This window comes from Salmo salar, chromosome ssa08, assembly GCF_905237065.1.
Source record: "Salmo salar chromosome ssa08, Ssal_v3.1, whole genome shotgun sequence".
NCBI classification, from domain to species: Eukaryota; Metazoa; Chordata; class Actinopteri; order Salmoniformes; family Salmonidae; genus Salmo; species Salmo salar.
In genome coordinates, this window is record NC_059449.1 from 9,363,183 (window position 1) to 9,484,454 (window position 121,272).

Below are 121,272 nucleotides of genomic sequence, written 5' to 3' on the forward strand. Positions count from 1 at the left end.
CATTAGATGAGACCATGAAGGAGAAGACCGATTACCACCAGGGTTGTCTTCTATCACTCCCCGTGAAGTTGAAGCCCAGGGTGATCATGGATACTGTGGTGGTTGTATCATAGGAACCGGAGGATCTATCGCTATCAACCCCAGGCCGCAGACTACAGCTGCAGACTGTGAATGTGTAGTCTTTAGTTTTGTAGATTTCTTAACCATTCATAACGTATTCAGCTAGCGCTGCACGTAACTGGTCTATAGAGTGGTAGCTATTTAAATTGCTAACCATTTCAACATGTAGCTACAGCTCCATGCTCTCTGGTCTATAGAGATTTTCTTCTTCTCTGTTGAAAGTTTCAGTGTCTAACCATTTCGTACCTTCCAGCTCACGCTGTCGGTCCCGCTGGTCTAATGTTAATTTTGCTAGAAGTGGGTTTTATGCACTCTGGGAAAAGGGGGCGTTCCATGACGCTGACATAATGTCTGTGCTCACGTGGGTGTGGTCACTGACTGGTTAAGACTTTATATGAAAAACAATTCTCATTTAGAAGGCTAACACATTTCATCTTCTCACAAATAGTTTCATATTTAATCATGTAAGTTCCCCAACATTTGGATGTGAACCTGACAACTGGGAAATATACACTTTCAGAAATACAGTTATGTTGTTATACTGTCCTTAGTTACATCACAAATTAGTAACAAATTCAACAGGATTATTCTTTAAGTAGCCACGGACCATTCCAACTGTTTGGATTACAGAAATATTGTTTCATTATTCAACCTTTTGATGTCACAGTACTACTATCTTTCTCTGTTGTAATGAAGGGATTTTTCACTTCCCTTTCATTGTGGGAGAGAGTTTTTCTGCAGGTATTTACGACCATCATAAAACGGCCAACTTCACCCCGTTATGATCCTCACCCAAAAGGGCAAGTCATGACACTTCCATATGACAAATAAAAATATTTTCACTCTTATCCATAATAATCTCATCATGTATTGTAGACTAACCCAGATTTTCGCAAAGTCGCAAATTGTCTTTATGCCGATTTTTGTATATTTGCATGAAAATCTTTCGCCAATTGGATGGAAACCTAGATACAGAAGCATTTTTGCATACACCATCACAGCAACTATTACCATATCATCTACTCTGCCTCATCATACTCATTATTTCCTTATTTCACCTCAACCAGTTCCCTACTACATCTAAAACCAACAGAAATAGCTACAAACTACTACACAAAACATATATACACAACATTCAACAATTTCAAAGATTTTACTGAGTTACAGTTCAGTTCATATAAGGAAATCAGTCAATTGAAATGAATTAATTAGGCTCTAATCTATGGATTTCACATGACTGGGAATACAGATATGCATCTGTTGGTCACATATCTTTAAAAAAAAAGTAGGGGCATGGATCAGAACCAGTCAGTATCTGGTGTGACCACAATTTGCCTCATGCAGTGTGACACATCTCCTTCACATAGAGTTGATCAGGCTGTTGATTGTGGCCTGTGGAATGTTGTCCCACTCTTCAATGGCTGTGCAAAGTTGCTGGATAGTGGTGGGAACTGGAACACGCTGTCGCACACGTCAATCCAGAGCATCCCAAACATGCTCAATGGGTGACATCTGGTATGCAGGCCATGAACGAACTAGGACATTTTCAGCTTCCAGAAATTGTGTACGGATCCTTGCGACTTGGGGCCGTGCATTATCATGCTGAAACATGAGGTGATGGCAGTGGATGAATCTGTCACAGCTGTCTTCAGGAAAGGACCAAAATGCAGCAGAGTTAGTGTTCGTCATCTTGAATTTAATAGAAAGAACACTATAACAAAAACAAACTGAGAAAACTGACAGCCAACAGTCCTGTCAGGTGCTACCACACTAAACAAGAAACAATTACCCACAACTCCAAAGAAAAACACACACTCCTATATAGGACTCCCAATCAAAGGCAACTCAACACACCTGCCTTCAATTGGGAGTCCTAATCACCAACACAACCATTCACACACACAAAACCCCTGCCACATCTTGACCAAAACTAATCCAATTGCTCCCTCTGCTGGTCAGGATGTGACAGAATGGCACAACAATGATCAGGATCTCGTCACGGTTACTCTGTGCATTCAAATTTCTCACTAACAGGGATGTAAACAAATTTGTCCACAGAATTTGAAAGAAATAAGCTTTTTGTGTGTATGTAAAATGTCTGGAGTCATTTCAACATTTTACATGTTGAATTTATATTTTTGTTCAGTATATATTTTTTTACGCACACATTTGATTAATAAAATATTTAATCAGTTGCCTTCCTCAAATGAAGGGGATGATGGCACAATCTTTGTGAGAGGGAGTGTATCGGATTTCATTGGTCGGCAACTCTTCATTCAGGATAAATTGAGTTAGCCCTGACTGCCACTGAGCAGGTCAATTTTGAAGGATTCGTTGACATTGAAATTAACCTAGCTAAAAGGTGAGCCACTTTCCTGTTTTTCCAGTTATCCCGAGTTGAACTCTGAGTTGACAGAAGTTACCTTACTAACTCCTCAAACCTGATTCATAGTGTAGGGCTCCGAAGGATTCAGGCCTTGCGATGACTAGGGTGAAATATTAATCATGAACGAATGTTGCCCTGTCCTTGATATTTCAGACTGACTGGTCTCTACAAACTGGGTTAGAGGGTACATCCTTTTAACTTCTGTTTAGGAGGGTAATTAACCACAAACCCCTAATTAATTAAGTCATTTCAAACAGGCTTGTGTAAATAACTGTTTTTAGAGAGACAGTAAACCTGGCTAACACAAGGACAGTTTAATATTTACATTACTAAGGTGATGTAGATGAAATAAAGTAATTCTATTCAATTAAAATAACTTTTATTTCCTGGGTGGGAACTTAATATGTGGTGACGAATAGTACATACAAGACACATAACAACATAGAACACAAAAACATGTTGGCTACAGTATAAAGGATTAGAATCATTCTATGCAATCACAGACATATATATACTAATAATAACTTCAAGAGTTGAGGAGTTTGATGGATGTTGGCACAAAACTAGAAGATGCTCTCTATGCCTGCGCCCGGAGGGTAGGGGGCTATACTTAAGCAATAAGGCCCAAGGGGGTATGGAGTATATACCACGGTTAGGGGCTGTTCTTAGGCACGACACAACGCAGACTGCCCGGATACAGCCCTTAGCCGTGGTATATTGGCCATATACCACAAACCCCTGAGGTGCCTTATTGCTATTATAAGCTGCTTACCAACGTAATTAGAACAGTAAGAAGTAATGTTTTGTCATACCCACGGTATACGGTCTGATATACCATGACTTTCAGGCAATCAGCATTCAGGGCTCGAACGACCCAATTTATAATGGTCATTTAGTGAGTGTGTTATGTTAAAGGCTATTTGTTCCCTCTTCCTCCTCACTCGTTTTTTGTAAATGTCACTAAGGGGTTCCTGACTTTCTCTGATGACCTTCCCACTGATTCCTATTACCCTGTGGGTCAATGGCTTCTGACGTGTTCGATATAGCACCAAAATACCCCACAATATTAAAGGCTAAAATGGATTCTATAAAGCATTCTTAAAACGCTTGCAGGAATGATTGGTGTACATTCAACTTCCTCAATTTCCTTAGAAAGAACAGGCATTGTTGACATTTTGAGTGAACGTGTCCAGTGTTTCTTTTGAAAGATCTTGTTGTCAATTATATTTGTTAGATATTTGTTGTCCTCCACTCGCGCAATGATCTGTCCATTAATCTCCAGCGCTGGGATGGTAGGTTGGTCTCTTCTCTAGTCAATGACCAGGTCTTCGGTTTTGGTTGCATTGAGGTCCAGCCCAGGTAGTTCTGGCTACACCACAGTGAAAACCTGTCAATTTCAGCCTGGAGATGCCTGTCTGAGTTGCTTGCTGTGTCCATATTTACGGTCATCCGAGAACTTAATGAATATCATCTCTGGGCCTGAGCTCCTACAGTCATCGGTGTTCAGGGCGAGATGACAGAGCCTTGTTGTGATCCAGATGATTCTGGATGAGATGCAGTGACCTTTGAATCTTACCAGAGAATCAGATGTGATTTCCAGCACAGGAACATTATTTTATTTTAAATAAATAAAATAAAAAATGTATGAAATTCTATGAAATGTATGCATTCACTACTGTAAGTCGCTCTGGATAAGAGCGTCTGCTAAATGACTAAAATGTAAAAATGTAAAAAAATGTATATATATATCAACTCAGCAAAAAAATAAACATCCCTTTTTCAGGACCCTGTCTTTCAAAGAAAATTCGTAAAAATCCAAATAACTTCACAGATCTTCATTGTAAAGGGTTTAAACACTGTTTCCCATGCTTGTTCAATGAACCATAAAAAATTAATGAACATGCACCTGTGGAATGGTCTTTAAGACACTAACAGCTTACAGACGGTAGGCAATTAAGGTCACAGTAATGAAAACTTAGGACACTAAAGAGGCCTTTCTACTGACTCTGAAAAACCCCAAAAGAAAGATGCCCAGGGTCCCTGTTCATCTGCGTGAACGTGCCTTAGGCATGCTGCAAGGAGGCATGAGGACTGCAGATGTGGCCAGGGCAATAAATTGCCATGTCCGTACTGTGAGACGCCTAAGACAGCGCTACAGGGAGACAGGACAGACAGCTGATCATCCTCGCAGTGGCAGACCACGTGTAACAACACCTGCACAGGATCGGTACATCCGAACATCACACCTGCGGGACAGGTACAGGATGGCAACAACAATTGCCGACTAACACCAGGAACGCACAATCCCTCCATCAGTGCTAAGACTGTCCGCTATAGGCTGAGAGAGGCTGGACTGAGGGCTTGTAGACCTGTTGTAAGGCAGGTCCTCACCAGACATCACCGGCAACGTCGTTGCCTATGGGCACAAACCCACCGTCGCTGGACCAGACAGGACTGGCAAAAAGTGCTCTTCACTGACGAGTCGTGGCTTTGTCTCACCAGGGGTGATGGTCGGATTCACGTTTATCGTCGAAGGAATGAGCATTACACCGAGGCCTGTACTCTGGAGCGGGATCGATTTGGAGGTGGAGGGTCCGTCATGGTCTGGGGCGGTGTGTCACAGCATCATCGGACTGAGCTTATTGTCATTGCAGGCAATCTCAACGCTGTGCGTTACAGGGAAGACATCCCCCTCCCTCATGTGGTACCCTTCCTGCAGGCTCATCCTGACATGACCCTCCAGCATGACAATGCCACCAGCCATACTGCTCGTTCTGTGCATGATTTCCTGCAAGACAGGAATGTCAGTGTTCTGCCATGCCAGCGGAGAGCCCGGATTTCAATACCATTAAGCATGTCTGGGACCTGTTGGATCGGAGGATGAGAGCTAGGGCCATTCCCCCCAGAAATGTCTGGGAACTTGCAGGTGCCTTGGTTGAAGAGTGGGGTAACATCTCACAGCAAGAACTGGCAAATCTGGTGCAGTCCATGAAGATACTGACTGTTACTTTTGATTTTGACCCCCCCTTTGTTCAGGGACACATTATTTAATTTCTGTTAGTCACATGTCTGTGGAACTTGTTCAGTTTATGTCTCAGTTGTTGAATCTTGTTATGTTCATACAAATATTTACACATGTTATGTTTGCTGAAAATAAGCGCAGTTGACAGTGAGAGGACGTTTCTTTCTTTTCTACGTTTAGTACCAGTCAAAAGTTTGGACACACCTACTCATTCAAGGGTTTTTATACATTTTTTGCAATTTTCTACCATTGTAGAATAATAGTGAAGACATCAAAACTATGAAATAACACATATGGAATCATGTAGTAACCAAAAAAGTGTTAAACAAATCAAAATATATTTTATATTTGAGATTCTTCAAAGTAGTCACCCTTTACCTTGATGACAGCTTTGCACACTCTTGGCATTCTCTCAACCAGCTTCATGAGGCAGGTAGTCACCTGGAATGCATTTCAATTAACAGGTGTGCCTTGTAAAAAGCTAATTTGTAGAATTTCTTTCCTTCTTAATGCGTTTGAGCCAATCATATGTGTTGTGACAAGGTAGGGGTGGTATACAGAAGATAGCCCTATTTGGTAAAAGACCAAGTCCATATTATGTCAAGAACAGCTCAAATAAGCAAAGAAAAACGACACATCATCATTCATTTAAGACATGAAGGTCAGTCAATCCGGGAAAATGTAAAAAAAAATAATAATAATAATCGAATGTAGTCAAAAAACACATCAAGCGCTATGATGAAACTGGCTCTCATGAGGACCGCCACCGGAAAGGAAGACCCAGAGTTATCTCTGCATGTGTAGTTCCCACCGTGAAGTATGGAGGAGGTGGTGTGATGGTGTGTGGGGGGGGGGCTTTGCTGGTGACACTGTATGATTTATTTAGAATTCGAGGCACACTAAACCAGCATGGCTACCACAGCATTCTGCAGAGATATGCCATCCTATCTGGTTTGTGCTTAGTCCCACTATCATTTGCTTTTCAACAGGACAATGACCCAAAACACACCTCTACGCTGTGTAAGGGCTATTTTACCAAGAAGGAGAATGATGGAGTGCTGCATCATATGACCTGGCCTCCACATCACCTGACCTCAAACCAATTGAGATGGTTTGGGATGAGTTGGACCGCACAGTCCAAGACTGTTGGAAAAGCATTCCTCATGAAGCTAGTTGAGAGAATGCCAAGAGTGTGCAAAGCTGTCATGAAGGCAAAGGGTGGCAACTTTGAAGAATCTCAAATATAAAATATATTTTGATTTGTTTAACACTTGTTTGGTTACTAAATGATTCCATATTTGTTATTTCATAGTTTTGATGTGTTCACTATTATTCTACAATGTAGAACTAGTAAAAATAAATAAACACCTGGAATGAGTATGTGTGTCCAAACGTTTGACTTGTACTATATATATATAGATAGATATTATAGCTAACACACTCTTCTTTCTAAACAAGTCTGTTCTGAGTGTAACGGATACTGATCATGACACGTCGTGATTTGTTGTTAATTTGCATTTATGTATATTTCAGTGGTGGATACATTATGGCTGTGAAATGTTTTGATTAATTTGTAATGCAGCTAGCAATAGCATATTTCAAAGAGCAACTCAGAGCACTCCTTTTTTCATTTAATCACGCCCCATGACGCCAACCAATGAAATCCTTTCTCTTCACTCTAAAAGGAAGTAAACAGTGACCGAGAACAACTTTCACGTTAGTGTTTTTATTTAGACATTTTTAACATAATGGAACTACAAATATGACTAATTGAACTGCTAAGCATCAGATACGTACCCCAAGTAGTCTTTAATTCGCGTTGGAGACAGGACTTGGTTGATTGGCGTTATCTAGCTGACGCTAGCTAGCTGCTAATAATGGCTAACTGTATGGTTTTTCACACTCAAATAGCCTCCATCATGGAGGTGCTAGCGAATGCAGCCGTGGCAGAGATCTGTAAACTCGTAGACGACGACTATGCAGTGTTTCGTTTGGAAGTAACTCAGAGACAGAAAGAAAACAGAGGATTGCGGAGGAAACTACAGCTACTGGAACTGAAGGTGGCACGGGAGCGCGCCCTCCCCAGTCGTCCCAGTAGTGTAAAGGTCCTCGACCGATACAGAGGAATGGCAAGAGGTACATTTTGCCACGTTCCCTTCCCAAATGTGTTTGGATAGTATGCAATAATTCCACTAATTACTTTGTTATCTTGCAAGAAGTTATGAGAAGTGTTGCTTTACATCCTTGCCAATTCTAGACTGTCAAAACGGTCAATAGTGTACAATAGTCAATATAGCGTTGAGCACCAAAGCTAACCACCTCTTTATATCCAATCACTCTCTCAGGTGAAGGACATCTCACTGGAGGCCACAGGAACTTTGTGAAGCCAGTGGGCCACAATACATGGAGAAATGACCAACCCGTAGCTGTAGATGAAGGGAGTGGAACCTCAACCCAGCACGTTATCGTAATAGAGGTATGAGTAATTAAAATTACAGTACATCAAATGTGACCAGTTTCAGAAAGGCTCCCCTCCGCTATTCACTTGCTTACATGTACATCCTCATTTATCTATCATAGGGGAGACTTCCCTATGACATTGTTATCCAATTCCACTCATGTACCGGTAATAACCTCTCTTTTTGTGTCAGTCTGCAGATGCAGAGGCTGCAGGTTCTGAGGTCGAGCAGGAGAGATCTGAAGGAGAGGAGGACCCACGGCACAGCAGAGACATCCAGACTGGAGCAGCTGGAGTGCCCTATGAAGCTACAGAGGACCCCACCACCGCTGCTCACGAGCCAAAGAACCGACGCAGCATCACGGAGGTCAGTGGAAGGCCGGACACCATCCTCAAGTCAGAGACAGACACCAAGACTTTAATTGTAACACAAAGGCTCTTACACACAGGATCTGACCAATTATCAGATCCAAAGAGACTGGGGCTGGAGCCACTGGACTGTCCTCCTGCTCCCAGCTCAGAGTATTTACCGTTATTTAACCAGAGCAAGAGGCCTGCTCATTCCCGTGGAGATGGTGAAACATTAGACACTGGTGGTGATGATCCGTCTTGTTCTTACGCTACAGAGATGGACCCTGGCAACATATCCTTGGGTTTAGAGAGACAGACTGATCTGTCTAGAGGGGACTGGAACCGGTATAGTAGTAGTGTATACTCTGAAGGGTGCCTAGATAAGAAAGGGGAGGTTATAGTCGTAGATGAGGTGACTGTGAAAGTGGAGGGCGACACATCTCTGACATGGAATGCAGACGAGACTCACTTTTTTGAAGGACACTCGCAGGGCAACACCAATAACTTCTTAGACTACAGGGAAAGCTTAGAGACAAATCTAAATGTTGCAACCCACTCCCCTTTACACGCATTCAGGGATCGCAACTCAGTGTCCACGTCAATGGCACCTCCCGATTCAGACGGCCACATCCTTTTCGATCAGATATTGAACTCAAATAACAGGGCTAGAGCCCAGGCCCAGGGAAGGGGAGCAATATCAGGCGGTAGTAAAGAAAAACGGTTCCTCTGCATGTTCTGTAACAAAGGCTTCAGCTGCTCCCAGAAGGTGGAGATCCACCAGAGGGTCCACACAGGGGAAAAACCCTACAGCTGTACCCAGTGTCACATGCGCTTCACCCAGGCTGGTGACCTGAAGAGGCATCAAAGGGTCCACACAGGGGAGAAACCTTACAGCTGCCCCCAGTGTGAGAAGAGGTTCTCTCGCCACCACCATTTGAAGATGCACTTGAAGGTCCACACGGGAGAGAGGCCGTTCGTCTGAACGCACTGCAGGTAGAGGTTCTCAGAAAGGAGCTACCTTAGGATACACCAGCAGAAAAACCATTCCACTCTATAACATAGCTTATGACGTTTAGATCAAACCCTGTATTTAAAGGAAAATTGTTTTTATTTATTTTTTTCTGCAGAAAAGACCCACCGATGCATTTGTAATAACGAGAGTAACAGATTTCAGTGTTGAATATTCCTTGGTAGAATATTGCATCAGCAGAAAAAACATTCCACTCTATAACATAGGAAGTAAACATTCCACTCGATCACTTCTGACGTTTTGACAAACCCTGCATTATAGACAAAGATTAATTTGAATTGTTGTCAGTAGAAAAGATCCACAGATGCATTTGGAATAATGAGAGTAACAGATTTCAGTGTTGAATATTCCTGGGTAAAATATTTCATCCACACATTGTGGAATTTCTAAGGCATATATAAGCCTATCAAGTCTGTTACTTATTGTGTTTGTCCTGTGTCGGCTATATGTTGTTCACAAATGCCTATTTCATTACTTCCATTCAACTACTTAATTTTTTCCCAAAGACTCTTTTTAAAGAGAAAATGTTCATGCTGATTTTTAGTTGAGACATTTGTATATGTGGTGTATTTAAAACTTGTTTGTTTAATAAACACAAAATGGGACTTTTCATTCTAAGACTTTAATTGAAATTCCCGTCCCTTTGGGGCGGCAGGTAGCCTAGTGGTTAGAGCGTTGGATTAGCAACCGAAAGGTTGCAAGATCGAATCCCCGAGCTCACAAGGTAAAAATCTGAACAAGGCAGTTAACCCAGTTAACCCTAGGCCGTCATTGAAAATAAGAAAGTATTCAGACCCCTTGACTTTTCCACATTGTTACTTTACAGCCTTATTCTAAAATGTTTTAAATAATTGTTTCCCCTCATCTACCCCATAAGGACAAAGTGGAAACAGGTTTAAAAATAAATAAAATACCTAATTTACATAAGTATTCAGACCCTTTGCTATGAGACTCGAAATTGAGCTCAGGTGCATCCTGTTTCCATTGTTCATCCTTGAGGTTTCAACAACTTGATTGGAGTCCACCTGTGGTAAATTCAATTGATTCAACATGATTTGGAAAGGCACACACCTTTCTATAAAAGTCTCACAGTTGACAGTTCATGTCAGAGCAAAACCAAGCCATGAGGTAGAAGGAATTGTCCGTAAAGCTCAGAGACAGGATTGTGTCGAGGCACAGATATGGGGAAGGGTACCAAAAAATGTCTGCAGGATTGAAGGTCCCCAAGTACACAGTAGCCTTCATCATTCTTAAATGGAAGAAGTTTGGAACCACCAAGACTCTTCCTAGAGCTGGCCGCCTGGCCAAGCTGAGCAATCGGGGGAGAAGGGCCTTGGTCAGGGAGGTGACCAAGAACCTGATGGTCACTCTGACAGAGCTCCAGAGTTCGTCTGTGGAGATGGGAGAACCTTCCAGAAGGACATGCATCTCTGCAGCACTCCACCAATCATGCCTTTTACAGTAGAGTGGCCAGACTGAAGCCACTCCTCAGTAAAATGTACATGACAGCCTGCTTGGAGTTTGCCAAAATGCATCTAAAGGACTCCCAGACCATGAGAAACAAGATTCTTTGGTCTGATGAAACCAAGATGGAACTCTTTGGTCTGAATGCTAAGCATCAAGTTTGGCGGAAACCTGGCCCCATCCCTACGGTGAAGCATGGTGGTGGCAGCATCATGCTGTGGGGATCTTTTTCAGAGGCAGGGACTGGGAGACTTATCAGGATCGAGGGAAAGATGAACGGAGCAAAGTAAAGAGATCCTTGATGAAAACCTGCTCCAGAGCGCTCAGGACCTTAGACAGGGGGCAAAGGTTCACCTTCCAACCGGAAAACGACCCTAAGCACACAGCCAAGACAACACAGGAGTGGCTTTGGGACAAGTCTCTGAATGTCCTTGAGTGGCCCAGCTAGAGCCCGGACTTGAACCCGATCGAACATCTCTGGAGAGACCTGAAAATAGCTGTTCAGCGATGCTCCCCATCCGACCTGACAGAGCTTGAGAGGATCTGCAGAGAAGAATAGGAAAAACTCCTCAAATTCAGATGTGCCAATGTAGCGTCATACCCAAGAAGACTCAAGGCTGGCAAAGGTGCTTCAAAGTATTGAGTAAAGGGTCTGAATACGTATGTAAATGTGATTATTTAAAAAATAATAATACATTTGCAAAAATGTCTAAAAACATGTTTTCGCTTTGTCATTATGGGGTATTGTGTGTAGATTGAAGAGGGGGGAGGGATGATTTAAAACATTTTAGAATAAATCTGTAACGTAACAAAATGTGGAAAAAGTCAAGCGGTCTGAATACTTTCTGAATGAACTGTACATTAGATCTGAGCTCACCCTATACTGCATACACACAACAGTGCTTTATAACAAATATACACTTACTAAATATACCTACACATACCCACTCACTAACAAACACATACTGTACATGTCAAAATAGTTTAGTCGGGTTTGTCTGACTTTTGACTTATCATCGCTGACATATTTACCCACATCATATTTATGTCCACCATGATGGGTTTAACAACAATGAAGTCATTCTGTAACTACAGTATAGGACTCAAACGTAGAAGGGATGGGTAAACACTCCATGTTCAAAGTGTGTTTATTATCTGTGTGTACGTACCTGGGGGAGTGTATGTCTGTGTAATCTGTATCACCTGTCTCTTCCAGGAGCTGGAGGGTTTAGAGGTACTGCTGGTGAAGGAGGAGGTGTGTGAGGAGTGTCTGGGGAAGCCTAAGGGGACCATGGTCATGGAGGTCAACCAGACTACACCTCCTGGAACCAGCTGAGCAGCACAGGAACACACACAGTCTCACTGAGGTGAGCCCATTTTGAACTACTGTCTGTATGGCATTAGGTCAGGGGCTGTATCCACAAAGCCTCTTAGAGTAGGTGTGCTGATCTAGGATCAGTTTTGCCTTTTTAGATCATAATGAATAAGACCTGATCCTCAATCAGCACTTCTACTCAGGGTATCTCAGAGTTGGAGTGCTGATCTTAGTTTATAATAAATAAGATTGTATGGACAGATCCTATATCAGCACTCCTACTCCAAGACACTTTGTAGATACGGGCCCAGGTCTTGATTAAGCTTGTCTTAAGTCTGGGACCATGCCTTTGAATTATCAAACCATTAAAGGGATAAGTCAGATGAACTTGTGGATACCATTTTTACATCTCTGCGTCCAGTACACAGGAAGTTTGAGGTAATTTCACACGCCAGTGCTAACTAGCTTAGCACGAAAACTGGATTAGGTGTAACCGCAGACTTCCATTCTTTGCGCTAAGCTAGTTAGCAAAGCTAGTTGCCAAAATCCCGAACTATCCTTTTAAAGAGTGTCAAGTAATCAAATCAATGACAATGTTTGCATAGTACTCATAGCAATCCCTCATTGCCCAAACAGAAGATGCTCCATAGCAGGGTGCTCATATCAGATTTCTTGATCCAACATCCTCTCACTCTGTATCTCTTACAGTCAGTAGACATGGAGGATGGGAAGCCTGATCTGCAGCTGCTCAAAGTGGAGACAAGAGGACAGACCAGAGAGTGGATTAAAGATGTGGGATCAAGGTATCGAGAACATATATATATATGCATCAATAGGAAGATATTAGCTTACATAAAATGAAATAAATACAACTTATGTTTATACACTGCTCCAAAAAATAAAGGGAACACTTAAACAACACATCCTAGATCTGAATGAAAGAAATAATCTTATTAAATACTTTTTTCTTTACATAGTTGAATGTGCTGACAACAAAATCACACAAAAATAATTTATGGAAATCCAATTTATCAACCCATAGAGGTCTGGATTTGGAGTCACACTCAAAATTAAAGTGGAAAACCACACTACAGGCTGATCCAACTTTGATGTAATGTCCTTAAAACAAGTCAAAATGAGGCTCAGTAGTGTGTATGGCCTCCACGTGCCTGTATGACCTCTCTACAACGCCTGGGCATGCTCCTGATGAGGTGGCGGATGGTCTCCTGAGGGATCTCCTCCCAGACCTGGACTAAAGCATCCACCAACTCCTGGACAGTCTGTGGTGCAACGTGGCGTTGGTGGATGGAGCGAGACATGATGTCCCAGATGTGCTCAATTGGATTCAGGTCTGGGGAACGGGCGGACCAGTCCATAGCATCAATGCCATCCTCTTGCAGGAACTGCTGACACACTCCAGCCACATGAGGTCTAGCATTGTCTTGCATTAGGAGGAACCCAGGGCCAACCGCACCAGCATATGGTCTCACAAGGGGTCTGAGGATCTCATCTCGGTACCTAATGGCAGTCAGGCTACCTCTGGCGAGCACATGGAGGGCTGTGCGGCCCCCCAAAGAAATGTTACCCCACACCATGACTGACCCACCGCCAAACCGGTCATGCTGGAGGATGTTGCAGGCAGCAGAACGTTCTCCACGGCATCTCCCGACACTGTCACGTCTGTCACGTGCTCAGTGTGAACCTGCTTTCATCTGTGAAGAGCACAGGGCGCCAGTGGCGAATTTGCCAATCTTGGTGTTCTGTGGCAAATGCCTAACATCCTGCACGGTGTTGGGATGTAAGCACAACCCCCACCTGTGGACGTCGGGCCCTCATACCACCCTCATGGAGTCTGTTTCTGACCGTTTGAGCAGACACATGCACATTTGTGGCCTGCTGGAGGTCATTTTGCAGGGCTCTGGCAGTGCTTCTCCTGCTCCTCCTTGCACAAAGGCGGAGGTAGCAGTCCTGCTGCTGGTTTGTTGCCCTCCTACGGCCTCCTCCACGTCTCCTGATGTACTGGCCTGTCTCCTGGTAGCGCCTCCATGCTTTGGACACTACGCTGACAGACACAGCAAACCTTCTTGCCACAGCTCGCATTGATGTGCCATCCTGGATGAGCTGCACTACCTGAGCCACTTGTGTGGGTTGTAGACTCCGTCTCATGCTACCATTAGAGTGAAAGCACCGCCAGCATTCAAAAGTGACCAAAACATCAGCCAGGAAGCATAGGAGCTGAGAAGTGGTCTGTGGTCCCCACCTGCAGAACCACTTCTTTATTGGGGGTGTCTTGCTAATTGCCTATAATTTCCACCTGTTGTCTATTCCATTTGCACAACAGCATGTGAAATGTATTGTCAATCAGTGTTGCTTCCTAAGTGGACAGTTTGATTTCACAGAAGTGTGATTGACTTGGAGTTACATTGTGTTGTTTAAGTGTTCCCTTTATTTTTTTGAGCAGTGTATACTAAAACAAACATTATGTTTGAACTTGACCAGGTAATGGACTCAAACTCCATATGTAGAGTTCTCTGCCATGTTTGTAAAGTTTATTTTGTAACCTCTTCCTGCAGGTGGTTGGCTGTAAGCTAACCGAGGAGACTGGGCGGCCATCTTGGATTCCCAGACCCAGACTGTTGCAGCCAAGGTCCCTGGGGACGACATCACCAAGCAGGCCAGGACCAGAGGCGACATAGCGGAGGTCAGTGGAAGGGAAAGTGTCCTCAACTCTGGTCTGGGGAACAACACTGTTAACCACAACCAGAAGCAGACAGTCAAACACAAAACAACGTCTCCATGACAACAGACTGGCTGAAACCAGGGCTGCCTTTAGCCTGCCTTCTATTAGCCTGATGACTCACACCAAATTATTTTGCTTCTTTGTCATTCGCTATATACTTTAGTCTGAGACTCCCATCATTGAAGTCGTTTGTGGTGACGAGGGGCATTGTACAAAACAAAGTCATCAGCGATCGTATCGTCTCTAATCAAAGTATTTTTTATTTGTATTTATGAAGGAAATCGTTGTGGAAATCTGTTGCCGCTCAAGTCGGCTTCGCAATGCAATGCTCTTTCTATTGGCTGGCTGGCTGGCTAGCAAACATAGCTAGAAAACAGGAATAACAAATATAATATCAGCATGTAACGTAGCTAGTTAGCTGTAAAATCGCCTAAACAAACTGCAGTATCAATATCACCACATTCAACCTGCAGATTGTGCCTCACTGGGCAATTCAAAAACCCAACATTAGCACAAATTTTGTCACCAAGAAGTACATTACCAATATTTTCTGAGATTTGACATAATTAACTTGCTCTCTGTAATATCGTATAGCCTTGGAATTGTGACATTATGTACTTTAGAGAAAAATAGGCATGTTTCTCGACATACTTTGACTTTGAGAAGGGTTTGCGTGGCGATTAGCTTAGCAACCTCGTGACGCAGTATGACAACATGAATGCGATTGGTCAACAGTCGGCTGGGTGGGGGGTTATACGTTGCTTCATTCATTGGATTCCGATCTCCTTTCTGTAACATCTCCGTCAACGGCACCATGCAGTACACCCTGGACTAAAGAGGCAGACAAATAGGAAAAATGTGCAGGGCCCTCCGTTAAATTACAAATTTCTCGAGGTAGGAATATCGCAAAAATATGTTCAATGGCTCATTCGAGAGAAGACATGCTCCCGAGTTATGACATCGGCTAGAATTGAAATCTGACATGTATGATAGACATTTTCGCCATCTTAAAGTCGTATTCCTATTAACTTCCAGTGTAGAGAGAGAGACTTCATCACAGCTCTACGTCATACCGGCCAGATGTCTGCCTGCTTGAATGCCAATAACTCAGATATACATGAAAACATGACATGGCCCAGGGAATCGCGAGAACATCACTCAGAGATGCACAAAAACAGTATAACATTCAAAATGGGTGAACCTTTCCTTTAAGGCAGCTACTGTATATACAAATAAAAATATTTCATGACATTACATTTCATAGCACTTTTCACAACACATTAATGATGTGCCCTCAGGCCACTACCACATATCTACAACACAAAATCCATGTATACGTGTGTGTAGATTGTGTCTTTTAGCATATGTATGCTTGTGCCCGTGTGTCTCTTCACAGTCCTCTCTGTTCCATAAGGTGTATTTATCTGTTTTTTTAAATCTGATTCTACTGCTTGCATCAGTTACCTGATGTGGAATAGAGTTCAATGTAGCCATGGCTCTATGTAGTACTGTGTGCCTCCCATAGTCTGTTCTGGACTGTGAAGAGGTCTCTGGTGGCATGTCTTGTGCGGTATGCATGGGTGTCCGAGCTGTGTGCTAGTATTTTAAACAGACATATCGGTGCATTCAGCATGTCAACACTTCTTACAAAAACAAGTAGTGATGAAGTCAAGCTCTCCTCCACTTTGAGCCATGAGATATTGACATGCATATTATTAATGTTAGCTCTCCTTGTACATTTAAGGGCCAGCCGTGCTGCCCTGTTCTGTGCCAATTGTAATTTTTCTAAGTCTCTTTTTGTCGCACCTGGAAAGTAGTCCAGGTGTGACAAAACTATGGCCTGTAGGACCTGCCTTGTTGATAGTGTTGTTAAGGCAGAGCAGCACTTTATTATGGACAGACTTCTCCCCATCTTAGCTACTGTCACATCAATATGTTTTTACCATGACAGTTTACAATCCAGGGTTACTCCAAGCAGTTTATTCACCTCAACTTTCCACATTATTTATTACAATATTTAGTTGAAGTTTAGGGTGTTACGCACGCCTCTAGAAAGAGGGAACGCAACACCCTGCTACAACTTTACTCTCCATGGTGTGAAAAAGGTATGGAAGTGTAGGTGTGAGCAAGGATGACAAAAAGGCAGAGAATACCCTTACCTGGGAATTTATTCCTTCACACGGTATGTTGGGGAAAAGGGGCTGGACGGAACCAAAGCAAAGAAACTAAATATCAAAGCCCCCTCTCCTACCTTACCTGCCTACCCACTACTTACCTAACTAGCACCACCTGGTGCACTAACCAAAATACAGGGGATGGTCCGCCCAGGTCTTTCCTAGTGTGTATAGACAATAAATTACTACGGGTATATGTATGCCCGCGGGCCTCTTGCCTAAGCACTCCCTAGGTGCCTTCTTCCCCCCTGGGAACAAAGGAAACAGAATAACAAACAATTTCACAACTAAACTAAGAAAACCTCAGGACATTAAAGAAGCACTCTCTCTGAGCAACAAACTAACACAGAACATAATAAGGTTTCTCAGCAACAACTAACTAAGTACATACCAAATTCTCTTTCTGAGAAACAACCAACATATATACACACACACACACACACACACATACATACATACATATATATATATATATATACATACATATATATATATATATATATCCCTCTGCCATCAACCTCCTCTCTCAGCAAATATCTCCCTGCAATCATCTCTTTCTCTGAGCAACAGAACTGGGGCTTATATAGCTTCAGAAGAAGTTAGTAATTGGAGACAGCTGTGTCCTGACGAGGGGGCGGGGTCAGCTCTCCAATCATCAATGTTGATTGACCAATCAGCTGCTCGTAGAGGATTTCAGGAATCCATTTCCTGAAATACATACATGATAATACACAAACCACAACACAGAAACTGGGGAACGTAACATAGGGTTTAGAGTATCAAAGCCAATGAAGAATTTTCAAACCTCCGCTTTACCCACGTGTGTTCTGGCTCTGGCCCAATCAGACGGCCCCGAATGTGTTAGCATTCGGTGAAGGGTCGGGGAGGTACTCATTGCAGAGAAGAAAGCAGCGAGGGTAGCAGATTTACCGAAAAGGTAAAACGTTAACATAGTGAGAAAAGGTATTATTGTTTTGTGCAATGAAAGTACTGTACTTCATTTTGTAGTCCCTCACGGAATGACATTTCACAGTGGCCATGCCCCACTACTGGGGGACATGTAAAAATCGCTCAAAATCTGCCATTGGGGCCCATACAAATTAGAACCAAGGTTGCCTTGTTAAATCTTGTTCATTCTCTTACTTTAAATACTATGACTTTTCTCATCAGCTGGGAATTTTGATTTGAAATGTCCCATACTTTGTTGATATTGTTATCAACCTACTGCATACCCCTAATAATATACATTTCAGGGTGCAGTGTGTGCTGTTAGCATGCTAACACTAATTTAAACAGACTGGTAGAATAGTTAGCATAGTTAGCCATTGCTAGCATTCACTGTTTGAAGTTACTTGAGTGGAGTTGACTAATGACTATGACATGAATATATATATATATATATATAATTCACAACATTTGGACGGGAGCTATAATCCAGTTATATATATTTTTAACTATCTGTGTCGTTATTGCTTGAATTCAGGCTTGGCTGAAATGCTTTCAATGGGAAAGATTGCTTCTGTACCCCACTTCTGTGATTTTCGTTGAAAACATCACTGTCCCATGTTGACAGACCTACAGTATTTGAGTGTATGACCATCTTGTTGAAATACAAAATTGAATCTGTGCTGACTGACTTGGTTATTTTTGTGTCATTGGAGGGACTGAGTTTCCTATATCTCAGTCGAACCAAAACATACTGTACTTCGTTCTTGAATCAACACATATTTTATTTTTTTAAATAATAAACTCTAATGGCTCCATATGGTTAGGTAGTTGACTGTGGTTAGCATTTTATGTCATGTTTCTGTGTGTACAGCAAAGTGTTTATTATATAAACCTTTATAATTTTCTGTTCAATTTGTATTTACAGTCTGCAGTCCATGAGGACCTGCTGATATCCGGTGTTGCTGGTGGGAGAGACTGGACCTCTGAGGTGGCTGGTCATAAACTCTGGCCCCAGATCAGGACCCTGGATGAGAAGCTTTCGCTCTTCCTTCCCAAGTCAGAACCAGGACCCAACCACGAGGGACAGAGACCCCACCACCACCACATAGAACACAACTAGTGGACAGGTAGACTGAACAGCCTCAGTCCTAGTGGTCATCAGAGAGACAGAGGCTCCAGTCAGAGATCTAGTCTGCAGCCCAGAACCTTCTCTCCACAGTCTCAATGCAGGGATGAAGCAGGGCCTGGGGCTGATAGAGATAGACCCACCTGTTCCTATGATACAAACATCACAGTATCCATGATGAACAGAATAAGTCACCCTGGGCTTCAGCCTTCATAGAGAGTAGTGGGAGACACCCCTGGTGGAAGTCTATCAGGAAGTCTGTCTTCTCCTTCAGGATCTTGTCTAATGCTTAGTGACTGTGTTCATAGAAAGCCTGGAGCTGGATCTATCCTTCCTCAGCTGCCTCATAGTTACCCCACCAATACAGACCGGGTCAGGACGGGCGTTCACCACAAGAGGTACCTAGCCAATAACACAGCACACAATCCCAATAACACCCAAACAATGGCTAGAGGTCAAGGAGGGAGCTCAAAGACTAACCACCTGAGGCTGGTCGCTCCTGCTTCTACCTCCTCTGGTGTCATTGGGTCACAACGTGGGAGGCAGAGTATTAGGACAGACGCCGACAAGCCGTACGCCTGCCCCACGTGTGGGAAGCGCTTTACTGAGTCGAACTATGTGAATTGGCACAAGACCGTTCACTCCAAGGAGAGGCCCTTCAAGTGCAAAGTATGTTACAAGAGCTTCTCCTTCCTGAGTAGCCTTATCAGACATAGGAGTGTCCACAATGGGGAGAAATTGTAGCATGTGGCTTGAGATGTACACCAGGGATATCTGGGAGCCATTCTTTAGCTTAGCAATTCTCAACTGGTGGGTCACAGGGAGGTTTGGAATGGGTCGCAGGTGTCTGAGTAAAAACAAAAAAGTGTATATATATTTATATATATTACAGTTGAAGTCGGAGGTTAACATACACTTATGTTGGAGTCATTTAAACTTGTTTTTCAACCACTCCACAAATTTCTTGTTAACAAACTATAGTTTTGGAAAGTCGGTTAGGACATCTACTTTGTGCATGACACAAGTCATTTTTCCAACAATTGTTTTCAGATTATTTCACTTATAATTTACTGTATCACAATTCAAGTGGGTCAGAAGTTTACATACACTAAGTTGACTGTGCCTTTAAACAGCTTGGAAAATTCCAGAAAATGATGTAATGGCTTTAGAAGCTTCTGATAGGCTAATTGACATCATTTGAGTCAATTGGAAGTGTACCTCTGGATGTATTTCAAGGCCTACCTTCAAACTCAGTGCCTCTTTGCTTGACATTAAGGGAAAATCAAAAGAAATTAGCCAAGACCTCAGAATAAAATGTGTATACCTCCACAAGTCTGGTTCATCCTTGGGAGCAATTTCCAAATGCCTGAAGGTACCACGTTCATCTGTACAAACAATAGTATGCAAGTATAAACACCATGGGACAACGCAGCCGTCATACCGCTCAGGAAGGAGACGCATTCTGTGAACGTACTTTGGTGCGAAAAGTGCAAATCAATCCCAGAACAACAGCAAAGGACCTTGTGAAGATGCTAGCGGAAACAGGTACAAAAGTATCTATATCCACAGTGAAACGAGTCCTATATCGACATAACCTGAAAGGCCGCTCAGCAAGGAAGAAGCCACTGCTCCGACACCGCCATAAAAAAGTCAGACTACGGTTTGCAACTGCACATGTGTACAAAGATCATACTTTTTGTAGAAATGTCCTCTGGTCTGATGAAACAAAAACTGTTTGCCCTATAGACAATTTGTGGGCATAATTGAAAAAGTGTGTGCGAGCAAGGAGGCCTACAAACCTGACTCAGTTACACCAGCTCTGTCAGGAGGAATGGGCCAAAATTCACCCAACCTATTGTGGGAAGCTTGTGGAAGGCTACCCAAAACGTTTGACCCAAGTTAAACAATTTAAAGGCAATGCTACCAAATACTAATTGAGTGTATGTAAACTTCTGACCCACTGGGAATGTGATGAAAGAAATAAAAGCTGAAAGAAATAATTCTCTCTACTATTATTCTGACATTTCACATTCTAAAATTAAAGTGGTGATCCTAACTGACCTAAAACAGGGAATTTTTACTTGGATTAAATGTCAGGAATTGTGATGAACTGAGTTTAAATGTATTTGGCTAAGGTGTATGTAAATTTCCGACTTCAACTGTATATGCTGTATATTTTTCTTCTTACAAAAAAATACTAGTCTCAACTTAAACGACTTAAACCAGGTTGAACGTGTGTAGAAATTATAATGAATTAAAATTTTTCAGAGATTAAATTACTTTGAATTATTTACAGTATTTTTAATATAGAGCTTTTAGCAGTGCCATTTTGGTTAATTTTGTGTAATCAAACCAGTGAGTAATTATTGACAATGAAAGGTGGGAATGTTGTTCTCTTGTCATATAATTGCTACATTTAATATCAATATAGAATTAAAAATAGTTTTCCAGATTGTATTTTGGCGGTTATTTTTCGCAATGCGAATATTGTGTCACGACTGAAACTACATGGTTCAATTTGGGTCCCGAGGCAAAACCAATTGAGAACCACTGCTTTAGCTGACATATTATAGTTATCATGTGAAGTGTATTGGGGTAAGAGTTTTTTGTTTTTTGTTAACTGTGTCAATTGTGGGGGTGCCCATGTTGCTGAGGATTAGAAGTGCCTAGGGCAAAAGAGACCGGTTGCCAGGGTCAGAGTAGACCCTGGACCACAGTAATCAACTGTACCACAGTAATGGCATGTAAATCACAGAAAATAGCTGTTGTGGTGGCAGCTGCAGAGAAGTACTTGGGTGTGTACAAGGTTTTACAGCAAAAGAGAAAAAGGTGTGTTAAATTAAAGAGTAATGTCCTCCCTAGGCCATCAGCCTGTTGTAGGATCAGTTGGGGTCAAAGTAGTGAAATGGGGTGGTGTTAATTCAATTTTTTATGAAATAGTGGTGTATGTCGGTGTAGGGTTATTTTTTGTGTCATGATCTACCACACATCCTGTACAGTAGGTGGCGGCATGCACAAACAAATATGGAACGCCATGATAACAAAGAAGACGAAGAACCATTTCCACGGCAGCTTTTTTGTCATTTAGACGTTCATTAACACCCTGGAACTCATACTTAAACCATGTAGTCTTTAATTCACGTTTGATACAAGACTTGGTTTATAGATGTTATCGAGGTAAAGCTAGCTAGCTGCTAACAATGGCTAACTGTGTGGGTTTTCACACTCAAATAGCCTCCATCATGGAGGTGCTAGCGAATGCAGCAGTGGCAGAGATCTGTAAACTCGTAGACGACGACTATGCAGTGTTTCGTTTGGAAGTAACTCAGAGCCAGAAAGAAAACAGAGGATTACGGAGGAAACTACAGCTATTGGAACTGAAGGTGGCACGGGAGCGCGCAGAGCGGACCATACGAGAGCGCGTCCTCGCCAGTCGTCCCAGTAGTGTCAAGATCCTCGACCGATACAGAGGAATGGCAAGAGGTACATTTTGCAGGCCGAGGCGGCAACAGCCTGTCGCCCGGTTCCCCTCTGCACATATGTGTAGATGTATCACCCAGATTTGGGTCTTGGTCAGTTTTTGGATAGTATGCAATAATTCCCCTGATTTACTTGGTTATCTTATGCAAAGAAGAGCCAATATCATAGTGTAGCTATTGTACAGTCATTGCACCTCAAACCATAGGGATTCTGTGGTGCTCACCATGTGTTGGTACGTTCCCTGTAATCCTATTGGCTACTGTTGTTTATGGGACTTTAATATATAGTGGGCATGCGTCTGGTGATAGTCTTTTGCTTGATGGTTTAATGAAACTTAGCGCACTGCTCATCTTGTGCCAAAGCTAAACATCCTAACACATACTAACGAACCGGTATAGCTAGTTGCTACTAAACTCCCACAGCACAGTGTGAATATCTTACTTGTGGAAGGTAATAAACAGCATCAACAAGAGTACTCCTTGCTGTGGCATCATCGTAACCCACGCACCATACACCATATGTAACCGATGTGAAATGGCTAGTTAGTTAGCGGTGGTGCGCGCTAATAGCGTTTCAATCGGGTGACGTTACTCGCTCTGAGACCTGAAGTAGTTGTTTCCCTTGCTCTGCAAGGGCTGCGGCTTTTGAGGCACGATGGGTCCTAACCCAGTTGTTGATGTGTGCAGAGGGTCCCTGGTTCAAGCCCAGGTTGGGGCGAGGATATGGACGGAAGGTAAACTGTTACATTGGTGCCGTGACCCGGATCACTGGTTGCTGCGGAAAAGGTGGCGGTCAAAAGGGGGGTGAAGTAACTGATGTGAAATGGCTAGTTAGTTAGCGTTTCAATCGGTAACGTCACTCGCTCTGAGTCCTGAAGTAGTTGTTCCCCTTGCTCTGCAAGAGCTGCGGCTATTGTGGCGCAATGGGTAACGATGCTTCGTGGGTGACTGTTGTTGATGTGTGCAGGTTCAAGCCCAGGTTGGGGCGGGGCGAGGAGAGGGACGGAAGCTAAACTGTTACACATACAAAGATGACCCACAACAAAATTCTTACCAGATTCTTGATTTCCTATTATTTACTAATTAAAAACAATGTGATGCATGGAACATAATACATCAATCAATAAATAGTATATCAAGAAGTTATGAGAAGTCAATTCTACACAGAGTCAATAGTGTACAATATACCGTTGCATTGACCGTAGCTAACCTAACCACCTCTTTTCCCACAATCACTCTCTCAGGTGAAGGACATCTCACTGGAGGCCACAGGAGCTTTGCGAAGCCAGCAGAACACAATACATGGAGAGATGATCAACCAATCACTGTTGATGAGGGGAGTGGAACATCAACCCAGCACATTATCTTGATAGAGGTTAGTGTAATAGTGTTGTATAATAAATGTGTTACTTGGTAAATCAAATGTGGCCTGTTTATTTCAGAAAGGCTCCCCTCAGCTATTCACTTGCTTACATTTACATCCTAATTTATCTATCATAGGGGAGCTTGAGACTTCCCTTTGACATTGTTATCCAATTCAACCCATGTACTGATGATAATGTCCTCTCTTCTTGTGTCAGTCTGCAGAGGCTGCAGGTCCTGGGGTCAAGCAGGAGAGATCTGAAGGAGAGGAGGACCCACGGCACAGCAGAGACAACCAGACTGGAGCGGCAGGTGATCCCCCTGTAGCCACGGAGGACACCGCTCCAGCGCAGCCCAGGACCCAACGCAGCATCACGGAGGTCAGTGGAATGCCGAACACCGTCCTCAAGTCAGAGACAGACACAGAGACTTTAACTGTAACACACAGGCTTTTACACACAGGATCTGACCACAGATCAGACCCAGAGAGACAGGGCCTGGGGAGACTAGGCTGTCCTCCTGCCCCTGGCTCGGAGTATTTACCGGTATTTCATCAGAGCCACAGGATGGTTCATACCCGTGGGGATGGCTATGGTGATGCGTTAAACATTGGCGGTGATGATCCTTCTTGTTCTTATGCTACAGAGATGGACCCAGGCAACATGCCCTTGGGTTTAGAGACACAGACTGATCTGTCTAAAGGGGACTGGAACCGGTACAGTAGTAGTGTACACTCTGAAGGGTGCCTAGATAAGAAAGGGGAGGTTATAGTCATAGATGAAGTGACTGTGAAAGTGGAGGGCGACACTCCTCCCACATGGAATGCAGAAAGTCACCTCGTAGAGGGACACTCACAAGGCAGAGATTTCTTAGGTTACAGGGGAAGCTTAGAGACAAATCTAAATATCGCCACCCCCTCCTCTTTACATGCGTTCAGGGGTCGCGACCCAGTGTCCGCGTTGATGGGGCCTTCCGATTCACATGGAAGCGTCTGTTTCGATCAGGTATTGAACTCAAACGACAGGACTAGAGCCCAGACTCAGGGAGGGGGAGCCACATCAGGCAATAGTAAAGAGAAACGGTTCTTCTGCATGTTCTGTAACAAAGGCTTCAGCTGCCCCCAGAAGGTGGAGATCCACCAGAGGGTCCACACAGGGGTGAAATGCTTCAGCTGTACCCAGTGTCAGATGCGCTTTGTCCAGGCTGGTGACCTGAAGAGGCACCAGAGGGTCCACACAGGGGAGAAACCCTACGGCTGCCCACAGTGTGAGAAGAGGTTCTCCCGCCAGGACCACCTGAAGATGCACATGAAGGTCCACACAGGAGAGAGGCCGTTCGCCTGTACGCACTGCGGGAAGAGGTTTTCAGAAAGGAGATGCCTCAGGATACACCAACAGAAAAACCATTCCACTCTATAACATAGAAAGAAACCATTGCGCTCGATAGCTTCTCACATTTAGATCAAACCCTGCATTAAAGACAAAGATTAATTTTCATTGTTGTAAGCAGAATGGATCCACAGATGCATTTGGAATAACGAGAGAAACAGATTTCAGTGTTGAATATTCCTGGGTAGAATATTGCATCCAGACATTGTGTGATATACACTACCGCTCAAAAGTTTGGGGTCACTTAGAAATGTCCTTGTTTTTGAAAAAAATAAAAAAATAATCCCATTTAAAATAACATCAAATTGAGCAGAAATACAGTGTAGACATTGTTAATGTTGTAAATGACTATTGTAGCTGGAAATGGCAGATTTCTTTTTTTTTAAATGGAATATCTACATAGGCATGCAGAGGCACATTATCAGCAACCATCACTCCTGTGATTCTTTAGACTAGTTGAGTATCTGGAGCATCAGCGTTTGTGGTTTCGATTACAGGCTCAAAATGGACAGAAACAAAGGCCAGCATCCCGGAGTTGCCTCTTCACTTTTGACGTTGAGACTGGTGTTTTGCGGGTACTATTTAATGAAGCTGCCAGTTGAGCACTTGTCAGGCATCTGTTTCTCAAACTAGACACCAATGTACTTGTCCTCTTGCTCAGTTGTGCACAGGTGCCTCCCACTCCTTTCTATTCTGGTTAGAGACAGTTTGCTCTGTTCTGTGAAGGGAGTAGTACACAGTGTTGTACGAGATCGTCAGTTTCTTGGCAATTTCTCACATAGAATAGCCTTAATTTCTCAGAACAAGAATAGACCGACAAGTTTCAGAAGAATGGTCTTTGTTTCTGGCCATTTTGAGCCTGTATATAAAGGCATATATAAGCCTGAAAAGTCTGTTACATATTGTTTGTACTGTCTAGGATATGATAACACAATTTCCCAAGACACCTGATGAGAAAATGAATGCAGTTTATCAAGTTCATGCTGAATCTTTTTGTTGATGTGTGGCTGTCATATGGTGTATTTTACTCTTGTTTATGTTTAATAAACACAAAATGGGACTTTTCATTCTAAAGACTCTATAATAACAAACCTAATGCAATGATAAATCTTAGCGCTGGCAGTAATGCAATAGGTCCAGCATTGTGTCTGAAATATGTTTGCTATTTTCACAGCGATAATTGTGTGTGCAGTAGCTAGTGGTGGAGAGAAAGGGCTGGAGTTGATGACCATGAGACATCCCGAAAATTGGTTTTCTCACGAGAACAACTGTAGCATCCAAACCTTACCATAACAAAACACTCCAGTACAATCGGGTTGCTTCTCAACCAAATTTGTGGCAACTGTTGTGAAAAAGGTATTGAATTTATCAGTTACCACTTCCTTGTCAAATGTTATTTCCCCAATGACCTCCAGACCAACTATTTTACAATTTGCCTTCTGCCATCACTGTTTAGTGACTGCCACAACTTCTTAGGATTATTCTTATTTTCACTATTTTTGTTTTTTAAATGTTTTGTTGAAGATGTCAATCTGACTAGATTTCTTCCTTAGGATTATGTGTCTATTGAGAGGCTCTTCATCTTTGGTACTGTTATATTCTTGAAAAGTAGTATTTCTTGATTTAATGGCCTCAAGGATTTTCTGATTCATCTAAGGTTCAGTTCTAACAGTTTTCCATGGAGCCATAGTATCCACAATGCTTAAACATTTGGTGAAATAGTTCCAACCTGTTTCTTTTTGTGTTTTTATAAAAAAAAACGTATTTTATTTAAGTGTTTCACAAGTATTATCCATATCTCGACATGGAAGTTACGGGTCCCAGTTAACTTTATTTAATTGATCAATAAATGCATCTTTGTTATCATGTTTCAGTGGTCTCACAGTTATTGTGTTGTGACAGAGAGCTTATTTTATATTTTTTGTGCAGTGAATGATCACTAATCCCCAAGGGAATGACACCACTTTTAGAAATATTAGATTTATCAGACACCAAGATCAAATCAATGAAGGTTTGGTTGGAGTTACATACTCTAGTGGGCTCCTTTTTTTTTTATCAGTTCATGCAAATCAAATATCCTGCAAAAATTCCTGAAAGCTTTAAATAAACGTTATATCCAATGTTCCAGTATAGACTAGTTTGTTAATAAGTAGCTTACAGAAACGAAATAACAAAATCTAGGCCCATCTATTGCTAAATATGTTGAACATGTTTGCAGTCCACGGCTTCAATATTGAAATACAATTGCTTCATATCCAGAATCGTTTCACTTAGCTTTCTTCTTTGAAAATAGACAAGAACATTAACAGCTTCATAGTTAAGAACACTTTAACAATATGGAAGAAAATGAAACGTGTTCTACAAGAACCAATATCATTCACTAACAACCCTATGGAACAATTCTTGGATAACTTTTCACATTTCAGCAATGGAAAGGTCAAATGCTGTATTATCTAAATGTTGAAAGTGTGCCGGCGACAGAGAAACAAAATGGTGCAGTTTGAGGCCATTTGGCAGAGAGCGAGCAGGTGGGTCTGGGCAGAGGTGATGTGAATGTTTGTGAGCATTTGTATGTGGATGTATTGTAAAAAAAAAAAACATTGTACAAAAAAGTATTAACCTCTTTCAAACACAACTATTTTACACCCTTTGAAAGATAAACATCTCCTTAATCTAACCACGTTTTACGATTTCAAAAAGGTTTTACGGCGAAAGCATAAATTTAGAGTATGTTAGGACAGTACATTTACAAGAGTTGTGTGTAATGTTTTGTCAATTCAAAGACAGGGTCACCAAAACCATAAAACCAGCTAAAATGATGCACTAACCTTTTACAATCTCCATCAGATGACACTCCTAGGACATTATGTTAGACAATGCATGCATTTTTAGTTCTATCAAGTTCATATTTATATCCAAAAACAGCGTTTTACTATGGCATTGATGTTGAGGAAATCGTTTCCCTCCAATAACCGGCAGTCAAGTCAGCGTCACAAATTAAATAATTAAAATATTATATTGTCATTTAAAGAATTATAGATTTACATCTCTTGAACGCAATCAACTTGCCAGATTTAAAAATAACCTTACTGGGAAATCACACTTTGCAATAATCTGAGCACTGCGCCCAGAAAAATACGCGTTGCGATACAGACTAGACGTCATGTTGGGGAGATCTAAAATCGAAAATACTATGTAAATAATCCATTACCTTTGATTCTCTTCATCAGATGTCACTTCCAGGTATCACAGGTCCATAACGAATGTAGTTTTGTTCAAAAAAGCTCATCATTTATGTCCAAAAATCTCCGTCTTGTTAGCACATGATCTAAGCCAGCCGGACTTCTCGTCATGAACGAGGGGAAAAAATATATTTACGTTCGTTCAAACATGTCAAACGTTGTATAGCATAAATCATTAGGGCCTTTTTAACCAGAACATGAATAATATTCAAGGTGGACGAATGCATACTCTTTTATAACGTATTGGAACGAGGGTACCCAACATGAACTCGCGCGCCAGGTGTCTAATGGGCCATCATCGTTCCATGGATCTTGTTCGGTCAGATCTCCCTCCAGAAGACTCAAAACACTTTGTAAAGGCTGGTGACATCTAGTGGAAGCAATAGGAAGTGCCAAAATATTCCTCAGCCCCTGTGTTTTTCAATGGGATAGGTTTAAAGGTAATACAACACATCAGGTATCCACTTCCTGTCAGAAAATGTCTCAGGGTTTTGCCTGCCAAATGAGTTCTGTTATACTCACAGACACCATTCAAACAGTTTTAGAAAATTTAGGGTGTTTTCTATCCATATGTAATAAGTATATGCATATTCTAGTTACTGGGTAGGAGTGGTAACCAGATTAAATCGGGTATGTTTTTTTTATCCAGCCGTGTCAATACTGCCCCCTAGCCCTATGCCCCATGATTTATTCCACATTTAGTTGTTACAGCCTGAATTCAAAATTAATTTGATTTTTATTTCTCACCCATCTACACAAAATACCCCATAATGACAAAGTGAAAACATGTTTTTAGAAATTGTAGCGAATATATTAAATGAAATACAGCAATCAAATTTACTTTAGTATTCACACCCAGCCTTCAGCTACCCCAACCCCTCCCATCTATCTCTGAAGACCATCCAGTTTGGATTTCCAGCTGCCATATATTTTTCCATTGTGCTGTGATGTTTCACAAAAGTTCTGAACCTTTCAATTCTCACAGTTTCTACAGATTGTAAATGAAAGAAACACCTTTGCTAATAGTATTATTCAATTATTGATTATGACTTATCAAATCACCCAGCCGTGCTATTTGCAGAGTTAGCGCCAAGTAAATGTTGCATTTTTTCAACCATTCCTGAACCTCCAACCAAAAACAAGCTACTTATGGGTAGTACCAAAACAAGGGGTCTAATGATTCTGTCTCTTCACAGCAAATCTGCAGAGCTGGGATGGTTGTATCCTCCATATATATACAGTGCCTTAAAGTGTTTTTCCTATTTTGTTGCATTACAACCTGTAATTTAAATTTCATGTAATGGACATACACAAAATAGTCCAAATTGGTGAAGTGAAATTAAAAAAATACCTTGTTTAAAAAAAATCTAAAAAATTTTAAACAGAAAAGTGGTGGGTGCATACTGTGTGTATTCACCCCCTTTGCTATGAAGCCCCTAAATAAGATCTGGCGCAACCAATTATCTTCAGAAGTCACATAATTAGTTAGATTGCACACAGGTGGACTTTATTTAAGTGTCACATGATCTGTCACATGATCTCAGTATATATACACCTGTTCTGAAAGGCCCCAGAGTCTGCAACATCACTTAGCAAGTGGCACCATGAAGACTAAGGAGCTCTCCAAACAGATCAGGGACAAAATTGTGGAGAAGTACAGATCAGGGTTGGGTTAAAAAAATATCACAAACTTTGAACATCCCACGGAGCACCATTAAATCATTATTAAAAAATAGAAAGAATATGGCACCACAACAAACCAGCCAAGAGAGGGCCGCCCACCAAATCTCACGGACCAGGCAATGAGGGCATTAATCAGAGAGGCAACAAAGAGACCAAAGATAACCCTGAAGGAGCTGCAACGCTCCACAGCAGAGATTGGAGTATCTGTCCATAGGACCACTAAGCCGTACACTCCACAGAGCTGGGCTTTACGGAAGAGTGGCCAGAAAAAAGCCATTGCTTAAAGAAAAAAAATCAGCAAACGAGTTTGGTGTTCGCTAAAAGACATGTGGGAGACTCCCCAAACATATGGAAGAAGGTACTCTGGTCAGATGAGACTAAAATGTAGCTTTTTGGCCATCAAGGAAAACTCTATGTCTGAAGCAAACCCAACACCTCTCATCACCCCGAGAACTCCATCCCCACAGTGAAGCATGGTGGTGGCAGCATCATGCTGTGATTTGTTTTTCATTGGAAGGGACTGGGAGACTGGTCAGAATTGAAAGAATAATGGATGGTGCTAAATACAGGGAAATTCTCTATAAGGGGGAAACCTGTTTCAGTCTTCCAGAGATTTGAGACTGGGACGGAGGTTCACCTTCCAGCAGAACAATGATCCTAAGCATACTGCCAAAGCAACACTCGAGTGGTTTAAGGGGAACCATTTGAATGGCCTAGTCAAAGCCCAGACCTCAAACCAATTGAGAACACCAGCTTGAAGGAGCTGGAGCAGTTTTGCCTTGAAGAATGGGCAAAAATCCCAGTGGCTAGATGTGCCAAGCTTATAGAGACATACCCCAAGAGACTTGCAGCTGTAATTGCTGCAAAAGGTGGCTCTACAAAGTATTGACTTTGGGTGGGTGAATAGTTATGCACGCTCAACTTCAGTTTTTTTGTCTTATTTGTTTGTTACACAAAAAATATTTTGCATCTTCAAAGTAGTAGGCATGTTGTGTAAATCAAATGATAACCCCCCCCAAAAAATAGAATTAAAGTTAACTCCAGGTTGTAAGGCAGCAAAATAGGAAAAATACCAAGGGGGGTGAATACTTTCGTAAGCCACTAACATTCCATTGGTTGCAAGAATTCTGTATAATAATTTAAATTGATTTGAATCCGGCGTCATTTTGTGTATCAGTTCATAAACCATGTGCCATGGAATCAGTACATCCAGAACTATTTTGTATGGTGCAGCTGTACATTTTTTGGTCCTCAAATTAAACTGGTTTACTTTTTTATTTATCACAATTATCTTTAGCAAATGTTGGTCTTTAATGCACGGCCGACAGACAAGTTCCTTACCTTCTCCCCTTTCCACTTGCCTCCTCCATTTTTTGTGGCAATGCTGCAATCAGTTGGTTGTAATTTTGGATAGAGCAGACATTTTCATATATTTTTGTTAACTGCATGTGCGACAACTCCACCAGTCCTATTTATGATATAATTTACAAAGATTACAATGTTTTTAAAAATGTTCCATTTTTATTTTAATCGATTAGTATATTTGAATTTAACCATAATAAACGATATATACAAACGTATACTACCGTTCAAAAGTTTGGGGTCACTTAGAAATGTCCTTGTTTTTGAAAGAAAAGCAAAACATTTTGTCCATTAAAATAACATCAAATTGATCAGAAATACAGTGTAGACATTGTTCATGTTGTAAATGACTATTGTAGCTGGAACCGGCAGATTTTTCATGGTATATTTACATAGGTGTAAATAGGCCCATTATCAGCAACCATCACTCCTTTGTTCCAATGGCACGTTGTGTTTGTCCAAGTTTATCATTTTAAAAGGCTAATTGATCATTAGAAAACCCTTTTGCAATTATGTTAGCTCAGCTGAAAACTGTTGTGCTGATTAGAGAAGCAATAAAACTAGCCTTCTTTAGACTAGTTGAGTATCTGGAGCATCAGCATTTGTGTGTTCGATTACAGGCTCAAAATGGCCAGAAACAATGTACTTTCTGCTGAAACTCATCAGTCTATTATTGTTCTGAGAAGTTAAGGCTATTCCATGCGATAAATTGCCAAGAAACTGCAGATCTCGTACAACGCGGTGTACTACTCCCTTCACAGAACAGCGGAAACTGTCTCTGACTAGAATAGAAACAGTGGGAGGCCCCGGTGCGAAACTGAGCAAGAGGACAAGTACATTAGTGTCTAGTTTGAGAAACAGACGCCTCACAAGTCCTCAACTGGCAGCTTTATTAAATATTACCCGCAAAACACCAGTCTCAACGTCAACAGTGAAGAGGCGACTCCGGGATGCTGGCCTTCTAGGCAGAGTTGCAAAGAAAAAGCAATATCTCAGACCAATAAAAAAAAAAGTTTAAGATGGGCAAAAGAACACAGACACAGGAAGATTGGAAAAAAGTGTTATGGACAGACATCTAAGTTTGAGGTGTTCAGATCACAAAGAAGAACATTTGTGAGATGCAGAAAAAATGAAAAGATGCTGGAGGAGTGCTTGACGCCATCTGTCAAGCATGGTGGAGGCAATGTGATGGTCTGGGGGTGCTTTGTTGGTGGTAAAGTGGGAGATTTGTACAAGGTAAAAGGGATCTTGAAGAAGGAAGGCTATCACTCCATTTTGCAACGCCATGCCATACCCTGTGGACGGCGCTTAATTGGAGCCAATTTCCTCCTACAACAGGACAATGACCCACAGCACAGCTCCAAACTATGCAAGAACTATTTATGGAAGAAGCAGTCAGCTGGTATTCTGTCTATAATGGAGTGGCCAGCACAGTCCCCAGATCTCAACCCTATTGAGCTGTTGTGGGAGCAGCTTGACCGTAAGAAGTGGCCATCAAGCCAATCCAACTTGTGGGAGGTGCTTCAGAAAGCATGGGGTGAAATCTCTTCAGATTACCTCAACACATTGACAACTAGAATGCTAAAAGTCTGCAATTGCTGCAAATGATTCTTTGATGAAAGCAAAGTTTGAACGACAATTATTATTTCAATTAAAAATCATTATTTATAACCTTGTCAACATCTTGACTATATTTCCTATTAATTTTTCAACTCATTTCATGTATGTTTTTCATTTCTAAGTGACCCCAAACTTTTGAACGGTAGTGTATGTGGACACCCCTTTAAATTAGTGGATTCGGCTATTTCAGCCACACCTGTTGCTTACAGGTGTATAAAATCGAGCACACCGCCATGCAATCTCCATAGACAAACATTGGCAGTAGAATGGCCTTACTGAAGAGCTCAGTGACTTTTAACGTGGCACCGTCACAGAATGTCACCTTTCCAACAAGTCAGTCAAAATTCTGCCCTGCAAGAGCTACTCCGGTCAAATGTAAATGCTGTTATTGTGAAGTGGAAACGTCTAGGAGCAACAACGGCTCAGCCACAAAGTGGTAGGCCACACAAGCCTTTGGGATGAATTGGAACACCGACTGCGAGCCAGGCCTAATCGCCCAACATCAGTGCTCGACCTCACTAATGCTCGTGGCTGAATGGAAGCAAGTCCCCGCAGCAATGTTTCAACATCTAGTGGAAAGCCTTCCCAGAAGAGTGGAGGCTGTTAAAGCAGCAAAGGGGGGACCAACTCCATATTAATGCCCATGATTTTGGAATGAGATGTTCGACGAGCAGGTGTCCACATACTTTTGGTCATGTATTTGTTCTAATATTTGTTCTGTTTTTTTTTCTGGTGGATTAAATTTAAATTGCAACCAGCTTTCTATTGCTTGTTTTAAAAATAGCGATATTATGGAGATCTTTTCATTTTCAAATAACTGAAAGTGAGAGGTTGCAATCTGAATGAATGGAAAAAGGCCATTCTTGAACACAAAATGAGCCATTTTTACATATCTGCTGGAGAACCAGCTAGGATTTAAGTATAGTTTTTGTATGACTGAAGCCTTTAGTGAGAGGTCCTATGTTTTCATATTTAATCATTTCTGCCCTCCGAATTCATATTCATAATAGAAATAGGCCCATTTTAATTTTGCCTGGCTTGCCATTCCAAATAAAGTGGAACATAAATAAATGGGTAAACTGGGATATGACTAAAGAATTAGTCAGGGTGATTTTCCCATAAATAAATGGGTAAACTGGGATATGACTAAAGAATTAATCAGGGTGATTTTTCCACAAATAGACAGGTGTTGTCCTTTCCATGGTAGCAAAATCTTATCTAATCTGGCTAACTTTCTATTAAAATGTATCGTAGTGAGAATTTATTTATTTCACGATGTGAATACCGAGTATGTCCGCTTCACTGTCGGATCATTTTATTGGGAAACTACACAGTAATGTAAAAGTACTTTTTTTTAAAAGATGTAATATGGCATTTATCATAATTTGGTTATAATCCAGAGAGGTTAGACAAATTATCTAGATCCTTTAAGAGGCTGTGCAGGGATTGAAATTACGGATTTAAAAGAAAACATGAATCATCAGCGTACAATGACACCTTTGTTTTTAAGCCCTGGATTTCTAGCCCCTTGATATTATTGTTGGATCTGATTTTAAAAGTTAGCATTTCGATGGCAATAAATAGATATGCCGATAGTGGACAACCTTGTTTTACTCCTCTTGACAATTTAATACTTTCAGAGAAGTAGCCATTATTTACTATTTTACTGCTGTTTTTACTATACATAACTTTAACCCATTGTATAAGAGATTCTCAAATTAAAATAGTCCAGGCGTTTTATATATAAATTCCAGTCGTACTTTATCAAAGGCCTTTACCAAAGGAATACCAGACCTGGTTTCCCCCTCCAAAAAAATGTCATAGTGTTCTTTTGTTTCCAGTATTTGTCTTAATGTGCATTTGGAAAGTATTCAGACCCATTGATTTCCCCCCCTTTTGTTATGTTACAGCCTTATTCTAAAATCTATTTAAATTGGGGTTTTTCCACATCAATCTACACACAATACCCCATAATGACAAAGCGAAAACAGGTTTAGACATTTTTGCAAATGTATTAAAAATAAAAAACATACCTTATTTACATTAGTATTATTTACATAAGCCTTTTAAAATGATTTTAAAAAACAGTTTTAGCTTTATTATGGGTTATTTTGTGTAGATTGATGAGGGAAAAAAAACATTTTAATCAATTTTAGAATAAGGCTGTAACGTAACAAAATGTGGAAAAAGTCATGGGGTCTGAATACCTTCCGAATGCACTGTATATTATCTCCAATGTATTGTCCATGTAAAACACCTGTCTAATTAGGATGAATAATATCCTACAATACCTTTTTAATGGAGAAGACTGAAATTAAAACATATGCTTAAAGTACTTTGCTTCCTCCTTCAAACTGTAAGTTGGTGAATAATTTCTATGTTGAAGATAAAACAAATATTTGGTGCATTTTTCCCATATTCGATCCAGTTCGCTTTATTTTTATAATATATTACACTTGATCTTTCTTGAATAAGTTCCTCCATTTCTATTTGTTTTTCCTCTAACTTATTCTGTCCCTCTATGGTACTGTTTTTATAGCTATCTATTTGTACTGTTAGTTCCTCTTTTTCCTTTTTAAGATAAACTCCTTATGCCATTTTACCGGACGTGCTACCTGTCCCAGACCTGCTGTTTTCAACTCTCTAGAGACAGCAGGAGCGGTAGAGATACTCAATGATCAGCTATGAAAAGCCAACTGACATTTACTCCTGAGGTACTGACCTGTTGCACCCTCTACAACCACTGTGATTATTATTATATGACTCTGCTGGTCATCTATGAACATTTGAACATCTTGGCCATGTTCTGTTATAATCTCCACCCGGCACAGCCAGAAAAGGACTGGCCACCCCTCATAGTCTGGTTCCTCTCTAGGTTTCTTCCTAGGTTCCTGCCTTTCTAGGGAGTTTTTCCTAGCCACCGTGCTTCTACGCCTGCATTGCTTGCTGTTTGGGGTTTTAGGCTGGGTTTCTGTACAGCACTTTGTGATATCAGCTGATGTAAGAAGGGCTTTATAAATATATTTGATTGATTTGATTGACATTTAAAAGTGTCCCATACAATAAGGGGATCTGCTGTACCTATGTTATGTAGGGAAAAGTTATTCTGCATGGTGAAAAACTATTTGTCATCCAGTAGGCTTAGTGTAGTGCTAGAGCAAAAACCAAAACGTGCCCTCTTTGGAGTCCCGAGGACTGAGTTTAGGAAACGTTGGATAAGACTAATATCAACATACTGTATAATCTTGTATAAAACCACAGTGGCACATTTCCTATTGCCACAGATGGCCCAATAACAAGGTCCCAGAGTTCATATTCATCAACCCTTTTCCCGATCTTTGGGCCAAAAGATTGCCTATCTGCCCCCCAGTCATGCCCAACTGTTGTCCTCATAAGATTGAATACTTTCTTACATTTAGTCTCAATACATGTAACATGACACCTCCATGTAAGCCTTTTATCAAACCATAGCCCCAAATACTTAAATTCTGTTACCCTTTCCAATCATTGTCCATATAATCAAACACTGACATCTTCCTTTATCTTTTTGTTTCGCGAACATGGTTTAGATACAGATAACTTGAAACACCATGATAAGGATCATTCCTCTGCTGCTAAAACAGCTCCTTGCCTGTTATCTATTACAATGGCACCATCATCTGCCTTTAAGGCCGCCCCATACCCTGTCCGATATTCCCTAAGATATCATCAACGTGAATAAGGTGGGACTAATGGTGCTACCATCTGGAGTTCCATTTTCCACCTCATATTCTCTTGATAACTCCGATTCCAACCTGACCTGGAAGGTTCGGTCAAACAAATCCCTAATCCAGTTGTACATTCTCCCACCTATACACATGCCATTCAGTGTAATCAGTAGACCTTCCCTCCACATTGTATCATATGCTTTTTATGTGTCAAAATATACTATTGACATCACTTCCTTCATTGCCAAAGCTTTGGTCACCTAGGTACTAACTGTAACCAATGCATCAAGGGTAGACCTTTTTCTGAATACACTCTGAGATGGACTTAATAGACCCCTATGTTCCAGATAATGCAGCAATCAAACCACAATCTACTTTTCTATTAGTTTACAGAGATTTTATGTAAGTGCAATAGGTCTATAACTAGCAGGACTGGATGGATCTTTACCAGGCTTCAGCTGATTTCTTTTTATTCACAACACCATGATGGGTTTACAAATAGCAAGTAATTATATAACTACAGTATAGAACTCAAGCGTAGTGGAGATGGGTAAACACTCCATGTTGAAAGTGTGTTTATTATCTGTGTGTGCGTACCTGAAGGAGTGCATGTCTGTGTAATCTGTATCACCTCTCTTTTCCAGGAGGAGGGTCCAGAGGTGCTGCTGGTGAAAGAGGGGTGTGAGGAGGGTCTGGGAAAGCCTGAGGGGAACATGGTCATGGAGGACAACCAGACTACACCTCCTCCTGAACCCACATAGGAGCCAGTTAAGCAGCACAGAACCACACACAGTCACACTGAGGTGAGCCTATTGTGAACTACTGGCTGAATGGTATTCGGTCAGGGCCCGTTTTCAAAAAGCCTCTCAGAGTAGGAGTGCCTTTTAGATCATAATGAATAAGACTATATAGACAGGTAGGGAACTGATCATCGATCAGCACCTACTCTGAGACTTTTTGTGGATACGGGCCCAAATCTTGATACATTGTATCCTAAGTGTGGGACCATGCCTTTCAATTATCACACCATTAAAGAGTGTCAAGTAATCAAATCAACTAACATGTTTGCATAGTACTCATAGCAATCCCTCATTGCCCAATCAGAAGATGCTCCATAGCAGGGTGCTCATATCATATTTCTTGATCAAACATCCTCTTACTCGGTTTCTCTTACAGTCAGTAGACTGTAAGAGCATTTTGCTACACTCGCATTAACATCTACTAACCATGTGTATGTGACCAATAACATTTTATTTTATTTGACATGTAGTATAGGAAGCCTGATCTGCTGCTAATCAAATAAGAGACCATACAAGATGGATCAGAGAGCATTGATCTGCTGAGTGGGCTAAAGATGGGGGAGCAAGGTAAGGGAGAAATACAGTGAGGGAAAAAAGTATTTGATCCCCTGCTGATTTTGTACGTTTGCCCACTGACAAAGAAATGATCAGTCTATAATTTTAATGGTAGGTTTATTTGAACAGCGAGAGACAAAATAACCCAAAAAATCCAGAGAAACGCATGTCAAAAATGTTATAAAATGATTTGCATTTTAATGAGGGAAATAAGTATTTGACCCCTCTGCAAAACATGACTTAGTACTTGGTGGCAAAACCCTTGTTGGCAATCAGAGGTCAAACGTTTCTTGTAGTTGGCCACCAGGTTTGCACACATCTCAGGAGGGATTTTGTCCCACTCCTCTTTGCAGATCTTCTCCAAGTAATTAAGGTTTCAAGGCTGACGTTTGGCAACTCGAACCTTCAGCTCCCTCCACAGATTTTCTATGGGATTAAGGTCTGGAGACTGGCTAGGCCACTCCAGGACCTTAATGTGCTTCTTCTTAAGCCACTCCTTTGTTACCTTGGCCGTGTGTATTGGGTCATTGTCATGCTGGAATACCCATCCACGACCCATTTTCAATGCCCTGGCTGAGGGAAGGAGGTTCTCACCCAAGATTTGACGGTACATGGCCCCGTCCATCGTCCCTTTGATGCGGTGAAGTTGTCCTGTCCCCAGAAAAACACCCCAAAGCATAATGTTTCCACCTCCATGTTTGACGGTGGGGATGGTGTTCTTGGGATCATAGGCAGCATTCCTCCTCCTCCAAACACGGCGAGTTGAGTTGATGCCAAAGAGCTCCATTTTGGTCTCATCTGACCACAACACTTTCACCCAGTTGTCCTCTGAATCATTCAGATGTTCATTGGCAAACTTCAGACGGGCATGTATATGTATTCTTGAGCAGGGGGACCTTGCAGGCGCTGCAGGATTTCAGTCCTTCACTGCGTAGTGTGTTACCAATTGTTTTCTTGGTGACTATGGTCCCAGCTGCCTTGAGATCATTGACAAGATCCTCCCGTGTAGTTCTGGGCTGATTCCTCACCGTTCTCATGATTATTGCAACTCCACGAGGTGAGATCTTGCATGGAGCCCCAGGCCGAGGGAGATTGACAGTTCTTTTGTGTTTCTTCCATTTGCGAATAATCGCACCAACTGTTGTCACCTTCTCACCAAACTGCTTGGCGATGGTCTTGTAGCCCATTCCAGCCTTGTGTAGGTCTACAATCTTGTCCCTGACATCCTTGGAGAGCTCGTTGGTCTTGGCCATGGTGGAGAGTTTGGAATCTGATTGAATTATTGCTTCTGTGGACAGGTGTCTTTTATACAGGTAACAAACTGAGATTAGGAGCACTCCCTTTAAGAGTGTGCTCCTAATCTCAGCTCGTTACCTGTATAAAAGACACCTGGGAGCCAGAAATCTTTCTGATTGAGAGAGGGTCAAATACTTATTTCCCTCATTAAAATGCAAATCAATTTATAACATTAAAATTATAGACTGATCATTTCTTTGTCAGTGGGCAAATGTACAAAATCAGCAGGGGATCAAATACTTTTTTCCCTCACTGTATGTAAACTTCCGACTTCAACTGTATATATTAATGTGGATGCTACCATGATTACAGATAATCCTGAATGAATCTTGAATAATGAGTGAAAGACGCATCAAATAATATGAAACAAACAAAACAAACAGCAAATGCATCCAATAAGTTTGTAGAGTCACAAGCTTGATGTAATCATTGAATATGGGATCAAATACTAAACTTGACTACTTCAATACACTTAAATGAATTTACAATACTTTTGGTCCTCTAAAAAGGGGGGACTATGTACAAAAAGTGCAGAAAATTCTAAAAGGTTATATGGATGAAAATACATATGCTCAAATTAAAGCTGAAAGTCTACATATTAACCTCAGTCATTTTCAAATCCAAAGTGCTGGAGTACAGGGCCAAAACGAGTCGCAATGAAAGTCTAAGAATGAAAAGGCCCATTTTGTGTTTATTAAATAAACAAGTGTTAAATACACCATATGAAAACCACACATACACGTCTAAACTAAAAATCTCCATTAATTTGATAAACCGCAATCATTTTTCCATTAAAAGAGTCTTGGGAAAGTAGTTGAATGGAAGTAATGAAATAGGCATTTGTGAACATCATATAGCCTACACAGTACAAACACAATATGTGACAGACTTTTTAGTCTTATATATCACACAGTGTCTTGATGAAATATTCTACCCAGGAATATTCAACACTGAAATCTGTTCATCTCTTGATTCCAAATGCATCTGTGGGTCTTATCTGCTGACAACAATAACAATTAATCTTTGTCTTTAATGCAGGGTTTGAGCTAAACGTCAGAAGCTATCGAGTGGAATGTTTACTCTGCTGGTGTATCCTGAGGTAGCGCCTCTCTGAAAAGCTCTTCCTGCAGTGGGTAGAGGTGAATGGCCTTTCTCCCGTGTGGACCTTCAGATGCATTTTCACCTGGTTCTGGTGGGAGAACCTCTTCTCACACTGGGGGCAGATGTAGGGTTGTGGACCCTATGGTGCCTCTTCAGGCTGGACGAGTGGGAAAAGCGCATATGACACTGGGTACAGCTGAAGGGTTTCTCCCCTGTGTGGACCCTCTGGTGCCTCTTCAGGCTGCCAGCCTCAGCGAAGCGCATATCACACTGGGTACAGCTGTAGGGTTTCACCCCTGTGTGGACCCTCTGGTGGATCTCCACCTTCTGTAGGCAGCTGTTGCCTTTGTTACAGAACATGCAGAGGAACCGTTTCACTTTACTATTGCCTGATGTGGCTCCCCCTCCCTGAGCCTGGGCCCTAGTCCTGTCGTTTGAGTTCAGCACCTGATCAAAAAGGACGCAGCCGTGTGAATCAGAAGGCCCCATCGATGTGGACACTGGGTCACGATCCCTGAGTGAGTGAAAAGGGGAATGGGTCACAACATTTAGATTGGTCTCTAAGCTTTCCCTGTAGTCTAAGAAGTCACTAGCGTTACCATGCGAGTGTCCTCCTCGTAACCGAGTCTCGTCTGCATTCCATGTCAGAGGAGCGTCATCCTCCACTTTCACAGTCACCTCATCTGCGACCAGACCCTCTCCTTTCTTATCTAGGGACCCTTCAGAGTATACACTACTACTGTACTGGTTCCAGTCCCCTCTCATTGGATTAGTCTGTGTATCTAATACCACAGGCATGTCACCAGGTATAATCTCTGTCTCTGTAGCATATGAACAGGACAGATCATTGCAAGTCTGTACCGCATCACCTGAGTCCCGATGGGACAGAACTGTCCTCGGGCTCAGGTTCCCGTGAAGTAAATACTCTGAGCGAGGAGCAGGACAGTCCAGTCGCCCCAGCCCTGTTAAAGTCTCTGTTTCTGTGTTTGTCTCTGACTTGAGGGCGGCGTTCGGCGTTCCACTGACCTCCATGATGCTGCATCGGGTCCTGGGGGACGCTGGGGTGGTGGTGGGGTCCTCTGTGGCTACAGGGGGCGCCCCAGCTGCTCCAGGCTGGATGTCTCTGCTTTGCCGTGGGTCCCCATCTCCTTCAGACCTCTCCAGCTTGACCCCAGGACCTGCTGCCTCTGCAGACTGACACAAGAAAAGAGGAGGTTAATACCGGTACATGAGTTAAATTGGATAACAATGTAGTAAGGAAGTCTCACAAGCTCCTCTATGGCAGATAAATGAGGATGTACATGTAAGGAAGTGAATAGCTGAGGGAAGCCTTTCTAAAATAAACTGGCCATTTTGATGTAATACTATTACACTAACCTCGATCACTATAATGTGCTGGGTTGAGGTTCCACTCCCCTCATCAACAGTGATTGGTTGGTCACCTCTCCATGTATTGTGTCCTGCTGGCTTCACAAAGCTCCTGTGGCCTCCAGTGAGATGTCCTTCACCTGAGAGAGTGATTGGGTTGAAAAGAGATGGTTAGGTTAGCTACTGTCAATGCTCAACTCTATTGACCATTTTGACACAGAGTACAGTTACATGCACACAATAATACAATAATGTGATTATTGTGGATAGTCAGATTTATGGAAGTCCAGAGAGGACATACACTACCGTTCAAAAGTTTGGAGTCACTTAAAATGTCCTTATTTTTGAAAGAAAAGCACATTTTTTGTCCATTAAAATAACATCAAATTGAGCAGAAATACAGTCTAGACATTGTTAATGTTGTAGACTATTGTAGCTGGAAACGGCAGATTTTTTAATGAAAATCTACATAGGTGAACAGAGGCCCATTATCAGCAACCATCACTCCTGTGTTCCAATGGCACATTGTGTTAGCTAATCCACGTTTATCATTTTGAAAAGATAATTGCAAAAGGGTTTTCTAATGATCAATTATGTTAGCACAGCACAGCTAGAGTGTCTAGTTTGAGAAACAGATGCCTCACAAGTCCTCAACTGGCAATTGTATTAAATATTCCCCACAGAACACCAGTCTCAACATCAACAGTGAAGAGGCAACTCCGGGATGCTGGCCTTCTAGACAAGTTACAGTGCCTTCACACCCCTTGACATTTTCCACATTTTGTTACAGCCTGAATTTGAAATGGATTCAATTTAGATGTATTTTTTTTGTCACCGGCCGACACACAATACCCCGTAATGTCAAAGTGGAATTGTGTTTTTTGACATTTTTACAAGTTAACAAAAATGTAAATCTGATATGTCTTGAGTCATTAAGTATTCAACCCCTTTGTTATGGCAAGCCTAAATAAGTTCAGGAGTAAAAATGTGCTTAACAAGTCACATAATAAGTTAACATGATTTTTAAATGACTACCTCAAACTCTGTACCCCACACATACAGATAATTGTAAGGTCCCTCAGTCGAGCAGTACATTTCAAACACAGATTCAACCACAAAGACCAGGGAGGTTTTCCAATGCATCACAAAGAAGGACACCTATTGGTAGATACAATTATATGAAAAAAGCAGACATTGAATATCCCTTTGAGCATGGTGAAGTTATTAATTACACTTTGGATGGTGTACACCCAGTACACCCAGTTACTACAAAGAACTCAGTTGCCGGAGAGGAAGGAAAACACTCAGGGATTTCACCATGAGGCCAAAGGTGACTTTAAAACAGCTACAGGAGGAGAAAACTGAGGATGGATCAACACCATTGTAATTACTCCACAATACTAACCTAAATGAAAGAGTGAAAAGAAGGAAGCCTGTACAGAATACAAATATTCCAAAACATGCATCCTGTTTGCAACAAGGCACTAAATAATACAGAAAAAAAATGTGTCAAAGCAATACACTTTTTGTCCTGAATACAAAGTGTTGTATTGGATTTGCCCCAAATATAACACATTACTGAGTACCACTCTCCATATTTTCACACACAGTGGTGGGTGCATCATATTATGGTTAAGCTTGTAATTGTTAAGGGCTGGGGAGTTTTTCAGGATAAAAAAAGAAACGGAATGGAGCTAAGCACAAGTAAAATCCAAGAGGAAAACCTGTTTCAGTCTGCTGTCCACCAGACACTGGGAGATGAATTCACCTTTCAGCTGGAGAATAACTTAAAACAGAAGGCCAAATCTACACTGGAGTTGCTTACCAAGAAGACAGTGGATGTCCTGAGTGGCCGAGTTACAGTTTTGACATGAATCTACTTAAATCTATGGAAAGACTTAAAAATGGTTTCTAGCAATGACAAACAACGAATTTGACAGAGCTTGAAGAATTTTGAAAAGAATAATGGGCAAATGTTGCACAATCCAGGTGTGAAAAGCTCTTAGAGACTTAGACTCACAGCTGTAATCGCTTCCAAAGGTGCTTCTTGAAAGTATTGACTCAGATATGTGAATACTTAGGTAAATTAGATATTTCTGTATTTACATTTTCTATAAATTAGCAAACATTTCTAAAAACATGTTTTCACTTTGTCATTATGGGGTTTTGTGTGTAGATCCGTGAGAAAATTCAGCCTGTAACAACAAAATATGGAATAAGTCAAGTGGTGTGAATAATTTTTGAAGGCTCTGTAGCTGCGTTGTTGCTTGCAGGCGATTGACTGTGGTCTTGGGGGTGGCAAACAGCCTGGGGGAATGTGCTCGTTCAGGGCATAGAGGCCCCACGAGCTCTTAGCTCAAGGTAAGGGACATTTAGCTTGCTAACATTCTAACTTATAAACTGATAATGAGCTCCAAACACAAATGAAAGCATGATGTTGGTATGAAATGTACCATCCCTCAGTGTAGCAATCACCTCAGCCACACTGTCAATCTATCATCAATGTGTCCACTCCTATTTATAGTATATCTCGTGAGCTCTACAAAACTACTTTTGTTATGTCGTGGTCATGAAGTTGTGATCGTCGATGTCCTCTCTGGACTTCCGTACAGATTAATATAATAGTTTGATTAAAACGTAGACATGTTTTGCAAGAACAACGATTTCCCTAATAATCCTCTTTACATGGAGACATCTGATATCACACTACCTGATGGCACTCTGATGAATGTAGAAAATTGCCAATCAAAATAAATGCTCTACCGCATGTTATTTTTGGGCAGCATATTTGATTCAGAGTTCAGACATATAAAGTTTGTAATGTGAAAACTACTTCTAAGATGCATACTTTCAGTTGTTCAGAACTCACGCCTCCATTACACCGACATTGTCATTGGGTTTTGGGACACCAGAAGTACATTCATTCCCATTGGAACGTATCATTTGCCTCACAGCATTGCTGTTGCAGTGTTCTGTGTGGTGCACACATTGGGTATCTCCAACATATACATCATATTGTATGCATAGACTTGACAAAACTAGTAGGAAAAGGTGAATGTTGAACTTTTGTTGCACACATATCCAGTAAAAATGTTGGATTGCATAATTAAAAAGTTTGACAGCAGAATTAAGGCAATCAATCAGACTTCACTTGTGTAGAGGGAGGTTCTCTCGGCTGTTGCTAACACATGGCAGATCAAATACACAGCCACAACGCTGATTAAGGTGTTTACATGCTCTAATAATATTAAAGATTGCTCAGAAAACCAGATGATTTAATTGGCGTATGCTTAATTCGATTGGACATTATGCCGATTAACATAAACAGTGTGTTTACATGATTATCGCATAATCGGCCTACTGCCATAATCAGTTTAATATCGAAATATTACTGTGCATGTCAACGTACTCACTGTCGGGAATTGGCAAGGATGTAACACTAAGCATAACTTATTGATGTACTATTTATAGATCGATTGATTATGTTCCATGCGTCATATTGTTTTCAATTAGTAAATAATAGTAAATGCAGCTAATCAATAATCTGGTTAGAATATGATATTGTCTTTGCAAGATACCTAAATAATCAGTGGAATTATACCATACTATCCAAAAACGGACCAAGACCCAATTATGGTTAACACATTTAAAGTCACACATGCGCAGAGCGGAACGGGTCGACAGGGCCCTGCAGCCTCAGCCTTCTGCTAAATGTACCTCTTGCCATTCCTCTGTATCTGTCGAGGATCTTGACACTACTGGGAAGGGCGCGCTCCCGTGCCACCTTCAGTTCCAGTAGCTGTAGTTTCCTCCGCAATGTCCTGTTTTCTTTCTGGCTTTGTGTTATTTCTAAACGAAACACTGCATAGTCGTCGTCTACGAGTTTACAGACCTCTGCCACGGCTGCATTCGCTAATACCTCCATAATGGAGGCTATTTGAGTGTGAAAAACCATACAGTTAGCCATTGTTAGCAGTTAGCTAGCGTTACCAACATAACATATATCAACCAAGTCCCGTCTCCAACGCGAATTATGAGGTAAGTATGTGATGCTGTGCAGTTAAATGGTGTTAATAAACGTCTAAATAAGAACCAAAAAACGCTTAACGTGGAAAATGTTCTCGGTCACTGTTCACTTTCTTCTTCGGTATTACGGCAGTTTGCAAACAACTGTTAAAGGTGCATACCGCCACCTACTGTACAGGGCGGTAAACCATAGAAAAAATAAAACATTTAGGAAAGGGGAAGAAAAAATGACATCCATACAAAAACACAAAAATAGACCTCATGAGGTTGAAGAAATTTGGCTTGGCCCCAAAGATGCACCAATGAGAGCATCCTGTATCACTGCCTGGTACGGCAATTGCGCCGTCCGCAACCGCAGGGCTCTCTAGAGGGTGGTGCAGTTAGCCCCAACGCATCCCCATTGGCACACTGCCTGCCCTCCAGGACATCAACAGCACCCAATGTCACAGGAAGATCATCAAGGATGCCTGTTCACCCCGCTACCATCTAGAAGGTGGAGACAGTACAGGTGCATCAAAGCTGGGACAGAGAGACTGAAAACCAGCTTACATCTCCAGGCCATCCGACTGTTAAATAGTCATCAAAGGGTATGGTTAAATGAAAAAAGTATGTGCACTGTTATTTGAAATAAGGTACAGCTTATTACATTACACATATCTGCTATGACCAGTATCTTTTAAGCTGAGAGCAGCCTTGTTTAGAAAGAACAATGTGTTAGCAAAAAGAGTAAAATAATAGGACTTTATTCAATCAATTACCTCTGTAAGGTAAATATTCAACTTTCTTTGTTCTAGCCTAGGTTTACTCTCTAAAAACAGTTTACACACGCCTGTTTCAAATGACCAGTTAAGGGTTAGTGGTTTAATTACCCTCTTAACCCAAGACACTTCACATGATAACTATCCCAAACATACATCTCAAGCCACAGTGCTACGATTTCTCCCGGTTGTGCACACTCCGATGTCTGGTAAGGTTACTCAGGAAGGAGAAGCTCTTGTAGCATAGTTTGCACTTGAAGGGCTTCTCCTTGGTGTGAACGGTCTGGTGCTCCCTCAAATAGTGTGCCCTAGCGAAGCGCTTCCCACACGTGGGGCAGGCGTACGGCTTGTCCGCGTCTGTCCTAATGCTCGGCCTCCCACGTTGTGACCCAATGACACCAGAGGTGGTAGAAGCAGGCGTCTTTGAGCTCCCTCCTTGACCTGTAGCCATTGTTTGGGTGTTGTTGGGATTGGGTGCTGTGTTATAGGCTAGGTAACTCTCGTTGTGAACGGCCATCCTGACACTGTCTGTATTCATGGGGTACCCATGAGGCAGCTGAGGAAGGCTAGGCCGAGGTCCATGCCCAGGCCTTCTATGAACCCATTCACCAGGCATTAGACAAGATCCTGGAGAAGACAGACTTCCCGTTAGACTCCTACCAGGGGGGTCTCCCACCACTCTCTGTGAAGGCTGAAGCCCAGGGTGACCTGCTCTGTTCATCATAGATACTGTGGTGTTTGCATCATGAGAACAGGAGGGTCTATCAGCCCCATCCCTGCACTGAGACTGTGAAGAGAAGGATCTGGGCTGCAGACTGGATCCCTGTTTGGGGCCTCTGTCTTTTTGATGACCAACAGGACTTCCACCTGTCCACTGGTTTTGTTCCGTGTGGTGGTGGTGGTTCGGTCCTTGTTCCGACTCGTGAAGGAAGAGCGATGGCTCCTGATCCAGGGTTCTGATCCGGGGCCAGGGTTTGTGACCAGCCACTTCAGAGGTCCAGTTTCTCCCGCCAGCAACACCAGATATCAGCAGGTCCTCATGGACTGCAGACTGTAAACACAAAATGTACAGAAGAGCATAGAAAAGGTTTATATAAGAATCTCTTTACTGTAGACATAAAATGTTAACCACAGTCAAGCCAAACTCTAATATTGTGATTCAAGTAACCAATAATATGAAGTCATTGGAGTTTATAAAAATTGTCCATGTGTTGATTCAAGAATTAAGTATAATGTTTTGGTTCGACTGAGAGAAGGGAAACTAAGTCCCTACCATGATAAAAAAATAACCAAGTCAGTCAGCACAGAGTCAATTTTGTATTTAATTTCAACAAAATTGTAATATTGTGAAGTACAGTACTTTTATTGCATAAAATGATACATGTGACCAGAATAACCTTTATCCCTATGGTAACACTTTATCCTTTATGTAAATCAGGTACCCTCACTTTGATAAAATGAATTTTAGAACGCCTTGAAATAGGTTCAACATTACACACAGCTTTGCTACATTAATAAACATGAATTAAGGCAATATCAGTGCCTCATTATGAAACACTGGCATCAAACAGGACAAGGTTGTCACTTTTCATCAGTGAAGCATTTTTATAGACACCATCACACCAACTATCACCATATCATCTACTCTTCCTCATCACACTCATTTTCATCATCCTCATTTTACCTCATCCAGTTCTGTACTACATCAAAAACAGAATTAACTACAAAATAGCTAATACTACATTACATGTCACCATTACACATGGGCTGTGTGCATTTTCTGTTGGTGTATTCTGAGGTAGCTCCTCTCTGAGAATCTCTTCCCGCAGTGCATACAGGAGAACGGCCTCTCTCCTGTGTGGACCATCAGGTGCCTCTTCAGCTGGTGCTGGTGGGAGAACCTCTTCTCACACTGAGGGCAGCTGTATGGTTTCTCCCCTGTGTGGACCCTCTGGTGCCTCTTCAGGTTGGATGAGTCTGAAAAACTGGCCCTGCACAGGTGGCAGCTGAACGGTTTCTCCCCCGTGTGCATCCTCTGGTGGATCTTCACCTGTTTGGGGAAACTGAAGGCTTTCCCACAGAACGAACACGGGAAGCGCTTCTCTTTGCCACCGGATCTACTGATAGCATTACTACTACTGTCATTTGTCAATGGGTTTGTGTAGCCATTTAGTGTTGAGGCACTGGCATTGTCTGAGGTCTGGTTTAACATTAGGTCAGTGTGAGGAGGACGAAGGCCAGGGAGTGTCTGTGATGTCGCAGGGTCCATGTTCCAGTTGATAGATCCTATAGAAGGTATGCTGAAGGCAGCACCTGTTAAGGGGTTAACCTGAGGCGCCATCAGTCTCTCTGAATCACAACTATAGGAGCAGGACGGAGCATCACTAGCCGAGTCTGTGTCTATTCTCTCCCGCCGCGAACCGACACATCCCCATCCCTGCAGACCAAATCTACGCCCCGCTCTGGTCTCAGCCAGTCTGTTGTCATGGAGACTAAGTTCAGTTGTTGTTTTGTGTTCGACTGTCTGTTTCTGGTTGTAGTTAACAGTGTTGTTCCCCAGCCCAGAGTTGAAGATGCTGTCCCATCCACTGACCTCCACTATTTCGCCTCTGGTCCTGGCCTGCTCAGTGATGTTGTCCCCTGGGCCCTTGGCTGCACCCATCTGGGTCTGGGATTCCAAAATGGCCGCCCAGTCTCTTCTGTTAGCCTCCAGCCAACCATCTGTAGGAAGAGGTTACAAAGTAGACTTTACAATCTTGGCAGAGAACTCTACATATGGAGTTTGAGTCAATTACCTGGTGAAGTTCATACAATATAAGGTGTGTTTTTGTATGTAAACATAAGTTGTATTGATTAAATAGCCAGGTGCATCACTATTTCCATTGAAGTATATCTATTATGTTCTGTATGTGGGTCTTTCTATAAACTATGGTACCAGTGAGGATTTCCTACGCTGGACAAATTGTTACAGCTGCTGATAAGACATTGATAATAATCTGCCACATTTTTTTGGTGTCATTACATTAAGGTATGGCGGGGGGGGCAATAGATACACTACAAGCCCAAAAGTATGTGGACACCTGCTCCTCGAACATCTCATTCCAAAATCATGGGCATTAATATGGCGTTGGTCCCCCTTTGCTGCTATAACAGCCTCCACTCTTCTGGGAAGGCGTTCCACTAGATGTTGGAACATTTCTGCAAGGACTTGCTTCCATTCAGCCATGAGCATTAGTGAGGTTGGGCACTGATGTTGGGCGATTAGGCCTGGCTCGCAGTCGGCGTTCCAATTCATCCTAAAGGTGTTCGATGGGGTTGAGGTCAAGGCACTGTGCAGGCCAGTCAATTCTTCCTCACCGATCGACAAACCATTTCTGTATGGACCTCGCTTTGTGCACAGGGGCATTGTCATGCTGAAACAGGAAAAGTCCTTCCCCAAACTGTTGCCACAAAGTTGGAAGCACAGAATCATCTAGAATGTCATTGTATGCTGTAGCGTTTAGATTTCCCTTCACTGGAACTAAGGGGCCTAGCCCGAACCATGAAAAACAGCCCCAGACCATTATTCCTCCTCCACCAAACTTTACAGTTGGCACTTTGCATTGGGGCAGGTAGTGTTCTCCTGGCATCCGCCAAACCCAGATTCATCCGTCGGACTTCCAGAGGGTGAAGCGTGATTCATCACTCCAGAGACCGCGTTTCCACTGCTCCAGAATCCAATGGAGGCAAGCTTTACACCACTCCAGCCGACACTTGGCATTGCGCACGGTAATCTTAGGCTTGTGTGTAGCTGCCCGCCACGGAAACCCATTTAAATGAAGTTCCTGCCGAATAGTGCTTATGCAGACGTTGCTTCCAGAGGGAGTTTGGATCTCGGTAGTGAGTGTTGCAACCGAGAACAGACTATTTTTACACACTACACGCTTCAGCACTCGAGGTCTTGTTCTGTGAGCCTGTGTGGCCTACCACTTCGTGGCTGAGCCGTTGTTGCTCCAAGACGTTTCTACTTCACAAGAACAGTACTTACAGTTGACCGGGGCAGCTCTAGCAGGGCAGAAATTTGATTAACTGACTTGTTGGAAAGGTGGCATGCTATGACATTGCCACGTTGAATGTCACAGCTCTTCAGTAAGGCCATTCTACTGCCAATGTTTGTCTATGGAGATTGCATGCCTGTGTGCACGATTTTATACGGATGTTGATGAAATAGCCGAAACCACTAATTTGAAGGGGTGTCCAAATACTTTTGTGTATATATAGTATATCTTCAATAAAATTGCCGAGTTGATTTAAAACCTGTTAACCCTTTCTCATGGTTTGTGTCTTGACGGATTTGTCGAACACTGTGTGACATAAAACATTAATTTTCTATCCTTAAATTTATGGCAGTGTTGCCATTATATCATATATTAGGCATTAAACAGTTAAATTAGACTAACTTTAACCCTGTAAGAATCTTCGATCTAGCTGTCGGGACAGTTTTTTGTATAGAGATCTCAGAAATACAGTGCAACTATGTAACATTTCGTGTGTCCATGTGTTACGGGGTGAAAACAGTTTATGGACACAAATCCCCAAAAAGATTGCAAAATCGAATGCTTCCAACCGAATGAGTCACCTTACCTTGAGACTTTAACGTGGTTCTTCAATAATTACATTATACTTTTTGGATGCGCATTTGATGTCGAGCTGTTTAATTATGCTGTGATATTTTCACACATCGTCAGACTTTTTTTGAATTACATTCAAGTGATGAACAGCTGTTAATGATAACAAATGCGATAAAACATCGGCACAAGTGCTGGAAAAAAAGGTGTTTGCGAGGAATGTCCAGAATATTTGTCTCTTTTGTTATGCCTGTGAAGACAGTTGTGCCTGGATCCACGTTGGATCTAATGTCCCTAGTGACTTGATGTTGATCTGTTGTCGTCTGCTTGATTTACAACAGGGTCTCGTAAGATTTAACAGAGAAAGCATCAAGGTAATGGGTTGATGTTTTCGTATGTTTTTGTGCTTCAGATTGGACACCGAGTCTACTGTGCACAATTGTGTAGAATAGACTATTACACCGAATCTACTGTGCACAATTGTGAAGGATAGACAATTGCGCAACACCCACCCAAGCTATTCCTATGAATTATTCTGGATATAATGCCAACACATTACACAGCCTAGTGGGCTTCATCACAATTTGATCTGGTAATGAAATGACATGACAAATACATTTTGGTTTCCATGTTACACCTGTAATTTTAAACAATACAGGGGGCTTGAAGTAGCCTACTTGAACTTTCATTTGGAGCTCAGAAATTCAAGTACTGGAATTGGCTTCCTTGAAAATAAGACATTTCCTCAATTTGGTGCTTGAAAAGTCCTTGTAATTATTGTAGCCAATTTTTAAGTCCTCCTGCTCCCTTATAATTATCTGCAATTTCATTTTTGACCCGTTTTTGTGAGAAATGTGGCCACTTTCGTTTGTTTCCCGCCGCTTCAATTGAACGGTGTTGCGCTACTCTGTTTCGGTAAAACCATGTGTGGTTATTATGAGGATGACAACATCTAATGCTGGCTTCAACTTGGCTTTCCATACAAATCCTTTCAGTACAAAAGAAACCTGGTTTTTGGTCGCTTTCTCTTCATAAACAAACAACTGATGGTGAGATTCAAACGGTGAGTTTGATGCTACCGTTGTTCACGGCTTTATTATGTGTGCCTGCGTCGGCTACAGGAAAACTGCCATGCATGCAACCAATCTATTTAGTCAGGCAATTCCACATTATTCTCATATTTTTGAATGAAATACTAATTTCAATATCAATGCATTGAAAAGGCCTAAAAAAAGTGGTAATGGTTTACTTTTTTGGGGGGACACTTTGTGGTGGTGGGGGGGTTCTATATTAGGCCCTATATTACCAATGATATAAATTATACAATTGTACAATATTGAGGTCCTTACACTTAATTACTATTAAGTGCCTGACAAAAAAGTCCCTGAAAGTACTTGAATTTGACTTTCCAGTGTCTGTATGAACCCTTCTTTAGAGGATGTATAGTCTTGGGCCTATGTTGTTGTATAGGTGGCGTTAAGGGACAATTTGCATATATTCCTTTAAGTACACTCTGGAACTGCAAGAAAATCATAAATATTTTTGTTTCAAACCATTTTGAAATTTTGATCCCAATTATTTATAAAAAGACCCAGATGTATTTCTCTCTTACCTTGCTCCCCCATCTTTTGTCCACTCAGCAGGTCAATGCTCTCTGATCCATCTTCTATTGTCTCCTCTTTGACTATTAGCAGATCAGGCTTCCCATCCTCCATGTCTACTGACTAAGAGATATAGAGTGAGAGGATGTTGGATCAAGACATCCTGATATGGAGCATCTTCTGATTGGGCAATGAGGGATTGCTATGAGTACTATGGAAACTTGTTAGTTGATTTGATTGTTTTACATGGTTTTAAATTCAAAGGCATGGTCCCACACTTAAGACAACATTTATCAAGACCTGGGCCCGTATCCACAAAGAATCTCAGAGTAGGAGTGCTGATTTTTACATATGATCCTATTCATTATGATCTAAAAGGCTAAACTGATCCTAGATCAGCACTCCTACTCTGAGAGGCTTTGAGGATACAGACCCTGACCTAATACCATTCAGACAGTAGTTCACAGTGGGCTCACCTCAGTGAGACTGTGTGTGGTCCTGTGATGCTCAGCTGGTTCCTCTGTGGGTTCAGGAGGAGGTGTAGTCTGATTGTCCTCCATGATTATGGTCCCCTCAGGGTTCCCCAGACCCTCCTCCTCCTTCACCAGCAGCACCTCTGGACCCTCCTCCTCCTGGAACAGAGAGGTGATACAGACATACACTCCCTCAGGTACATACACAAAAATAATAAACACACTCAACATGGATGGGCCATACTTGCTGACATTATAAACAGTTTCTCAGTCTCAAAATGTGCATCAGCCAATTCAAATTGTTGATTTACTTGCACATGATAAAAAGCTAAACAACTGCTCCTCGGGCGCAGATGACGTGGATGTTGTTTAAGGCAGCCCCCTGCACCTCTCTGATTCAGAGGGGTTGGGTTGAATGCATTTAGTTGTACAACTGACTAGGTATCCCCCTTTCTCTTTCTTTACATTCTAGCTGGTCCGATCAGATAACCTGGCACATGTTATCCTTACGCTAATCTCACAAGGTGGTAGTGATTATTTCCTGTAACAAATTCCACATCACCCTATCAAAGACCGTAGACTTTTTATCCACAAACCAACGGCATTAATTAAAATTGGTCAATTTGGCCACCAGAGGGATTATTTTAAAACCTACAAATTCAAGGTTATTTTGTTCCACTAGGTCTAGGTCTGTAAAGTGTTGTGTCCCAATATTGCATGATGATGCATCCTTGACTAGGCTACTACCTCCCATATTTGACCAAAAAGTTTTTGCCTATCCGTTTAACATATATTAATGTGCTTTCATAGCACTAAAGATGTAGGAGGATTATACAACAAGTTATATTCGCGTACATCGTAAAAAAAAGTTGAAGATGCTCGTGGTCTTGTCAAATTGCTATAATTTCCTCTTGACTGCCATCACTGATTGGTGGCGTGATAAACCCAGAGACGGAGAGATATGATGGCCGTGAGCTTCGATCCCCCTCGGGAGAAAGTTTTTATTCGAGGAAAAAACGCTCCACTGTTGGTCCTCGAGTCAAATAATGCATGTGACAAAGTAGAGGATTATAAAAATTAATAAAAAGATTGTAGGCCTACATTTAAGTGGACACATCCGTGTAATAGCGACACGTCCGTGTAATAGCTTATGCAATATCTTTGTCTGAAAGGCTGAAGAAAGACGTAGCTCCTTATTAAATTCATTCTAAATCTTAATTTTCAAGCTGTTGGCTGCAATTCCCTTCACACAATACATTTCATTCTACATTTCAAAAGGAAAAAAGTTATATAACTTTTTATGTGGAATTCTAACCTTATGCCACAATCTGTGGCAATTATGAAGAACTAGGCGCGCTACACTATATGACCAGTCAGTCAAACGTATGTGATCTAGTTGCTTTGATTATCAGAATGCTTTCACAGAGAGGAAGAGGAGAATCTTTGGATTTAATGAACAAGTGTTGGATCACGTCCAACTACGTGGACAATTTTAATTGGCTAACCCTCTTATCATGTGCAAGTTAATCAACGATGTTATTTGGCTGATGTGCATTTTGAGACAGAGAAACAGTTTAACTTTAACTTTTTCTCATGTTAGCAAGTATGACGCCGGAGTGTTTACCCATCCCCACTATGTTTGAGTCCTATACTGTAGTTATAGAATGACTTCATTGTTGTTAAACCCATCAGATGGACATAAATATGATGTTGTGGGTAAAAATAAGTCAGCTATGATAAGTCAAAAGTCATCAGACAAACCTGACTAAACTATTTTGAAGTGTATTAGTTATAAAGCACTGTTGTGTGTATGCGGATCATATTTAATGTATGTTAAAATAAGTCTCAATGAAAGTCTTAGAATGAAAAGTCCCATTTTGTGTTTATTAAACAAACAAGTTTTAAATACACAACATGATAACCACACAACGTCTCAACTAAAAATTAGCATGAACCTGATGAACTGAATTCATTTTCGAATTAAAAGTATCTGGCGAAAAAAATTAGGTAGTTGAATGGAAGAAATGAAATAGGCATTTTTTAACATCATAGCCTACACAGTACAAACAAAACACAATGTGTAAAATACTTTTTTGGCATATTCAGTTCCAGTCAAAAGTTTGGACACACCTACTCATTCCAGGGATTTTCTTTATTTGTGCTATTTTCTACATTGTAGAATAATAGTGAAGACATCACAACTATGAAATAACCCAAAACGTGTTAAACAAATCAAAATATACTGCTCAAAAAAATAAAGGGAACACTTAAACAACACATCCTAGATCGGAATGAAAGAAATAATCTTATTAAATACTTTTTTCTTTACATAGTTGAATGTGCTGACAACAAAATCACACAAAAATAATTAATGGAAATTCAATTTATCAACCCATGGAGGTCTGGATTTGGAGTCACACTCAAAATTAAAGTGGAAAACCACACTACAGGCTGATCCAACTTTGATGTAATGTCCTTAAAACAAGTCAAAATGAGGCTCAGTAGTGTGTGTGGCCTCCACGTGCCTGTATGACCTCCCTACAATAACTGGGCATGCACCTGATGAGGTGGCGGATGGTCTCCTGAGGGATCTCCTCCCAGACCTGGACTAAAGCATCCGCCAACTCCTGGACAGTCTGTGGTGCAACGTGGCGTTGGTGGATGGAGCGAGACATGATGTCCTCAATTGGATTCAGGTCTGGGGAACGGGCGGGCCAGTCCATAGCATCAATGCCTTCCTCTTGCAGGAACTGCTGACACACTCCAGCCACATGAGGTCTAGCATTGTCTTGCATTAGGAGGAACCCAAGGCCAACCGCACCAGCATATGGTCTCACAAGGGGTCTGAGGATCTCATCTCGGTACCTAATGGCAGTCAGGCTACCTCTGGCGAGCACATGGAGGGCTGTGTGGCCCCCCCAAAGAAATGCCACCCCACACCATTACTGACCCACCGCCAAACCGGTCATGCTGGAGGATGTTGCAGGCAGCAGAACGTTCTCCACGGCGTCTCCAGACTCTGTCACGTCTGTCACATGCTCAGTGTGAACCTGCTTTCATCTGTGAAGAGCACAGGGCGCCAGTGGCGAATTTGCCAATCTTGGTGTTCTCTGGCAAATGCCAAACGTCCTGCACGGTGTTGGGCTGTAAGCACAACCCCCACCTGTGCACGTCGGGCCCTCATACCACCCTCATGGAGTCTGTTTCTGACCGTATGAGCAGACACATGCACATTTGTGGCCTGCTGGAGGTCATTTTGCAGGGCTCTGGCAGTCCTTCTCCTGCTCCTCCTTGCACAAAGGCGGAGGTAGCGGTCCTGCTGCTGGGTTGTTGCCCTCCTACGGCCTCCTCCACGTCTCCTGATGTACTGGCTTGTCTCCTGGTAGCGCCTCCATGCTCTGGACACTACGCTGACAGACACAGCAAACCTTCTTGCCACAGCTCGCATTGATGTGCCATCCTGGATGAGCTGCACTACCTGAGCCACTTGTGTGGGTTGTAGACTCCATCTCATGCTACCACTAGAGTGAAAGCACCGCCAGCATTCACAAGTGACCAAAAACAACAGCCAGGAAGCATAGGAACTGAGAAGTGGTCTGTGGTCACCACCTGCAGAACCACTCCTTTATTGGGGGTGTCTTGCTAATTGCCTATAATTTCCACCTGTTGTCTATTCCATTTGCACAACAGCATGTGAAATTTATTGTCAATCAGTGTTGCTTCCTAAGTGGACAGTTTGATTTCACAGAAGTGTGATTGACTTGGAGATACATTGTGTTGTTTAAGTGTTCCCTTTATTTTTTTGAGCAGTGTATATTTTAGATTCTTCAAAGTAGCCACGCTTCGCGCACACTTGGCATTGTCTCAATCAGCTCCGTGAGGTAGTCACCTGGAATGCATTTCAATTAACAGGTGTGCCTTAAGTTGATTTGTGGAATTTCTTTCCTTCTTAATGCGTTTGAGCCAGTCAGATGTGTTGTGACAAGGTAGGGGTGTTATACAGAAGATAGCCCTATTTGGTAAAAGACCAAGTCCATATTATGGCATGAACAGCTCAAATAAGTAAAAAGAAATGACAGTCCATCATTACTTTAAGACACGAAGGTCAGTCAATCCGTAAAACTTTTAAAGTTCCTTCAAGTGCAGTCGCAAAAACCATCAAGTGCCATCATGAAATTGGCTCTCATGAGGATTGCCAGGAAAGGAAGACCCAGAGTTACCTCTGCTGCAGAGGATAAGTTCATTAGAGTTACCAGCTTCAGAAATTGCAGCCCAAGTAAATGCTTCAGAGTTCAAGTAACAGACACATCTCAACATCAACTGTTCAGAGGAGACAGTGAATCAGGCCTTTATGGTCGAATTGCTGCAAAGAAACCACTACTAAAGGACACCAATAAGAAGAGACTTGCTTGGGCCAAGAAACACGAGAATGGACATTAGACCGGTGGAAATCTTTCCTTTGGTCTGATGAGTCCAAATGTGAGATTTTTGGTTCCAACCGCCGTGTCTTTGTGAGACGCAAAGTAGGTGAATGGATGATTTCTGCATGTGTGGTTCCCACCGTGAAGCATGGAGTAGGAGATGTGATGGACCATGCTGGTCATTTATGAAAATGTGAACATCTGGGCCATGTTCTGTTATAATCTCCACTCGGAAACAGCCACAAGAGGACTGGCCACCCCTTATAGCCTGGTTCCTCTCTAGGTTTCTTCCTAGGTTTTGGCCTTTTCTAGGGAGTTTTTCCTAGCCACCGTGCTTCTACACATTTTTACATTTACATTTTAGTCATTTAGCAGACGCTCTTATCCAGAGCGACTTACAGTAGTGAATGCATACATTTCATACAATTTCATACATTTTTTTTTTCTGTGCTGGCCCCCCTGGTTTCTGTACAGCACTTTGAGATATCAGCTGATGTAAGAAGGGCTATATAAATACATTTGATTTGATTGTGCTTTGCTGGTGACACTGTTTGTGATTTATTTAGAATTCAAGGCACAATTAACAAGTATGGCTACCACAGCATTTTGCAGCGATACGCCATCCCATCTGGTTTGTGCTTAGTGTGACTATCATTTGTTTTTCAACAAGACAATGACCCAAAACACACCTACAGGCTGTGTAAGGGCTATTTGACCGAGGAGAGTGATGGAGTGCTGCATCAGATGTCCTGGCCGCCACAATCACCTGACCTCAACTCAATTGAGTTGGTTTGGGATGAGTTGGACCGCAGAGTGAAGGAAAAGCAGCCAACAAGTGCTCAGCATATGTAGGAACTCCTTCAAGACCATTGGAAAAGCATTCCTCATGAAGCTGGTTGAGAGAATGCCAAGAGTGTGCAAAGTTGTCGTCAAGGCAATTAAAAAAAAATACGTTTTATTTAACTATAAAAGTCAGTTAAGAACAAATTCTTATTTACCATGACAGCCTACTCCGGCCAAACCCGGACGATGCTGGGCCAAATGTGCGCTGCCCTATGGGACTCCCAATCACAGCCAGATGTGATACAGCCTGGACTCGAACCAGGGACTGCAGTGACACCTCTTGCACTGAGATGCAGTGCCTTAGACCGCTGCACCACTCAGGACAGACAGATTCCACAAATTCATTTTTTAAAAATGCATTCCAGGTGACTACCTCATGAAACTGGTTGAAAATGGCAAGACTGTGCAAAGCTGTCATCAAGGCAAAGGGTGACTAATTTGAAGAATCTCAAATATATTTTGATTTGTTTAACACTTTTCTGGTTACTACATGATTCCTTGTGTGTTATTTCATAGTTTTGACGTCTTCACTATTATTCTACAATGTAGAAAATAGTGAAAATAAATCAAACTTGGAATGAGTAGGTGTCCAAACTTTTGACTGGTACGTCAAACACACACACACACTTTATCCTTAATTTACTCAAGTCTTTATATTCTTTTACTTGTATATTAATTATATTAAATTGTTCCGGTCAATATTGCTCAAATTCAGTACATTTGATTGGGAATAATTGATGGACAGCAATATTCAAACATTGTCTCAGATTTAAGTCAGGATCACTCAACACCTCTTGGAAAGTCATTCTGGTGTGTATTTGGCATTAAAATGTGTGTAATTTGTGAAGAATACAACTATTCCAGGGTTAGGTGTTGCCACCACAATACTTTAACTTTCTATGTCCAATTTAATCCCTTTTTAGACTTAATTCTAAGGCAGCAAAATGTGAAGACTGTGCAAGGTGTATGTAGACTTTCACTAGGCACTGTATATCACACAATGTATAGATGCAATATTCTACCCAGTAATATTCTATACTGAAATCTGTTACTCCAAATGCATCGGTGGATATGTTTTGCCAACAACAAAGAAAATGTATATTTGTCTTTAATGCAGGGTTTGATCTAAACCTCAGAAGCTATTGAGGAGAATGGTTATTTTCTATGTTATAGACTGGAATGGTAATTCTGCTGGCGTATCCTGAGATAGCTCCTCTTTGAGAACCTCTTCCCGCAGTGCGTACAGGCGAACAGCCTCTCTCCTGTGTGGACCTTCAGGTGCATCTTCAGGTGGTTCTGGCGGGAGAACCTCTTCTCACACTGGGTGCAGCTGTAGGATTTCTCCCCTGTGTGGAACCTCTGGTGCCTCTTCAGGGTGCAAGCCTGGGCTAAGTGCATGTAACTCTGAATACAGCTGAAGGGTTTCACCCCTGTGTGGACCCTCTGGTAGATCTCCACCCAATGAAGGCAGCTAAAGCCTTTGTTACAGAACATGCAGAGGAACCGTTTCTCTTTACTAACCCCTGATGTTGCGCGACCTTCCTGAGCCTGGGCTCTAGCCCTGTCATTTGAGTTCAAAACCTGATCGAAAAGGACACGGCCGTGTGAATCGGAAAGTGCCATCGACATTAACACTGGATCGCGATCCCTGAACGCATGCACAGGGAAGTGGGTCGTGACATTTGGATTTGTCTCAAAGCTTCCCCTGTAATCTAAGAAATATTTGCAATGAGTGTCCGTCTCCTATGTGACTATCTGCATTCCATGTGGGAGGAGCGTCACCCTCCACTTTCAAAGTAATCTCATCTACCAAAGACTATAACCTCCCCTTTCTTATCTAGGCACCCTTCAGAGTATGCAATACTATTGTACCGGTTCCAGTCCCCTCTAGACAGATCAGTCTGTGTCTCTAAACCCAAGGGCATGTTGCCAGGGTCCATCTCTGTAGTGTAAGAACAAGATAGATCATCAACACTAGTGTCTAACGCCTCACCATCTCCAGGGGGAATGAACCGTCCTCTGGCTCTGGTGAAATACCGGTAAATACTCTGAGCTGGGAACAGGACAGCCTAGTGGCCCCAGACTCAGTCTTTATGGATCTGATCTGTGGTCAGATTCTGTGTGTCACAGTTAAAGTCTTGGTGTCTGTCTCTGACTTAAGGACGGCATTCCACATTCCACTGACCTCCGTGATGCTGTGCTGTGTCTTGGCCTGGGGCACCGTGGCAGCGGACAGGTCCTCTGTGGCTACAGGGGGCGCCACTCCAGACGCTGCTCCAGTCTGGATGTCAATGCTGTGTCGTGGGTCCTCCTCTCCTCCAGTCCTCTCCTGCTTGACCCCAGGACCTGCATCCTCTGCAGACTGACATAAGAAGAGTGGAGGTTATTACCAGGAATGGGAGAGGTTATTTGAATATCTGAATGGAGGTTAGTATTCGAATACTTGCAACAGTATTAATTTTGGAAGGAAAGAAATCATAGGCCTATTAACTATGAAAAGGCTTTGTCTCAATTAAATACAATTATAATTGTTTGAATAGTGAAAATATTTCAAATGCCCATCCCCAGTTATTACCGGTACATGAGTAGAATTGGATAACAATGTAATATTAAAGTCTCACAGATAAATGAGGATGTAAGCAACAGCTGAGGGGAGCCTTTCTGAAATAAAATGGCCACATTTGATGTACTGTAATTTTTATGCAACACTATTACACTAACCTCTATCATGATAATGTGCTGGGTTGAGGTTCCACTCCCCTCATCAACAGTGATTGGTTGGTCATCTCTCCATGTATTGTGTCCCGCTGGCTTCACAATGCTTCTGTAGCCATCAGTGAGATGTCCTTCACCTGAGAGAGTGATTGGGGGAAAAGAGGTGGTTAGGTTAGCTACTGTCAATGCTATATTGTACACTATTGACAGTTATGACTGTCTAGAATTGGCAAGAATGCAAGGTAACACTTCTCAACTTCTTAATATACTATTTATTGATCAATGTATAATGTTCCATGTATCACATTGTTTCCATTGAGTAAAAAATAGGAAATGCAGTAAATCAAGAATCAGATAAGAGTCTGGTTAGAATATGATCATGTGTCTTTGCGCAAGATAGCTAATTAATTGGGGGTATTATTAGCTTATTATTCAACAACTGACCAAGACACACTTCTGGCTAACACATCCGAACACGTGCAGAGGGTATCAAGCAGATCCTATCTGCTTGTTTACAGCTGCACTAGGATTTGACAGACTTCCTGTGTAAATTAAGACGTGGAGCCGAGTGAGATATGGTTTAGAAAATGTACTTCAATTGAGAATTGCGTTGGACACTCTTGTCCCATTATCCCAACTGTTACACAGAGAATATTGAAGTGTGCTAGTTAAGTAAACTGCCATGTTTGTCCTCATGCTAGCTAACAGTAGCCATTATGGAATGGCGTTGAACAACAATGGAGCTGATTGGCTGACACTGCCATTCCCAAAATGGCTGCTGTGGCTTCTGCTACCTAGCATGATAATGAGCGGTCCAGTTTTCCAGAAAAACTAGCAGTCTTTCAATTTTCTCAGTGTAACAGTTGAGATAATTGGACAATTCAGAATACAAAGCATTTTTTAATCCCTGGATTGAGGTATGCTTTCTGAGCCATGTCTCGCGCCGGCTCCGTTGTTTTAATCTACTCAGAAAATATGGCTGACCTAGACCTAGTGCAGCTACAAGTAAACTGGTCGGATCTGCTGCCTAATGCAGAGAGTAATGGGGCTACAGGCATAAACGGGCGACCTTTTGTCAAATGTACCTCTTGCTATTCTGCATCGGTCGACGACTTTTACACTACTGGGACGACTGGCGAGGACGCGCTCTCGTATTGTCCTCTCTGCCCGCTCCCGTGACACCTTCAGTTCCAGTAGCTGTAGTTTCCTCCGTAATCCCCGGTTTTCTTTCTGGCTTTGAGTTATTTCTAAACGAAACACTGCATAGTCGTCGTCTACGAGTTTACAGATCTCTGCCACGGCAGCATTCGCTAGCACCTCCATGACGGAGGCTATTTGAGTGTGAAAAACCATACAATTACTGTTAGCCATTATTGTTAGCTAAGGTTAGCAGCTAGCTTGCTAGCGTTACCTAGATAACATAAATCAACCAAGTCCCGTCTCCAACGCGAATTAAAGACTACCTGAGGTTAGTATGTGATACTGTCTAGTTTAATGAGTCATATTGTGAGTTCCATGATGTTAATAAACATCTAAATAACCCATACAAATTCAAAAGTGGAAATTGTTCTTGGTAACTGGTCACTTCCGTTAACTTCTTTGATATTATGACGGTTCGCAAACAACTGTTAGAGCTGCATGCCGCCACCTACTGTATGGGTGGTAAACTACGGGTTAAAACCGACATTATACAAAGTAAAAAATAAAACTCCCCCTTCAGTCACATTCCAATTTAAATCACATCCCGACACAGGCTCAGGAGTCTGTAAGGGCAGTATATTCGTTGATAGGGTTACTTGTACCGCCTCTTCTGTCAAATCCCTGAGTCCCCCAAAAAACGTTCAGCTGCACTTACAGTGATGCCAATTTAGTCCGATTTCTTCTCCATGTGTGCTGTGCAGTTAATGACCATTGCAATAAATGCTACAAAGCACACATTTTTACACACATTCACTGATGCCATTGCATCTACAACTCTACTCGTTCCTTCAACTCTTCTCACCGCCTCCAGGTAGGACACACGCTGGACAGCCCTTACTTTTGCCAATTGTGTCTTGTGCGATCTAACAGGGCAATCCGAGAATTCGGGTGCATGTTCGCCACCTCAATTGCAGCATCTAACCTCCACTAGCATTCGATACTCTTCCTGTCTGCATACACTTGACACCTTACCAAATATTTAGCATGTAGGCTCTTAAAGGGTATCTCACATAGCCCAACTTTACATGAGGGAGAGATTGTGGATTAAGTGTATTTCTTCATTTAAGACCTGAGGAAGTAGGTGGAGTTATTGCCATACGGGTCAGTCAACCTGCTCCAATAACTCCACCTACTTCCTCGGGTATTATATCTGTACACAGTATGCGCCATCCCAGATATAATCCTGTTGATAGGCGTTCTGCTTTGAAGATCCATACACAAAACCATCCACTCATATCTTCTTGAGACATAATGCACACCTCTTCTACTCCGCAGAAAAAATCTAAATAAACCCACTTCTTGTGACTCTGACACCACTTCACCTAATGCATTCCATGACAACTATCGAGACTTCAAACGGATTTCCAAAACACTCACTCTGACTAAAGACGAGTCTAAGGGTTTCCACGACAACTTTACTTCTGTTGTGTCCTTCCTTTTTCGCCACTGAAACCCTCTCATTCTCACTGTCATCTTCACTCGCCAGCAGTTTCAAACAGAATATCAGTTTCTGCTATGTTCCTCACCTCATAGCTTTCCATACTCGGACCACTTGTGTTTACACTGAACAGAAAGGATCTATATTAAAGATGAGACCCTGAAGGAGAAGACAGACTTCCTGATAGACTCCCACCAGCGGGGTCTCCCACTACTCTCTATGAAGGCTGAAGCCCAGGGTGACCTGTTCTGTTCATCATTGATACTGTGGTGTTTGTATCATAGGAACAGGAGGGTCTATCTCTATCAGCTCCAGGCCCTGCTCCATCCCTGCACTGAGACTGTAAAGAGAAGGGTCTGGGCTGCAGACTGGATCCCTGACTGGAGCCTCGGTCTCTCTGATGACCACCAGTACTGAGGTTGTTCAGTCCACCTGTCCACTGGTTGTGTTCTGTGTGGTGGTGGAGTTTTTGTCCCTTGTGGTTCGGTCCTGGTTCCGACTCGGGAAGGAAGAGTGAAGGCTCCTGATCCAAGGTCCTGATCTGGAGCCAGCCGCTTCAGAGGTCCAGTCTCTACCGCCAGCAACACCAGATTTCAGCAGGTCCTCATTGACTGCAAACACTCATTTTACAGAAAAGGATATACAGGTTTATATAAGAAACTCTTTGCTGTACACACAGAAACAAAATGTTAACCACAGTCAAGCCCATTTCTAACACTGTGATTAAAGTAACTAACAATATGGGGCTTTTGGAGTTTAAAAACATTTCCATAACGGTTGATTCAATAATTAAGTATAATGTTTTGGTTCAAATGAGAAGGGAAACTGCAATGATACAAAAATAACCAAGTCAGTCAGCACAGAGTAAAGTTCGTATTTCATTTCAACAAAATGCTCATACACTCACATAACGTGTACAGTAGTTTTATTGCACAAAACGATACATGAAGAGTAGAATAACCTTTCTCAATATGGTAACACATTACTTTTACTGTAACCAAGTGGCTGCGGTTCTGGATTTTCTGGAACCCAACTTGCTGTTGCTAAAAATAGAGATTTCTGCGCATGCGGGATCTACTAGCCTAATCATTTCAGCTGATGCTCAGTGCTGAGTAACTCCGTGACTCCACTGCCGCTTGTACAGTTGAAGTCGGAAGTTTACATATACCTTAGCTAATTACATTTAAACTCAGTTTTTTACAATTCCTGACATTTAATCCTCGTAAAAATTCCCTGTCTTAGGTCAGTTAGGATCACCACTTTATTTGAAGAATGTGAAATGTCAGAATAATAGTTGAGAGAATTATTTCTTTCAGCTTTTATTTCTTTCATCACATTCCCAGTGGGTCAGAAGTTTACATACACTTAATTAGTATTTGGTAGCATTGCCTTTAAATTGTTTAACTTGGGTCAAACGTTTTGGGTAGCCTTCCACAAGCTTCCCACAATAAGTTGGGTGAATTTTGGCCCATTCCTCCTGACAGAGCTGGTGTAACTGAGTCAGGTTTGTAGGCCTCCTTGCTCACACATGGTTTTTCAGTTCTGCCCACAAATTTTCTATAGGATTTAGGTCAGGACTTTGATGGCCACTTCAATACCTTGACATTGTTGTCCTTAAGCCATTTTGACAACTTTGGAAATATGCTTGGGGTCATTGTCCATTTGGAAGACCCATTTGCGACCAAGCTTTAACTTCCTGACTGATGTCTTGAGATGCTGCTTCAATTTTCCTTGCTCATGATGCCATCTATTTTGTGAAGTGTACCAGTCCCTCCTGCAGCAAAGCACCCCCACAACATGATGCTGCTACCCGCGTGCTTCACGGTTGGAATGGTGTTCTTCGGCTTGCAAGCATCCCCCTTTTCCTCCAAACATAATGATGGTCATTATGGCCAAACAGTTCTATTTTTGTTTCATCAGACCAGAGGACATTTCTCCAAAAAGTATGATCTTTGTCCCCATGTGCAGTTGCAAACCGTAGTCTGGCTTTTTTATGGAAGTTCTTCCTTGCTGAGCGGCCTTTCAGGTTATGTCGATATAGGAATCATTTTACTGTGGATATAGATACTTTTGAACCTTTTTCCTCCAGCATCTTCACACGGTCCTTTGCTGTTGTTCTGGGATTGATTTGTACTTTTCGCACCAAAGTACGTTCATCTCTAGGAGACAGAACACGTCTCCTTCCTGAGCGATATGACGGTTGCATGGTCCCATGGTGTTTATACTTGCGTACTATTGTTTGTACAGATGAACGTGGGACCTTCAGGCGTTTGGAAATTGCTCCCAAGGATGAACCAGACTTGTGGAGGTCTACAATTTTTTTCTGAGGTCTTGGCTGATTTCTTTTGAGGAAAGAGGCACTGAGTCTGAAGGTAGGCCTTGAAATACATCCACAGGTACACCTCCAATTGACTCAAATTATGTCAATTAGCCTAATCAGGAGCTTCTAAAGCCATGACATAATTTTCTGGAATTTTCCAAGCTGTTTAAAGGCACAGTCAACTTAGTGTATGTAAACTTCTGACCCACCGGAATTGTGATACAGTGAATTATAAGTAAAATAATCTGTCTGTAAACAATTGTTGGAAAAATTACTTGTGTCATGCACAAATCAGATGTCCTAACCAACTTGCCAAAACTATAGTTTGTTAACAAGAAATTTGTGGAGTGGTTGAAAAACGAGTTTTAATGACTCAAACCTAGGTGTATGTAAACTTCCGACTTCAACTGTACACAAACATTTGAAAAAACATAGTTATGTCTCTTGTAACAGTCGTCTAGCAATGTCATTTTTTCATCATCATTGCAAACATGGGCTAAAAAGGAGGCAGAAAAAACTGGCTATATGGCAGCATAACTATAAAGATTATATCATCACACAAAACGCTAATTGTTTTGTCCCAATGTGTAGACCGTCTTGTTTGAGACTATTGTTACGGCAATATCAGTTACACCAGACAGAGAAGGTTGTAGCCTTCATACATATTTTTGGAACTTTCATTAAAATCGCAGCTGTTCAGACATACGAGGCAGAGACATCGGCTATATCATCATATTGATCAAATTGCTTTTGGGTTCAGAAGAGGGTGAGTAAATAGAGAAACGTGAACATGCGTAAATAACATGCGCAGAATGTGATTTGGATCCTTAGATTTGAGAAAGAGGGGATGAAAACTCCATATTCGTAGCCTCTGCCTTCCTGTACATTTGGTACCCTCGCTTTGATAACATTTATTTGAGAATACTTTGGAAAAGGTTCAACATTACACACATCTTCATGTCAAGTAAACATGAATTAAGGCACTATCATTTCTACATTATAAAACACCGGGATCAAACAGGACAAGGTTGTCACTTTATCAGAGAAGCATTTTTACAGACGCCATCACACCAACCATCAACCCTGCCTTATCATACTCATTCTTTCCTCAGTTCACCTCATCCAGTTCCCTACTTCATCCAAAACCAACAGAATTAACTACAAACTAACTAACTATGACTACATTGCTCTATACATGGGCCGTGTATATTTTCTGCTGGTCATTCCTGAGATAGCTCCTCTATGAGAAACTCATTGCTTACAGGCGAGCGGCCTCTCTCCCATGTGGACCTTCAAGTAACATCTTCAGATGATACTGGTGGAAGAACCTTTTGTCACACTGGGGGCAGCTAATAGATTTATCCCGTGTGGACCCTCTGGCGCCTCTTCAGGCTGGACGAGTGGGAGAAACTGATCCGGCATAGGTGGCAGCTGAACAATTTCTCCCCTGTGCGGACCCTCTGGTGCCTCTTCAGGTGACAAGCATTGGAAAAGCGCATCTGACACTGGGTACAGCCAAAAGTGTACAACCCCTGTGTGCATCCTCTTGTGGATCTCCACCTGTTTGGGGAAACGCTTATCTTTGCCATTAGATCTGTTGATAGCGTTACTACTACTGTCATTTCTCAGTGGGCTTGTGTAGCCATTTAGTGTTGAGGGACTGACATTGTCTGAGGTCTGGTTTAACATAAGGAGAGTGTGAGGAGGATGAAGGTCAGGCAGTGTTTGTGTTGTTGCAGGATCCATGGTCCAGTTGATAGATCCTATTGAAGGCAGCACCTGTTAGGGGGTTAACCTGAGGCGCCATCAGTCTCTCTGAATCACAACTATAGGAGAATGATGGAGCATCGCTAGCCAAGTCTCTGTTCTCTCCCGCCGCATATGGACACCTCCCCGTAGACCAAATCTACACCTTGCCCTCGTCTCTGCCAGTCTGTTGTCATGGAGACCAAGTTTGGTTGTTGTTCTGTGTTAGAATGTCTGTTTCTGATTGTGGTTATGAAGGGGTTAGGGTCCAAAAGACCCTCCCCATTATTGATTAAGGGGACCTTAAGATTCTTATGTTTTTCTGCAGGCCTTATAATAGATACTGTTGCTATGTGCCTAAAACTCTGCCACTATACGTTGCACAAGCCATCTATATTAGTCTTTGTGGTTAAACCCTGGCTGTTGTAAGAGTGTGCTTGCAGGCTGGGTCTGAGTCAGACCGAAACTAGATAAAGAGAAGTAACCACTGTCTGGTTTTGACATTTTGATCTTGTGTGACAGTGGACAATGCTAATGAATTCAGAGAAGCTACTGTACTAGGTTACCTTATAAGGTATTGCTGTATACATACATTGACGTAGGTGATCATACCACCAGGGAGTGATCACATGTATAAAATCAGCTGCGTCCTTAGGTGGGATGCAGAACTTACTTTGAAACACACATGCTGTGTTTCCATTGTCAACTTCTGTCTGAAATTGCATTAATAAAGGTTTGATTGATTGACTTAAAGAAGATATTGTCTGACTGCTGATTTCACCAATAAGCCAATGATTGACAAGGAACCTACCCCGACAGTTAACAGTGTTGTTCCCCAGCCCAGACTTGAAGACACTGTCCCATCCACTGACCTCCACTATGTCGCCGCTGGTCCTGGCCTGCTCAGTGATGTCCTCCCCATCTATGGGAATCCAAGATGGCCGCCCAGTCTCCTCTGTTAGCCTCTAGCCAACCACCTGCAGGAAGAGTTTAGAAAATAGACTTTAAAAACATGGCAGAGAACTCTACTCTGGAGTTTTCGTCAATTACCTGGTCAAGTTCATACATTGTGTGTTTTTGTATGTAAACATAAGTTGTATTGATTTCATTTTATGAATGAAGAAAATTCCCATTGAAGATCTATTACTGTATCTAGGCTATATGTTCAGTGAGGGAAAAAAGTATTTGATCCCCTGCTGTTTGCCCACAGACAAAGAAATGATCAGTCTATAATTTTAATGTTAGGTTTACTTGAACAGTGAGAGACAGAATAACAACAAAAAAATCCAGAAAAACGCATGTCAAAAATGTTATAAATTGATTTGCATTTTAATGAGGGAAATAAGTATTTGACCCCCTCTCTATCAGAAAGATTTCTGGCTCCCAGGCGTCTTTTATACAGGTAACCAGCTGAGATTAGGAGCACACTCTTAAAGGGTGTGCTCCTAATCTCAGTTTGTTACCTGTATAAAAGACACCTGTCCACAGAAGCAATCAATCAGATTCCAAACTCTCCACCATGGCCAAGACCAACGAGCTCTCCAAGGATGTCAGGGACAAGATTGTAGACCTACACAAGGCTGGAATGGGCTACAAGACCATCGCCAAGCAGCTTGGTGAGAAGGTGACAACAGTTGGTGCGATTATTCGCAAATGGAAGAAACACAAAAGAACTGTCAATCTCCCTCGGCCTGGGGCTCCATGCAAGATCTCACCTCGTGGAGTTTCAATAATCGTGAGAACGGTGAGGAATCAGCCCAGAACTACACGGGAGGATCTTGTCAATGATCTCAAGGCAGCTGGGACCATAGTCACCAAGAAAACAATTGGTAACACACTACGCCGTGAAGGACTGAATTCCTGCAGCACCTGCAAGGTCCCCCTGCTCAAGAAAGCACCTTTACATGCCCGTCTGAAGTTTGCCAATGAACATCTGAATGATTCAGAGGACAACTAGTGAAAGTGTTGTGGTCAGATGAGACCAAAATGGAGCTCTTTGGCATCAACTCAACTCGCCGTGTTTGGAGGAGGAGGAATGCTGCCTATGATCCCAAGAACACCATCCCCACCGTCAAACATGGAGGTGGAAACATTATGCTTTGGGGTGTTTTTCTGCTAAGGGGACAGGACAACTTCACCGCATCAAAGGGACGATGGACGGGGCCATGTACCGTCAAATCTTGGGTGAGAACCTCCTTCCCTCAGCCAGGGCATTGAAAATTGGTCGTGGATGGGTATTCCAGCATGACAATGACCCAAAACACACGGCCAAGGCAACAAAGGAGTGACTCAAGAAGAAGCACATTAAGGTCCTGGAGTGGCCTAGCCAGTCTCCAGACCTTAATCCCATAGAAAATCTGTGAAGGGAGCTGAAGGTTCGAGTTGCCAAACGTCAGCCTCGAAACCTTAATGACTTGGAGAAGATCTGCAAAGAGGAGTGGGACAAAATCCCTCCTGAGATGTGTGCAAACCTGGTGGCCAACTACAAGAAACGTCTGACCTCTGTGATTGCCAACAAGGGTTTTGCCACCAAGTACTAAGTCATGTTTTGCAGAGGGGTCAAATACTTATTTCCCTCATTAAAATGCAAATCATTTTATAACATTTTTGACATGCGTTTTTCTGGATTTTTTTTATGTTATTCTGTCTCTCACTGTTCAAATAAACCTACCATTAAAATTATAGACTGATCATTTCTTGTCAGTGGGCAAACGTACAAAATCAGGGATCAAGGGGATCAACTACTTTTTTCCTTCACTGTACATTTAAACTCAGTTTTTCACAATTCCTGACATTTAATCCTAGTAAAAATTCCCTGTTTTAGGTCAGTTAGGATCACCACTATTTTAAGAATGTGAAATGTCAGAAAAATGGTAGAAATAATTATTTATTTCAGCTTTTATTTATTTCATCACATTCCCAGTGGGTCAGACGTTTACATACACTCAATTAGTATTTGGTAGCATTGCCTTTAAATTGTTTAACTTGGGTCAAACATTTCGGGTAGCCTTCCACAAGCTTCCCACAATAAGTTGGGTGAATTTTGGCCCATTCCTCCTGACAGAGCTGGTGTAACTGAGTCAGGTTTGTAGGCCTCCTTGCTCGCACACGCTTTTCAGTTCTGCCCACACATTTTCTATAGAATTGAGGTCAGGGCTTTGTGGTGGCCACTCCAATACCTTGACTTTGTTGTCCTTAAGCCATTTTGCCACAACTTTGGAAGTATGCTTGCGGTGATTGTCCATTTGGAAGACCCATTTGCGACTAGGCTTTAACTTCCTGACTGATGTCTTGAGATGCTGCTTCAATATATCCACATAATTTTCCTGCCTCATGATGCCATCTATTTTGTGAAGTGCACCAGTCCCTCCTGCAGCAAAGCACCCCCACAACATGCTGCCACCCCCGTGCTTCACGGTTGGGATGGTGTTCTTCGGCTTGCAAGAGAGTAATCCAAAAGGCACAGACACACCCCTTGACTTTCAATTGGCACCCTTGACCTGTATGTATTCTCTCCTGATTGGTCTCCGTGGTGCTTAGTCAATGGGAACTCCGTTGCTGGCCCCATCATAAAGTTTTTACACAGTCTGGCTATCTGACTTAAGTGCCAGAGGTATGAGAACAGACATCCTCCTTTGTATTTATGGGAACAAATATTTCCTAACACTTTGGATCCTATTCTTGGACAGTTAGAAGACACAATGCATCACTGCAAAAAATATATAAATTACTAATTACTGCCAATGATAACCTCAACCTTGTGGGTCTTTGGGCCAATAAAGTGCCAACTCAATTCTACCTCTGACTAGTCTCTCATGCCCCTATGAACGGGGACACAGAGCAATAGTTTTTAATCTAAACCAGCCCCTTTTTTACTGGAATACACTAACCCCTAATGGGGGCTCTTTTCTTGACAGACAGTAGCAGTTTACCAGATAAGAAGTCAAGAAGATCAAAAAGTAGATTGTTGTAAGGGTGTATTACATCCTGTGCTGGCCCCATTGTCATATCCATTCTGGATTCTGAGTGGTAAAATCATAGCTGAAAAATGCCTCTATGTATGTGTATGCTGTATTTGGGAATGTCCGTCCTATATGCTACTTGTATTATTCTCCTGTAAATGGTTCAGTGCCTATAATTTAGGCTGTGTGTAGAATGGGGCATAACGGAAATTACCTCTACTAGATTATAGTGATAAGGAAATCAGCATACAGTTTTGGCCTGTGTATTAATTTGCCTATAACTAATCAGAATTCCATTATGTTTACATAAAAAAAGAGAATACTTCAAAATGAGAAGATCTTGCCATGGAAAAGACGACTGGGTGGACGCAAAGTGGAAATGAGGGGAAATAACTCACACCATGCAGCAGGACACCTTCAGCTGCCGGGTCTTTGTAATGCAGGTTTGATAGTTATATTTTCAATAATAAGCTGTTATGTGACAATTACGTCAAAAACTCTATTTTATTTTTTTGGTGTAGATGGCCAAGAAAGTTGCATAGAACTTCCCCAACATCCCCTCCCAAATTGATATAGAACCTTAACAAAAACACATGGAGCAACTGCGAAAAGAAATGGCTGAGGATATACTAAAAATTTCTGATATGTAATGACATTTAATTCAAAGTAAATGTAAATTCTTTATTTTTATGTGGTTGTGTGGGACAGCCATATGTTCAGTTCATGCCTATGATTTCAGAGTTCAACAAAGCCAACAACTGCTTCATGTGTGCCACTGATAAAGAACCTGGTTGTGGCCCAAAGACTGACTAGTAACTTTATTTAACGTTTATAATCTTTTGACAACAGTGACGGCATGTAAGACAATTTATGATATAACACAATGGATGGCTAATTGGTCATACTGCATTGATATTTGATATTATTTATAACAAGTTACGCTTTGTTTTGTTACAGATTTAATGTTTTGCATGCCAACGTTGGTTCCATGTGCTGTGCCTAGGAATGAAGACAAAAGAGTTGAACAGAGTTAAGAACAGAAACTGGAAGTGCTGTCTTTGTTGTTGAAAATGTATGCTATGCCCCATCCACACTGAAGAGGCTCTGAAATGTACATCAACCAGGGATAAAGAGAAAGTTAACACTGTGAAATGTTTCATACTTATTTGAAGTAAAGTGTCTGTTGACATTTTGGAAAAGATTAAAGGTCTACAATTTCTGTCAATATTCGATTTTTATTCATTGATTTTCTGGCCACCATTACTGTGGGTACATGTTCAGTATATGTATTGACCAGCAAACCCACTGCAGCCTACCTTACTAGCTTACTCTCCATCCCTGCTTTGGACAATTAATAACATGACTCTCGTACTTTGCCCTTTTCCTTTATGGTTGATATTAACAATGAAAGGAGATATTATCTGTCTCTCTCCTATTGTGTACCGCTGTTAAATACTGTAGCAAAATACAAAACAGGGAAAATAGGTACTTAGAACTACCAATTATTATAGATAGATAAATATTAAAGAAAAGGGTAAACACAACACTGGACTGAACCTCCTAATTGTCAAACTAATATTAATGTACAACAATATAGAAGATACAGATTATGCAATATGGGTGTATATCCACCTCACGCTTCTTAGGTGGGTAATTGACATGACCAAGCAGCTATTGAAATGTAAAACTATGAAAAATGTACGTTACACTGCTTGATTTCACAGTACACAAACAAGAGTGTGCAATATATAAGGCTAGTCCGTGGACATTCTGAAGTTTGTTTGAGTCAGTAGGTCACATGACCTAGGAGCTATTGAATTTTGAAAGTTTTAAAAATTCATGTAAAAACGTGTGAGATGAAAATTGACAAACTAAAGGGTGTGCAATGTGTAGGCCCACTGAGTGGACATTCTGAACCTTGTTTGAAGTCAGTAGGTCACATGACCAAAGAGCTATTGAAATTTGAAAGTTTGACAAATTCATGTAAAACGTGAGATGAAAATGGACAAATCAAAGGGTGTGCAATATAGAAGGGTAGTCTGGACATTCTGAACCTTGTTTGAGTCAAGTAGGTCACATGACCCAGGAGCATGTAATGAATGTAAAAAAAGTTTGTACTTTGTTTACACTCCCTAACTAATTCAACTAGGAAAACAAAATGCTGCTCACATTTACACATGTTTATAAGCTTTGGAACGCGAATTAATGTCCAGATCGTGAAAATAAGACCTGTGCAATGTTGTGCCAATTTTTCCAACATCATGACACTTATTTAGAGTGTGTGGCTCAAGTGGTTTGAAAGCGCGAATATTCCTCGAATATCCCATTTTAAACTGTCTTTACCTCGGTCGATAGCTTTGTTGTGGGAGAGGGTCTCTTTCAGGTGCAGACAGCATGAGTTTTCTGATGATTTTCTTACGGGTATTCTGCACTGTCTTTTGTCAGACACATAGACTTGTATGGGAGTCCAGACGGCAGCGTTAATTTTAGCCTTGTATTTTTACCCATTCCATGCATGAATGTTGTGAAATGTGACGATTTTGTATTTAATATTTAATGTGCCTAGTTAGCTGTCGTTCATTTTGTTACCTGTCCGGTCATTTAAAAAATGGCGTTGTTGCTTCATTAGTATGCCTCAGGTATAATGGTACAATAGTACACTCTCTAAGAAATATTGAGCACTTATTAGCAGATTATTAGTGTATTGGTGTACAACATTTATAAAACGAAATGTGAGTTTTTTGAAAATATGAACATTTATTGTACATTTTTGTACAATGTATTTTTTTGTTGATGCTTTTACTGCGGAGTTTGCTCAGAGCGTGATGAGGAGAGGCAAATATACTTGTATGGGAGTCCAGACGGCAGCATAAACTTTTGCCTTGTATTTGTACCCATTCCATGCAGTCGTTAAAAGAGAGACAACCGGCAGAATTGTTTCCAGGGCCTTGTCTTCCATCTACACCTTACAAGAACACAACGCATAAAGGTGCCGGTTACACTGGCATGCATCTAACATTTTTTGTTTTGTTTACCCCACCAAGATTTACATGCTAAAATCGCCACTGCCCAAGGGTGAGTGATTTCACTGGGAGCCCCCCAGTGAGCAGGTCTGAAGAGAGAGATCCAGAGAGGATGCGTTTTAGTAAGGTAGGATTTATTGCTTTTATTGCTATGGTTATTAATTGTCTGCACTGATGGAGCGTAAATCCCAGAAAATAGATGTGGTAGTGGCAGCAGCTGTTGGCCTGGAGTAGGATCTGGTAGGGCTAAATTATTGGTATAAAGTTGTATATGTGTAGCGTTAGATAGTGGGGAGATTAATTTTTTCCCTTCTTTTCTGTGACATATTGTGCAATTCACACTCCGACCTGTAAAAGTCAGCAACACAGAGTCAAGTCTGCCGGAAACTCACAGGAAGATGAAGTAAACGGAAGCAGAGTCGAAGTGAAAGGATTTACGCCGCCCAAAATCGGTCCTCGTGAGATAAGGTTTAGGAGTGTCAAAATACGTGAGACTTATTCAATCGAATATAAGTTTCGTAATGTTTAGGCAATTAAAAATGTACTGATATAAGTGGACGCACGTGGAATTCCGGCAACTGATAAATACGACTAAGTTGTATATAATCTTTACGGAAATGAAGTGTCCAAGAACAATTTCCACGTTCGCGTTTTTATTGTTATTTAGGCGTGTATTAACACCCAACTAAAAATATTACTAATTTAACTGTATAGCATCACATACTTAATTCGCATTGGAGACAGAACTTGGTTGATAGAGGTTATCTAGGTAACACTGGCTAGCTGCTAACAATGGCTAACTGTATGGTTTTTCATACTCAAATAGCCTCCATCATGGAGGTGTTAGCGAATGCAGCCGTGGCAGAAATCTGTAAACTCGTAGACGACGACTATGCAGTGTTTCGTTTGGAAATAACTCAAAGCCAGAAAGAAAACAGGGCATTGCGGAGGAAACTACTGGAACTGAAGGTGGCACGGGAGCGCGCAGAGAGGACAATGCGAGAGCGCGTCCTCGCCAGTCGTCCAAGTATCAAGATCCTTGACCGATACAGAGGAATAGCAAGAGGTAGGTCAGTTTTTGGATAGTATGCCATAATTCCCCTGATTACTTAGCTATCTTGCTCAAAGACAAAATATAATATTCTTGAAATTACTGCATTTCCTATTTACTCATTTAAAACAATGTGATGCATCAAACATTATACATTGATCAATAAATAGTATATCAAGAAGTTATGCAAAGTGTTAGCTTACATCCTTGCCAACTCTAGACAGTGTCAATAGTGTACAACATACCAAAAACAGTCAACAGTGTACAATATAGTGTTGACAGTAGCTAAACAAACTGCTTATTTTCCTCCAATTACTCTCTCAGGTGAAGGACATCTCACTGGAGGCCACAGGAACTTTGTGAAGCCAGCGGGACACAATACATTGAGAGATGACCAACCAATCACTGTTGATGAGGGGAGTGGAACCTCAACCCAGCACATTATCGTGATCGAGGTTAGTGTAATAGTGTTGCATAAAACATTAGTTACTTTGTTGCCCCTTTATTTCAGAAAGGCTCCCCTCAGCTATTCACTTGCTTGCATGTACATTCTCATCGTAGGGGCGCTTGTAAGACTTCCGAACGACATTGTTTTCCAATTCAACTCATGTACCGGTAATAACCACCTCTCTTCTTGTGTCAGTCTGCAGAGGCTGCAGGTCCTGGGGTCAAGCAGGAGAGGTCTGAAGGAGAGGAGGACACACTGCACATTAGGGACATCCAGACTGGATTGTCTGGAGCGCCCCCTGTAGCCACGGATGAACCCGACACCGCCCCAGCGCAACCCAATACCCGACGCAGCGTGACGGAGGTCAGTGGAACGCTGAACGCCGTCCTCAAGTCAGAGACAGACACAGAGATTTTAACTGTAACACACAGGCTTTTACACACAGGATCTGACCAAATGTCGGACCCAGAGAGACTGGGGCTGGGGAGACTGGGCTGCCCTCCTGCTCCCGCCTCAGAGTATTTACATTATGGAAACCCGAGCCCAAGGACGGTTCATTCCCATCCGGACTCAGGTGGCGCGTCAGAAACTGGTAATGATCCGTCTTGTTCTTACACTTCAGAGATGGACCCTAGCAACATTCCCTTGGATTTAGAGACACAGACTGATCTGTCTAGACGGGACTGGAACCGGTGCAGTAGAAGTGTATACTCTGAAGGGTGCCTATATAAGGCAGGGGAGGGTCTGGCCGTAGATGAAGTGACTGTGAAAGTGGAGGGCGACATTCCTCCCACATGGAATGCAGATAGTCTCTTAGGAGATCGACACTCACAGGGCAGAGATTTCTTAGATTACAGGGAAAGCTTGGAGACAAATCCAAATGTCGCTACCCACTACCCTTTACACACACTCAGGGATCGCGACCCATTGTCCACGTCGATGGGGCCTTCTGATTCACATGGCAGCGTCCTCTTCGATCAGGTATTGAACTCAAACGACAGGACTAGAGTCCAGGCTCAGAGAGGGGAAGCTACATCAGGCAATAGTAAAGATAAACGGTTCCTCTGCATGTTCTGTAACAAAGGCTTCAGCTGCCCCCAGAAGGTGGAGATCCACCAGAGGGTACACACGGGGGAGAAACCCTACAGCTGTACCCAGTGTCACATGCGCTTCACCCAGGCTGGCAACCTGAAGAGGCACCAGAGGGTGCACACTGGGGAGAAACCCTATAGCTGTACCCAGTGCCACATGCGCTTTGCCCAGGCCGGCCACTTGAAGATGCACCTGAAGGTCCACACAGGAGAGAGGCCATTCACTTGTACGCACTGCGGGAAGAGGTTTTCAGAGAGGAGCTACCTCAGGATACACCAGCAGAAAAAACACTCTGCTCTATAACATAGAAAGTAACCATTCCACTCAATAGCTTCTGAGGTTTAGAATAACAGGAGTAACAGATTTCGGTGTTGAATATTCCTGGGTAGAATGTTACATCCAGACATTGGCATATATAAGCCTACAAATCTGTTACATATTGTGTTTGTACTGTGTAGGCTATATGATGTTCACAAATGCCCATTTGATTACTTCCATTAAACTACTTAATTTTTTTCCCAAAACACTTTTAATGAGAAAGTGAATGCAGTTTATCAAGTTCATGCCTAATTTTTTGTTGATGTATGTGTGGTTTACTTATGGTGTATTTAAGTTGTTTGTTTAATAAACACAAAATTTGACTTTTCATTTTAAGACTTTCATTGAGACTCTTTAGTATACATCACATCTGTATTCACCTGACAGCGCTTTATAACCATGTACTTACTAAATATAACCACACACTTACAAATAGCTACTGTACACGTCAAAATAGTTTAGTCAGGTTTGTCTGATGACTTTTGACTTATCATAGCTGACTTATATTTTCCCACAACATCACATTTATGTGCAGCCGTATTCATTGACCTGGCCAAGGCTTTCGAGACTATCAATCACCACATCCTCATCGGCCGACTCAACAGCCTTGGTTTCTCAAATGATTGCCTCGCCTGGTTTACCAACTACTTCTCTGATAGAGTTCAGTGGGTCACATCGGAGGGCCTGTTGTCCGGGCCTCTGGCAGTCTATGGGGGTGCCACAGGGTTCAATTCTTGGGACGACTTTTCTCTGTATACATCAATGATGTCGCTCTTGCTGCTGGTGAGTCTCTGATCCACCTCTACGCAGACGACACCATTCTGTATACTTCTGGCCCTTCTTTGGACACTGTGTTAACTACCCTCCAGACGAGCTTCAATGCCATAGAACTCTCCTTCCGTGGCCTCCAACTGCTCTTAAATACAAGTAAAACTAAATGCATGCTCTTCAACCGATCGCTGCCTGCACCTACCCGCCTGTCCAGCATCACTACTCTGGACGGTTCTGACTTAGAATATGTGGACAACTACAAATACCTAGGTGTCTGGTTAGACTGTAAGCTCTCCTTCCAGACTCACATCAAACATCTCCAATCCAAAGTTAAATCTAGAATTGGCTTCCTATTTCGCAACAAAGCATCTTTCACTCATGCTGCCAAACATACCCTCGTAAAACTGACCATCCTACCAATCCTCGACTTCGGCGATGTCATTTACAAAATAGCCTCTAATACCCTACTCAATAAATTGGATGCAGTCTATCACTTTGTCACCAAAGCCCCATATACTACCCAACACTGCGACCTGTACGCTCTCGTCGGCTGGCCCTCGCTTCATACTCGTCGCCAAACCCACTGGCTCCAGGTCATCTACAAGACCCTGCTCGGTAACGTTCCCCCTTATCGCAGCTCGCTGGTCACCATAGCAGCACCCACCTGTAGCACGCGCTCCAGCAGGTATATCTCTCTGGTCACCCCCAAAGCCAATTCCTCCTTCGGCCGCCTCTCCTTCCAGTTCTCTGCTGCCAATGACTAGAACGAACTAAAAAAATCTCCAAAACTGGAAACACTTATCTCCCTCACTAGCTTTAAGCACCAGCTGTCAGAGCAGCTCACATATTACTGCACCTGTACATAGCCCATCTATAATTTAGCCCAAACAACTACCTCTTCCCCTACTGTATTTATTTATTTATTTTGCTCCTTTGCACCCCATTATTTCTATTTCTACTTTGCACTTTCTTCCACTGCAAATCTACCATTCCAGTGTTTTACTTGCTATATTGTATTTACTTTGCCACCATGGCCTTTTTTGCCTTTACCTCCCTTATCTCACCTCATTTGCTCACTTTGTATAAAGACTTATTTTTCTACTATATTATTGACTGTATGTTTGTTTTACTCCATGTGTAACTCTGTGTTGTTGTATGTGTCAAACTGCTTTGCTTTATCTTGGCCAGGTCGCAATTGTAAATGAGAACTTGTTCTCAACTTGCCTACCTGGTTAAATAAAGGTAAAATAAAAAATAAATGTCCACCATGGTTGGTTTAACAACAATGAAGTCATTCTATAACTACAGTGTAGGACTCATGACGTGGAGATGGAGGAGGGTCCAGAGGTGCTGCTGGTGAAGGAGGGGTGTGAGGAGGGTCTGGGGAACTCTGAGGGGACCATGGTCATGGAGGACAACCAGACTACACCTCCTGAACCCACAGAGGAACCAGCTGAGCAGCACAGGACCACACACAGTCTCACTGAGGTGAGCCCACTGTGAACTACTGTCTGTATGCTATTAGGTCAGGGACTGTATCCACAAAGCCTATCAGAGTAGGATTGCTAATCTAGGATCAGTTTTGTCTTTTAGATCGTAATGAATAAGACCTGATCCTCAATCAGCACTTTTACTCAGACTCTTTGTGCTGGGCCCGTATCCACAAAGCATCTCAGAAAATGTCCTAAGAATCCTATAAGAACCTTATTTTAAGACTTAAAAACTCCCTGCACAGAGTATTTAAAAAAAAAAATGTTACCCCTTTTTTGTGGTATCCAATTGGTAGTTACAGTCTTGTCTCATCACTGCAACTCCCGTACGGACTCGGGAGAGGCGAAGGTGGAGAGCTGTGCATCCTCCAAAACCCATCCCAACAAAGCCACATTGCTTCTTGACGCAATGCCCGCTTAACCCGGAAGGCAGCCGCACAAATGTGTCGGAGGAAACGCCGTACACCTGGTGACCGTGTCAGCGTGCACTACGCCCGGCCCGCCACAGGAGTCGCTAGTGCGCGATGGGATAAGTACATCCCTGCCGGCCAAACCCTCCCCTAACCCGGGCGACGCTGGGCCAATTGTGCGCCGCCCCATGGGTCTCCCGGCCGAAGCCGGCTGCGACAGAGCCTGGACTCTAACCCCAAATCTCTAGTGGCCTTAGACCACTGCGCCACTCGGGAGGCCTAAGAGTAGGTTTTAAGATTATGTTAAGACACTGCCCAGACAAACTCTTGAGCCAGGAGTAAAATCGACTCATAAAAGTTTCTCAGCTGGTAATCACGACAGTTTGAGGTACCGCAAAGGAAAGATAGTAATGATGCTCATTGAAATTGTTGCAAATGATGGAGAATAACCAATCGTAATGAGGTATCGCCCGCTGTGAACTCTGTAGCACGCTTCAGACAACCACGGTGAATGTGACTGTCCATCAAATTTACATTTACATTTACATTTTAGTCATTTAGCAGACGCTCTTATCCAGAGCGACTTACAGTAGTGAATGCAAGCATTTCATACATTTTTATTTTCCCGTACTGGGAAAAAAATGACACACAGTTCCTCAGCACTGGAACATTTTGGAATCACAGTCATGAAACCCCCCTTAAACATATGACACAATGTTCTCACTACAACTGAGGACTCTTACAGTGGTGGACTTTATGTTAATAAATAGGTCTCAAATCAAATCAAAGTTTATTTGTCACGTGCGCCGAATGCAACAGACCTTAGAGTGAAATGCTTACTTACAGGCTCTAACCAATAGTGCGAAAAAAAGGTAAGTGTGTGTGTGTGTGTGTTTGTCTAGTGTGTGTGTGTGTGTTTGTCCAGTGTGTGTGTGTGTCCAGTGGGTCCAGTGTGTGTGTGTGTGTCCAGTGTGTGTGTGTGTCCAGTGTGTTTCCAGTGTGTTTGTATGTCCGTTTGAGTGAGTGTGTGTGTTCAGTGAGTGTGTATGTGTCATTCCAGTGTTTGTGTGTGTGTGTGTGTCCAGTGAGTGTGTGTGTGTCCAGTGTGTTTGCCCAGTGTTTGTGTGTATTTGTGTTTGTCCAGTTTGAATGGGTGGCCAGCGTGTGTGTGTGTCTGTGTCCAGTGTGTGTGTGTTTCAGTGTGTGTGTGTGTGTCCAGTGTGTGTGTGTGTGTCCATGTCTAGAGTGTGTTTGTTCAGTGTGTGTGTGTGTGTCCAGTGTGTTTGTGTGTCCAGTGTGTGTGTGTTCAGTGTGTGTGTGTGTGTGTCAGTGTGTGTGTGTCAGTGTGTGTGTGTGTGTATCCAGTGTGTTTGTGTGTGTGTATCCAGTGTGTTTGTGTGTGTGTATCCAGTGTGTTTCTGTGTGTGTGATCAAATGTTGCGATGGTAAAACGTTTTATCATTTTCACCTGACAAGATCACTTTTCCTTCTCTGAATTATCCACTAATGAATTTATGTTGGCATGCATAACCATTTATTTATTTTTTAAAAAAAATTTTTACAATTACCGTTATATCAACACACTCGTCACTCCTGTTTGACAATTGTAAATTGCTTTGGCACAGTAGGAATCAAGTCACTTACCGATAATGTTGTATACAATGTTGCCTACAACATTTAAGGTCTATTAAAGGTCTATTATTTTAATTTAACCACAACCAAAGTTAACATAAGCCCTAGATGCCTTCAATTGCCCAATTTATGGGCATGCTCAATTTAGGCAGATTTTAACAACGTGATATTGTGCTCCAAAGGGATAACTTTAAATAACATAATGTAGGTAATTAAATAATAATAACACTGCTACATTAATGTGGATGCTACCATGATGAGTGAAAAAGTTAGAGGCATAAATATCACCCCCCCACAATTTTTTTTTTTTATCCTAACCTCCCTTGTTATTGGTAATGGTAAGAGGTTGCATGTCGTGGGGGTATGATCTTTGTGCATTTGTAACTTTCTCACTCATCATTATTCACGATTCATTCTGGACTATCCATAATCATGGCAGCATTCACATTAATGTAACAGTGTTCATAAACATATTATATTCTTACTTACAACAAAAGTGACTCAAATGACACAATACATGATTTACCATTCTATTCTATTGGGCACAACTTAATCTGTCTGTTGCCTCATAAAACATTTGATTTAAAATCCAAAATGCTGGAGTACAACCAAATTAAAAGTATTAGCTTCACTGTCCAAATAAATACATAGGAGAGTGTATGTCACCATGTCACTGTGATAAGAGCCAATTTATGCTTGATCTGAAAATGTGGTCGGAGGTGCCGTATGGATGGTGTGACGCAATTGCGGAGCCTCCGGAGGCACGCAGAAGCCAAATTGATCTCTGTACCACATCGACGTGCGCCTCTCAAATTGTGTAACAATGTGGAGGGCTCCGTATAGCGCCGCATTGTCATGATTGGTTGACGGTAGGTGAGGGCGGGAGGTCTAAAATAAACACAAACTCACAACAGCTCTGTGCTGCTTGGTGAAGTGCAAGAAGTATGAATGCCCTGACTTCTGCAGAGGCCATATCACTGTAAATGCTGCGTGGTCAATACAGATGGCGGTTTGACCATACAGCACCTTTTAATCTACAGTCCTTGACCTCAAGCTGTTTCCTTCAGGTCATGTGATGAAATATTATGAACTAAAGTGCACATGTACTTGTTATTCCAGACTGACTTGTCTCTACAAACTGGGTCAGAGTATTCCATCTGTTTACTTCTGTTTAGGAGTATAATTAACCACATTCCCACATTAACCCTTTGTTAACTTGTCATTTGAAACAGGCTTGTGTAAATACCTGTTTTTAGAGAGACAGTAAACCTAATATTTACCTTACTGAGGTGATGCAGATGGAATAAAGTATTTATATTATTTTCTACTATATTCTTGCTAAAACACTGTTCTTTCTAAACAAGTATGCTCTGCGCTGGCAAGATATTGATCGTGAAAAGGAGATTTGATGTCTAATGTAATAGGCAGTAGAGTATTTAAAAGAACAGCGCGCATGATATAACCTTTTCATTTAGCCACACCCTTTGAACGATCAATAACACCAATAACATCCCATAGAGATCCCACTAAATTACTAGAGGGGCTTTGTCATAAATCCTAAAAGTTCTAGAATGGATTGAAATGGCAGCCATGTTGGTCAGGGAGAAATCCAAACCAATCGAATTGGAATGATTGGCAGTAGGGGCATAATCCTGATTTTGTTTATACAGGAAAATAAAAGTAAGGCGTGTGATATAAAAAATGGTATAATAGAATTCGTCAACCTAAAATATTGTCATAATTATAAGTACAGTTTATGTAAACAGACCATAAATGTCTCAAGTTGTGTTTTCTTGGAAAGCTGTGAGTGCTATTATATGATAGTATATCAGTACTTGTTGCATTTACAACTTGTCTATGTCCTATCATCAACTGATTTCAGCCAGTGTATGGTATATTGGCAGTTAATTTGAAAAATTCATAGAATTATTCCTCTAAAACAGGCTAGCTAGTTAGCTAACAAACATGCAGTGCAGATACATTCTTCAAATTCATTATTTTAGGTCAGGTCAATATTTTATCACAGCACTGGCAAGGCATGGTTGACCAACTCCCTGACAGAAATGGCTGACCTTTATCCCATCACAGGCAAAGTCAAAATTGGCTATATCGTAAAGATTCATGAAAACAAAAATGTGCTTTTTGGTTTTAATTTAAGGTTAGAGATACGGTTAGCAGTGTGGTTAAGTTTAAAATCGCATTTTAATAAAATACATTGTAGAAATGGGCGGGGTTTATGACTTTGTGGCTGTGGTAACGACCCCATAAGAAGGTTTATGTCCTTTCTATTACCGGTATTCTAATTCCTAATCCATGTAACATCCTTTCTCGCCAGTGTAAACGGAAGTGAACAGTGTCGAATAACATTTTACACGTTAGCGTTTTTATTGTTGTTATTTAGACGTTTATTTACCCGCACAGCATCACATATGTACCCCATGCAGTCTTTAATTCGCGTACCTAAGTAACACTAGCTAGCTGCTAATGTTAGTTAACAATGGCTAACTGTATGGTTTTTCAAACTCAAATAGCCTCCATCATGGAGGTGCTAGCGAATGCTGCTGTTGCAGATATATGTAAACTCGTAGACGACGACTATGCAGTGTTTCGTTTGGAAATAACTCAAAGCCAGAAAGAAAACAGGACATTACGGAGGAAACTACAGCTACTGGAACTGAAGGTGGCACGGGAGCGCGCAGAGAGGACAATGCGAGAGCGCGTCCTCGCCAGTCGTCCCAGTAGTGTCAAGATCCTCGACCGATACAGAGGAACGGCAAGAGGTACATTTTGCAGAAGGCTGATGCTGCGCGGCCTAAGTTGTTCATATGTACAGTAGCTCCACTGGTGGAAAAAGTACCCCGTTGTCATACTTGAGTAAAAGTAAAGATGCCTTAATAGAAAATGACTCAAGTAAAAGTCACCCAGTAAAATACTACTTGAGTAAAAGTCTTAAAGTATTTGGTTTGAAATATACTTAAGTATCAAAAGTAAATATCATTTTCAAATTCCTTATATTAAGCAAACCAGACTGCACGTTTTCTTGTTTTTTTTTAAATGTACAGATAGCCCTGTGGCACACTCAAACACTCAGACATAATTTACAAACGAAGCATTTGTGTTTATTGAGTCTGCCAGATCAGAGGCAGTAGGATGACCAGGAGTGTTCTCTTGATAAGTGCTTGAATTTGACCATTTTCCTGTCCTGCTAAGCATTCAAAATGTAAGCAATACTTTTGGGTGTCAGGGAAAATGTATGGAGTAAAAAGTACATCATTTTCTTTAGGAATGTAGTGAAGTAAAAGTTGTCAAAAATATAAATAGTAAAGTACAGATACCCCCAAAAACGACTTAAGTACTTTACACCACTGAGTCGCTCGGTGCCTGTCGTCGTGGTTCGCCTCTGCACGTGTTCAGATGTAGATTGTAACACCAGATGTGATTTAAGCAACAACAACAACATAAATAATGGTATACAGGCATTATACTGGGAGTTACAGGTTTGCCTATACAAAGCAGAGATTTTCCAGCTAACCTGGTCTTGGCAATACTATCTTCGTTCTCAATTGGTGGAAACAGGAGTCTCCTAAAATGTCTCTGTCCAGTGGCAGGGGCTACGTTTGAATGTAGAAAATGCTCCATTATTAAAAATAAATCAATGTTTTGCTCCATTCTGTCATCCAACAATGTGTGCGCCGCCATCTTGTCTATTTCAATTCTTCTCTCATTGATGAGACGGGTGTCTGTCATGCAGCACTTTGGGGTGGACCCCCACCTGTCTCAATCAAGGAGAGAAGATTTGAAATACACAAGTTGTCGGAGTACACATTCTTGGATTAGTTCATGGAGTACTTCATGGAGTCTTTGACACATTTTCTAAATTCAAATGAACCCCCTGCAACTGGACACTGACATTTTATGACACTCTTTCCACAAATTGAGAACGAAGATAGTATTGCCAATACCAGCTTAGTTAAAACATCTCTGCAGACGTTTTGCATAGCTAGACCTGTAACTCCCAGTACAATGGATACCAAAATGTTTGGGTTAAATCACATTATCTAGTGTTACAATCTGTAGCTAATAATTCCCCTGACTACTTAGCCATCTTGGGCAAAGACACCACATTCTAACCAGATTCTTGATTTACTGCATTTCCTATTATTTACTCAATGAAAAAAATGTGATGCATGGAACATAATACATTTATCAATAAATAGTATATCAAGGAGTTATGAGAAGTGTTACCTTACATCCTTGCCAATTCCACACAGTGTCAAAACTGTCAATAGTGTACAATATAGCATTGACAGTAGCTAACCTAACCGCCTCTTTTCCCCCAATCACTTTCAGGTGAAGGACATCTCACTGGAGGCCACGGAAGCATTGTGAAGCCAGCGGGACACAATACATGGAGAGATGATCAACCAATCACTGTTGATGAGGGGAGTAGAACCTCAACCCAGCACATTATCTTGATAGAGGTTAGTGTAATAATGTTGTATAATAAATGTGTTACTTGGTAAATCAAATGTGGCCTGTTTATTTCAGAAAGGCTCCCCTCAGCTATTCACTTGCTTAAATTAAGATGTAAATGTATCTGCCATAAGACCTCCCTATAACATTATTAAATTCTCATGTACCGCAGGTATTCCCAAACTGGGGGGGTACGCGCAATGCCGTCGGGGGTACGCCAAATAAAAATGTGATTCGCATTTAAAAAATAATATCTATATAATTCTTCACATTTTCAAACAGACCATTTATATGTTCCAACGGGGCTATACATTTGGGTGAAGTTTTTTTCTCGCCTGAGTAGCCTCGTTTTACAGACAAAAATTCAATTAAACCATCTAGTGTTCAGTGAAATAATGAGTCAACAGACGTGGCGGGCCTGGCACATGTCCGTTACGTTGATGGGGGGTCAATTAAGGAAGACATCCTCTTCTGGAAACCAGGACAACAGGAGAGGATATTTTTTAAGTACATGACTGCTTTGTGACATTAACTTCTATGGGCTAGCGTCCCACCTACTCAACAGCCAGTGTAATCCCGTGGCGCGTTATTCAAATACCTTAGAAATGCTATTACAATTTCTCAAACACATGACTATTTTACACCATTTTAAAGACAAGACTCTCGGTAATCTAACCACACTGTCCGATTTCAAAAAGGCTTTACAACGAAAGCAAAACATTAGATTATGTCAGCAGAGTACCCAGCCAGAAATAATCAGACACCCATTTTTCAAGCTAGCATATAATGTCACATAAACCCAAACCACAGCTAAATGCAGCACTAACCTTTGATCTTCATCAGATGACAATCCTAGGACATTATGTTATACAATACATGCATGTTTTGTTCAATCAAGTTAATATTTATATCAAAAAACTGCTTTTTACATTAGCATGTGACTAGCATGTGACTAGCATTCCCACCGAACACTGCCGGTGAATTTACTAAATTACTCACGATAAACGTTCACAAAAAACATAACAATTATTTTAAGAATTATAGGTACAGAACTCCTCTATGCACTCGATATGTCCGATTTTAAAATAGCTTTTCGGTGAAAGCACATTTTGCAATATTCTCAGTAGATAGCCCGGCATCACAGGGCTAGCTATTTAGACACCCAGCAAGTTTAGCACTCACCAAAGTCAGATTTACTATAAGAAAAATGTTATTACCTTTGCTGTCTTTGTCAGAATGCACTCCCAGGACTTCTACTTCAATAACAAATGTTGGTTTGGTCCCAAATAATCCATTGTTATATCCAAATAGCGGTGTTTTGTTCGTGCGTTCAAGACACTATCCGAAAGGGTAAATAAGGGTGACGAGCATGGCGCATTTCGTGACAAAAAAATTCTAAATATTCCATTACCGTACTTCGAAGCATGTCAACCGCTGTTTAAAATAAATTTTTATGCCATTTTTCTCGTAAAAAAGCGATAATATTCCGACCGGGAAAGCCTGTATACGTACAAAGAGAGAGAAAATAAATACATCTCGTGCCCTCGTGCACGAGCGTGAGTCTCAGAGTACTCTGACCTGCCACTATCCAAACGCGATAATGTGTTTCAGCCAGAGGCTGCCTCGATATCATTCAGCTTTTTCCCGGGTTCTGAGAGCCTATGGGAGCCGTAGGAAGTGTCACATTACGGCAAAGATCCTCAGTCTTCAATAAAAAGAGCCAAGATGAACAACAACTTGTCAGAGAGGGCGCTTCCTGTTTGGAATTTTCTCAAGTTTTTGCCTGCTATATGAGTTCTGTTATACTCACAGACACCATTCAAACAGTTTTAGAAACTTTAGGGTGTTTTCTATCCAAAGCCAATAATTATATGCATATTCTAGTTACTGGGCAGGAGTAGTAACCAGATAAAATTGGGTACGTTTTTTTATCCGGCCGTGTCAATACTGCCCCCTAGCCCTAACAGGTTAAACGAACTTTGGTGGTCAAGATGTGTTGGTATCTGTACTGATGGTGCAAAAGCCATGACAGGGAGACATAGTGGAGTGGTAACGTGCGTGCAAACAGTTGCACCCGACGCCACTTGGGTACACTGCAGCATCCACCGAGAGGCTCTTGCTGCCAAGGGAATGCCTGACGGTTTCAAAGATGTTTTCGACATTACAGTGAAAATGGTTAACTTTGTTAAAGCAAGGCCCTGAACTCTCGACCATGTAACGCATTTACAACATACAGAAGTGTGCTGGTTATCAAGGGGAAAAGTATTGACACGCTTTTTTGAATTGAGAGACGAGCAAGTTTTCTTTACTGACCATAATTCTCACTTGTCTGACCGCTTGCATGATGACGAGTTTCTCACATGACTGGCCTATCTGGGTGATGTTTTTTCTCACCTGAATGATCTGAATCTACGATTACAGGGACTCTCCGCAAATATATTCAATGTGCGGGACAAAATTGAGGCTATGATTAAGAAGTTGGACAACAACACACAGGTCTTTCCATCATTGTATGATTTTTTTTGTGTGCAAATGAACTCAAGTTTACAGATAATGTCAAATGTGATATAGCGAAGGACCTGAGTGAGTTGGGTGCGCAATTACGCAGGTACTTTCCCGAAACGGATGACATAAACAACTAGATTCGTTGTCTCTTTCATGCCCTGCCTCCAGTCCACTTACCGATATCTGAACAAGAGAGCCTCATCGAAATTGCAACAAGCGGTTCTGTGAAAATTTCATTTAATCAGAAGCCACTACCAGATTTCTGGATTGGGCTGAGCTCAGAGTATCCTGCCTTGGCAAATCGCGCTGTTAAGACACTGATGCCCTTTGCAACCACGTACCTATGTGAGAGTGGATTCTTGGCCCTCACTAGCATGAAAACTAAATACTGGCACAGACTGTGTGTGGAAAATGATTTAAGACTGAGACTCTCCAATACAACCCAACATTGTAGTTATGTGCGTCCTTTCAAGCACACACTTCTCATTAAACTGTGGTGAGTTAATCACAATTTTCGATGAACAAATAAAGTTTTATATGTAAGATGGCTAAATAAAGAGCAAAATTATTGATTATTATTATATTATTATTTGTGCACTGGTCCTATAAGAGCTCTTTGTCACTTCCCACGAGCCGGGTTGTGGCAAAAACTCACACTCATTCTTATGTTTAATAAATGTTGTGTGTGTGTGTGTGTGTGTGTGTGTGTGTGTGTGTGTGTGTGTGTGTGTGTGTGTGTGTGTGTGTGTGTGTGTGTGTGTGTGTGTGTGTGTGTGTTGCAGGCTTACAATGATAGCAAAAAACAACATTTGAGAGTGCGCTGACCCTGGTGCTAGAGGGGGTACGCAATTGGATGTTGAATGTTTGAAGAGGTATGGGACTATAAAAGTTTGGGAACAACTGATGTCCCGGTAATAACATCCTATCTTATTGTGTCAGTCTGCAGATACAGAGGCTGCAGGTCCTGGGGTGAAGCAAGAGAAGTCTGAAAGAGAGGAGGACCTACGGCACAGCAGAAACATCCAGACTGGAGCGTCCTCTGTAGCCACGAAGGACCCCACCACGGCCAGTGCCGGCTCAGAGTATTTACCAGTATTTCACCAGAGCCAGGGGACGGTTCACTCCTGTGGAGATGGTGACGCATTGGTCACTGGTGGTGATGATCCGTCTTGTTCTTACACTACAGAGATGGACCCTGGCAACATATCCTTGGGTTTAGAGACACAGACTGATCTGTCTAAAGGGGAATGGAACCGGTACAGTAATAGGTTATACTCTGAAGGGTTCCTAGATAAGAAAGGGGAGGGTCTGGTCGTAGATGAAGTGACTGTGAAAGTGGAGGGCGATGTTCCTCCCACATGGAATGCAGATAGTCACCTAGGAGATGGACACTCACAGGGCAGAGATTTCTTAGATTACAGGGAAAGCTTAGAGACAAATACAAATGTTGCAACCCACTCCCCTTTACACATTCTCAGGGATCGCGACCCAGTGTCCACGTCAATGGGGTCTTCTGATTCACATGGCCATGTCCTTTTCAATCAGGTATTGAGAGCAAACAACAGGGCTAGAGCTCAGGGAGGGGGAGCCACATCAGGCAATAGTAAAGAGAAACGGTTCCTTTGCATGTTCTGTAGCAAAGGCTTCAGCTGCCCCCAGAAGGTGGAGATCCACCAGAGGGTCCACACAGGGGAGAAACCCTTCAGTTGTACCCAATGTCACATGCGCTTCGCTGAGGCTGGCAGCCTGAAGAGGCACCAGAGGGTCCACACAGGAGAGAAACCCTACAGCTGCCCCCACTGTGAGAAGAGGTTCTCCCACCAGCACCATCTGAAGAGGCACTTGAAGGTCCACACGGAATAGAGGTCGTTCGCCTGTAAGCACTGTCGGAAGAGGTTCTCGGAGAGGAGTTACCTCAGGATACACCAGCAGAAAAACGATTTCACTCTATAACATAGAAAGTAAGCATTCCATTCAATGGCTTCTGACGTTTAGATCAAACTCTGCCCGAAAGATAGACTCAGCGAGATGACGTAGATCAATTTCCACAACAACAAGGCCAAGACATTTTGGGATATATAAGGCAAAGTCTTAATTTAGCCTACACAGTACAAACGGTATGTTCACAAATGCCTATTTCATTACTTCCATTCAACTATTTTTTATATTTTTCAATAAACACTTATTAACATTTTTTTGTACCCCTTTTTCTCCCCAGTGGTAGTTACAGTTTTGTCCCATGCTGCAACTCCCGTACGGACTCGGGAAAGGCGAAGGTGGAGAGCCGTGCATCCTCCGAAACACAACCCAACTAAGCCGCACTGCTTCTTGACGCAATGCCCGCTTAACCCGGAAGGCAGCCGCACCATTTCAGTGTGCATTGCGCCCGGCCCGCCACAGGAGTTGCTAGTGCGCAATGGGACAAGATCATCCCTGCCAGCCAAACCCTCCCCCTAACCCGGAAGACGCTGGGCTAATTGTGCGCCGCCCCATGGGTCTCCCGGTCGCGGCTGGCTGCGACAGAGCCTGGACTCGAACCAGGATCTCTAGTGGCACAGCTAGTACTGTGATGCAGTGCCTTAGACCACTGCGCCACTCGGGAGGCCATCAATAAACGCTTTTAATGAGGAAATGAATGCAGTTCATCAAGTTCATGCAGATTTGTAGTTGAGACGTGTATATGTGGTTTTCATATGGTGTATTTAAAACGTGTTTATGTTTAATAAACAGAAAAAGGGACTTTTCATTCTAAGACTTTCTCTGCTGGCACATGTTGACGACAGTTCTGTCAAGTTGGCTGGATGGCCTTTGGGTAGTGGAGTGTGAAAAACCCAGCAGCGTTGCAGTTCTTGACACAAACCGGTGTGCCTGGCACCTACTACCGTACCCCGTTCAAAGGTACTTAAATCTTTTGTCTTGCCCATTCACCCTCTGAATGGCACACATACACACATACACAATCCATGTCTCAATTGTCTCAAGGCTTAAAAATCCTTAATTAACATGTCTCCTCCCCTTCATCTACCGTGATTGAAGTGGATTTAACAAGTGACATTAATCATAGCTTTCACCTGGTCAGTCTGTCAATTAGTACACTTAGTGTATATGTTCATCTGTACAATTTGTGTTTACAGTCTGTAGGCCATGAGGACCTGCTGATATCCAGTCTTGTTGGCGGGAGAGAGTGGACCTCTGAGGTGGCTGGTCATAAGCCCTGACCCCGGATCAGAACCCTGGATCAGGAGCCATCGCTCTTCCTTCCTGTGTCGGAACCAGGACCAAACCACAAGGGACAGAGACTCCACCACCATGCACCACACAGCACACAATCCCACCAACACCAAAGCAATGGCTAGAGGTCAAGGAGTTCAGACTAACCTGCTTCTACCTTCTCTGGTGTCATTGGGTCACAATGTGGGAGGCTGAGCATTCGGATGGACGCCGATAAGCCATACGCCTGCCCCACGTGTGGTAAGCGCTTCGCTAAGGCAAAATATGTGAAGCAGCACCAGACCATTCACACCAAGGACCTGTAGACTATGTTACAAAAGCTTCTTCCCAAGTAGCTTTATAAGACAGAAATGTCCACAATGGGGAGAAATCGTAGCAATATAGTTATCATGTGAAGTGTCTTGAGGTAAGAGGGTAATCAACCACCCACCCCTCATTAACTTGTCATTTGAAAGAGGCTTGAGTAAAAACCTGTTCTTAGAGACAGTAAATCTAGGCTAGAACAAGGACATTTTAATATTTACTTTACTGTGGTGATGTAGATGGAATAAAGTAATTCTATTATTATATACTATATTCTTGCTAACACACTATTCTTTCTAAACATGTCTGTTCTCAGCTTGAAAGATACTGATCATAGGAGAGTTGATGTGTAATATAATAAGCAGTACGGTATTTCAAAGAACCACACCCTTTGAGCTGACGCCAACCAATAAGATAAACGGAAGTGGGCGAAATTCTGCTTGATAGGAGAGCCACATTAGCAAGAAGGGAGAGAGTCATGACGCGGAAGAATAGCGCCAACCTCAAACCTACTTCTCCCGAATATAAATCTAATGTTGCTTTTTTAGTATAAAACAACTACCGAGGCTGAATTCATTACATCTTAAGTTGAAGAGAGTGAGGAAGAAGTATACAAAAAAATGGAGGTGCGGCTTCAGAACCACAAGTTGCGGCTGTTTTTGTGGAGTGTGAGAAGAAAGCAGAGTTGGGGACTGAAAATCTGCGACCTGTCCACGAGCATTCTTTGTTGATTGGAGTACGATTCATGGAAAAAGTCAACCATGGGGTTTTGTCTGACCCGTATGACGTCTCGGAGTGGGTGGAGAGAAAGCTAGGGAAAGTGCAGTCAGTCAAGGTAGCGAGGAGTGGGTTCATTATCATATGGTGTACCACCGTCTGTCAGAGGGACTGAGCTTTGCACTTGGTTCGACTGGGGTCACGAGAAGTAACGTGCTTTAGCCTACGGAACAGAGCTCTCAAAGGGGTGTCTTTGGCTTTAAAGACAATTACATTTGTAGTCTATAACAAATGTGCATTGTCATGTAGTAACAGAATGATACAGTAATTGAGATATTTGCAAATCATTTCATTATTTACACTGAACAAAATATAAATGCAACATGTAACAATTTCAAAGATGTTACTGAGTTACAGTTCATATAAGGAAATCAGTCAATTTAAATAAATTCATTAGGCCCTAATCTTTTTACCTGACTTGGAATACAGATATGCATCTGTTGGTCACAGATACCTAAAACAAAGGGTAGGGCCACCTGAGTGGCGCAGCGGTCTCAGGCACTGCAGTGCTTGAGGCGTCACTACAGATTCGGGTTTGATCCCGGGCTGTGTCGCTGCTGGCCGCGACTGGGAGACCCTTGAGGCGACGCACAATTGGCCCAGCGTCGTTAGGGAAGGGTTTGGCCGGCCGGGATGTCCTTGTCCCATCGCGCTCTAGCAACTCCTGTGGCAGGTTGGGCGTATGCACGCTCACACGATCGCCAGTTGTATGGCGTTTCCTCCGTCACATTGGTGCGGCTGGCTTCCAAGTTAAGTGAGCAGTGTGGCGAAGCAGTGTGGCTTGACAGGGTCGTGTTTTGGGGGACGCATGGCTCCCGACATTTGCCTCTCCCGAGTTCTTACGGGAGTTGAGGCTAAGGGACAAGACTATAACTACCAATTGGATATCACGAAATTGGGAAGACAAAGGGGGTAAAAAATAAGATTTAAAAAAATAAAGATTTTTAAAAAGTAGGGCGTGGATCAGAAAAACAGTCTGGTTTGACTACCATTTGCCTCATGGAGTGTGACATCTCCTTCGCATAGAGTTGATCAGGCTGTTGATTGTGGCCTGTGGAATGTTTTCCCACTCCTCTTCAATGACTGAAGTTGCTGGATATTGGCGGGAACTGGAACACACTGTCGTACATGTAGATCCAGAGCATCCCAAACATGCTCAATGGGTGACATGTCTGATGAGTATGCAGGCCATGGAAGAACTGGGACATTTTCAGCTTCCAGGAATTGTGTACAGACCCTTGCTTTCATGGGGCCGTGCATTATCATGCTGAAACATGAGGTGATGGCGGCGGAATGGCATGACAGTGGGCCTCATGGTCACGGTATCTCTGAGTATTCAAATTGCCATCGATAAAATGCAATTGTGTTCGTTGTCCGTAGCTTATGCCTGCCCATACCATAACCCCACCACCACCATTGGTCAATCTGTTCACAACGTTTGACATCAGCAAACCGCTCGCCCACACGACACCATTAGTCTCCCATCTGCCCGGTAGAGTTGAAATCGGGATTCATCTGTGAAGAGCACACTTCTCCAGTGGCCATTGAATGTGAGCATTTGCCCACTGAAGTCGGTTACAACTCCGAACTGCAGTCAGGTCAAGACCCTGGTGAGGACGAGGAGCACACAGATGAGCTTCTCTGAGAAGGTTTCTGACAGTTTGTGTAGAAATTATTCGGTTGTGAAAACCCACAGTTTCATCAGCTGTCCAGGTCAACACCTTAACCATTACACTAAGAGGTCATAAGTCTAGAGCAAAACCTGTTACATGTGCGTGAGTCTCAGCTTTCAATAATTTGCTCAAAGCCCTCTACATAACTTTTTGTTAAAAAAAGACCTGGCCCCAAGCCCCTTCGGGATCCTCCCTTCTCTTACAAACACCTCTCTAGCTCTGCCTGTGTTAATCACACAGACGAATAGTTGGTACCAGCAGATGCAAAAGAAATAGAATCCAATGGTAAAATCCAGAAGTATGTAGCTCAAACACACAGTGGGTGTGTCCGAATACCTGTACTTGCGTCCTAAAGAGTAGACTGTTTGAGTATGTGAATTTTTTTTTTTTAATAATATGACATTTCGAAAATGTACTGTACTTTTAAGGTCATACTCATTTTGGCTTTGACAGCAGCTGCTAATCAGATATGAGGATGTGCTACCGAAATTAACCAATAATGCGAAAAACAACCCAATCGCGCATTCTCAGTATGCGAAAATAGAACGTTTTATTGAATGTGATTTTTTGAAAATCGAGTTTAAATGGTTTAAATGTTATGGTTTAAATGTTAGGACGTTATACTAATTTCAGCTCTTAATCTATACTGAACAAAAATATACAACGCAACACGCAACAATTCCAAAGACTTTGTTGAGTTACAGTTCATATAAGGAAAACAGTGAACTACAGTGAACACCAATGATCCCGGATGTGAAGGTCCTGGGCTGGTGTGGTTACACGTGGTCTTCAGTTGTGAGGCCAGTTGGATGTACTGCCAAATTCTCTAAAACGATGGAGGCGGCTTATGGTAGAGAAATTAACATTAAATTCTCTGGCAACAGCTCTGGTGGACATTCCTGCAGTCAGCATACCAATTGCACGCTCCCTCAACATGAGACATCTGTGGCATTGTGTTGTGTGACAAAACTGCACATTTTACAGTGGTCTTTTATTGTCCCCAGCACAAGGTGCACCTGTGTAATGATAATTCTGTTCAATCGGCTTCTTGAAATGCCACACCTGTCAGGTGGATGGATTATCTTGACAAAGGATTTAGTGCTCACTAACAGAGATGTAAACATTTGTGCACAAAATTTGACAGAAATAAGATTGTGTGAATGGAACATTTCTAGAATCTTTTATATCAGTTCATGAAACATGCACTTTACATGTCGCGTTTATATTTGTTCAGTGTAGTATAATTTGAAGCACACTTTTCCACAATGCAATGGAAATTCTGCCTTCTCCCTACAGTTTTCAGCGATTTAACTAGGCCCACGACTGGCTCATGTGAACTACAATCTCGACTGTGTTTGAATGTAAATAATCATTGCTTGCGATACGGCCATAGAAACATATGGCCCTTAGTGTGAAAGAATCCTTAAAATAAAAAATATACGCTTACAGTAGTTAGCAGTTTTGCACAGATCCATACAACTATGTGACTTTATGACCAACATTATCCTATTTATACTTTGTAGTAAATAACACTAGAATTAATGTTTCTGACTCATATCAATGCCACAGGCTGTTTAAAACCAGATAATTTGGTTTTAAGGGGCAGTTGACCTTTAATTTAACCACATACTCTTTAAGCTCTTTAAGCTAAGCAACCAATAAGATCCTTTCTCTTCGGTAAAGGAGAGACCAAGGTCTTAATAAGAAGTATTATTTTTAATGGAAGGACTTGTGGAACAGCGAGGGAAAGGGAAGACCCCTGTTTTAAGATCCAGGAAAAGGTGGGGGAGGACCTGGTGGGGGAGGACCTCAGGTCAAGAGAGAAGGGAGGAAAGTCTAATCACAAGGTTGAGACTCATAAGGCTCAACAGCACTTTGAAATCAGAAGGGAAACATTCAACTGGAAAGTGTGATCACTGCCAGGAGATGGAGACAGTGGAACACATTCCATTTCAGTGCCAGCAATATGGGAAGGGAAAATACAATTTGTTATTTGGATTAAGGAATAATGGTATTGAGGAGTTAAATTGAATTTAAGAAAACCTTAAGCTGATATTGTATTTAATTCTGTATTTCATTTCCCAAGAGAAGGCAGAGTTTAATTGGGTAGAGCTCAACTTTAGACCTCCCATGTAGCTGGTTCACACTCCAGTCCAGTTGGTGGCGGTAATGCATCACTAAAGTTGATTGCCAACCGCGATTTAAAAACCACAGAAGTATAAACGGAAGTGAACGGTGACCAAGAACAATTTCAATGTTAGCGATTTTATTAGTTATTTAGACATTTATTAACACACGAACTCAAAACATGACTCTTAACTAAACAGCATCACCTACTTACCCCCCAGGTAGTCTTTCATTCGTGTTGGAGAAAGGACTTGGGTGATAGATCTGTTATCTAGGTAACGCTAACGTTAGCTGCTAACAATGGCTAACTGTATGGTTTTTCACTCTCAAATAGCCTCCATCATGGAGGTGCTAGCGAATGCAGCCGTGGCAGATATCTGTAAACTCGTAGACGACGACTATGCAGTGTTTCGTTTGGAAATAACTCAAAGCCAGAAAGAAAACAGGGTATTGCAGAGGAAACTGCAGCAACTCGAATTGAAGATGACACAGGAGCGTGCAGAGAGGACAACGCGAGACCGCGTCCTCGCCAGTCGTCCCAGTAACGTTAGTGCTAAGATCCTCGACCGATACAGAGGAATGGCAAGAGGTACATTTTTGCAGAGGTTGAGGGGCCTGTCGCCCCGTTCACATCTGCACGTTTGACTTTAGATGTGTTAATCACATATAGTAGGCTATAGTTCCCCTGATTACTTAGCAAACTTGCTGAAAGACACAATATCACATTCTAACCTGATAATATATTTCCTATTATTTACTCTTTGAAAACATGAGCGTTGACGACACAGTACCAAACCACCTCTTTTCCCCCAATCACTCTTTAAGGTGAAGGACATCTCACTGGAGGCCACAGAAGCTTTGTGAAGCCAGCAGAACACAATACATGGAGAGATGACCAACCAATCACTGTTGATGAGGGGAGTGGAACCTCAACCCAGGATGTTATTGTGATAGAGGTTAGTGTAATAGTATTACATATTTCAGAAAGACTCCCATCAGCTATTCACTTTCTTATATGTACATCCTTATTTATCTGCCATAAGGGAGCTTGTGAGACTTCCCTACAACATTGTTTTCCAATTCTACTCATGTACCGGTAATAACCTCCTCTCTTGTGTCAGTCTGCAGAGGCTGCAGGTCCTGGGGTGAAGCAGGAGACGTCTGAAAGAGTGGAGGACCTACCGCACAGCAGAGACATCCAGACTGGAGCAGCGCCTGGAGTGGTGCCCCCTGTAGCCACTGGGCCCCCTGCCAACGTGCCCCAGGCCAGGTCCCGATGCAGCATCACAGAGGTCAGTTTAACGCCCTCAAGTCAGAGACGGACACCAAGATTTTAACTGTAAAACACAGGCTCTTACACACAGTATCTGACCACAGATCAGACCCAGACAGACTGGGGCTGGGGCCACTGGGCTGTCCTCCTGCTCCCGGCTCAGAGTACTTACCAATATTTCACCCAAGCCAGAGGATGGTTCATTCCCGTGATGATGATAACGCATTAGTCACTGGCGTTGATGATCTGTCTTCTTGCACTACAGCGATGGACCCTGGCAACATATCCTTGGGTTTAGAGGCACAGACAGATCTGTCTAGAGAGGACTGGAACCAGTATAGTAGTAGTGTGTACTCTGAAGGGTGCCTAGATAAGAAAGGGGAGGTTGTAGTCGTAGATAGCAACTGTGAAAGTTGGTGATTCTCCTCTGACATGGAATGCAGACGAGACTCACTTTGGGGGAGGACACTCACAAGGCAGAGATTTCTTAGACTACAGGGAAAGATTAGAGACAAATCCAAATGTTGCAACCCACTCCCATTTACACACGCTCAGGGGTCACGACCCAGTGTCCACGTCAATAGGGCCTTCCGATTCACATGACTGCTATCAGTTATTGAACTCAAAGGGCCAAGTCTCTGGGAGGGGAACAACAACAGGCAGTAGTAAAGCGAAACGGTTCCTCTGCAGGTTCTGTAGCAAAGGCTTCAGCTGCCTCCAGAAGGTGGAGGTCCATCAGAGGGTCTACAGCTGCCCGTAGTGTGAGAAAAGGTTCTCCTACCAGCCCCAGCGAAGATGCACCTGAAGGTCCACATTGGAGAGAGGCCGTTTGCCTGTATGCACTGCAGTTAGGTTCTCCGAGAGGAGGTACCTCATGATACACCAGCAGAAAAGGCATTCCACTGTATAACATAGAAAGTAACCATTCCACTCGATAGCTTCTGACGTTAAATCAAACCCTGCATTAAAGACAAATATTTATTTTCATTGTTGTCAGCATAAAAGATCCACAGATGCATTTGTAATAACGGGAGTAACAGATTTCAGTGTTGAATATTCCTCGGTAGAATGTTGCATCCAGAAATTGTAGGCTGTGGTGTTCACAAATGCCTATTTCATTACTTCCATTCAACAATTTAATTTTAATGACAATTTATGCTGTTTATCAAGTTAATGCTGATTTTTAGTAGAGACATTACATTTTATATTTACATTTTATTCATTTTGCATTCGGTTTCATCCAGAGCGACTTACAATTAGTCTTAAAAAAGCTGGGTGAGACAGCCACACAACATAGTCTTTGCAAATTTGGGGGGGTGGATTAATTTAAGATACTCTTTGAAGAGATAGGGTTTCAGACATCTTTGGAAAATGGGCAGAGAATTTGCTGTCCTAGCTTCAGCGTTAAGCTTGTTCCACCATTGGGGTGCCTTGACAGAGAAGAGCTTAGACTAGGTTGAACAGATGCGGCCAAGAGACCAGAGGTGACAGAATGGAGTGCTCGGGTTGGGGTGTAGGGTTTGAGCATAGCCTGAAGGTATGGAGGGGCAGTTCCCCTTGCTGCTCCGTGGATGCGAGCCACAACTGGAAGTCAGTGGAGTGTGTCAAGGAGCAGGGTGACATGGAAGAACTTGGGAAGGTTAAATACCGGACGGGCTGCAGCGTTATGGATAAGTTGCAGGGGTTTGATGGCACAAGCAGGGAGCCAAGCCAACAGAGTTGCAGTAGTCTAGATGGGAGATGACAAGAGCCTGGATTAGGACATGTGCCGCGTCCTGTGTGAGGAAGGGTCGTACTCTATGGATGTTGTGGAGCATGAACCTGCAGGAGCGAGTCACTGCTTTGATTTTAGCAGAGAATGACAGGGTGTTGTCAAGGGTCACATGAAGGTTCTTTGCACTCTGGGAGAGGGACACCATGGAATTGTCAACCATGATGGAGAGGTCTTGGAGCAGGCAGGCCTTCCCCCAGAAGATGGGCAGCTCTGTCTTGTCGAGATTGAGCTTGAGGTGGTGGGCTGACATCCAAGCTGAGATTATCTGCCAGGCACGCAGAGATACCCCATATGAAAACCACATATAGATATGTATTTAAGTTTTTTATGTTTAATAAACACAATGTGATTTTTCATTCCAAGACTTTCATTGAGACTCTCTTTAGTATACGTCACATCTGATCTCACCCTATTCTGCATAAACACGACAGCGCGTTATAACCAATATACACTTACTAAATATACCTACACATACCCACACACTAACAAACACTTACTGTACACATCAAATAGTTTAGTCTGGTTTGTCTGATGATGACTTTTGACTTCATAGCTGACTCATATTTACCAACAACATCATATTTATGTCCACCGTGAGAGTTTAACAACAATGAAGTCATTATGTAACTACAGTATAGGACTCAAACGTAGTCGGGATGGGTAAATACTCCATGTTGAAAGTGTGTTTATTATCTGTGTGTACTTACCTGAGGAAGTGTATGTCTGTGTAATCTGTATCACCTGTCTCTTCCAGGAGGAGGAGGGTCCAGAGGTGCTGCTGGTGAAGGAGGAGGGCTGTGAGGAGAGTCTGTGGAACCCAGAAGGGACCATGGTCATAGAGGACAACCAGACAACACCACCTTCTGGAACCACAGAGGAACCAGCTGAGCAGCACAGGACCACACACAGTCTCACTGAAGTGAGCCCACTGTAAATGACTGTCTGAATGGTATTAGGTCAGGGCCCGTATCAACAGAGCAGGAGTGCTGATCTGGATCAGTTTTGCCTTTTTAGATCATAATAAATGACTCTAGGATCAGGTCCCCACCTGCCTATATATCAGCACTCTTACTCTGATGCTTTGTGAATACGGGCCCAGGTCTTGACCATGCCTTTGAATTGATAAAACTATTAAAGAGTGACAAGTGATCAAATTAACTAACATGTTTGCATAGTACTCATAGCAGTCCCTCATTGTCCAATCAGAAGATGATCCATAGCAGGGTGCTCATATCAGATTTCTTGAACCAACATCCTCTCACTCTGTATCTCTTACAGTCAGTAGACATGGAGGATGGGAAGCCTGATCTGCTGCTGGTCAAAGAGGAGACAATAGAAGATGAACCAGAGAGCATTGATCTGCTGAGTGGACTAAAGATGGGGGAGCAAGGTAAGGGAGAAATACACACAGTGCCTTCAGAAAGTATTCATACCCCTTGACTTATTCCACATTTGTTGTGTTACAACCTGAATTCAAAATGTATTAAATAACAAATCCTCATCCATTTGCACACACTACCCCATAATGACAAAGTGAAACATGTTTTTAGACATTTTTTAAAATGAAATTCAGAAATATCTAAGTCGCAAATATTCACACCCCTGTCTCAATACATCCTAGAATCACATTTGTCAGCTTACAGCCGTGAGCCTTTCTGGGTAAGTCTTGCTGAAAGGTGCTTTTGTCTCCCAATAGGAAGCAGACTGAACCAGGTTTTCGTCTAGGATTTTGACTGTGCTTAGCTCTATTCCATTTATTTTCATTACCAAAAAAACTCCCTAATCCATGCCGACGACCAGCATACCCATAACATGATGCAGCCACCACCATGCTTGAAAATATGAAGAGTGGTTCTCAGTGATGTTGGATCTGCCCCAAACATAACCCTTTGTATTCAGGACGTAGTTAATAAAATTTCTTTGCCATATTTTTTGCAGTTTTACTTTAGTGCCTTATTGCAAACAGGATGAATGTTTTTATTTTTATTGTTTTTTTGGGGGGGTGGGCCACTTTTTTTTACCCCATTTCTCACCAATTTTGTGATATCAAATTGGTAGTTACAGTTTTGTCCTATCGCTGCAACTCCTGTACGGACTCGGGAGAGGCGAAGGTTGAGAGCCCTGCATCCTCCGAAACACGACCCCTCCAAGCCGCACTGCTTCTTGACACACTGCTCACTTAATCCGGAAGCACCAATGTGTCGGAGGACCGAAGTCAGTGCATGCGCCCATGGAGTCGCTCGAGCGCGGACAAGGACATCCCAGCTGGCCAAACCCTCCCCTAACCCGGACTACACTGGGCCAATTTCGCACCGCCTCATGGGTCTCCCAGTCGTGGCCCAGCTGCTGCACAGCCCGGGATCGAACCCGAATCTGTACTGACGCCTCTAGCACTGCAAAGCAGTGCCTTAGACCGCTGCACCACTCAGGACGCCCTACAGGAAGCATGTTTTGAAATATTATTTTTCTATACAGGCTTCCTTCTCACTCTAATTTAGGTTAGTATTGTGGAGTAACTACAATGTTGTTGATCCATCCTCAGTTTTCTCCTGTCACAGCCGTTTAACTAAACAAACTATTTTAAAGTCACCATTGGCATCATGGTGGTTATCTCTGAGTGGTTTCCTTCCTCTCCACAACTGAGTTAGGAAGGACGCTTGTATCTTTGTAGTGACTGGGTGTATTGATACACCATCCAATGTGTAATTAATAACTTCACCAGGGCTCCCGAGTGGCGCAGCGGTCTAAGGCACTGCATCTCAGTGCAAGAGGTGTCACTGCAGTCCCTGGTTTGAATCCAGGCTGCATCACATCCAGCTGTGATTGAGAGTCCCATAGGGCGGCGCACAATTGGCCCAGCGTCGTCCGGGGTAGGCCGTCATTTGTAAATAAGAATTTGTTCCTAACTGACTTGCCTAGTTAAATATAGGGTAAATGCATTCGTTAATTTATTTTTATTTTAAAAAATGCTCAAAGGGATATTCAATGTCTGCTTTTTTGTTTATCCATCTACCAATAGGTGCCTTTCTTTGAGGCTTTGGAAAACCTCCCTGGTCTTTGTGGTTGAATCTGTGTTTGAAATTCACTGCTCGACTGAGGGACCTTACAGATAATTGAATGTGTGGGGTACAGAGATGAGTCATGTTAAACACTATTTCACACATTGAGTCCAAGCATCTTATTATGTGACTTGTTAAGCACATTTTTACTCTTTTACTCCTGAACTTATTTAGACCAAAGGGTTGAATACTTATTAACTCAAGATATTTCAGCTTTGAATTTTTAATGAATTTGTAAAAATGTCTAAAAACATAATTCCACTTTGACATTATGGGGTATTGTGTGTAGGCCAGTGACACACAATCTCAAGGCGTGTGAATACTCTCTGAAGGCACTGTATAGCCTACATACTGTACAGTAATAGATATTCAATGGGAATAGTGATGTGCCTGGCTATTGTTATTCATTTTCTTCATTCATGAAATCAATAGAACTTATGTTTACATAGAAAAACACACACATTATAATGTATGAACTTGACTCAAAAAACATTGACTTATCAATGACCCAAGTCCAGCTCAGATAATCCCTACCATTGTGTCGCTGAGTTGTCGTAGTGCTGCTGCAAATGTACATTGTCCCAGGGGTGTTGTCAGTCATAAGTAACTTAATTCATGTCCCTCTAACTGCCCTGAGTGCCTCTGTTCATCCTACAGCTATTGTATGCTGTAATCATGTGCCTATGAACCAAAGTTCTACTCTTAGCACTGAGGCGGTGTGCCCTAGTAGGAAGTCCACTGTGTGCAGCTCACCCTGCCCTGTCAACTCAAACATAAATAACATTGTCATGTCTACTTTCAAGCTTCCCAGAAAAGTGCTGAAAATAGCCCACATTAAGAAACAAGGTTCATGAAATCAGTAACTTGCTAGTAACAGATGACATTACTATTTTGACTCTGGAATGCACTTAGATAATACCTTTGATAATACAGTGGTAGCAATACATGGTTATAACATCTACAGAAAAGACAGGAATGCCAATGGGGGCAGTGTTGCAGTCTATATTCAGAACCACATTCCTGTAGAGCTTAGAGAGGATCTCATGTTAAATACTGTTGAAGTAATACGGCTACAGGTTAATCTGCCTCACCTAAAGCCCCTTCTTGTGGGAAGCTGCTATAGACCCCCATCTGCTAACAGTCAATATCTGGATAATATGTGTGAAATGCTTGATAATGTATGTGATATCAACAGAGAGGTGTATTTTCTGGGTAATTTCAATATTGACTGGCTCTCATCAAGCTACCCACTCAAGAAAAAGCTTCAAACTGTAAACAGTGCCTGCCATCAGTCAACCTACCAGGGTAGTTACAAACAGTAGAGGAATGAAATCATCAACATGTATTGATCACATCTTTACTAATGCTGCTGAAATTTGTTTTAAAGCAGTATCCAAATCCATTGGACGTAGTGATCACAATATAGTAGCCATATCTAGGAAAAACAAAGTTCCAAAGGCTGGGCCTAATATAGTGTATCCGTTTTGTAGTGATTTGTATGTTGTTGATGTAAAGAATATTTGCTGGTCTGTAGTGTGTAATGAGGAGCGCCCAGACACTGTACTTGACACATTTATGAAATTGCTTATTCCAATTACTAATAAGCATGCACCCATTAAGAAAATGACTGAAAAAACTGTTAAATCCCCTTGGATTGATGAGGAATTGAAAAATGTTATGGTTTTGAGGGATGAGGCAAAAGGAATGGCAAATAAGTTTGGCTGCACAACCGATTCGCCAACATACTGCAAATGTGACTAAACTGAATAAAAAGAAGAAACTGTACTATGAAACAAAGATAAATGATATAAAGAATGATAGTAAAAAGCTTTGGAGCACCTTAAATAAAATGTTGGGCAAAAAGGAAAACTCAGCTCCATCATTCACTGAAACAGATGGCTCATTCATTACATTATTTTGCTAACTACTTGAATGATTTTTTTCATTGGCAAGATTAGCAAACTTAGGCATGACATGCCAGCAACAAACGCCGACGCTACACATCCAAGTATAACTGACCAAATTATGAAAGACAAGCATTGTAATTTTGAATTCCCTAAAGTGAGTGTGAAAGGGGTGAAAATATTGTTTTCTATCAACAATGACAAGCCCCCGGGGTATGACAACTTGAAGATAAAATGACTGACAATAATAATGGATGATATTGCCACTCCTATTTGCCATGTCTTCAATTTAAGCCTACTAGAAAGTGTGTGCCCTCAGGTCTGGAGGGAAGCAAAAGTCATTCCGCTACCCAAGAAAAATAAAGCCCCCTTTACTGGCTCAAATAGCCGACCAATCAGCCTGTTACCAACCCTTAGTAAACTTTTGGAATTTTTGGGGGGGGCCAGATACAATGCTATTTTACAGTAAACAAATTGACAACAGACTTTCAGCACACTTATAGGGAAGGACATTCAACAAGCATAGCATTTACACAAATTACTGATGATTGGCTGTGAGAAATTTATGATAAAAATATTGTGGGAGCTGTCTTGTTAGACTTCAGTGTGGCTTTTGACATTATCGATCATAGCGGCTGGAAAAACGTATGTGTTATGGCTTTACACCTGCTATATTGTGGATAAAGAGTTATCTGTATCAGAACACAAAGGGTGCTCTTTAATGGAAGCTTCTACAACATAAACTAGGTAGAATCAGGAATTCCCTAGGGCAGCTGTTTCGGCCCCTTACTCTTCTATATTTACTAATGACATGCCACGTGTGGATACAAAAGTGGGGAGAAGTCTGTCCATAATAAAGCGCTGCTCTGCCTTAGCACTATCAACAAGGCAAGTCCACCTGGACTACTGTTCAGCCGTATGGTCAGGTGCCACAGAAGGACTTAGGAAAGTTACAATTGGCTCAGAACAGGGCAGCACGGCTGGCCCTTAAATGTACACAGAGAGCTAGCATTAGGTAACTGATGCAAGCAGTAGAATTAGATTTAAAAAAACAGATATACACCTTATGGAATAGTGAGGACTGTGAAGAGACACACACACAGGTACAGACATACGCACACGCTAGCACATACACACACATACATTGTAATATTGTTGTATGGTGGTATTATACATTTTGTATTGTAGATATGTAGCGGTGTAATAATGTTATATGATGTACTGTTTTAGCTTTTGCTTTATGTGTGATGTAAGTGCCTTAATGTGTTTGGACCCCAGGAAGTGCAGCAGCTAATGGGGATCCCTAATAAATACATATGTAGAGTTCTCTACCATGTTTGTAAAGTCTACTTTCTAACCTCTTCCTGCAGGAGGTTGGCTGGAGGCTAACAGAGGAGACTGGGCAGCCATATTGGATTCCCAGATCCAGACGGATGCAGCCAAGGGCCCAGGGGTCAACATCACTGAGCAGGTCAGGAACAGAGGCGACATAGTGGAGGTCAGTGGATGGGACAGCATCCTCAACTCTGGGCTGGGGAACAACACTGTTAACTACAACCAGAAACAGACAGTCGAACACAAAACAACAACCAAACTTAGTCTCCATGACAACAGACTGGCTGAGACCAGGGCGAGGCTTAGATTTGGTCCGCGGGGACGGGGCGGTGTCCGTAAGACAACAGACACAGACTCGGCTAGCGATGCTCCGTCCTGCTCCTATAGTTATGATTCAGAGAGACTGATGGAGCCTCAGGTTAACCCCCTAACAGATGCTGCCTTCAGCCTGCCTTCTATAGGATCTATCAACTGGAACATGGACCCTGAGACAACACAGACACTCCCTGGCCTTCATCCTCCTCACACTCTCCTAATGTTAAACCAGACCTCAGACAATGCCAGTGCCTCAACACTAAATGGCTACACAAACCTATTGACAAATGACAGTAGTAGTAGTAACACTATCAGTCGGTCCGGTGGCAAAGAGAAGCGCTTCCCGTGTTCATTCTGTGGGAAAACTTTCAGTTTTCCTAAACAGGTGGAGATCCACCAGAGGATGCACACAGCAGAGACATCATTCAGCTGCCACCTGTGCCAGGCCTGTTTTTCACACTTGTCCAGCCTAAAGAGGCACCAGAGGGTCCACACAGGGGAGAAACCCTTTGGTTGCCACCTGTGCAAGGCCAGTTTTTCACACTCATCCAACCTGAAGAGGCACCAGAGAGTCCACACAAGGGAGAAATCCTAGAGCTGCCCCAGTGTGAGAATAGGTTCTCGCACCAGCTGAAGATGCACCTGAAGATCCACACAAAAGAGCCCGTTCGCCTGTACCCACTGCGGGAAGAGGTTCTCAGAGAGGAGCTACCTCAGGATACACCAGCAGAAAATGCACACGGCCCATGTATAGTGTGTAGTGACATGTAATGTAGTACTAGTTAGTTTGTAGTCAATTCTGTTTGTTTAGGATGTAGTAGGGAACTGGATGAGGTGAATTGAGGTAAGAATGAGTATGATAAGGTAGAATAGATGATAAGGTGATGGTTGGTGTGATGGTGTCTCTAAAAATGCTTCACTGATGTAAAGTGAACCTTGTCCTGTTTGATGCTGGTGTTTTATAATGAGGAAATTATGGTGCCTTAATTCATGTTTACTTGACATGAAGATGTGTGTAATGTTGAACCTGTCACATGTTTTGTACAATTAAAGTACTGTACTTCACTGTGTGAGTGTAAGACCATTTTGTTGAAATTAAATACAACATTGACTCTGTGCTGACTGACTTGGTTATTTTTGTGTCATTGCAGGGACTGAGTTTTCCTTATCTCAGTCAAACCAAAACATTCTACTTCATTTTTTAATCAACACATGGACATTTTTTATAATAAACTCCAAGGCTACTTGAATCACGGTGTTAGAGATGGGCTTGACTTTGGTTATTTTTACTATCATGTCATGTTTCTGTGTACAGCAGAGAGTTTCTTATATAAACCTTTATGCTTTTCTGTTCAATTTGTATTTACAGTCTGCAGTCCATGAGGACCTGCTGATATCCGGTGTTACTGGCGGGAGAGACTGGACCTCTGAAGCGGCTTGTCACAAACCCTGGCCCCGGATCAGGACACTGGATCAGGAGCCGTCGCTCTTCCTTCGCGAGTCGGAACCAGGACCCAACCACGAGGGACAGAGACCCCACCACAACACAGAACACAACCAGTGGACAGGTGGACTCAACTCCCTCAGTCCTGGTGGTCATCAGAGAGACAGAGGCTCCAGTCAGGGATCCAGTCAGCAATTGAGGCACTTGTCTTCACAGTCTCAGTGCAGGGATGAAGCAGGGCCTGGGGCTGATAGAGATAGACCCTCCTGTTCCTATGATACAAACACCACAGTATCCATGATGAACAGAGCAGGTCACCCTGGGCTTCAGCCTTCACAGAGAGTGGTGGGAGACCCGCCTAGTGGGAGTCTAACAGGAAGTCTTTCTCCTTCAAGATCTCCTCTAATGCCTGGTGACTGGGTTCATAGAAAGCCTGGGTCTGGGTCTAGCCTTTCTCAGCTGCCTCATAGTTATACCACCAATACAGACAGGGTCAGGATGGGCTTTCACCATGAGAGGTACCTAGCCTATAACACTGCAGACAATCCCAACAACACCCAAACAATGGCTACAGGTCAAGGAAGGAGCTCAAAGACTAACCACCTGAGGGTGGTGGCTCCTGCTTCTACCTCCTCTGGTGTCATTGGGTCACAACGTGGGAGGCCGAGTATTAGGACAGACGCCGACAAGCCGTACGCCTGCCCCACGTGTGGGAAGCGCTTCGCTGAGGCGAACTATGTGAAGAAGCACCAGACCGTTCACACCAAGGAGAGGCCCTTCAAGTGTAAGCTGTGTTACAAGAGCTTCTCCTTCCAGAGTAACCTTATCAAACATAGGAGTGTCCACAACGGGGAGAAATCGTAGCAGTGTGGCCATTCTTTTTAGGTCAATTAGGGTAATGTCTGTACTGAGCTTGAAAGATACTGATCATGGCCTTTTCTCATTTGGATTATCTCAACTTCTGCGTCCTCTGTCTTCCGTCAGCTCTCGCCTCCTTTTGAAAAAGGTAATCGAGGAGAGCGAACGTGGATGAAAATGCGCTTGTTTTAAAATCGACTCACCTTCTCTACTTGTGCGTCATCAGGCAAGTGACGTTTAACAGGGGTGGATCCCAAAATAAATGTGTAAAGTGATAAAAACAAATTTAGTTGTGTGAGACAAGTAGCGTACAGATCTGGGATAACTATAGTTTTAACTATGCTTTGTGGAAAGTAACTATTTGTCAGAGGAAAAAAGTTACTTTGGAGATGACTACAATTATTTGAATATAGATCCCAAAAAATCACTACTTTTTAAAACTATTTTGAATACAGATCTCAGAAAGCAACTCCTTTAAAAAAATATTTAATACAGATCTCAGGAAGTGACTACTTTTCTGAAACTGTTGGATTGGCTGTCTTCGACTAATGGCAAGGTTGTACAGTGCCTAATTAGAAAGTATTCACACCCCTTGACTTTTTCCACATGTGTTGTGTTACAGCCTGAATTTAAAATTGATTTAATTGAGATTTTGTGTCACTGGCCTACATGTCAAAGTGGATTTTATTTTTTACATTTTTACATATTAAAAATGAAAAGCTGAAATTTCTTGTCAATAGGTGTTCAACCCATTTTGTTATGGAAAGCCTAAATAAGTAGAGTAGTAAAAGTTTGGATTGTACCCTTTTTCCATTTTTGCCTAAAATGACACCCAAATCGAACTGCCTGTAGCTCATAACCTGAAGCAAGGACATGCATATTCTTGATACCATTTGAAAGGAAACACTTTGAAGTTTTGTGGAAATGTGAAATTAATGTAGGAGAATATAACATATATCTGGTAAAAGATAATACAAAGAAAATAAACAGGTGTTTTTTTGTATTTTTTTTGTACCATCTTTGAAATGCAAGAGAAAGGCCATAATGTATTATTCCAGCCCAGGTGCAATTTTGATTTTGGCCACTAGATGGCAGCAGTGTATGTGCAAAGTTTTACACTGATCTAATGAACCATTGCATTTCTGTTCAAAATGTTGTATCAAGTCTGCCCAAATGTGCCTAATTTATTAATACATAACTGTGCACTCTCCTCAAACAATAGCATGGTATTCTTTCACTGTAATAGCTACTGTAAATTGGACAGTGCAGTTAGATTAACAAGAATTTAAGCTTTCTGTCCATATCAGATATGTCTATGTCCTGGGAAAATGTCTTGTTATACTAATCACATTAGTGCACATTAGCTCAACTGTCCCACGGGGGGGGGGTCCTGTAGAGTTAACAAGTCAGAATAAGTTGCATGCAGTATTAGTGTAACATTATTTTTCAATTACTACCTATGGTGACTTTAATACAGTTGCAGAATTGAATGGCTGTGATAGGAGAAAATTGTGGATGGAGCAACAACATTGTAGTTACTACACAATACTAACCTAAATGACAGAGTGAAAAGAAGGAATGCAGCCTGTTTGCAATAAGGCATTAAAGTATAACTGTATCTGGAACTGCATGTTGAAGTTAGAATGAATAGAGCACACACAATCTCCTATACTATTCCAATATACTTGAGTCATTTGATCTACACAATACCTTTCTATCTGAACATTCCGTAAATGTCCATTCTCCTAAATGTCCATTGCCCTTGATCAGGGCTGCCCAACCCTCTTCCTGGAGATTTACTGTCCTGTGAGTTTTCAGTCAAACCTTAATTTAACACACCTGATTCTACTAATTAGCTGATCAACAAGACCTTAACTAGCTGAATCTGATATGCTAAATTAGGGTTGGACTGAAAACCTACAGGACAGTAGATCTCCAGGAAGAGGGTAGGGCAGCCCTGTCCTAGGTGTACATAATCGAGTCATACCAATGATATTTTGTACAGATAAGTATAAATACATTGACGCTCAACTACTGTATGACTCTTTCAACATGCCACTGAAATGTTCAAAAGCTGCAATACATTTTATGATACCTGAAAATACTGCAGAGTAATTCAAACCCATTTGCAAACATTGCAAACGGCAAGTTGAATGCTTCGCAAAAACAACTTCGAACCTCTACGTCCATCTGAAGGTAAGTGTTCTTGTTTCAAGCACAATATACCATCTTTAAATAGATAGTTTACTCAGAATACAAACTAAAATGATTTTCCACCTTCCTTCGCTGTAGTTGATTCAAGAAGGCAGTTTTGGCATAACTAGTTTACTTTCAATGCTAAATATACATATTTTGTTACTGTTAGCATTCTCAGTAATACTCAACATTAAACTGTCATTGTGCCTGTGTAATAAAACAAATTACTTTTGGAGCAACATTTTATTAGAATGTTCCATAATACTTTTGTAAATGGATTTGAATTGCATGGCAGTGAGCTTTGAGTTTTTAGCTACTGTGCCTGAGGAATGGTGACTTCCTTATTCCACTTATGTAATAGCTCCATTATTATGCTATTATAAAGCAATTTCCAAAGGCCTATGTAACAATGTTGCTATTGTAATACCTTACTACACATGTATAAGAACATGATGTCAAGTGTTACTGTATTACCTTATGTCTCACTCATTATGAAAACATATTTGTTAGTCATTTTGAAGTTGCAAAAGTAGTCTACTGTAATGTTGAGGTGATTCCATGTCCCTTGTATTTAGCTATAGGCTATATTAAGATTCATATCTGAGAGTCCTCTAAACCATGTGCTTATGATCATATATTTAGACTAATTCAACTAATTGTTGTAGATTTTTTCTTTTCAAATGATTTTCCTACATTCAAATACCTCCAAATATGATTTGGTTTTCTGAGAGGTATTCAAAATACTTAAAAATATTATTTGGTTTTCTGAGACCTGTATTTGAATGTCAAACAACATAGTTGCCTTTTAGTTGAAACTCTATATAAACTGTATTTGACTACTTCGAATTGGTATTTTCAAATAAACCACAAAATACAACTACTTTCTGCCGATGACTGGTAGCATATTGTTTTTAAACGTGCATTCTTTTCCCCCGACAAAAAAAGTGAATGCAATACACATGACTATCCTCAATGAAAGGTAGCTATCGACGAGGGGAAGACACTGCAGTTCAATTACTAACGTATTGACGTCTCCTCGACCACGTCGGTTTCCCGGTGTTGTGCCGAATATCTCCCCCCTGACAGAATCCCCCCGCGTGAACGCGCACACACTCAAATCTTCTTTGCTGCGACATGCTTTTTGCTAGTTGAGATTTCTGCTCTTCACTCCGTTGTCAGTTTAGCCTACATTTCACCGATCTTAGTAGCAGAAGGCATTTTTCAAGGCAGCTGTCAATGATCACGTTAGGCTTTTATGGCGGTTTGATTGCGGGGGATGCACTAGTAATGTCTGCAAGTTTACGGTTTACCTGTTTGTTTCAAGCGTATTAGTCTATAAATAAATCTCTTTGCCAAAATTCCTCATCTCTCCAATGTCTTATTCGACTAGTGGTTGTTCTGAAATGTTTATTGCTTGCCTACATTTTACTCCCTCCTCTGTTTAATATAACACAAAAAAATGTATTATTCATTTCGGTTGCGTGAAGTTTATTCTACAGAAAGTATTTGACTCTGATTGCCACAGAAAGTATTTGACTCTAGCCACAAAATTAAGGAAATTAGAAGGGGGGGGGCGGGGGGGGATTTCGTCAGCCTTCTAATTTCCTTAATTTTGTGGCTAGAGTCAAATACTTTTTGTAGTACACATCAGACTCAAATACTTATTATAGATCAAACTTCACGTCAGGATAGGCAACCGAAATTAATAATGAATGTATGTGTGTTATATGAAACATCAAATGTTGGCAATAAACATTGCAATAAACATTTCAGAACTATTGCTGAAATATCCTTACACTTTCAAAAATACTAGTGGAATAAGACACGGGAGAGATGACTAATTTTGGCAAAGAGATTTATTTATAGACTAATACAAATCAGTAGCGGATTTAGGTACGGGCGACACCTTGCCCGGGGTGGTGCTGGCGGGCGCGGGCACTGAAGGGGGGGGTTCGCCCAGGGCACCATACAAGCTAGAACCGCCACATACATTTGAAACAAATAGCCAAACCGAAAACTGCAGACAAAAATGCTTTCTGCTGCTAAGATCAGTGAAATGTAGGCTAAACTGACAACGAAGTGAAGAGGAGAAATCTTAACTAGCAAGCAAGTCGCAGCAATGAAGAACGCAAGGGGGGGGGATTCTTGCAGGGGGGGATTTTCGGCACAACACCGGCCTTCGCAGATTCTGCCATTATACTCCTGAAGTAGCAACCTTTTCTATTTGGAGTGCCAATTTATTTTACAATTTCTGCCAGTTATGATTTTCATATAAACATTTTCGTGGAACAGTTTCATTTAATTTACAATGATTTGGCGATACAAATAGTATTATAAGTGGTTAATCTACATTCTATCTAAATTAAAATTATACAAATATAAAAGTAACTTTTATTGCCATCGCCAATAATAACCTACATAAAGCCAACACAAAAACATTGCAGCCTGCAAGTAAAACATATCCTGATAAGAATAAATATCCTATAAATCAAACTGGCTAAGCATGGCCTGTCTGCAACGATCTTGAAACATTGTATCAACTATCAATTGGGTCGCCCCAAAACTCGTGCCAGCAAACTTGAAACATTGTATAAAATATTCTGGTCTGAGTTTGCTATGCCAGTGAGTTCGGAACAGACACAGCTATTTGTGCAAGGGATAAGAAGTAATCAGGTATTTTATGACGTTTCCACTAGATCAGAGCATTACATTTTTCCCTTTGATGCCGAGCGGTTATCGAAAGGGAGAGAGATGGAAATATTGTGCAAATACTTTGAGGAACTATTGACATTCTCATCTAATTTTTAAAACAGACTTTGTTTACTTGCTGTTTGAGGTGTTGAAGGTGTTACTTTGAGAAGCTCCAAAGCTTATTAGTGGTGGTGAGTTAAGACAATCAGAAATACTGTCAGACATCCCCAAATGGGCACATTCATAGGCCAATATTTGTGCACAGGCCAGGTAGACTAGTGCTACTTCTATATGCGTAATCAGGTGCGCATCCTTACTTAAAACCTCTTCAGGATTATCCCCTTTTTTTCAATTTTCGCCTAAAATGACATACCCAAATCTAACTGCCTGAAGCAAGGATATGCATATTCTTGGTACCATTTGAAAGGAAACACTTTGAAGTTTATGGAAATGTAAAAGGAATGTAGTAGAATATAACACAATAGATCTGGTAAAAGATAATACAAAGAAAAAAACAACTGTAATTTTGTATTTTTTTGTACCATCATCTTTGAAATGCAAGAGAAAGGCCATAATGTATTATTCCAGCCCAGGTGCAATTTAGATTTTGGCCACTAGATGGCATCAGTGTATTTGCAAAGTTTTAGACTGATCCAATGGACCATTGCATTTCTGTTCAAAATGTTGTATCAAGACTGCCCAAATGTGCCTAATTTGTTTATTAATAACTTTCCTGTTCAAAATTGTGCACTCTCCTCAAACAATAGCATGGTATTCTTTCACTGTAATAGCTAATGTAAATTGGACAGTGCAGTTAGATTAACAAGAATTTAAGCTTTCTGACAATATCAAATATGTCTATGTCCTGGGAAATTTTCTTGTTACTTACAATCTCATGCTAATTGCATTAGCCTACGTTAGCTCAACCGTCCCGTGGAAGGTACAACGATCCCAAAGAAGTTTTAACACTGACAGGAGCGTTTCAAACAAAAGATGATGAATAAATTGACAACTAGTAAATGGAATGAAATAAACAAACAAAAACTTGTATCTCACAGGTGTAGCATAGGTTGTGAGTTCTGCAAAAACTCTGACAATGACAACGGTAAATTACTGTAATAATAATATATTGAATGCATTAACAGAAATGACCATAACCATAAACATTGCAGATTAGAAATTATGAGCATTAACGGTAAATGTAAGCTACTACTAGTCATACTACTGGTGATGTACGCCAGGACAGCGGAGTCAATCACCACCTTCCGGAGACACCTGAAACCCCACCTCTTTAAGGAATACCTAGGATAGGATAAAGTATTGTAAAGTGGTTGTTCCACTGGATATCATAAGGTGAATGCACCAATTTGTAAGTCGCTCTGGATAAGAGCGTCTGCTAAATGACTTAAATGTAATGTAAATGTAAAAATGTATGTAATGGGGGATTGATAGTCAGCAAACAATGCGCACAATGAATACGAAACAATGAATACCCACGAAATGGTGGGAGAGAGCGCATTCTGTAGAGAGACGTGCCTTGTTCATCTGAGCCACAATCACAATATTCTTTTACTGTGGCATCCCCGCAGCCTCCTCAATGAATTAGTCCACTGAGACATGTGCAAATCACACAGGTGTGTCGTGAGCCATGAAACAAAATGTTTTATTTGCGACTGCTCGACAAAAAAATGTTTTTCAATACAGTCCCTTTTTGTCATATAGTAGGCTATTCAATATAACGCACCCAGACCTTAAGAAAGTTGCACAGTATACTCTTAATCTTGTAATAAATCAAATCTAGTGATACATAACTTGACATTTCTTCCATCCATTGTGATATTGTGGGAGCATAACCAACCTTCCAATTAATGGCCATGCTTTTCTTAGCCACTATAAATGCTAGGTTACACAGTTTCTTCTGATAACAGTCTCTAGTATCTACATTTCCAAGCAAACAAAAACAGGGAGAAGGGAGAATCTGTAGACGTGCTGAGAAAAAAGAACATATCCTTTGCCAGAATTCAGCCAGCCTTCACAAGATCATAGCATATGCAAATGTATCCCCTTTTCTTTTTTTACACTTCCAGCAGTGGAACTACGTTTTTGAGAGCATATTTTCAGTTTCACTGGTATAGGATGTTCTATGGATGGTCTTAAACTGCAGTAATTTGTCTGAGATTATATGAACATGACTTGGCATTCAGACATACACTACATGACCAAAAGTATGTGGAAACCTGCTTGCTGAATATCTGATTCCAAAATCATGGGCATTAATATGGAGTTGGTCACCCCTTCACTGCTATAACAGCATCCACTCTTCTGGGAAGGCTTTCCGCTAGATGTTGGAACATTGCTGCAGGGACTTGCTTCCATTCAGCCACAAGAGCATTAGTGAGGTTGGGCGATTAGGCTTGGCTCGCAGTCGGCTATCAAATCAAATGTTATTGGTCACATACACATGGTTAGCAGATGTTAATGCGAATGTAGCGAAATGCTTGTGTAGTGCAGTAATATCTAACAAGTAATCTAACAGTTCCACAACAACTACTTTTAAACACAAATCTAATTAAAGGGATGGAATAACAATATGTACAAATAAATATATGGATGAGTGATGACCGAGCGGCATTAGCAAGATGGCATAGAATACAGTAATGCAAGATATGTAAACATTATTAAAGTGGCGTTATTAAAGTGACTAGTGATCCATTCATTAAAGTGGCCAATGATTTCGAGTATGTATGTAGGCAGCAGCCTCTCTGTGTCAGTGATGGCTGTTGAGATAGAAGCTGTTTTTCAGTCTCTCTGTCCCAGCTTTGATGCGGACGTCCTGACCTCGCCTTCTGGATAGTAGTGGGGTGAACAGGCAGTGGCTCGGACGGTTGTTGTCCTTGATGATCTTTTTGGCAGTCCTGTAACATTGGGTGCTGTAGGTGTCCTGGAGGGCAGGTAGTTGGCTCCCGGTGATGCATTGTGCAGACCGCACCACCCTCTGGAGAGCCCTGCGGTTGTGGGCGGTGCAGTTGCCGTACCAGGTGGTGATACAGCCCGACAGGATGCTCTCAATTGTGCATCTGTGAAAGTTTGTGAGGGTTTTAGGTGACAAGACAAATTTCTTCAGCCTCCTGAGGTTGAAGAGGCGCTGTTGCGCCTTCTTCACCACGCTGTCTGTGGGGGTTGACCATTTCAGTTTGTCTGTGATGTGTACGCAGAAGAACTTAACTTTCCACCTTCTCCACTGCTGTGCCGTCGATGTGAATATGCTGTTGCTTCCTCTGCTATTTCCTGAAGTCCACGATCATCTCCTTTGTTTTGTTGACGTTGAGTGAGAGGTTATTTTCCTGACACCACACTCCGAGTGCCCTCACCTCCCCCTCCTTGTAGGCTGTCTCATCGTTGTAGGTAATCAAGCCCACTACTGTTGTGTTGTTCGCAAACTTGATGATTGAGTTGGAGGCGTGTATGGCCACGCAGTCATGGGTGAACAGGGAGTACAGGAGGGGGCTGAGCATTCAACCTCGTGGGGCCCCAGTGTTGAGGATCAGTGAAGTGGAGATGTTGTTTCCTACCTTCCACCTGGGGGTGGCCCGTCATAAAGTCCAGGTCCGAATTGCACATGGCGGGGTTGAGACCCAGGGCCTCAAGCGTAATGATGAGCTTGGAGGGTGCTATGGTGTTGAATGCTGAGCTGTAGTCAACGAACAGCATTCTTACATAGGTATTCCTCTTGTCCAGATGGGATATGGCAGTGTGCAGTGTGATGGCGATTGCATAGTCTGTGGACCTATTGGGGCGGTATGCAATTTGAAGTGGGTCCTGGGTGGCAGGTAAGGTGGAGGTGATATGATCCTTGACTAGTCTCTCAAAGCACTTCATGATGACAGAAGTGAGTGCTACGGGGTGATAGTAATTTAGTTCAGTTATATTTGCCTTCTTGGGTACAGGAACAATGGTGACCATCTTGAAGCATGTGGGGACAGAAGACTGGGATAGGTCGAGATTGAATATGTCGGTAAACACACCAGCCAGCTGATCTGCGCATGCTCTGAGGATTCGGCTAGGGATGCCGTCTGAGCCTTGCGAGGGTTAACACGTTTAAATGTCTTACTCACGTCGGCCACAGAGAAGGAGAGGGAATTGCGACTACACTTTGTCCCTATACTGACATTTCGCTTGTTTGATTGCCATGCGGAGGGAATATCTACACTGTTTATATTTGGCCATATTCCTAGTCATCTTTCCATGGTTAAATGCAGTTGTTCTCGCTTTCAGTTTTGCACGAATGCCACCATCTATCTACGGTTTCTGGTTAGGGTATGTTTAATTAGTCACAGTGGGTACAGCATCTCCAATACACTTCCTTATAAACTCACTCACCAAATCAGCATATAAATCGATGTTATTCTCTGAGGCTGCCTGGAATATTTCCCAGTCCAGGTGATCAAAACAATCTTAAAATGATTGGACAGATCAGCGTTGAATAGTTCTAGTCACGGGTACATCCTGTTTGAGTTTCTGCCGAAAGGACGGTAAGAGCAAAATGGAGTCATGGTCAGGTTTGCCGAAGGGAGGGCGGGGGAGGAGGGCCTTGTATGCATTGCAGAAGTTAGAGTAGTAGTGATCCAGTGTATTGCCCGCACAAGTGCTACAATCATTATGCTAATAGAATTTAGGTAGCCTTATTCTCAAATATGCTTTGTTAAAATCCCCAGCTACAATAAATGCAGCCTCAGGATATATGGTTTCCAGTTTGCATCGAGTCCAGTGAAGTTCCTTGAGGGCCGTTGTGGTATCGGCTTGAGGAGGGATATACACGGCTGTGATAATATCCGACGAGAATTCTCTTAGGCGATAATATGGTCGGCTTTTGATTGTAATGAATTCTAGGTCAGGTGAATAAAAGGACTTGAGATCATATCATATCAAATCAAAGATTATTTGTCACGTGCGCCGAATACAACAGGTGTAGGCCTTACAGTGAAATGCTTACTTACAGGCTCTAACCAATAGTGCAAAAAAGGTATTAGGTGAACAATAGGTAAGTAAAGAAATAAAAACAACAGTAAAAAGACAGTGAAAAACAGTAGCGAGGCTATATACAGTAGCGAGGCTGTAAAAGTAGCGAGGCTACATACAGACACCGGTTAGTCAGGCTGATTGAGGTAGTATGTACATGTAGATATGGTTAACGTGACTATGCATATATGATGAACAGAGAGTAGCAGTAGCGTAAAGAGGGGTTGGTTGGTGGCGGGACACAATGCAGATAGCCCGGTTAGCCAATGTGCGGGAGCACTGGTTGGTCGTGCCATTTGAGGTAGTATGTACATATGTACATGAATGTATAGTTAAAGTGACTATGCATAAATGATAAACAGAGCGTAGCAGCAGCGTAAAAGAGGGGTTGGGGGGGCACACAATGCAAATAGTCCGGGTAGCCATTTCATTACTGTTCAGGTGTCTTATGGCTTGGGGGTAAAAACTGTTGAGAAGCTTTTTTGTCCTAGACTTGGCACTCTGGTACCACTTGCCATGCGGTAGTAGAGAGAACAGTCTATGGCTGGGGTCTCTGACAATTTTTAGGGCCTTCCTCTGACACCGCCTGGTGTAGAGGTCCTGGATGGCAGGCAGTTTAGCCCCGGTGATGTACTGGGCCGTACGCACTACCCTCTGTTGCAGGGGCGGAAATCCCGGAGGGGACGGGGGGACACGACCCCCCCATCCTGGGAAAAATATGATTTGTCCCCCCCAATATATCACTGAAACATAACTATGTAATTTAAGTAATATTAATAATACGCAATGAAAGCAATTGTGCTGATTATAGACACTTAATAGCGAGTTTTTAAGTATCAAAAGATTGCGACCCCCCCACCCTTTGCCTCACAATGGTTTGATCCACTGCCAGTTCCTTAGCTTGCTAGGTAACAGAGAGGTTGTATCTACTGTCTGAAAGGCACTCAATGCACGTAACTGACGTGAGGTTAATCCAGTCAATCGCGCACACACACACTAGCTGAATATGCAGAGCTAGCGCGCAAATATGAACTATTAAGCTAGCTAGTACCTATTCCATTTATGTGGTGTCGTCAAAGATGGAATCTTTGCTATCGTCAATTTATTCCAAGATCAGCATGCAGATGATGTAAGTTAGTGCTTCAAAGTCCCTGTGATAAGGTTAGCGATAAACTGAAATCCAAACTGAACAGAACTACACTCTCTTCTACCATTGTCTTAAATATATTTAATGGTCTCGTTGCAAAAGCTAAATTGTCGCAAGGGAACTTTTATTTATTTATTTTATTTCACCTTTATTTAACCCGGGTAGCAAAGATTATAGCTAACACCACTGAAACTGAATTGGTGCTCGTTAGCTTTGCAAATTCAGCTATTGTTGGAAGCCAGCCAATACGAAACAAACTATTAAAATTACAAAAGGTTGCAGCATATGTTGTGTAAATGGTGAACTCATACAGCTGTCAACTCTTGTCATTTTAATCCGTTTCACATTTGCTAGCTACCTTTTAGATCGAAGCCCAAATAGAATGATTGAAGATGATAGAAGCCCATCTCCTACTGTAAATAACCTACACACTGTGTGTGTAGCCAGCCAGCCAGCCAGGTAGAAAAATGGCAGAAAAATAAAAGACGGACATCAGAGTATTTTTCAATACACCAAAACGCATAGTAAGAACCCTAGTAGCCTAATATCTCAAAGACTAGTTGATAAAATGTTCATAAGAAATAAATGAAATTCTAATGGAAATGTTTCACAATGATGTCATTAAGCAGAGCAGGCAACAGATGGCACACAGACAGCAGAGTTGGGGACAGATATGCAGGGACAGACTGGCAGAGACAGGGAGTCTCAGGTAAGTTTGTTGAGTCT

At 42.0% G+C, this 121,272-nt stretch overlaps 5 protein-coding genes and 2 long non-coding RNA genes across 12 annotated transcripts; 4 read left to right on the forward strand and 3 right to left on the reverse strand.

The window, feature by feature from the left end:
* Positions 1–7,167: 7,167 nt before the first annotated feature.
* On the forward strand, positions 7,168–9,979 carry LOC106610104 (uncharacterized). The gene is made up of 3 exons (XM_014209274.2): positions 7,168–7,664; positions 7,874–8,004; positions 8,180–9,979. Exons 1-3 carry the CDS (start codon positions 7,406–7,408, stop codon positions 9,317–9,319), a joined length of 1,530 nt encoding a protein of 509 aa, XP_014064749.1. The 5' UTR covers positions 7,168–7,405; the 3' UTR covers positions 9,320–9,979.
* Positions 9,980–12,779: 2,800 nt separating this feature from the next.
* On the forward strand, positions 12,780–20,098 carry LOC106610154 (uncharacterized). The gene is made up of 3 exons (XR_001329856.2): positions 12,780–12,949; positions 14,720–14,847; positions 18,934–20,098. It is a non-coding gene; the product is annotated as an uncharacterized lncRNA (long non-coding RNA).
* A 2,076-nt stretch (positions 20,099–22,174) lies between these two features.
* On the forward strand, positions 22,175–25,800 carry LOC106610095 (zinc finger protein 18-like). The gene is made up of 3 exons (XM_014209259.2): positions 22,175–22,617; positions 23,858–23,988; positions 24,194–25,800. Exons 1-3 carry the CDS (start codon positions 22,335–22,337, stop codon positions 25,391–25,393), a joined length of 1,614 nt encoding a protein of 537 aa, XP_014064734.1. The 5' UTR covers positions 22,175–22,334; the 3' UTR covers positions 25,394–25,800.
* Positions 25,801–40,299: 14,499 nt separating this feature from the next.
* On the reverse strand, positions 40,300–46,270 carry LOC106610135 (zinc finger and BTB domain-containing protein 18). The gene is made up of 3 exons (XM_014209308.2): positions 45,815–46,270; positions 42,107–42,237; positions 40,300–41,923 (listed from the first exon to the last, which is right to left on the reverse strand). The coding sequence occupies exons 1-3, from the start codon at positions 46,062–46,064 to the stop codon at positions 40,808–40,810; spliced, it is 1,497 nt and encodes a 498-aa protein (XP_014064783.2). The 5' UTR covers positions 46,065–46,270; the 3' UTR covers positions 40,300–40,807.
* Positions 46,271–46,850: 580 nt separating this feature from the next.
* Positions 46,851–63,176, reverse strand: LOC106610078 (zinc finger protein 143). Of its 2 annotated transcripts, XM_014209228.2 has the most exons (7): positions 62,627–63,175; positions 61,548–61,678; positions 61,012–61,188; positions 53,566–53,721; positions 53,101–53,212; positions 49,475–49,602; positions 46,851–47,932 (listed from the first exon to the last, which is right to left on the reverse strand). In XM_014209228.2, the coding sequence occupies exons 1-7, from the start codon at positions 62,910–62,912 to the stop codon at positions 47,054–47,056; spliced, it is 1,869 nt and encodes a 622-aa protein (XP_014064703.1). In that variant the 5' UTR covers positions 62,913–63,175; the 3' UTR covers positions 46,851–47,053. The 2 variants fall into 2 exon arrangements, with proteins under 2 accessions (XP_014064703.1, XP_014064704.1); XM_014209229.2 differs by lacking the exon at positions 46,851–47,932 and having other exon boundaries at positions 48,186–49,602; positions 62,627–63,176.
* Positions 63,177–75,598: 12,422 nt separating this feature from the next.
* Positions 75,599–110,455, forward strand: LOC106610097 (zinc finger protein with KRAB and SCAN domains 1-like). 5 transcript variants are annotated; one of them, XM_045723145.1, is made up of 8 exons: positions 75,602–76,180; positions 85,098–85,222; positions 98,357–98,487; positions 98,653–98,823; positions 101,333–101,497; positions 101,857–101,968; positions 106,912–107,039; positions 108,561–110,455. In XM_045723145.1, exons 1-8 carry the CDS (start codon positions 76,023–76,025, stop codon positions 109,497–109,499), a joined length of 1,929 nt encoding a protein of 642 aa, XP_045579101.1. In that variant the 5' UTR covers positions 75,602–76,022; the 3' UTR covers positions 109,500–110,455. The 5 variants fall into 5 exon arrangements, with proteins under 5 accessions (XP_014064737.1, XP_045579101.1, XP_045579100.1 ...); XM_045723144.1 differs by lacking the exon at positions 75,602–76,180 and having other exon boundaries at positions 84,727–85,222; positions 108,561–110,454; XM_045723146.1 differs by lacking the exons at positions 75,602–76,180; positions 85,098–85,222 and adding an exon at positions 97,588–98,120 and having other exon boundaries at positions 106,912–107,012; positions 108,561–110,451.
* Positions 110,456–116,027: 5,572 nt separating this feature from the next.
* Positions 116,028–118,933, reverse strand: LOC106610158 (uncharacterized). The gene is made up of 2 exons (XR_001329860.2): positions 118,761–118,933; positions 116,028–116,809 (listed from the first exon to the last, which is right to left on the reverse strand). It is a non-coding gene; the product is annotated as an uncharacterized lncRNA (long non-coding RNA).
* Between the last annotated feature and the right edge of the window lie 2,339 nt (positions 118,934–121,272).

Excerpts from the sequence above, each read along its gene's own strand:
- LOC106610097 (XM_014209284.2), top strand. The coding sequence starts at position 97,832 with ATGGCTAACTGTATGGTTTTTCACTCTCAAATAGCCTCCATCATGGAG. Across the intron at positions 101,498-101,856 it reads CCACACACAGTCTCACTGAA|TCAGTAGACATGGAGGATGG; the intron begins GTGAGCCCACTG and ends TATCTCTTACAG. Across the intron at positions 107,040-108,560 it reads ACAGAGGCGACATAGTGGAG|TCTGCAGTCCATGAGGACCT; the intron begins GTCAGTGGATGG and ends TTGTATTTACAG.
- LOC106610095 (XM_014209259.2), top strand. The coding sequence starts at position 22,335 with ATGGCTAACTGTGTGGGTTTTCACACTCAAATAGCCTCCATCATGGAG. Across the intron at positions 22,618-23,857 it reads ATACAGAGGAATGGCAAGAG|GTGAAGGACATCTCACTGGA; the intron begins GTACATTTTGCA and ends TCACTCTCTCAG. Across the intron at positions 23,989-24,193 it reads AGCACATTATCTTGATAGAG|TCTGCAGAGGCTGCAGGTCC; the intron begins GTTAGTGTAATA and ends TTCTTGTGTCAG.
- LOC106610104 (XM_014209274.2), top strand. The coding sequence starts at position 7,406 with ATGGCTAACTGTATGGTTTTTCACACTCAAATAGCCTCCATCATGGAG. Across the intron at positions 7,665-7,873 it reads ATACAGAGGAATGGCAAGAG|GTGAAGGACATCTCACTGGA; the intron begins GTACATTTTGCC and ends TCACTCTCTCAG. Across the intron at positions 8,005-8,179 it reads AGCACGTTATCGTAATAGAG|TCTGCAGATGCAGAGGCTGC; the intron begins GTATGAGTAATT and ends TTTTTGTGTCAG.
- LOC106610078 (XM_014209228.2), bottom strand. The coding sequence starts at position 62,912 with ATGGCTAACAGTAATTGTATGGTTTTTCACACTCAAATAGCCTCCGTC. Across the intron at positions 61,189-61,547 it reads AGCACATTATCATGATAGAG|TCTGCAGAGGATGCAGGTCC; the intron begins GTTAGTGTAATA and ends TTCTTATGTCAG. Across the intron at positions 49,603-53,100 it reads ACAAAAGATGGGGGAGCAAG|ATGGTTGGCTGGAGGCTAAC; the intron begins GTAAGAGAGAAA and ends CTCTTCCTACAG.
- LOC106610135 (XM_014209308.2), bottom strand. The coding sequence starts at position 46,064 with ATGGCTAACTGTATGGTTTTTCACACTCAAATAGCCTCCATTATGGAG. Across the intron at positions 42,238-45,814 it reads ATACAGAGGAATGGCAAGAG|GTGAAGGACATCTCACTGGA; the intron begins GTACATTTAGCA and ends TCACTCTCTCAG. Across the intron at positions 41,924-42,106 it reads AGCACATTATAGTGATCGAG|TCTGCAGAGGCAGCAGGTCC; the intron begins GTTAGTGTAATA and ends TTCTTGTGTCAG.